The sequence below is a fragment of the Lynx canadensis genome, chromosome B4 (assembly GCF_007474595.2).
Source record: "Lynx canadensis isolate LIC74 chromosome B4, mLynCan4.pri.v2, whole genome shotgun sequence".
Classification (NCBI taxonomy): domain Eukaryota; kingdom Metazoa; phylum Chordata; class Mammalia; order Carnivora; family Felidae; genus Lynx; species Lynx canadensis.
The window spans coordinates 42,780,591-42,906,320 of NC_044309.1; the positions used below are offsets into that span (position 1 = coordinate 42,780,591).

Sequence of the window (125,730 nt, forward strand, 5' to 3'; positions counted from 1 at the left end):
TGAAAAACCAGTTCAGGAGCTGCCATTCCTGATTTTATGTGAACATTTTTGAAGCAATTTTTGTTTTCAACACGTGTTGATTTTGAGGTCAACATTACACATTTTCATAAGCTTCTTTGTATTAGTAGTACTTTTTGGGGGACACTTGGCTGGCTCAGTCCCTGGAATTTACACCTCTTGATCTCGGGGTTGTGAGTTTGAGCCCCGTGTTGGGTGTAGAGATTTCTTAAACAAAATCGAAAAAACAAAAAAAACAAACAAAACAAAACCCAAAACTTTCTCTTCCTCCCAAACTTTCAGCAATTTTCAGGAATGAACGGATAGATAGATAGATGTAATTTTATACAAATGGAAGAAGTGTTTTTCTGTGCAGTCCTCATTATTCTTCATTGTAACTCCTTGTGCTTGACCTTTAGGAACAGAACACCATGTTAGGAAATAGTATCTAATGACACAGTTGATATCTCAATGCCCATCAATCCCTTAAGTATCATCCTTGTTATTTTCCATTAAACAGTTCCTTATATTTGCTCAAAGCTCATCTGTTCCTTATTTTTTGGGGGGGAGGGAGTTAGGAGAGGAGGTGAATCTCATACAAATTTAGGAGATCATCCTGAACTCAATCCTCATGGCTTATTATGTAAATTTAATAATGTACCCCATAAAGCTACACAGTACAAATATATGACGAGGTAATCCCACAGAAGAAAGGAAAAGGGAGAGGAAAGAAAAATACCAGAGATAGAGACCAAAAATGCAGGACCCCTGGCTTAGGAAAAAACCAGAACCTTGCTGAAAGTGATCGGACAAATTGAAAGGACAAAAAAAAAAAAAAAAAAAAAAAAAAAAGGCTTTATCAACTATTTAAAAAAGAAATTGAGGGTTTGAGGTGAAGTGAAGCTTATTTTGTCAACAGGAAGTTACGGTTCTGCACCTCTATTTATATAAACAGCATTTGCTTTTTCCATCTTAGGTTCTGCCCAGAAGTTGTCGTCTGACTGCTGCTTCTGGCTCTGCTTGACTGGTTTTTAGAGAGAAAAAAAAAAAAGAAAAAGAAAGAAAAAAACTGTAGCCACACGTTCCTTTCTCTACCGCAGAGAACCTCAACAAGTCACTTTCCCTGATGTTTGGTTAGTGAAAATGCTAAATGATACAGGATTGTGATTTTGATTGGAGTTCTGTATTTTTAACCAAATCTTTGCCTCCAGGAGGGGACAAATCCATAAGGACAGTCCTGCCTCCCTTCCACTGTGCCCCTGATGTCTTTCCATTCTACCCTGTGAAAGTTCCAGGTCTCTCAGAACCTCTTCGCTGCACTCCCTTTTCCCATCAGATCTGTGAATTCCCATCTTCAAGCATCCTGGTCCCCTGTCTTGATGTCAGCCTGTCATTACTCTCCCATCCGCTGGCTCCCCTTGTCTGATGCTTTTCTATCTTCTTTTCTGTTTCTTCTCAGAATTCTTTCTTACGGTTGCTTCGGTACAGAAGGAAGGAGCACCTTAGAGGTTGCAAGTTGTTTGTGCCTCGGACCGGGTGTAACATATCTGGTTACACACAAACACCCCGAAGCAGAGGAGGGAGGAGCTTGTGGCTAGCAACATATACGACTTGATGTCATCAAAAGTAAGGCTCAGAAGTGGGGAGACCAGCTGGGGTTCGCACCATCTGCCTGTGAGTCAAAAGAATACTCAGAGAAAGTGTGCATGGAACTATATTTAGAGTACAGTGCACACTTGAATTTTTCCCATTCAAGGAGAAAGGAGAATTTTCATAAGCATGTTTTATAGAAAAAGTTAGGCTCAGAGCCAGATCAACTCAATCTGGGCAGAGAAAACAAGAGTAGACTTCATGGATAGGCAGATGACGCTGCCATCTTTCAAGGTGCCAGGAAGGCATACAATCTCAAAAGTTGCCTGGAGATACTTTCACAAAATCCTTTAGTTCCCACACTAAAGTTGCACTGTTTTGTTTCAAAGAATCATTTTTCGTCAAACTATAAGTTCCTTGCTATAAAATATGGTCATTTGTGCTCACCAGGAAAGGGATAATATTAATGCCTAAAAGAGAACAAGGCTTGCAAATCCTTTCATGGAAGTGACCAGAGACGAAAACTAGAGCATCAGGAACCTGAAATGGGGGCAAGGGTGAAAAACAACAAAAAGGAGGTGAATGAAATTCTGCCAGGGTACACGGGGAAAGAACAGGACCAAAACAACATCCTGAAACTGACCTGGGACTGTCCTTAGGGGAAAGTTGTGGAGGAAAGACAGAATGGGAAGCAAGTTAGAAATGTTGGTGGCACCTGGGTGGCTCAGTCAGTTAGGCGTCTGACATCGGCTCAGGTGGTGATCTCGAGGTTCGTGGGTTTGAGCCCTGCATCGGACTCTGCGCTGACAGCTCAGAGCCTGGAGCCTGCTTCAGATTCTGTGTCTCCCTCTCTCTGCCCCTCCCCCGTTCACACTCTGTCTCTGTCTCGCTCTCAAAAATAAACATTACAGAAAAAAGAAGTGTTGGTTTATATGTCAAGAGTGAAAAAAAAAAAGGTCAATCACATAAGAACAATGAGAAATGGAAAACACTGGCACATGATCAAGCAAAAGAGAAGGGAGTGAAGCATGAAGCTTTATCTAGCAAGACTGTTGGTAGGTAAAGATTGTCACACGGAGCAGGAAAGAAAAGGAACTTTCTGGTGAATTGAGTTTTCTGGAGGAGAGTAAATTGGAGTGTTGGGAGAACCAATGGCAAAATCGTAGGAAGGGTGCAATAGAGAATAGTGGAGAGCGATACTGGCACTCCCTTTTCCCAAGGGGGATGAAAACATCAGTTGGGGTCTTTCTAAACATAGAAGAGAAAAAGAAACAGATCAGAGACCGCTCTTTTCTGAGGAGGAAATTAGAAACATTTATTTTAGAGTGTTTAATTTGCAATATACACAATCCTGGGATTGAGGTGCTCCGTTGGAGAGTCACGTTCGTGGAGAGATTGTTAAACGATTCTTGGAAACTCTGCCTGTGAGTTTTCTCTACAGTGGTTACAATATGCATTCAACATGTCTGTCTATATATGAGCAAATTTACTTTTAGAGGCTGTGGAGGAGAGATTACATGCTTTGGTCTTTTCCTAGCATTTCTCTTCAATCAGCTGAGCAAATCCCATTAGGCTAAATTGTTTCTCAACCTCCAGAGTTTGATCCTCATTTACAGTTTTCTTACAATATGAAAAGGATCCAACACTGCCAAGTGGAATTCTGTGGTGTACAACTTGCCTCAAATTCCTTTATTTCCTACTTGAATTTCATTGGCCTTTGTGGAAAGTTGCTAAGTTCTTCAGGTAGAAGGAGCTACAATCTGTAATTGGTCACTTACAATGGGATTTTTTTCTATTATGTTGTGGACTGCTTCCTAATATAGGATATCTCTCCCCTCATAAAGCAGACATGGTGGTTGTGAATCAGATTGCATCTAGGCTTCCAGAAATACGAATAATGCATTTAAATCTTAAATCACAATTAAAAAACCTTAGAACTCACATAAACTTAACCTTGTCGTGGTAAAGATGGGGACTTTTACCAGGGCCTAGTGTGGCAGCATGTCTTAAGAATGTAGGTTGTCTGAATATCATTTCTTTTATTCTTTCTTATAAACCACCAGGTAAACTTTGCCCATTAAAGATGAGGTCTGAATGTCCTTCTTAATGCCCCAATCAGGCTATTCCAGAATCCATTTGCACAATAATCTCTACAGATTTCGTTTAGTAACGGGGTGAAAGGAGTAGCCAAGGAAATTCACACCAACATTAAGTTGTCTAATTAATTTGGGAAGGTGGGCTAACCCCTACCCCACACGACCATAAATGAGTAAGTAAATAGGACTTTTTAGCCCTACTTGCCTGTTTGGGACAACCACGTGAAAAATTGAATAGGGAACCATGAGTCCAAGTTCCATACTTGGCCTACTCCTCTTTAGCCTCAGCCTTAGCAGATCTTATCTTGGGTCTTTAGATATTGCTGGTAGGATTGTCTAACTCTTGGCCTCAGAAATCTCTGGGACTACGCACATTACCATGACTCTTCCGGAAGACCCGCCAGGCAAATCCAGCAAAATAGTTAGCATAAGAGTAAAGAGGAACTTGTAAATGGGGAGTTCATCTAGGACATGCTTGAAAATCAAAGAAATGAAGTCCTGTGGCCAAACTAGTGACAGCTTCTTCCACCCTAAGATCTATTTCAGACAGATTCAAATTGTAAATATTAACCTCACGTTTATTTTCCTTTGAAACCGTATGTAGACTGTTTGTACATAAGCCACTTGGTTATCATTGATCTACTATGTCTATGGTAGTGAGAAGCGGCAAAACCATGCTATAATATAGACTTTGTTACCGGTCTGGGTAATAAATCAGGGAGTGGGGGGCCAAAGCTAGACACTACAAAGGGATTGGTTTAAGAACTACTAATGTCTATGGGTTAGCTGACAATGGTTGCTCTTGTTAGACCATTCTCTTCCTCCCACCCACATGTTCTTCCTTCCTCTTCCTTGATCATCACAGACCACTGGGTCTCTGCACGTTCACATTTTCACAGGGAGGAAGTCGGAAGTAGTTGGAGCGGCGGAGTCGCCTTGGGGGTAAACCAGCCATCTGACGGCAAAGTTCATCTAGAAGAGAAGCAGAGAATAATGCCTAAAGGGCTGGCGTTTGGGGAAAAAGAGAAGACCCGGGGCTTCTGAGTGGCTCAGTTGGTTGGGTGTCCGACCCTCGATTTCAGCTCAGGCCGTGATCTCACGGTTCATGAGTTCGAGCCCTGCCTTGCCCTCTGCGCTCACAGCCCGGAGCCTACTAGGGATTCTCTCTCTCTCTCTCTCTCTCTCTCTCTCTCTCTGCCCCTTCCCTATACATTCTCTCTCACTTTCTCTCTAAGTAAATAAACTTTTGAAAAAAGAAAGAAGACAGCAGTGTGCTGTTGTGAAAGGTTGAAGAGAAACAGATCTGGATTAGAACCCCCGATCTGCAGCTCACTGGTTATTTACTGCTTACTAGAAAGTTACTTAACTTTTCTGAACCTCACTATCCCTTGCAGTAAAAGAAGCATGAACTACCTGCCTCAACAGTATATTTGTATTAAAACAAAATAATGTATGCTAAGTACCTAGCACAGGTGGCTGGCCAGTGAATTTTAGGCTGCTCTACACGCCTAGCTCCCGATTCTTCTAATCATGGGCTTATTAAATAGCAAAAAAGTGACATTCAATTATTCGCTATCTATCTAAGTGTTTACTGTGTGCAAATGGCTAACTTTAGTAAGTCCCCTGAGACACTTGAAAGTGCTTAAGTCCCAAATACTCATCCTCAGTCTCAAGGTGCTTCCCTTGCAGGTGGCTTGCACAAGGCCGATGGGGGCAAATAACAAGTTTCCTTCTGCGAAGTTAACTACAGCTCTTACTCAGAGCTCCGTGCAAGACGGGCTGTTGAGTCAGAAGGGGCTGTGTCTGTGGTGCCTTCACCAACCACACTTATCGTTTGGGGCTGGCCAGGGAGAAGGTGAGAGGTATCTTTGTTCCCACAATGCACGGTGTATAACCACACACGTTGGACCCTTTTAATTGTTTTTATCAGGTTTTTTCTACCTTCCTCTACCCCTGAATTTTTGCATTAAGTAATGTAAATAGTTCCTGGAATTGATAAACTGTTTCAAATGTAGCCAGCTTCTAAATGTCCTGTTTTGTATTTACTCTATCAGTCCAAACATCAATTGTCTCCAAATAGTGGAGTTTTTTTTTCCTTTAGAGAGGTTTTTTTTTTTCATTTGTGAACATGGCTGCCGGTAGTAGAGTCTATTATTTGTGATGGCTGACTTGGCCTTTTTTTTAAAGTTTTTATTTATTGATTTTTAGTCATCTCTACACCCAACGTGGGGCTTGAATTCCCAGACTGAGTCAGCCAGGTGCCCCCGATTCGGCCTTTTCACCTAGAACCCCAGTGAATGATCTCCAAAACAGTTCCAGCTTCAGAAAGCTCTCTCTATGGGAGAGGTTGGGAGTTACAATCTTGCTGAAAAGAGATCCAAGATATTTTCCTTAGGGTTATCTTTATATACGAAGCACACTGCTTTACCTTGATTGCTTATCTAGTACAACTTGGTGGGTCAGGCACTGATGGAAGTTCAGGGGGTGACCTAAAGCCCTCCTCCGAAGCCAGACCTTGGATCCATCAGGATCACGTCTCTGTTTACCTCTCTCATCATTGCCCCTCCCCACTAAAAAACCAGATATCATCTTACCTTTCATTACTTCATGTTCTTTACAGACAAGACGAGAGCAGATCTCATTGTTGATGATGTACATACGTCGTAAACTGCCAGAGTCCCAGTAACATGGTTAAGGAAAGAGATAGCAAAAACCATCGGGAGGGAGAACTCTAGTCTGTATATAGGCCAGGGGTGCCTCGTCAGCTCCTGTACTCCCCACTCTCCCCTGTCTGTTTTCCTCCTCTCTCGATTTCTTTCCTTAAGTATTTTGGGCTGATTTTTCCCTCCCAGAGGAGGGAAGGGGACGGAATGGTATTAATTGCTCTTAGTGCCGCTTTGCACATTCCTCCTGGAGTCAATACTGCTCTTCACTATTTCTGACATTGAGAGCTGGATCCTTTGCTCCAGCCTTTTTCTATGGGGTCATAGATTCACTGTACCAGTATTTCTCTCATGACTGTCCTTTCTCCAGCCCTCGCTTCCCTTGCCTTCTAACATCTAGTCTTAACAGTCAGTCTGTTTTCCGCGTAACTCAAGTCCGACTCCAGGTTCTATCTGGCACCGCCCTAAGAGGGTCATGTTCAAAATTTCTCTGCCACTAAAGACTGAAGTTCCACTGTGGGTGCTCATTGCATAGTTACTGACATAAAACCACTACCAGGGAAGGCGATTTCTGCACATCCTGGGATCCCTTACCTAGTGAAACATAACTGGTGAATGCATTGCTTGACTGGCCGATGCACCGAGTAGAGTCTCGTGCAAGCAAATTTTTCATCCCGGCAATCTGAAGAAGTCCAATACAAAAAAACAGGGAGAGGCATGAACAAAGGATTAAAGACATGGAGGAAGGTACAGAGAGCGGGGGGGAAAATACAAAGTAGTCTCTACACAGGATCATTGTAATGTGGGGAATGCCCTTCCTGTTCAACAAAGCAGAACAGTAGGAAACTGGCTGAAATAAAATTTAGGTGCTTTCCTACCTGGACCCAGAAGTAGCTAAAATAATCTCTGAGAGTTCTTCTAGGAAAGTCTTTCTAGGGTTATCCAGGCGGCAGTGTGAAATACCAAACTGAAATGAAATGCTGCTGACTCCATTCTCGAGAATAAGAACTCTTAGGTGGGTCACAGTTTCTGTTGCAGTAGTTTTCAGTCCTAGCTGCCCATCAGAATCATCAGGACATTACAGAAAGCAACTTTGCCCATGACACCTACAGTCCTCTTGTCCTTGCAGTCAGTTCCCCACACACTAACCACCACAGAAAGTCCAAAGGTAGCTCAGGAAGAGGACTGCTTTGGGATCATCCAACAGTGGTCCCATCTTTTCTTCATGACCTCGAGGACAGGAGCTCATAAAGGAGAGCAGGAATGAAGGGCATTAAAAATACTCTTTGAGAAAGAATGGAAAGCAAACTAGAAGGTACATCAAGTACCTGCCAAAGAACAAGGAGATAAGGAATCCCCAAGAAGAAAGCTGAAGAAAAAGACATGCAAAAGGCAATCATACCTGCTGTGGTATTTTTATCATTGGCCGGAGCTGGAAGGCAGAAATTTCATTCAGTTATCATGAGTTCTAGAACTTACTACCTCTGTAACCTAGAATATCCTTTTCCCTTTGTAACCTTGGGGCCTCACTTGGGGCCCATATGGGGCACCCATTAATAAAAAAGTGAGGCACCCATGTTGCCTCACTTGGGGCCCACATGGGGCACCCATGAATAAAAAATGGGTTGATAATGCTTTTAGCAACTTCTAAAAGAAAGCCCATAATGGACTGCTTTGATCCACAAAACTGAACAGATTTAGAAGTTAGGATGGGAAATCTGATCTTGCCTCTCTCCTCTCTCTTCTAGAATTGAAAAATTGATGGCATTTTGAGTAGCTTTGTGTTGTTGCTGAGAAGCAAATTTAGTATGGACAAAAGCCATATGCCCAGAAGAGCTGCATCCTAGAGCGAAGGAGAGAAGAGATTGTTATCCTGTAGAAGCTCTTGCTCATCAAGGAAAATTTCTTCTCTGTAAATCAGATACATCGTCATGGGTTCTTGGATGAAAGTGTTATTCAGCAAAGAATAGCAAAAGTCACAGCCATAGCCAAACCTAACCTAGGGTCAAGTTAAACACGGGCTTAACTTGTAGAATGAATAATAAATCAAGGAGGGGATCGTCTTGAAGGAATTCACTAACCATGGGAGTGATGTGTACAAATGCCATTGGAAGAGTTGTTTATAGTCAGGATACTATAGGAATATGCTGGGTGGTCTTATCTACCCCCTAGTTGCAATTGCGGGCTTCTCGGCTGAGAATTCTCCAACTTCTGCTTCTAGCCCAGATCTCTTCTAAGCTCCAGACCTGTAAATCCATCTGCCACTTTAGGGAAGAGTTTGTGGATATTTCAAAGATCCCCCAAATCCAATACATCTTAAACTGTCTTATCTTTGAACCAATTCAAATTGTTCTTCAGCGAATGGTACCACCAGCTACCCAACAGAAAACTGGACATCATCGCTACAGTCCCCTCTCACTTACAGTTCACACTTAATTCTCACTACCTCTTCCTCAGTTCAGGCTTTTTACTGGGACTATTGCCATAGCATCTTGACTGGGTTTCTAATTCATAAATCTGATGAGAACCTTTCTTTGTATAAACTATTCTCTGATTGGTTTTTATTTCTATCCTAAGCCTTTGCGCATACTGTTTTCTTTACCCCAAGGCTCTTCTCCCTATTTACTTGATTCACTTCTACTTGTCTTTCAAGAACCAACTTAGTCATTGTGCCCTGCATGGAAGCCTTTCCTAACCCAGGGGACTCTTTTATCGCATCTTGCATAGCTTCTTTTGCTTATCCTGATTATGGCATTTTGTGAAACCGAATGAAGTTAAAGTTAGCCATTTGTTGGGGCGCCTGGGTGGCTCAGTCGGTTAAGTGGCCAACTTCGGCTCAGGTCATGATCTCGCGGCCGGTGAGTTCAAGCCCCGCGTCGGGCTCTGTGCTGACTGCTCAGAGCCTGGAGCCTGTTTCCGATTCTGTGTCTCCCTCTCTCTCTCTGACCCTCCCCCGTTCATGCTCTGTCTCTGTCTCAAAAATAAATAAATGTTAGGAAAAATAAATTTAAAAAAAAATAAGCCATTTGTTTATCTTGTGTATTGGACAAAAAATATCTCGTAGGAGGATATCAGTTTTGTTCACCTTTGTGTTCCCGGTTTATATTCCTATAAACCTAGTAGCAGGTTCTCAGTAACCATTTCTTTAAGGTAATCTAGTTTCTGTCTCCTTTTCTTACATCCTACCACTTATTCCTTGTAGATTTTTGCCCTGATTATTTAAAAAGCTCAGTTTCTCCAATGTGCCAAGCCTTATTTTGCGTTCACATCTTTGTGCATACTGTCCCTTCTTCGACTGCCTGGCTGGCTCCAATTCTTTCAAGAATCAATTCAACCATTATTTCTAGAAAGTTTCCTTTTATCTTCCCAAGCAGTGAGTTGTGTATGTATTTATCTTGCCTTCGCCCATCCAGTCTTGGAAACTTTGAGGGGAATATCGCACTTCGGTGTTTCGTACGTCAGACGCCTAGGACAGTCCCTCCCTGGACCTACTGGGGGATCAAAAATATCACTAATTCAAACTGAACTGTTGGAAGAATTTTCACAAACTGTAGTGGTAGCTATTTAGGAACCTTAACCAGCTGTACCGCCTTCCGTAATGGGCTCTGGGGAAAGCCCAGAAAGGCCCCAGTGGCCCTGGGATCCCAGATCTGAACTCACCCAGGTCATCTGTGGAAGGCTCGATATCGGCCAGAACTGAAAAGGCACAAAACAGCAGGTGTGAGGAGGGCTTTGAATTGGCAAGGGGGAAGTCAGAGTGGAAAAATGGACGTTATCACGGCAAAGTCAAGGCTACGGCTGGGTTTGTGTATTCTATCCAAGGGAATAGAGTTAACTGAAGTAATGGGGAATATTTTTTTGGAGAGTATGTGCCCTACTGGCAGTATCCTTTATTGCACGTGCCTTATGTTAGCTATTAATCCACTTTGTTTCATCTTTTTCAGAAAACGAGTGGGACTCTTTCCTTTTATCCCACTTGTCACTGAACAAAACACCCACAATCCCTCTATCCCTTTCTCAGGGATAAAAATACAGGATTAATTCAAACGCTGGAATAAATGTGAATATTAACAAGAATCATGCCATTTTAAAAGATCTGTAGTACAACGCACCTGTTTCATCTGTAGAGGGCTCATTCACCAGGTCTGCAAACATATAACACAAAGAATAAAAAATGCAGGAAACAAAAGTGGCAAAGAGGGAAGGGGAAGGCGGGTATAGGGACGATCTTAAAGGAGGCAAGAAAAATCGCAGTGAAAGAGTGTGACCTCTTGGGCCAAGGTGAGGGACTCTCAGAGAAGGAGATGGGAGAGAAAAGATCGGACAGGTTCACAGCATCAGCGGTAGGTAAGATGGACACTAGGGTCTGCCTGAACTCAGAGCACCCACTCACCTCTTGTAGCTTTCATTTATCTTCCTACAGACATCACCCTCAGTCCCTCTAGCCCCAGTGTGAAAGCACAGAAATAAAAAGGGTAGCTTACTAGGATCTTCTGTGAATGCTTCTGGAATCACTGGAGTCACATCATCTGAGGAAAAAAAAAAATCAGAAAACATTTTTTTCCAATGTATTTATTTTGAGAGAGAGAGACAGACCGAGAGCACGAGCAGGGTAGGGACAGAGAGGGAGAGAGAGAATCCCAAGCAAGATCTGTGCTGCCAGGGCAGAGCCCGAGGGAGGGCTCGAACTCACGACCTGCCAGATTATGGCCCGAGCCGAAATCAAGAGTCGGATGCTTGATTGACCAAGCCACCGGGGTGCCCCCCCAGGAAATATTTTTTGGGCGCTCTCCATCCCCCTCTCCTTCTTGCACTCCCAGGAAGTGAAACTGTCCAGCACGGCTGCCCACACGTAGTGGGTATCCCACAGTTGATTTTCTTTGTTTGCTTCCCAAACCAAGTCCTTTCCCTGCAACCCAAACAAATGTCACGCTTTGCCACTTCCCTGAATATACCCACACAGTCCTAGCCTAGAATATCCTTTTCCCTTTGTGTGCCTTCCCCTCCGTGCCCGTCAGACAATCCTCCACCGGCACCCCCTTTCTTCATGATACGTGGGTTAAGCATAGGAAGAGAAGAATCACATCATTTCGTTGTCCTACCAGATAATAAGCATACAGCTAGCTTGGGTTTCCTATGCGCCAAGCACCATTGAAATCTGTTTTTACAGATGATAAAATCGAGCACCAGACAAAAAATTTACCCAAGGTCCTACAGCTTGTTATAAGTACCATGGATTGATGGCCTCTTGGCGATGCTTTCATTAAATGAAAATTGTCTTTACCAAAGACATTGAGTATGATAATTATAATTTTGACATAATTGGCTATCCGTTTGCTGAAACGCTTACATATAAGCGTGTTCCCAAAGGGTGATGTGGATGATTTTCTGATGCTCAGTGAGAAGTGAGGTGAAGGGGGGGGGGAGGGGAAATGCCAATGATAGTAGAGAATGACCTTGCAGTTGAACATTGAAAGGTTAAGGCAGGAGGAGACATAATAATAAGCGGTCCCAGCCTTAAGGTGGAATCTATTAGGATAAATAAGCAAACTGTATCAAAACTACAAATAACAGCACTATCCAAAACCAGCTGTCTCTCTCTGCTTTAAAACACAGGGGCACCTGGCTGGCTCAGTCGGTTAAGTGTCAGATTCTGGATTTCAGCTCAGGTCATGGTCTCCTGGCTCGTGAGATGGATCCCCATAGCTGGCTCTGTGTTAACGGAGCATGGAGATTGCTACTTGGGATTATCTCTCTCCCTCGCTCTCTCTGTACCTCCCCTACTCGCATTTTCTCTCTCTCTCTCAAAATAAACAAACTTAAACAATATTTAGATGTCAACACAGCTTTGTTACTTTGCTTTTTCTTTTTTAAATGTTTACTTAGTTTGAAAGGAAGGGTGTGTGAGCAGAGGAGGGGCAGAGAGAGGGGGAGAAAGATAATCCCAAGCAGGCTCTGCGCTGCCGAGCACAGAGCTCAAAAGGGGGCTCGAACTCACGAAACGTGAGATGTAGACCTGAGATGAAATCAAGAGTCAGACGCTTAATTGACGGAACCACTCAGGCACCCCAGCATCTAAATATTCAGTAAGTATCCCATCTAGAAGTATCCGTCCCTGTAGACGGCTTGTCATCACAATCCATTTTGCCCACCAGGGGTCACCAAATTCACATAGTTTCCTTTGACTTTTTTTCCTTAACCGTCAGTGTCTAAATGGCAGGTTAAATCTGGAAAGAATAGCTTTTTCATAAAGCGTGCCAGAGCGATTGATCATTGTGGTAGAGGGCAAAGAAAAATAAAACGTTTTGAAGCAATTTATTTTGAGAGAGAGAGCCCTAGTAGGGGGTGGGGTGGGGGAGGGGAGCAAGAGGTGAGAGAGAAAGAAAGAGACAATCTCAAGCAGGTTCCAAGCTCAACTCAGCACAGAGCCAGATGGAAACTCAATTCTATGAACCGTGAGATCATGACCTGAGCCAAAATCAAGAGTCTGACGCTCAACCGACTGAGCCACCCAGAACCCCACATCATCCTCTTAAAAAAATAAAAATAAAGTCATTAGGTCCTACAGAAGGGGCTTTTTATCTCTAACACTGAACATTAGCTTTTCTTACTTCAGGACAAATTTTGGGAAAAGAAATCCAAGGCTGGGACGCGTGCGTGGCTCAGTCGGTTAAGCGTCCGACTTCGGCTCGGGTCATGATCTCACGGTTTGTGAGTTCGAGCCCCGGGTCGGGCTCTGTGCCGACGGCTCGGGGCCTGGAGCCTGCTTCAGATTCTGTGTCTCCCTCTCTCTCTGCCCCTCCCCTGCTCACGCTCTGTCTCTCTCCGTCTCTCAAAAATAAATAAATGTGAAAAAAAAAAATCCAAGGCTGTTGCAATCCTCCAGGACATTTGAGAAACCACTAACCGGAGTCATTCCAAAAACCGTGAGGGACGTGGAGCCTCTCCAGGACACGATGCCATCCCACCAGTTCCCTTCCTGTCCTACATTCCAGTCCAGCCACTCACAGGGATGGAAACAAACCAGTGGGAGAGCGGAGGGGTTGGAAGTGTTTCCTTGCTGTCGCCTCCGAATTTCTGGATAGAGTACTGTTTGCCCGTGTATTCCTCAGATCACCCACCTTATCCGTGAGCAGCCAGTGTATAAATGTTTCTTTAGGGTTCATGCATGTTCTCTGAAAAGAAATCTTAAGCAGGCATTTTTAGCACATCTTCTATTTCTGTTAAAGAAGCATCACAAACATCTGGAAAAGGACTGGACCGTAACGGGCCCAGAAAAATGAATTCAGAACTCTGATGTGGGTTCAGAAACTGAGGAATTCAGACCTCTTTACCCACAGCAGTGAAAAAAAAAAAATGCCATGTTTCCACATTTTTATCTACCGTACCAGGATGCCCAGGAAGAAATTGTATTGTGCCCCAGTGTATGCATAGAAAATTGAAACCAGATGTATATGATGCCGCTTTACTCTTGCAATGTACTTGCAAAGTACTCCTTTTTTTGTTTTAGTTGATGCTAATTTATCAAAAACAAAAAGCCAGTTGTGATCTGCTAATTTGATTTTATGATCCATTAATGGGCTCTCAAGGGTCGGGGAAAGTAAGAGATAAATTGTAGTTATGTTTGTCTGGAGGCAGAGTGGAGATGTTCATTGGAGTTTCCTTCATCAGGCTGAAGGAAGTGGCCCTTCGGAAGCCAAGACTTGGGTTCTGTCCCTTAGTGCCAGAATTTTACTGTCGTACTGAGATGGCTTCTTATCCTGTCTGTCAGTTAGCTTCTCCGTTGTTACGTGGTTGGGAAAATGCTTTCTTTTGTTAGTGGTATTTTCTGAGGAAGCTAAGAGATATATATATAGGAGAGTAAAAATGAGGGATGGTCATGGAGGAGGTTTTGGGAAAGGTATTTCAGTTGACAAACAAAAGAAGTTTTTTGAGAGGATATTAGGATTTTGGAAACTGGTGAATTAGACCCTATTTCCTATAAATTGGCAATATGTCTCTCTCTTATATTACAGATTCTTTAACTGGGACCATTAATCCATATTATACCGATAAGAACCCCAGCAGATGGGGCGGGCACCTAGCTGGTTCAGTCAGAAGAGCATGTGACTCTTGATCTCGGGGTCATGAGTTCAAGCCCCACATTGGGGGTCGGGATTACTTAAATAAATACTAAAAAAACAAAAAACGAAACAATAACCAAAACACAAAAAATACACACAGAGCCCGGATCCGTGGGTTTACGTACCTCCTCGTTGACCATTGGCTCCTAGTGGTGTCCAGTCTGTGGCAAAGGAAAGAGAAAAGGGATAAATGACTCTAGCTCTACACCCCATAAAGCTTTCATAAGATGAACCAGAAAATGATGGGAAAATCATTTACTTGATTTTTCTGCATTGGATTTCTGTATAGTGCCGTACAAAATCAAGGGTGCCTGGCCGGCTCAGTCAGTAGAGCATGGTCATGAGTTTAAGCCCCACATTAGGCGTGGAGCCTATTTAACACAAAAATGAAAAATTTCAAAATTACTCAGACCGTTAGTGCTGGCACGGACACACTCAAAGAAAAACAAGTTCCTGGGAACAAAGCCCTGCTTTGCCAAGCCCTGACTTGGGGTGCCTTCTTGCCCTCAATCCCCCGCAGGAGTGGGGTCCTATTGGGCAGACGGGGCCAGCAGCCTTTCTAATGTGCCCTGTTCTATCACAACCTCCATTGTACGAGCTACATTACTGAACAACCTCAAAAGTGATTTTCTCACAGTCTGTATCTGGCAGAATGAGAAAATAAAATAGAGTAGGATTTCGTCAACGTCCGAGGGTTCGCTTTCCGTGGCCCCTCTTCTAGCCCAGTGACTTTACTTGAGTGTGTGGTTAGGTACGTGTTTCTTTGTGTGCGTGTGGATATGTTTGTGTGTTGCAGGAGCCAGTGTTGGTTAAGTGGGAGTGTATATATTCCCACGGGTTCCCTTTATGAATTGAATTTGGTCCAGTTTCTTACTAGCCGTCTCTGTATGTTTGTGCACGCAATTGTGTGCCCATTTCTTTTTTCTTTGGTGTTTGTTTGCTTGTACGTTTATGTGTGCGACCCTCTTATGGTTAGTATGGGTCCGAGGTCATCTCTGATCTCCTCCTAGCCCTTTCTTCTCAGACATAAATCTGTTCCTCTCTTTCTTTTTAAAATTTTTTAAGCTTATTTTTTTATTTTTGAGAGAGAGAGAGAGAGAGAGAGAGAGAGAGAGAAAGCATGAGTGGGGGAGAGGCAGAGAGACAGGGAGAGAGAGAGAATCCCAAGCAGGTCCCACACTGTCAGCGCAGAGCCCGACATGGAGCCCGAACCCGCGAACCACAAGATCATGACCCCGAGCCAAAGTCAGACGCTCAACCGACTGAGCCACTCGGGCACCCCTGTTCATTTCTCTAATGGCTATTCTAGAACTCAGTAGCCGGCGCTCCTGCTGTGGTTCCTCTTCAACTTCCCCTCCATCCTGCCCTCCAGCCTACACCTCCACACTCACGTATAGCTGAGGAGCTGGCATTGTAGGGAGGAAAGAACAAAGGTAGGGACTCACCAGAGGGGATGATGAACGCAGTGAGACACAGAAGCACCTTGGGTCCCAAGAGCAGCATATCTGACGGGGGTGTTGGGAGAGTAGAAGTTGTAATGCTCAGGGACACATCAGCATTTTGACTTCAGGCAGGGGTACCTGCAGGGCCCCTCTCCTTGTCTTCCCAGGGTTTTTCCTGGTCCCCCATGTGACTCAAGCCCTTTCTCTCTTTTCGTTCACCCAGCATTCTTTTCCCAATTCTATTCTGTGATCACTTACCATTATTCTAACTCACATTACTTTTTTCTGCCCAGTCAGAGAAAACTTTGTGTTCTAAATGGTCTGTGCTTGCCCCTACTCTTGGCCTCCTTCATCCCCCAGTGTCTAATTTTCCCTTTTGATATCTGTGGCTATTTTAATATCATCTGCTTAAGTTGGTGTCTCCTGTTGAATTCCATGGATAATTGGGATATCCGCTCAATTCTAAGGCAGTGGCATTTCCCATTCCCCCCCCCCCCCCCCGGCCTTTCAATTTCAACTTCACCCACGCACAAACACACACACGCGCGCACACACTCCCTCTGTCTGTTTAGGGTTATATACAATCAAACAACTCACTGTGTACTTTTTCTCTGCTCTTTCCACCGAGTCCTTTGGCTGCTGAACGTGTCTCTCCTTCTCTCGCTGTTTCTACTTTGGCTGGAGAATAAGATGAACAGGGCCACTCCCTGGGAAGGACTTCAAATTTGGCCTACTCTGAAACAATGAGATGAGGGAAAGTGAGGGAGAGAGAGAGAGACACAGAGAGGGAGAAAGCCAGGCTAGAGGAGTGTGATGGGGCTGGACTGAGAAGGGGCTGGGATTCGCAGTCACTCACACCCTCATTCCAAATGTTATGACCACACCAGTGAGTGATATGCCGTTCCCTAGGAGGCCTGGCTCCCGCTCATGTGCCTTTCTTCCATGAGTTTCTTTTCCCTCTTGCAACCTGGCCCCAGGCCCCAGCCTCCACCCACCTCCTTTTCCTTGGGCTCCTTACCTAAGTAGCTCCGTCTCATCGTTGCACAGTCTGCCCCTTCTCTGGCCATCTTCTATGTTTGAATCATTCTGCCATCCTCCCCTCTCTCTTTATTGACATTTACCTCTTCAACGCCACCAAATTCCTTTATATCCCCGTGTTTCTCTTTTTTCTTTGCCTCTTTCTTGACACATGCATTCCAGAATGTGGTTCTGCCCCTCCTGCCCCTCCCTTCCCATCCTATTTATTCCATTTTCGAACAAACACAGACACTACATAAGCTTTGCCCAGGAGGAGGGTTGGCTGCTTTAGGCTTAGGAAAAGTTGAAAAATACACTACTCTCTGAATCCTTTTGAAATGTAAGGGAGTTCTGTGAGAGGACACGCCAACCTTCTTCTGCCTTTTGTCTGTTTAAGCTTATGCTAAGCATCTTGGTTTCTGGAATCTTATGGACAACATGCTATCCGAAGCCCAAAGGAAATTGGGAGCCAATTTCATTCTGCTGGCCTTATTCTGCAACCATACTTTTCCCCACATCGTGTGACATATAGATAACTTTCTCAGATCCAGGAGCTTTTAAGACTTTGTATTTGCTCTTATTCATAGAAACCTAGAGGTTTTGACTGGTTAAAAAAAAAAAAAGATATATCTCCACTTTGGAGGGAACAAACTTGAATTACAGAAACTCAAATCTGAGGGATCATTGACCTTGTACGCATTTAAGTGTCTAAGTTTCAAGTTAATCTGTTGGCTCATCAGGAGATAAACAATGTAGACCAAAGGAGCTAAATTAGAGGAGAGTACAGGTAGACAGAGAGCAGATCGTGTTAATACAGTACAGACTAGAAAAAGAAAAAATAAGAGAAGGGAGGGGGAGAGGAGCGGAGGAGGGAAGAGGGGAGGAAGGAAACTAGTTATTTGGGAGGAAGGGAGAGCATTGGATTTAAGCAGAACTAAGGAAATAGCACCTTCAGCTCCTCCAAAGGGGCTATACGTGTTCCATCTCTGAGACACATGGGTTCTGGTCACAGTTTAGAACAAATCTGAGCATAAAACCCTGCTCTTCCTGACCTGCCTTACTGAGAACTTGCCCTTCGCCCATGTGCTGTGCAGTGAGAGTGCAGAGGCTGGAAAACAGATGTGATTCCAGTCTGGTGAGAGTCGGCAAAGAAAAGGCAGGGAGGTGGGGGTGGGGATCGAAACACAAAAAAGCAGAGGCAAAGCAGAGCTGAGGCAGGACATATAATAGAGAGCTTAGAGCAACAATCATGTTTTCCATGAAGCTCAGACAGATGGACAAACTGAACTCAGCCCAGTCATTTGGCAGGGAGAGCAATGACCTCAATGTGCTGGCCCAGCTCGAGACCATAGCAGAGAAGAGCCTCCCCAGGCAGCGGGAGGGGGTGCTCTCCTGGGGTCGTAGGAGGGAGTCTGAAGTTAGGGCAGCGACAGTGGAACAGAATGTCCGGAGTAAGGCAGAGGGAGAAGGCAGGCAGGGAGCAGCGGCTTAGAAGGAAAGGAGAGGAAGCATGGGCTCACTGGTGTAAGAGCCACCATTTCTTCGTGCTGGGCTTCCTTGGCTTCCAGGAACGCAGTTTGTCTTGAAGTGGTCTGATTAATTTTCTCTTCCTTGCGGTTATGGTGGCCCTTTCCTTCCAGCATTGTTCCCCATTTGTTTTCAGAGCCCAGGTAGGGAGAGGACCTCAGATTTGCTTTTCCCGAGACGATTTGGTCAGCTTCCGTTGTATCACACTATCGGTTTATCGTCGAATTGCATGTTTCCGCAAGTAGTAACACCAACGGGTCACAAATGAACAACTGCCAACCAGAGCCGTGAGCCTCTGGTTTTCTGAGGTTCCCACTGACCCCGGGGGAAGAACTCCCTGGGCAGCAGTCCACGATCCCATCCAATGCAAGCTGATCGCCTGTGGGTGGAGCGAACAGGAAAGTCCTCTATGGAATAGCCTGGCAGGTGCAGAGGCCACTTAATACAGGCAAGCTCATGTTTGAGTCACATAGGAAAATTTTCGTGTTCGAAAAGGGTCTCCAGTCAATGGCAGATGGGGGAAGTACAAAGGAAGAGAAGGGAGGCAGACAAGCGAGACGGCGCACCGGCTCTATTCATCTGTTTATTGGCCTGTAAAGAATACACCCATTAGCTGAAGGCCTCTGGGCAAATGTACAGAAAAGTTATTACTACAGTCCAATCCAACTAAATTAAATCCAGGGCCTAAACGCAAGAAAAGAAAAAAAAAAAAAAAGCCAAAACGAAATCCCATAAAAGGAAAGCAAGAAAGGAGGAGGGTTATACGAGGTGGGGAGGGAGGAAAGGCAGAGAGCAATGTGTGTGGAGGAATGAAGCAATAAACTAGTAACAGCCCAACTTAAACGATGGACTCAGTGCAGGGGTTAGAAGCTAGGAAACGTGCATCCTCAGACAACTTCCCACTCATTAATAACCCATACTTGCTGTAACACCTCATGCCTCTGCGCTTTGCACCTTCTGTTCCTTCCTTTATGAAATATCCTTTCCCAGTCCCAGTCAGTAAATGCTCATGTGTACATCAAAGCCCAGGTTAGACTCTGCCTCTTCCCAGAAACCTTTTCTGGTCTCCTCTTCTTCTGAAGAATTTTTTTTTTTTTTTAAAGTAAGCTATGCATCCAAACGTGGGACTTGAACTCATGACCAAGAGATTAAGAGTTGCACGCTCTACAGACCGAGCCAGCCAGGCACCCCCTGCCTCTCAAGAGCTTTTCATTCTCTCTACTGAGCTACCTTTGTATTTATTTCCAGTTCCTTGATTGCAGAGGTGAAGTCTTACTCATCCCTGGCAGGTAGAATGATTAGCATGTAAGAAGCAAACTTTGGGGACACGTGGGTGGCTCAGTCCGTTAACCAGACCCTTGATTTTGGCTCAGGTCATGATTTCCCGTGTCGTGGGAGCCAGCTCCATGTTGGGCTCTGTGCTGACAGCTCACAGCCTGCTTGGGGTTCTCTCTCTCTCTCCCCCTTTCTCTCTGCCCCTCCCCCTCAATCACTGAGCTCTCTCTTCCAAAATAAATAAATAGGGGCGCCTGGGTGGCGCAGTCGGTTAAGCGTCCGACTTCAGCCAGGTCACGATCTCGCGGTCCGTGAGTTCGAGCCCCGCGTCGGGCTCTGGGCTGATGGCTCAGAGCCTGGAGCCTGCTTCCGATTCTGTGTCTCCCTCTCTCTCTGCCCCTCCCCCGTTCATGCTCTGTCTCTCTCTGTCACAAAAATAAATAAACGTTGAAAAAAAATAAAAAAAAAAAATAAGGTTATTTTAAAAAGTCAAAATTTGGGGCGACTGGGTGGCTCAGTCGGTTGAGTGTCCGACTTCGGCTCAGGTCATGATCTCACAGCTCGTGAGTTCAAGCCCCACGTCGGGCTCTGTGCTGACAGCTCAGAGCCTGGAGCGTGTTTCAGATTCTGTGTCTTCCTCTCTCTCTCTGACCCTCCCCCATTCATGCTCTGTCTCTCTCTGTCTCATAAATAAATGTTAAAAAAATTTTTTTAAATAAATTTAAATAAAATCAAAATTTGGTCATTTGAATTGGATTGAGATAAAGACTTAAAATAGTAAAATTGCTATTGCTATGTAAAACATTTCAAAAAATGAGGCAAATGCCAATATGTAGAGAGGATAGAATTCTAGAGAAGTAACTAGTTAGAGAATTCACAAGGAGTATTAGCAAGTGGGAAAAATAGCCAATGTATCGAAGTGATTAGGGGCAAATAGAGCAAACAGAAATAGGCCTATAAATTGGGCAACAGCTACTCTAGAAACAAAGGAATTTTGGCAGGGAGGCTGTAAAATCAGTGTATGGAAAACATGTCGTTTTCCTTCAGTGCCGTTAACTCATAATAAAACGTTTAACTTATATCTGCAATAGCGCGTCTGTCCCATCGCTCTGGTTGATGTAAATTTTCTGATGATACTGGTGGTCTTGCATTGTAGGCCACGCTGTCTTGACCATGCAAATGTGAAATGATGTCGAATGCTTGATCCAGGGTCAGGATTCTGTTAAGGTTCCATCTTCCCATTCTACCCATCGGAAAACAAATAAAACAGGGGTGCCCGGGTGGCTCAGTCAGTTAAGCATCCGAGCCTTGTTTTTGGCTCAAGTCATGATCACACAGTTTGTGTGAGCCCCATGTCGGGATCTGCTCTATGGAGCCTGCTTGGAATTCTCTCTCCCTCTCTCTCTCTGCCCCTTCCCCCTCCCCTCCTCAAAAAATAAGTAAACGTTAAAAAATAAAAAAAGTCTGGACTATGCAAATATCGGAAGAAAACAGGAAAGTTCAACGTATGTAATTATTAATAATTGCTAATATAATTATCAAGTTTGGTAGATTTATTATATATATATATATTCTAGATAATATGTGCTAGGCAGCCTGGCCTGCAGGATGGCCTCCAGTGATGATTCCTCCCTTCTATTCTTTTCCCCCTTGAGTGTGGGTTGGATGTAAGGACGAGTAGCGAATAGAACGCAGCAAAGGCTCGGTAGTACCTTCCAGATGAGATTACAAAAACTCTGGCTTCTAACATTAGTGTTCCCTTTTGATCTCTGGCTTGCTTATTTGCTCTGAACAAAGCCAGCTGCCATGCTGTGAGCTACTCTATAGAAATGCTCTTGTGAAAGAAGGGATATCTCTAGCCAATAGTCAGCAGCCCCAGAACTGTAAGAGCCATATAAATGAACTTGGAAGTAGATCTTCCCTCAATTGGAGCTTGAAGATTGCAGCTCCAGCCAACGCCTTGACTACAGCCTTGGGAGATTCTGAGCCAGAGGTACGCAACTAAGCTGTTCTTGTATTCCTAACCAACACCAGCTTTGGGAAAATAAATGTTTGCTGTTTTAAGCTGCTACATAGATCATTGATATGTCCTATACTATAATACATAACCATCTTATCTAATATATGAATATAATATTTAGATGTTTCTCCCTGTATATAGTATATAATAATGTATTATAATGTTGATACAATTGTGTGAAAGACTAAATTAGCCATTATTATGCATTCGCCATTTTTGAAATATTTTTTAACTGTTTTTTTTTTTAATTTTTTTTTTTAACATTTATTTATTTTTGAGACAGGGAGAGACAGCATGAACGGGGGAGGGTCAGAGAGAGAGGGAGACACAGAATCTGAAACAGGCTCCGGGCTCTGAGCTGTCAGCACAGAGCCTGACGCGGGGCTCAAACTCACGGACCGCGAGATCATGACCTGAGCCGAAGTCGGATGCCCAACCGACTGAGCCACCCAGGCGCCCCTTAACTGTTTATTTTTGAGAAAGAGAGAGACAGAGCCTGAGCAGGGAGGGGCACAGAGAGACAGAGACTGAATCTGAAGCAGGGTCCGGGCTCTGAGCTGTCAGCACAGAGCCCCACGCGGGACTCAAACTCATAAACCCGCAAGATCATCATGACCTGAAGTCAGACACTTAACCAATTGAACCACTCAGGCGCCCCTGCATTAGCCATTATTATACACTAGTTAGTAGTAATGGCTAATGTTTATGGAGCATTTACCATATGCTAGGTGCTGTGCTAAAAAGTATGATTATACTTCTTTTGAAATTAACACATTCATAAGAAAGCATAGAGAAAGGAGAGAGACGAAAAGAAACAGATAACAGGGGAGAGAAGAGAAGGGAGAGACGTAGTAAGAAGGAAAACAGGAGGGAGAAACAGGGTCCAAGAGACAGAACTCATGTGGGAACCACAGAATTATCCTTTAATATTCACTACTAATGATTCATATAATTTAGTACTATAATTTACTTGAAATGTAGGCCATGAAAAAAGAAAGAAACAATTTGAGGCACGTGGCTTAGTCAGTAGAGCATGTGACTCTTGATCTCAGGGTTGTAGATTTGAGCCCCTTGCTGGGTATAGAGATTACTTAAGAATAAAATCTTGGGGCGCCTGGGTGGCGCAGTCAGTTAAGCGTCCGACTTCAGCCAGGTCACGATCTCGTGGTCTGTGGGTTCGAGCCCCGCGTCGGGCTCTGGGCTGATGGCTCAGAGCCCGGAGCCTGTTTCCGATTCTGTGTCTCCCTCTCTCTCTGCCCCTCCCCCGTTCATGCTCTGTCTCTCTCTGTCCCAAAAATAAATAAAAAACGTTGAAAAAAAGATTAAAAAAAAAAAAAAAGAATAAAATCTTAAGGGGTGCCTGGGTGGCTCAGTCGGCTGTGTCTGACTCTCGATTTTGGCTCAGGTCATGATGTCACGGTTCATGACATCCAGCCCCATGTCGTGCTCCATGCTGACAGCACAAAGCCTGTTTCGGATTCCTTCTCTTCTCCCCCCGCCCCCCGCCCCCCCTTGCCTCTCTCTCTCTCTCTCTCTCTCTCTCAAAATAAATAAACTTAAAAAAAATCTTAAAAAATAATTAAGAAAAATAAAATGTATTTATCCATTTAACAAACATGGAGAACTTTCTATACTCCAGCCATTCTGTTATAGACATTTGAAATATACTAGAAATAAAATGGACACTATTTTGTTATTACACTGCTTACAGTTTTGAAGGAAAGCTATGGAAGTTCCTTCTTTGCAGATAGAATTTTTTTAGTGATTTAGGTTCATATATTTCTAGAAACAGAATGATGGATTGGATGGCCATTAATGTTGGAACTGAATCTACTCACAGGAAAATTGGAATTCACTTATTGTTCAGTGGGGTCACCCACACCTTAAAAAAAATTTTTTTTTAATGTTTGTTTACTTTTGAGGCAGAGAGACAGAGCATGAGCTGGGGAGAGTCAGAGAGAGAGGGAGACACAGAATCTGAAGCAGGCTCCAGGCTCTGAACTGTCAGCACAGAGCCCGATGCGGGCTCGAACCCACGAACCTCGAGATCACCACCTGAGCCAAAGTCTGATGCTCAACGGACTGAGCCACCTAGGCACCCCACCCACCCTTTTTCTTAAACTGTAACTTTTAAGTAGGCTCCACACCCAGTGTGGGGCTTGAACCCACAACCCTGAGATCAAGAGTCACAGGCCTGGGGCGCCTGGGTGGCTCAGTCCGTTAGGCGTCCGACTTCGGCTCAGGTCATGATCTCGCGGTCCGTGGGTTCGAGCCCCACGTTGGGCTCTGTGCTGACAGCTCAGAGCCTGGAGCCTGTTTCAGATTCTGTGTCTCCCTCTTTCTCTGACCCTCCCCTGTTCACGCTCTCTCTCTGTCTCAAAAATAAATAAATGTTAAAAAAGAAAAATTAAAAAAAAAAAAAAAGAGTCACAGGCCTTAACAGCCTGAGCCAGCCAGGTGTCCTGCAGCTTTCCTAGACTAAGAGTGAAGGAGGCTCTGTGAGCCATCCTGAGGGTGGTTCATTGCTGCACTTTCAAACACTGCATACTGATCGGTGAGTATGAACCGTTCATACCTTTCCACTTGAAGATCCTTCTCCCCAGTTCCCTTCAAAGTATGGTTTAATAAACCATGCCAAAACTTAGTGATTGAAAGCAACAACTCATTGTTTTCCCTGATTTTATATGGTCATCAGGTGGTAAGTCTGCTTTCCGTGGTGTTGGCCAGAAAGATCCAGAATGGCCTCGATCCAACGGCCAGCGGATGTAGCTGCCCACAGGAGTCTGTGACGGGGTTGTGGGCAACAGTTCTCTTCCTTGTAGTGTCGACGCCTGACTCATCTGGGTTGCAAAAGCGTAGCCATGTGTTGAGATGGAGAATTCTGAGACACAAAGAAAAAAGTGGAGCTCTCTTAAGGGTCAGCCTGGGAAATTACTTGCTCTCCCTCTCCTACGTTCTGTTGGTGAAAACAAATCTACAGGGTCAGTTCCAATTTTAAGGAAGGGGCAACAGATTCCACCTTTTCATGGAAGGATTGGCAAACAATGTGTAGCCGTCTCTGATCTATCACAGTGCCTCTGAGGTTACAGAGAATCTTTTCAACAGCCCAGGTAGGTGCCCAACAGGAAACATTTGTATTTTGCTCTTTCCTGGAAAGCTAATTCACTTGTCTTCACAATGCTAAGGCAGGCCACGCCCCCGCCCCAAGGTCCTCTTTGATGCTCAGTATTATAGATGAACTGCATTCTCATTTTCTTGATTTCTGTACCACTAAGCCCTGCTGACCTGTCCTCTCTGTTGAGATATTCTCTTCCCTTGGCATCTATGACACCACGTCTCTTCGTTTTTCTCTGCTCCCTTCAGTGTTCTTTTACATTTCTTTTTCTTCTGTTCTCTGGTAGTTTTCAGGGTTCTTGCCCCGGCCATCCCTCTTACTACACTGAATCCCTCATGAGTCCCATTCGCTCCTATGTCTTTATTTTCCATCGTTCGGCTGATGTTCCCAGATCCACACCCGAGTCTAATCTACTTGTCTCCTGAGCTCTGCATCTGAACGTGCAACAGCACATCTCTGTTTGGAGGTCCCACAGGCACCCTGAGTCCGTCAGGCTTTAATGGAATCATTTAAGCAGCAAGAGACAAAGCTGAGGAATAGACTGTAGGCTGAGCTTTTAGGAGTGACTACCAAGAGACTCCATTGCTCCTTCTGCCATTCGAAGGCCCCCTTCCAGGTGACCTCCTTCACTCTGACTCCTCCCCACCCACTCTTTGTTTTCAAAATCCTATTGATCTTACTTTCTTAATCTTTCCGATCTATCCGTTCTGTCCATTATTTCCATCACCACTTCAGTTCAGCCCAGCCCTTACTCTCAGTTGGAGTGTCCCTCCCCACCACCGCCCTTAGTCATAACCCAAAGCGCCAAGAGTAGAATTTCTAGCGCTGGTCAGATTAAGTCACTTTTTGGTGTAAAGACTTTCAAGTTTCCTCATCTTCAGTATACGGATAGAAATTCTTCGTATGCAAACATGACTATTCATTTTTTAAAATCTCTCATCACCACTGCTCCAACCCACCCACGCTAGTGCCTTCCTGCCTTGCTTTCCACCCGTACTGAATTACTTGCACTTCTGAAAAACTACATTCGATTTGCCAACCTCCACCGGAATCCTCACTTTCCCAAGATCTTTATGTTCAGCTGGCTGGATTCTCCTCATCCTTTATAACTCAGGTTGGGTATTATCTCCTTTGGATTGTTTTCCCGAGTGTCTCCACTACAATGAGTGGCTCCATGTGGACAGAGGAGTGTTACTGTTGTATGCCCCAAACCAAGCACAGAGACTCCGTTTCTGCGCATCGGCAGGAAGTGTGGAGTGTGAAGGGGAGAGGCTGTATTTCCTAAAACTGGTCACAAGGGGGCAGCAAATAGCTTCTTTAGACTAGGCACTTCTGTTGGTTTTTCTGGCATCGCACTTACTATTACAACTGACTGTTGGTGTTCTTCTAGCACAACTCGAGCTATGCCTGATGGGAAGGAAGATTCCTAATGAATCAGAACTGTACTTCATGTATATTCTGGTTGGTTTCTCAACGCCAGGCACTTCACTAAGTACTAGTAATTAAAAAAGATGATTCGGCGGGTGGGAGGCGGGGCGGGGCAGTGCCCGAGTGGCTCAGTTAGTGGAGCTTCTGGCTCTTGATTTTGGCTCAGGTTGTGGTCCCAGGGTTGTGTGATCGAGCCCCGCCTTGGGTTCTGTGCTGAGTGTGGAGCCTGCTTGAGATTATCTCTCTGCCCCTCCCTCTGTCCTTCTCCTGCTTGCAATCTCTCTCTAAAAATAAAAATAAAATTTTTAAAAAGATGAATCAGGGACACCTGGCCAGCTCAGTCAGTAGAGCATGTGACTCTTGACCTTAGGGTCATGAGTTCGAGTCCCATGTTGGGTGTAGAAATTACATGCTAACAACAACAACAACAAAAAGATAAATCAGTCACAGTTCCTACATTCAAGGAATCAATAATTTAGTGGGAAAGAGAAGTGATCCTGAACTTTCTTTATACCCTAACACATGAAGAAACAAGTGATTTGATCCAAGCGATACTGATTTTCATCAGTAGCAATGTCTGCTTCAGATGCCAGACCGATTAAAGCACTTGACTGGCCCAGTCGGTAGAGCACACAACTCTTTTTTTAATATTTATTTATTTTTGAGACAGAGAGAGACAGAGCATGAACGGGGGAGGGGCAGAGAGAGAGGGGGACACAGAATCTGAAGCAGGCTCCAGGCTCTGAGCCGTCAGCACAGAGCCCGACGAGGGGCTCGAACCCACAGACCGTGAGATCATGACCTGAGCCGAAGTCGGCTGCTTAACCGACTGAGCCACCCAGGCGCCCCATAGAGCACACAACTCTTGATCTCCAGGGTCGTGAGTTCAAGTCCCATTGGACTTAGCACTTACTTTATTATTTTTTTAAAGATATTATTTTTAAGTAAAGTCTACACCCAATGTGGGGCTTGAACTTATAGCCCAAAGATCAACAGTCCCATGTTCCACGGACTGAGCCAGCCAGATGCCCCAGGGCCTAGAGATTACTAAAAAAAAAAAAAAAAAAAAAAAAAAAAGTGGAATAGTTAGTTACTGGGTGCAAATAAGATAGAGTCTCTTAAACGACAGGCATGTTTTTCAAGAGCATGATCCCCATGAACCCAGCTAATTCCAGCCCCAGTAATTCTAGGATGGCTAGAGAAACATGCTCCAACTTGAGCCCACTGCTTTTCTCTTCCTTCTCTTCCTTCCTTCCCTTCCTTTTCCTCCCTTCCTTCCCTGTCTTCCTTCCTTCCCCTTCCTTCCTTCCTTCCTTCCTTCCTTCCTTCCTTCCTTCCTTCCTTCCTTCTCTTTCTTTCTCTCTCTCTCTCTCAGATGAGCAGTTTTATGTTCTCAACAAAATTGAGTGAAAGGTACAGAGAATTCCTATATTACCCACCCCCCCCCACCCATACACCTACATCCTCCACCACTACCAAAGTGGTGCATTTGTTACAACTGATGAATCTACATGGACACATCATCACCCAAAGTCCAGAGTTAACCTTAGGGTTCACTCTTACTGTTTTAAATTCTGTGGGTTTTGACAAATGTATCAGGGTATGTATCCACCATTAGAATATCATTCTATTTCACTACCCTATAAATGGTCTATTTTTCTCCTAAAGTAAGCTTTACATCCAACATGGCTTGAACTTATGACCCTGAGGTCACGCTTTACCAACTGAGCCCCCCCAGGTGCCCCTAAAATGCTCTGCCTATTTATCCCACCCTCCCCTTTAAGCTCCGTCAACTGACCTTTACTGCCTTATAGTTATGTCATTTTCAGAATATATATGGTTGGAATCATAAAGGATGTAGCCATTTCAGATTGGCTTCTCTCACTTAGTAATATACCTTTAAGGTTCTTTCACGCTTTTTTTGTGATAGCGCTTTTCTTTCGAGTGCTGTGCAATAATCCGTGTTCCAGATGTAAGCAATTTCATGACCTGTTCACCTACTGAGGTCTCTTCCAAGTTTGGGCAATTATGAACGAAGCTGCTCTGAGCATCTGTGTGCAGTGTTTTGTGTGGAGGTAAGCTTTTCCTTTGGGTAAATACCAAGGAGCTTAATTAATTGATCAGATGGCATGAGTGTATTTACTTTTTTGTTTTAATGCTTGTTTATTTATGAGGCAGAGACAGAGCATGAGCGGGGGAGGGGCAGAGAGAGAGGGAGACACAGAATCCGAAGCAGGCTCCAGGCTCCGAGCTGTCAGCACAGGACCCGACGCAGGGCTCGAACTCACGGACCGCGAGATCATGACCTGAGCCGAAGTCGGTGGCTCAACCGACTGAGCCACCCAGGCGCCCCACGTGTATTTACTTTTATAAAGAACCAGTAAACTGTCTTCCAGAGTGACTGTACCATTTTGCATTCCCTCCAGCAATGAACAAGAGTTCTTGTTGCTCTAAATCCTTGTAGTGACATCTCATTGTGTTTAATTCACATTTCTGTAATGACACATGACGTGGAGAGTTTTTTCATATTTCTATTTAGCACCTGGTGTCTCCACTGATAGGGTGCATGGTCGGGTTTTTTGCCTATTTTTAAATCAGGTTCTTCATTTTCTTATTGTTGAATTTTAAGAGTTTATATACTTTGGATCACAGTCCTTTATCAGACATGCCTTCAACAAATACTTTCTCCCATCTGTGGCTTGTCTTCTTTGTCTCTTGATATTGTCTTCTGCTGCGCAAAAGATCGGGATTTTAATGAGGTCCAGCTTATTATTTGTTTCATGGATCATGACTTTGATGTCATATCTAAACAAGTCATCTACATGCCCATAGTCATCTGTTATCTTCTAGGGGTGTCACAGTTTTGGGTTTTAGGTCTATGATACATTTGAGTTTATTTTTGAGAAGGCTGTGAGCTCATATATATATATTATATATTATATATATATAATATATATATATACATTTTTTTATTTAATGTGGAGGTCCTACTGTTCCACATGATTTGTTGAAAAGACTCTCTTTGATCCATTGTATACCCTTTGCTCCTTTGCCAAAGATCAGCTGACCATATCTATGTGGGTCTATTTCTGAGCTCTCCCTTCTGTTCCTTTGATGTATTTGTCTATTCTTTTGCCGATGCTGCACTGTCTTGATTACTGTAGCTTTATAGTTCATTTTAAAGTCAAGTGGTGTCGGTCTTCCAACTTTGTGTTTCTCTTTGGATAGTGTATGGGCTGTTTTGGGGCTCTTGTCTCTGCCTATAAACTTTAGACTCAGTTTGTCGATACCCACATAACAACTTGCCAGGAGAGATTGCATTGAGTCTATACACCAAGTTGGAAAGAACTGATGTCTTGATAATATTGAGTCTTCCTGCCCACAAACATAGAATATCGCATCCATTTAGTTCTTTGATTTTTTTTTTCAGACTTTTGTAATTTTTCCCCTGATATTTTCTCAGATTTATATAGAAGTATTTCATCTCAGGGCCCCTGGGTGGCTCAGTCGGTTAAGCGTCTGACTTCGGCTCAGGTCACGATCTCATGGTCCGTGAGTTCGAGCCCCGCATCGGGCTCTGTGCTGACAGCTCAGAGACTGGAGCCTGCTTTGGATTCTGTGTCTCCCTCTCTCTCTCTGCTCTTCCCCCGTTCATGCTCTGTCTCTCTCTGTCTTGAAAATAAATAAACATTTAAAAAAAAAAAAGAAGTATTTCATCTCTCTGCCCCTCCCCTGCTCATGCTCTGTCTCTCTCTGTCTCAAAAATAAACATTAAAAAAGTTTTTTTTTATATACGTATTTCACCTTTTGGGGTGCTGTGACAGACTAAGTACACAGCACCTATATGTATTTATTTATTTTATTTATTTTTATTTATTTATTATATGAAATTTATTGTCAAATTAGTTTCCATACAATGTAATATATGTATTTAGTCTCCCCTCCTCACCTATGGTTCCTAAAATCCTTGGAATCGATCAGCGTCTTTTTGTTTTTTATTCAAAAAAAATTTTTTAACGTTTATTTATTTTTGAGACAGGGAGAGACAGAGCATGAACAGGGGAGGGTCAGAGAGAGGGAGACACAGAATCTGAAACAGGCTCCGGGCTCTGAGCTGTCAGCACAGAGCCCGACGCAGGGCTTGAACTCACGGACCGCAAGATCATGACCTGAGCCTAAGTTGGCCGCTTAACCGACTGAGCCACCCAGGCGCCCCGATCAGCATCTTTTTGTATGCTCATGAGATGCCTGGTGGTGGGGGGCTGCCAGGATAGCCTCGGATCGGGTGCTGGTTGCCATGGGAAGTAACCACGCGATCGGAGATCGGGAGTGCTGGAACTAAGCAGCTACCCCCATGTAATGAAACCTCCGTACAAAACCTAAGCAAAGCGATTTGAAGAGCTTCTGTGTTAGCAAGCACATTCAAGTGCTGAGCGGGCAGTGTGGCCTGAGGCGACACGGAAGCCATGTGCACCCACCTCATACCTTGCCCTGTGCATCCTACCATTTGGCTGCTCCGGAGCTGTGGCCTTTATAATAAATGGCTAATAGTGAGTAAAACCCTTGCTTGAGTTCTGTGAGCCATTCTAGCCAAGTTATTGAAGGCAACGAGGGACCTGTGATTTACCGCTGTTAGACAGGAGTACGGGAGGCTGGAGTTGCGATTGATGTCTGAGATGGGAGTGGTCTTATGGAACTGAGCCCCTGACTTGTAGGATCTGACACGACCTCCAGGGAGATCGGGTCAGAATTGAATTGAACTGTAGGGGGCCCAGCTGGTGTATGAGAATTCATGAAGGAGGGAAATCACCCCACCCAGTTGGTATCAGAAGTGTTGGGAGGAGAGAAGAAACAGAAGCTTTTCCGTTCAGGTGCTAATGTAAATGGTATTCTGGTTTCAATTTCAAATCCCACTTGTTCAGGGTGCCTGGGTGGCACAGTCTGTTAAGCAGGCGATTCTCGATTTCAGCTCAGGTCATGATCTCACGGTTCATGAGTTCGAGCCCTGCGTCGGGATCCATGCTGACAGTGCAGAGCCTGCCTGGGATTCTCTCTGTCTCTCTCCCTCTCTCTGTTCCTCCCCTGCTTGTGCTCTCTCTCTCTCTCAAAATAAATAAGCCACAAAAGACTTTTTAATGAATAAATTAAAAACGATTGAATTTTTGTATTCTGCAAACTTGCTGTAGTCCCCCGTCAGTTTCAGGAGGGTTTTTTTTTTTTTTTTCCTGGCCATTTCTTTACGATTTTCTACGTAGATGACCACATCATCTACAAATAAAGACAGCTTTGGGGCGCCTGGGTGGTGCAGTCGGTTAAGCGTCCGACTTCAGCCAGGTCACGATCTCGCGGTCCGTGAGTTTGAGCCCCGCGTCGGGCTCTGGGCTGATGGCTCAGAGCCTGGACCCTGTTTCCGATTCTGTGTCTCCCTCTCTCTCTGCCCCTCCCCCGTTCATGCTCTGTCTCTCTCTGTCCCAAAAATAAATAAACGTTGAAAAAAAAAAATTAAAAAAAAAAAAAAGACAGCTTTATTTCTTCCTTCTCAATCTGTTCACCTCGTCTTTCCTTTTTTTTTTTAAATTGCATTAGCTAGACTTCCATTGTGATGTTGAAAAGCAGGGACGAGATGAAATATCCTTGCCTTGTTCATGATCATAGTGAGAAACTGTCCAGTATATCACTATTAAGTATGATTTAGTGATAGATTTCAACAGGTCTGGCTTGCAGCGGGTCAGTGGGACCCCAGTGGGGATGGAGTAGTGTCCCCTCACCCAGGGATGCCAAGGAAGTCACTCATCCAGTGGGATGTCCCATTGCAAATTGCAGTAGATAATTCCTTTCTCGGGCACGATGAGGATTGGTGTTCTCAGTAGTGTAGCACTTGATCCATGGTAAGAGTCACAACAATGACCTTTTTTTGGGCACCTTCCATACCTTCACAGCATTGGGTGCCTTGGCAGAAGTCCCCAGTCTGGCATATGGGTCCACAAGACTTACTGATTAATAATCCAAATGTGTTAAAGCTTAGGACAGGGATGCCTGACTGGTTCAGTTGGTAGAGCATGCCATTCTTGATCTTGGTATTGTGAGTTCAAACCCCAGGTTGAGTGTCGAGATCACTTGGAAAAAAAAAAAAAAAGAATAGGACATAATTTAGTCCTCCCAGCCAAGGTTACAACCTGTTCCAATTTATTTATTTTCTCAAATATCTTTTAATTTTTTATTTAACTGTAGCTGTCATACCATGTTCATTTTTTTAATGTTTATTTATTTCTGAGAGAGACAGAGAGAGAGCATGAGCGGGGGGGGGGGGGGCGGCAGGGGGAGAGGGAGAGACAGAATCCGAAGCAGGCTCCAGGCTCCGAGTGGTCAGCAGAGAGCCCGAAGCAGGGTTCGAACTCACGAACCGCGAGATCATGACCTGACCTGAAGTCGGATGCTCAACCGACGGAGCCACCCCCGTGCCCCCACCTGTTTGCAATTTAATCTGATATTTTCATACTCCATCTTTCATTTGTATGAACCCTGCTGTATGAACCTTGCTGCTTGTAGGATACAGTATCGATGGAACCTCCATTCAAATGTCATTATCTTTTGCCCCATCTTAACATGTCATACCCTTTACAATGTGACTCTCGATCACTGTCTGAGAAGAGTGTCCATACACGGCCCTCCGCTTCTGTAATTCCCCTAATGGGGGCAGCCTGGTGTGTGTAAGCGACAAGGGGAAGCATGGGTTAGTTCTGATGCAGTGTCCACACAAACTAGGGCATACTTAAAACCCTCAATCAGAGTGAGGGGGCCCATATAATCAATTTGTCAATCCCTCACCATTTGGGAACACCAGTGGGTGGCCTCAGACCTTTGGGTGGTTGTCTTGAGCCGTATATACAACACAGGTGACATGCTGTTACTGCATTAACCAGTCAATCAATATACCGTATCTCCTAAAGGGTCAGGTGCTAGGGCTCATACCCAAGCCAGGACATCTGCTTCCTTCCTGATGGCCAGGGGGATCAACGCCTTATGAGCCAGGACACGGAAGGCAGTAAAGACTGCCTCAGGCTCGTGCAGGCAAATAAGGATAGCCCTCCGCACTTGACCCCACAAAGCCTCACTCATGAATCATTTTACTCCGTGGCTGCTGGGGTTCATTCCTTCCTGAGAGGCTCCACCTGGAAGAGTGACGTGGACACTGCTAGGACCTCTTTCCCTTTAGGGGCATATCAAATGTTTGCCCCCTTCGAGAGCTTGGATCGACATCCTAGGGGCACCCTCCCCTTCTGCTGACTCCGCCACAGTATCTGACCCAGACCTTCCAAAAGTCGCAGATGCGTCATATTCGAAGGGTAGCCCTGCTCAGAAGATGCCTCGAGATGTAATCTGCTTCCCCACTATTTTCGCCTTGTCAATGCAGCTTGCTGCTCTGGGTCCCAATCCCACATATGCCCTTTCTTTACCAGGTGGCATAAGGGACGGACGTACCAGGTGGGGAGTAAAATCCTCTGACCGACCGCCCATTCCTACAAAGGCTTGCACCACCTTTACTTTCGGAGGCATGTATCTTGTAAAACACAGTTTCTATGACAACATGCATTCACCTAACTAAATGACACCCAAAACTTTATGGTAGAGCCTGGGCCTTGAATTTTCTGTGGATTCGCTGCTCATCTTTGCCCTAGCAGATGGTACAGCAAAGCTTGAGGAATGTCCTCCAGCAGAGGCAAAGTCTTCACATGTTAACAGTGTATCCTCGATGTCATGGGCCATTTTGCTAATGTCAGGAAGGAGTACAGGAACAATTTTTGGGGTACCATCCTACAACATATAGTGGGACTCTGCAGGTAGCCTTGGGAAGCATTTAAAAGGTACATTATGGGGGCCACTGGGTGTCTCAGTGGGTTAGGTGTCCAATTTTTGGTTTTGGCTTAGGTCGTGATCTTCAGGCTTTGTGGGTTTGAGCCCTGCGTCGGGCTCTGTGCTGGCAGCATGGGATTCTCTGTCTCTCTCCCCGTGTCTGTGCCCTTCCCTCACTCCTGCTGTCTCCGTCTCTGTCTAAATAAATAAATAAACTTTTTTTTTTAAGGTGCATTATGGCACTGAATAACGCATGCAGTTGTTGAATCACTATATTGTATGCCTGAAATTGATATAACACTATTAACTATACTGGAATTAAAATAAACAAACAAGTAAAAAAAAAAAAAGGTTCATTATGTCCTTCCCAAATGAAGGCAAATTGATATTAGTTATCAGAACCCTGTACTTGTCAAAGTCTCTCCCATGTATCTCCTTGAAGATGAAGCACATTTGCAAGAACACTTCTGCCAAAGCATTGGAGTAAAACCATAACTATCTACAAATCACAAAAGATTTTAAAATGGCATGGTAGAAAAAGAAATGTTTTCGGGGCACCTGGGTGGCTCAGTCGGTGAAGCGTCCGACTTCGGCTCAGGTCATGATCTCACGTTTCATGCGTTCAAGCCCCGCGTCGGGCTCTGTGCTGACAGCTCAGAGCCTGGAGCCTGCCTCGGATTCTGGGTTCTCCCTCTCTCTGCCCCTCCCCTGCTTGTGCTCTTTCTCTGTCTCTCAAAAAATGAATAAATGTTAAGAAAAATTAAAAAGAAATGTTTTCAAAAATAATAAACAAATAAAATAGCCATGGTTAAAGATTTGATAAGAGTTAATTATAATGCAATTAACAAGAGAATTTGGTTATTTCTGTGACATTCATTTAAATATTATGACTTGTGGGGCGCCTGGGTGGCGCAGTCAGTTAAGCTTCCGACTTCAGCCAGGTCACGATCTCGCGGTCTGTGAGTTCGAGCCCCGCGTCAGGCTCTGGGCTGATGGCTCAGAGCCTGGAGCCTGTTTCCGATTCTGTGTCTCCCTCTCTCTCTGCCCCTCCCCCGTTCATGCTCTGTCTCTCTCTGTCCCAAAAATAAATAAAAAAGAAAACGTTGAAAAAATAAAAATTATGACTTGTTACGGGACCTGGTCTGGATCACCCGGCAGAAGAACCAAGCGGCAGTCGGAGATCTTGGAAGGCAGGAGGTTTATTTCACACTGGTGGGCTCAGAGGAGGTCATTCTCCGGAGGTCTGAGTCCCAAGCATAAGCAGAGGGGACAATTTATAGTATGTTACTTCTGCATTCCACATTAACAGTAATTTGGCAGGCGGGACAAGAGGGTGGGAAGAAAAACCCAGAAGAGCGGGGGGAGTCATTGGGCAAGGACTGGAGTTCCCCTACCAGTCCTATCGGCCTTCTTTTGGGAGATTTTTCCCTATCAACTGATTGGATCGCCTGTGTGGCTCAGTCGGTTAAGTGTCCAGCTCTTGGTGTCAGCTCAGGTCATGATCTCACAGTTTGTGAGTTTGAGTCCCACATCAGGCTCTGTGTTGATAGGTTGGGGCCTGCTTGGGGAGTCTTTCCCTCTCTCTGCTCCTCCCCCACTTTCTCTCTCTCTCTCTAAAATAAAACAAAAAAAAATTTGTTTAATTGTGACTGATAACATGCCAACACATCAGATTTTTAGGAATTTTATATAAAAATACCTTAAAGTTTAGCATAATTTTTTTCCATGCTTCCCATGAAGTATAACATACCCAAAAAACTTACATAGTTGGGGCGCCAAGTTGGTTCAGCTGGTAGAGCCTATGACTCTTTATCTCAGGGTTGTGAATTCAAAGCCCCACATTTGGTGTAGAGATTGCTTAAAATAAAAATTGCACAGTTGTAAAAACCCTAGTTCTTTTAATAGAGAAGACTCCATTTTCTTAGGAAATCAAAGAGCTGCTAAATACAAACACAGAATCTTTGTTTTCTTGGCAGATTACATTAAAGTTTTATGTATTATATAAAGAAGAAGCTTTGTTTAGAGTTTATTAGATCAAAAATCTAAGAAAATGTCCTTTTAGGACGCTTGGCTGGCTCAGTTCGTGGACCATGACACTCTTGATCTCAGGGGCAGGAGTTCAAGCCTGATGTTGGGTGTAGACATTACTTTAAAAGTCCTTTTAACAGAGAGGAAATCAATTCTAATTTTGTACCAGTGTACTTTTAATATCCCTTTTCAAATTAAAAAAAAAAAGTTTTTTTTTAAATATGTATTTATTTTTGAGTGAGACACACACACACACACACACACACACACACACACAGAGCGGGGAGCAAGGGAGGGTCAGAGAGGGAGACAGAATCTGTAGCAGACTCCAGGACGCCGGGCTCCAACTCTCCAGCCATGAGATCATGACCTGAGCTGAAGTCATAAGCTTAACTGACCGAGCCATCCAGATGTCCCAAGCCTTGCCTCTTTCATAAATCCATTTTGGCAAATACCCTCCAGAGTTCAAAAAAAAAAAAAAAATCACATAGACACAACATACATCAACACAGATAAATTGTTAATTTTTTAAAATGTTTATTTATTTTTGAGACAGAGACAGAGCGCGAGAGGGGGAGGGGTAGAGAGACAGAGGGAGACACAGAATAAGAAGCAGGCTCCAGGCTCTGAGCTGTCAGCACCGAGCGGGGGCTTGAACTCATAAATGGTGAGATCGTGACCTGAGCCAAAGTCAGACGCTCAACCGAATGAGCCACCCACGCGCCCCTAGACATACCACGAATTTAGTACTCGGAGGAACGACCATGTGAAGACATAGTAAGAAGGACGGTGGGGCTCAAACCCACACTGTGAGATCATGACCTGAGCCGAAGTCTGGCTGAGCCACTCAGGCGCCCCAACGCAGATGGCTTTTACTTCACTCACATGGCTAAAGCTTCTTAATGCTATTTGGTGCGATCTTCCGGAGGCCACAGGCTAGATTTGGGGCCAGGGAACTTATACAGCACTGTATCTCATTTTATTTAATAATTTATTTTTATAGCACTGTATTTTACAAAGCTTCTTCCCCCCTCCTGTTTTGTCTTCAGTCTCTGTGTTTTGGTTATCTCCTGGGTGTTTACATTTCAAAGACATGATAAGATTTACAATTTCAAGAGACAGAGAAAGAATGTAAGTTTCTGCCCTAGGCATTTTCGAATAATTGCTACTTAAATTCTTCTTGTTTTAAGGGTTGACAGCCTGGGGCATTTCATCCCTTCCCCAACCCCATCCCCTCACCGCCACAGCATCTTCTGCAGCTGTCATCACTTTCCCAGGGATTCCACCTCTTAGCATCCCAACCAGGCTTTGTCAAAGGGCGCTCAGACCTTGTTCTGTGCCCTCCTGGCCTTTGTAAATGGCACTAAGGCTACCAAATTATTACTCTGCCCTCCCACCTTGTCAGCCATGCCCGAAGCTAGCAGAGCAGTGGACAGCTTCGTGCCTTTCTCTCACCAGAACCCGTCTTCCAACTCTAACTCGAGCTGCAGTCTCTAGTTGGGTACTGGGGGGGCAGCCAAACGGCCTCCAGGAGGGGCCAGTCCATCGCAGCAGACTATATTCCCCCTCTTTGTTGCAGCCTACGAGGCGGTTCCTTAAATAAGCACATCAAACCAGCCATTGTTTTCAGGGTGTCCTCGCACTCACGTGGCGATCTACAAACATCTAACATAGAAGTACCTCTCCCAATGACGCGGAAGTCAATGGCCGGTGTGGGATTTCCTACCCAGATGCATCTTTCCCAAGGCGCATTTTGTTTTGGTCTCCTGGCTGGTGCACCAATTGTTGATTTAAAAATTGGTCCTGGGGGCGCCTGGGTGGCTCAGTCGGTTAAGCCTCCGACTTCAGCTCAGGTCACAATGTCGCGGTCCGTGAGTTCCAGCCCCGCGTCGGGCTCTGGGCTGATGGCTCAGAGCCTGGAGCCTGCTTCCGATTCTGTGTCTCCCTCTCTCTCTGCCCCTCCCCCGTTCATGCTCTGTCTCTCTCTGTCCCAAAAATAAATAAATGTTAAAAAAAAAAAATTAAAAAAAAAAAATTGGTCCTGTAGGTAGTAGGCAGGGAGAAGCCGAAGAGGTAGTCCTTTCCAGATCAGTAAGTGGCAGGTTTTATAAGCAAGAGAATGTACTTCTAAGGCGTGTCTGGGTGGCCTCAGGAGGAGTAGATCTGTGCACCCATTTGCCAAATCTTAGATGTTTGTATAGAGGCCTTAACTGGGTTTAGTCACATCTACTGTCCAGATGGTCTTAACACATTTGGATCTCAAGGCTGTGTTCTTGGGGCAGCTTCTGGGAAAAAGAGAAGGCAAGCAGAGTGCACATTACAAAGACAAGGTGAGGAAGAGGGCCCTCCAACTGTCCAGGTCCAGGTTGCCACAAGTGAGCTCATTGGGTACCTACACCTGGTAGCTCATTGATCCTAGGGGTTATCAGGGGCCTCCTTTGGTTTCCTCTTCTAACACTGTAACTATTAACAGATAAGGTGAAGCCTATTAAAATTTTTAAGAGTTTATTTTGTTTTATTTTTGTGAGGGAAAGGGCGAGAGTGAGCAAGGGGCAGAGAGGGTGGGGGGAGAGAGAGAGACAGAGAAGGGGAGCTCAAGCTCACCCAAAGTGAGGCTCAAACTCACGAACCATGAGAACCGTGAGAACCTGAGCCAAAGCCTGATGCTTAACTGACAGAGCCAGCCAGGTGCCCCGAGAGTTTATTTGAACAAAAGTTGATTCGAATTGGGACAGCACCAAACCGGAAGTGGTTAGGAGTACTCTACCCACAGAACTCCTAGGAGGGGCGCACCTGGGTGGCTCAGTCGGTTTAAGCCTCCAACTTCCGCTCAGGTCTGATCTCGCCATTTGTGAGTTCGAGACCCGCATCAGACTCTGTGCTGCTGGTAGGTCAGAACCTGGAGCCCACGTCAGCTTCTGCGTCTCTCTTTTCTCTCTGTCTGACCCTCTCACACTCTCTCTCTCAAAAATAAATAAATACTAAAAAAAAAAAAAAAAAAAAAGAAAGAAAGAAACTCTGGGAGAGAATTTTCTAGAGAACAGGCAAAAAGCAAGGAAATTAATTGCTTAATCACTTAAAGTTTATTTGTTTCGGATTGGCTGTCCTTAGCTTTCAATTTTGTAATCTTAAAACATTTGCAGGCTGATTTTGGTTTGCTTATGGAGAGCCTCAGTCCAATGACTCCCTTGTTTAGTGAATTTGACACATTTTATACAGATTTAGGAAGGGCTCCAGGGAAGCATTGTGAGAAAGTGGGTGGTTATCAAACTTTAGCGCATCAAAAGTATTCAGTGCTCATGAGAGATGCTTGTGTTCCTTCTTTGGGGATTTCAATTTGGTATATATGTGGTGGGGGTAAGAATCTTCACTTAGCAACTCATGGAGGTCTTACTTACTAAACACAGGGTCTCTTGGGGCGCCTGGATGGCTCAGTCTGTTAAGCATCTGATTCTAGATCTCAGCCCAGGTCTTGATCTCAGGGTCGTGAGCTCAAGTCCCACGTTGGGCTCCACACTGGGTGTGAAGCGTACTTAAATAAGTAAGTAAGCAAGTAAATAAATGCAGTCCTTCTTACTTTATCCAAACATTTCTCAGACTCCAGTGTTTTCCGGAATCCTCTGAGGATATGACTGCTAGATAAGACATAGGATGGTTAAATTAATTTGAATTTCAGATAGGTAGCAGATAAATCTTTAGTGCATCTCAAATAAGGCAATATTTGTGACATCTTAAAAAAATTTTTTTAGTGTTTATTTAATTGAGAGAGAGAGTATGAGCGAGGAGAGGGACAGGGAGAAATGGAGACACAGAATCCCAAGAAGGATCTGGGCTCTGAGCTGTCAGCACAGTGCCCACCCAAAGCGGGGCTCCAACTCACGAGCTGTGAGATCATGACCTAAACCAAAGTCAGAAGCCCAACCGACTGAGCCACCCAGGTACCCCATTTGTGACAAATCTCATCAATTGTTTTAACTGAAATGCAAATGTCCTTTTTCTCCAACCATCACCGAATATTTTCTTCCTTTTTATTTTTTTATTTCTTTTTAATTTGAGAGAGAGCACACGAGTGAGGTAGAGGGGAGAGTGATAGGGGGGTGGGGAGAATCTCAAGCAGATTCCATGTTCAGCATGGAGCCCAACACAGGTCTCCATCCCACGACCTTGGGATCGTGACCTGAGCCAAAATCAAGAGTCAGGTGCTCAATGGACTGAACCACCCAGGCATTTCCATCACTGAATACTTTCACATTGGTTGTTTGAATCTTCCTTGAGTCAGATACACGTGATGGCTGTCTCTTTTGTCTTTTTAGGAAATTTCAAAATATATAATCTCATGAGGAGATTCTCTTTATCACTGATTCCCTTTTTAACCTTTCCTAATCTCTCCTACCTCTAGGGTTACCTCTGTAACTTACTGGGTAACAAGAAGCTTGAGACACTTAGAACTAATCTGCCGTACTTTTTATCTTGTTTCTTTCTTTCTCCTTTTACTTTCCCACCTGCTCCATTTTCTCTCTTCTCCTCTGCTCTCCCGTTTCCTTCTTAAGTCTGTTTCTCTATTTTGTCCCAGTTGTCTTTCTTGAAATTTCTACCAGGGCTTTCCCTTTTCCACTTTGTTCCCTCTTTTCTGTTTTACTTGTCCTCTTTTTCTTTCCTTCCTGCCCTCTCCCCAAGGCTTCCATGTCAAAGTTAAGCTCAGTAGGGTAAAAAAAAAAAAAAAAAAAAATTAAGCTTAGTACAAACAAGTCAGGGCACTAGGAACCATTCTGCAGTGTTGTTCCAGAAGGAGATTCTGTTCTGCCAGTCCCTTTGCTGGAGCAAGTTCTCAGTCAGGAGAAAGGAGGGCTTCAAGAAACAATTGCTTTGCCTGAGGATCTGATGGGAGGGTGATGGATAGCACTGCAGTTACGACTTGGAGAACTGCAGGAAAAGGAGGGGAACCACTGCCCGGCAGCGTGAGGGGAGGGAGAAAGAGCCAGTCAGGAAGAGCTTATGAAAGGGGAGGAGAATGTACTGGCTGCGTATGCCGCGTGCAAAAGACCTTTCTGCAGATATTGTGTCTTTGTGAGCTGACTGCAGAGGCCATGTGCATGCCGAATGTATGTGAATGTATGTGTTGCTGATTTCAGATCATGGGTCTGTGTGAACTGCTGACTGCAAGAAACGGGGATGTGTTGTTGAAAGGATTTTGCAGTCAGAGTGCTTGTTTGTGGTTCTGTGGTATGTGTGACTGACTTTTTGCCAAATGCACCGTTCTGATTCCAGCTCTGAAAGTTTAGTGGAAGTCTGGCTTACTAAGCCAAGACACAACAAAGTTAGAAGGAAATTTGGGGGCAACGTGAGATGGACATGAAGAGAGCAGCAAGAGAAAAGAAAAAAGATTTGAAGGAAAGGCAGAATGACAAAGCAGAAGATTGAACAATAGAAATTCCCTCCTTAGAAAAGACAGAACTTTGATAGGAGGGAGGAAAGAAAAGTAACATTCTTCCAGGTATAGGCATTATGTATCCCTAATTCTTCCTGTACCTTGGTGAGATAGTTCCTAGTTTTTCTCTTGTTTCTTTCTAGACGCGGTGTATCATGACATGTATGTTACAGGTATATTTTGGCTATACCAGGGGCTATTTTAAAACTTAACAGTTAAGCAAACCGGAGCATTAACAGTTCTTAAAAGAGAAAAAAGAGGGTTTGTTTTGTTCTTGCCGTTAGATAGGAAAGCTATTGGATGTAATGGAAGGACATTCAGTCTTGATCAGAGATTAATTGAACAGGATTAGAGAATTACCGTTGTGGTGATAAGAATAATAATGTAAAGTGCATGACACATTCCAAAAGCAGGGGTGTTGAAACACTCTATTGCCTCATTCCAAAGACGGTTATTGTTATTAATACAATTGTTAACAAAATTTAATAGGGGCGTACACCTGGAATGAAATATTTAAGTTAGGCTTAAGAACTTCTAGACCTAGGCAGATAAACACAGATGCATCCTAACTTTGAACTTGGATGTGGACTGGGAGGGAAGTTTCAGTTGGGAGCATCCCAGTTTTGCTTTGTTGCCAAAACACTACGTATTTTTGATGATTTCAAACTGCAGCCACTGTAATGTCTTTCTCAGCTCTTTACTCTCGTCATTCTTTAAACCTAAGTAGATGGAAATTATTATAATTACATTTCCAATGCTACTTTTGCTCTGTTCATTAATGTCTTTTGTTTCCTTCAGCCATCTTATCCTCCTTTTCTTTCTACTAGTTGTTTTTTTCAATCTGCGTCTCTCCTTTGTTATTTCCTCCTCTCCATCATGTTTCCCTGGATTTGGTTAAAATTCTCCTTCACTTCTTTCCTCACCTGTCTCTCCTTTGTCAAAATAATTATTTTTCAGGCTCATTTTTCTCCTCATTCCTTTCTCTGGTGTCTTTGTCTCCAGCAGAGGGGGTCTGATGGTGATGGGAGGTAGGGATGAGGCCTGGGAGAAGGCAGGCTGGGAGGGGGAGGAGGAAGTGGTGTTTCAGCTGTTTCTGCCATCAGCCTATGAAAGGCCGATTTAAGCTCGCCTCTGTAAATTCCTCGCCTCCCATCCCACAGCCTTCCCCTTCAAAGAGTCTCTCTACTTTCCCACCTTAAATTCCACCTCCCTTTCTCCCCACCACATTTCTCGGGTGACATCACTTTCTGCCAGCTGTGACTGCCAGGGACACTGACCTACTTTTGCCCTCTCTGTTAGGCCCTAAACCCTGGTTTCTCTGCTAAACTCTGGATTTCTGCTAACCACTTTTTGCCCCTGTGTGTCACTTGATCCTTTTTTTAAACCTCAAAACATTTCATGGTCTCCTATGAGGCTGTAGTTTTTAGTATTTAAACTTTGAGAAAAAGCATAATTATGAAAAAGCTTCTATGACTTCAGGAAATTTGCTTATGATTTATATGGGTGAGTGCTTTGTTAATCGAAACGTAATCTCTCCATGGTTGAAGAATAACATGTATTAGTCATTTTTGAAGAATCTTTATAGGTATGCTTGGCTAATGGATTCTTTTGTGCCAAATTCTTTGTTGTTTTTTTTTTTTTTTTAAGAGGGAGATGAGGGGGCAAGTGAGTGAAGGGCAGAGAGAGAGAAACCTATGAAGGGTTGGAGGAGAGAAAGAGAGAGAGAGAGAGAGTTTCTCTTTTCTAGTGGGGCTCACCCAAAGTGGGACTTGAACTCACAACCTGTGAGATCATGATCTGAGCCAAAGTCCAATGTTACTGAGCCACAAAGGTGCCCTGTGACAAATTCTAATATATGTATTTACAAATGTTTTGCATATGACATTGGAGACATAAGCAAAAGTAGCAGACATTGATCTATAAATAAAACTTTACATACGGTTGTCCCTGCATATCCACAGGGGATACATTCCAAGACTCCCAGTGGATGCCTGAAACCACAGATAATATTGAGGCCTATATATAAATTGTGTTTTTTCCTATACATACACACCCATGATAGCATTTAATTTGCAAACTATGCACAGTAAGAGAGAGAAAACTAATAATAAAATATGCCAATTACAACAATATACTGTAATAAAAATTATATGAATATGGTCTCTCTGGCTCAGTTGGTTGAGCGTCCGATTTTGGCTCAGGTCATGATCTTGCAGTTTGTGGGTTCAAGCCCCGCACAGGGCTCTGTGCTGACCGCTCAGAGCCTGGGGTCTGCTTTGGATTCTGTATCTCCTTCTCTCTGTGCCCCTCCCCCACTCATACTGTATTAAGAAGTAGGGAGAAACTGCAGAAAAAACACATTTTTATAGCTTTTGGAGGGGCTAGAGTAAATGATCAGAAACATGTACTTTGATGATGCTTGGATAGAAATTCTGGTTCTGCCACTTGCTAGCTGTGTGAGTTTGGACAAGTTACTCAGCCTCTCTGCGCCTCAGTTTGCTCATTTGTAAAAAAAAAAAAAAGATCCTGAGGTCCAGTAGGGTTATTATGAGGATTACACTGTTTAATATACATATAAAGGTTCTGAGAACATTGCATGTTCTAAGCTATTTTAGGTTTATTATGAGACTAGGGACAGATATATAACTATATATGTTTCAAGTATTCTTGTGGTAATTTTCTCTTGCGTACATTTTCATTCACCATTTCTGTACTCAGCAAGTCAGTATTATAGATCTTCTATCTTAGTCTAAGTTGTCTACTCCGGCTGTCCACAGAAGTTCTGGGACCTGAGCAAGAGGGATCGAAACCTGTGTGTTAGAGATTTGTCTGGTGATTCCATTGTGTCACTCAGTATAGATTTCTCCTTTTCCTTTTTTCTTTCGCTTACTTTCTTTTCTGACTTTATTATGCTGTTATGAGAAAACTTAAATTGAAAAGCACTTAGAGAAAAAATCAAGGAGTTTGGGAATTCAGGTGGAGTTGATGGAAGCAAGGTTACGTAAAAGCAAAGATGAGTTAAAAAAAAAATAACTCGGGGCGCCTGGGTGGCTCAGTCGGTTAAGCGTCCGACTTGGGCTCAGGTCATGATCTCACGGTCTGTGGATTCGAGCCCCACGTCGGGCTCTGTGCTGACAGCTCAGAGCCTGGAGCCTGTTTCCGATTCTGTGTCTCCCTCTCTCTGACCCTCCCCCATTCATGCTCTGTCTCTCTCTGTCTCAAAAATAAATAAACATTAAAAAAAAAAAATAACTCAGTGATCAATGCAGGTTTGAAAAGCCAGGAGAGCAAAAGTGATTTAAAAAGGAAATGAGGATGGGGCGCCTGGGTGGCGCAGTCGGTTAAGCGTCCGACTTCAGCCAGGTCATGATCTCACGGTCCGTGGGTTCGAGCCCCGCATCAGGCTCTGGGCTGATGGCCCAGAGCCTGGAGCCTGTTTCCGATTCTGTGTCTCCCTCTCTCTCTGCCCCTTGCCTGTTCATGCTCTGTCTCGCTCTGTCCCAAAAATAAATAAAAAACGTTGAAAAAGGGGCGCCTGGGTGGCGCAGTTGGTTAAGCGTCCGACTTCAGCCAGGTCACCATCTCGCGGTCCGGGAGTTCGAGCCCCGCATCAGGCTCTGGGCTGATGGCTCAGAGCCTGGAGCCTGTTTCCGATTCTGTGTCTCCCTCTCTCTCTGCCCCTCCCCTGTTCATGCTCTGTCTCTCTCTGTCCCAAAAATAAATAAACGTTGAAAAAAAAAATTAAAAAAAAAAAAAACGTTGAAAAAAAATTTAAAAAAAAGGAAATGAGGAGCATCTGGGTGGCTCAGTCGGTTAAGTGTCCAATTCTTGATTTTGAGTCAGGTCTTGATCTCACGGTTTGTGGGTTCAAGCCCTGCGTTGGGCTCTGTGCTAACAGCATGGAGCCTGCTTGGGATTCTCCCTCTCCCTGTCTCTCTGCCCTGCCCATGCACGCTTCCGCAAGGGCTTGGTCTCTCTCAAAAGTAAACTCTAAAAATATGAAAGAAAAAGAAGAAAGAGGGGCGCCTGGGTGGCTCAGTCGGTTAAGCGGCCGACTTCGGCTCAGGTCATGATCTCACGGTCCGTGAGTTCGAGCCCCGCGTCGGGCTGTGTGCTGATAGCTTGGAGCCTGTTTCAGATTCTGCGTCTCCCTCTCTCTGACCCTCCCCCGTTCATGCTCTGTCTCTCTCTGTCTCAAAAATAAATAAACGTCAAAAAAAATTAAAAAAAAAAAAAGAAAAAGAAGAAAGAAAAAGAAATGAATATGGCAGGTAACCATTGGGACAGAATAGATAGAAATTGCTCTGCCTCTTTGCACTGAGGATAACTACGAGAACTTAGACTCATGAACAGGGCTCCAGAGTCTAACTTTGTCTTTTTATTAAAGTTTTTAAAAGTGTTATGTATTTGAGAGAGAGTGCAAGAGGGGGAGAGCGGCAGATGGCGAGAGAGTCTTAAGCAGGTTCCATGTTCAGCGCAGAGCCTGACATGGTGCTTGACCCCACGACCCTGCCATCATGACCTGAGCTGAAATCAAGAGCCAGACGCTCAATTAACTGAGCCACCCAGGTGCCCCAGTGTAACTTTTTCAATACTAGGTTGTTAGGATGCTTTTAGACTTTTTACTCAATATGTAAATGTTTAATAATAATTCAAGGTGCTGCTGGTGACATAAATTGTGACAGATCCACAGAGCTCTTGTGTGGCATTGGTCTGGTTGAAATGTTTACTAATTCATTCATGTTTCCCTGAACCAAGGGAGGGTGGTTCTTGTTTTATTTTTTCCCTTATTACCTGATGTTTCCTCTATTTTGTAGAAAAGAACACACTGCCTTTCACATTTACTTTTCCCTTTATTCTTACCAGATTGATATGCTTTTTTAAAAAAAAATTCTTGTTTTTGTTAGTTTTAAGTTTATGATTTTTAGGAGAGAGAGTGAGAGCAGGGGAGGGGCAAAGAGTAAGAAGGAGACACAGAATCCGAAGCAGGCTCCAGGCTCTGAGCTGTCAGCACAGAGCCCAACGTGGGGCTTGAACCCATAAACCACGAGATAATGACCTGAGCTGCAGTTGGACCGTTAACGGACTGAGCCACACAGGTGCCCTCAAAATTTCCTTTTTTTTTTTTTTTTAGTTTTAAGTAATCTCTACATCTAATGCGGGGCTCGAACTCACAGCCCTGAGAGCCAGCCAGGCACCACCCACATTAAGATACTTTTTTTTTTTAAGTTAGGTATTTATTTGAGAGAAAGTGTGAGTGGGGGAGGGACAGAAAGCCAGGGAGAGCGAGAATTTCAAGCAGGCTCTGCACCATGCCGGGCTCGATGCCTGGCTTGAACTCATGAAATGTGAGATCATGACCTGAGCTGAATTTGGATTCTTTTTTTTTTTTTTTAATTTTTTTTTTTCAACGTTTATTTATTTTTGGGACAGAGAGAGACAGAGCATGAACGGGGGAGGGGCAGAGAGAGAAGGAGACACAGAATCGGAAACAGGCTCCAGGCTCTGAGCCATCAGCCCAGAGCCTGACACGGGGCTCGAACTCACGGACCGCGAGATCGTGACCTGGCTGAAGTCGGACGCTTAACCGACTGCGCCACCCAGGCGCCCCTGAATTTGGATTCTTAACCGACTGAGCCATCCTGGTGCCCTCAGATTGATATACTTTTAAGATATTCCAGTGAACATGGGGTACCTGGGTGGAGTCGGTTGGGTGTCTGACTTCAGCTCAGGTCATGATCTCACAGCTAGTGAGTTCGAGCATTGCCCCGGGCTCTGTGCTGACAGCTCACAGCCTGGAGCCTGCATGGGATTCTTTGTCTCCCTCCTTCCCTCTCTCTCTCTACCCTCCTCCGCTTATGCTCTGTGTCTCTCAAAAATAAATAAACATTAAAAAAAATTTTTTAAAGATATTCCAGGGGCGCCTGGGTGGCTCAGTCGGTTGAGCGTCTGACTTCAGCTCAGGTCATGATCTCATGGTCTGTGAGTTCGAGCCCCACATCGGGCTCTGTGCTGACAGCTCGGAGCCCGGAGCCTGTTTCAGATCTGTGTCTCCCTCTCTCTCTGCCCCCCCCCCCCCCGCTCATGCTCTGTCTCTCTCTGTCTCAAAAATAAACATTAAAGGGGCGCCTGGGTGGCGCAGCCGGTTAAGCGTCCGACATCAGCCAGGTCACGATCTCACGGTCCGTGAGTTCGAGCCCCGAGTCAGGCTCTGGGCTGATGGCTCAGAGCCTGGAGCCTGTTTCCGATTCTGTGTCTCCCTCTCTCTCTGCCCCTCCCCCGTTCATGCTCTGTCTCTCTCTGTCCCAAAAATAAATAAACGTTGAAAAAAAAAAAAAAAAAAATAATAAAAAAATAAACATTAAAAAAAAATGAAAAAAAAAAAGATATTCCAGTGAACAGAGAATCAGGAGACTCGGAAATTGCCACCAATGATTTCATCTTGTTGCCTCAATTTTCCCTTCTGTCAGAGGGGTCTAGAAATAAATAGTTTCTTAACCTTACAAAGTTGCTGGTAGTTAAAATGAGTTTGTAAATGTTAAGGCTTTATGGCGTCTGGCTGACTCGGTGGGTGGAGCCTGTGACCCTTGATCTCGGGGTTGTGAGGTTGAACCCAACGTTGGATGTGGAGGTTAAAAATGTGGAAGGTTTTATTTTTAAAAAATCGTTTAATGTTTATTTTTTTTCTGAGAGAAAGACACAGAGTGCCAGCGGGGAGGGCAGAGAGAAAGGGAGACACAGACTCCGAAGCAGGCTCCAGGCTCTGAGCTGTCAGCACAGAGCCCCTCGCGGGGCTCAAACTCGCAGACAGCGAGATCATGACTTGAGCCAAAGTGGACACCCAACCAATTGAGCCACCCTTTAAAAGGCGCCCTTTTAAATAAAGGATATTTTACAAATGATTTTTCTCTAAGACATTATTCTCAAAGTCTCATGGGTCTAAGAATTATTTGGGATGTGAATTCAAAATGCAGACTCAGGGGTGATTGTCTACGCTTTGAGTTTGGCTCAAAAATACAGATATCCAGGCTGATTCAGAAGGTCAGACGTGAGGGCCAAGGAGTCTGCAATGTGAACACGCGTTCCAAGTTATTCCTGAGTGGTAGAGAAAATGAAATATTCCAAACAGCCAGATATATTTAAGGAGGGGGAACCCTCCATTACTTCTCGAAGTCTTATTTTTCTTTACACCCTTTCCTCCTGATTGAGCCAAGGTACGGTCTTCACTCCTTTTCCCCCACCTCCCATCCTCCTTTGTGTCTGGCATTGACATTTTCTTCGCGTAGTTGGAGAGGCGCTCAGCTTAATGTGTAGAAATGGAGTGGCGGAAAGGGAGGAGGGATGTGGGTGGGGAAAGGCTAGATCAGTATTTAGCTATTCTAACTGTGGAGACTGTTGTTGTCGGGCTGGTTCTAGCCGGCTGGTTCAGGGAGAGGAAGCCGTGGGGACAGCTAGAGCCTGGGCAGCTGCCCCTGCAGTTCCGTATTTGCTAGTGTAGGTTCTGATGTGACACAGATTACCTTTTCTCCACCCACATGAATTTTACAGGAATCCCATCAGATATGCCGTGAGGACTGCTATTTTAAGTACCGATAACAGTCCTGGATTCATTCCTGTTTACAATTCTGTTTGCTACTCGGAGGACTTTAATTTCAATCCAATCCCAGCTTGTTTTCTTGTCTCGACCCAGGAAGGAAAGATTTGCGCCAGATGGCGTCTATGCGGTACTTAAAGATTTTTGCTTGATGTGCATTCTAGAGAATATGTAAGTAATGTTTTTCTGGATGGTGGAGATAGACACCAAAGCAACACAAGTGGAATCAGAGACAGGGAATTAGTGGCACCTGGACAACTTTGTTAGGGGAGATTTTGTTTTCATCACCTCCTCGCATTTTATGTGCCTTCCCCCTAGTATCTTCATATTGTCTACCAAGAACTTTTATAAGTGCTTCTTGCTGGGTACCTGGGTGGCTCGGTCAGTTGAGCATCCCGCTTTGGCTCGGGTCACAACTTTGGTCTGCAAGTTTGACATTGAGTTCGAGCCCAGCACGGGGTTGTCTGTTGTCAGCTCAGAACCCACTTCTGATCCTCTGTCCCCCTCTCTTTCTGCCCCTCCCCCCGCTCATGCTCTCTTTCTCAAAAATAAAAATAAATATTTAAAAAAAGTGCTTCTTGCTGCAAATCTCGCTATCACATTCTAACCAGCTAATCCATTGATTCACTGAAATGTGTCTAGATAATGTGTACTGTCATATATAGTTAATTCTAATATCTCTGTTGTCTAAACCTTGGTTCAGCTTAGCCGCGTGTTAGAATTCCCCGGAGAGCCTTAAAAAATATTGGTGCCTGGATCCCAGTAACAGTTTGTACTAGGACACATAGCTAAACATTGCATAACTTCTCTTTGATATTTGACTATTTTGGTATAGCCTACACACACACACACACACACACACACACACACACACGTATATAAACATTTTATTTTTAAATACACTCTACACCCAACACAGGGCTCAAACTAACAACCCTGAGATTCAGAGTCACTTGGTCTACTCACTGAGCCAGCCAGCCAGCTGCCCCAATAACCAATATTTTCTGAGGACTTACTATGTAGTAGATCATATTTGAGTTACCTCAATCTCTATTTTGTGGATGAGATAACTGAGGCTTACAGAGGTTAAGCACCAATCACATGCCACTAGGAAATAAAGCTAAGATTTTAAATCAGATTTACCTGACTCCAGAGATGCTAGGTTGCTTATTATGTCTTCTCAAGGGATTCAACTGACCCCAGAGCATACTGAAGAATATTAATTTAATGGTTAAAAATGAGTGGTGCATGATTAAACCAAGATAAGCTTTAAGTAGTACTTAAAGTACTTTTTTTTAAAGTTTATTTTGAGAGTGAGAGTGGGAGGGGCAGAGAGAGATGGAGAGAGAGAGACAATCCCAAGCAGACTCTACACAGACAGCATTGAACCTGACGTGGGGCTCGAACTCACAAACTGTGAGATCATGACCTGAGCCGAAACCAAGACTCAGATATTTAACTGACCCAGCCACCCAGGTGCTCCAAAATACTTTGTTTTGTAACGTAAACTCTACCCACAACGTAAGGGTCAAGCTTAGGTCCCCAAGATCACATGCTCTATTGACTGAGCCAGCCAGGTGCCCCCAAATACTTTCAAGAATATATTGTTACCCAAAGGAGAAGTGAGTCCATACCTGTCTAAATAACAACCAAAGAAGCACAAAGATTATGACTGAGTCCAAGAATCTGAACCTTTCTGGACCTTGCTTTCCATTATGGAAATGCTAAAAATAATTTAAATAAAGTGAATTTGATCATCATTTATGTAAATATTATGTACTGACAATTGAAGCCATATCCTTGGCTTTGCATTTAAGAATATACTTCTGTCTTTTGTTTGTTTCTGACTACCTTAAGTGGAAACCAAAACGTTATATACATTATGAATTTCTTTGGATATGTCTGGCGTATAATGACAGTGCATGAAATACATAGCATTGTTTTGTTTTGTTTTTTAAGTGGCCAGTGAATTACTAGTCTAATATTCCCTACCCACAGTTTCAGCAATACATCCTTTTCCTGCGTGCTGCATGGTTACCTTGAATTAGGTTTCTTAACAGTAGGACGGAAGAATAGGATAGGTAGTACTGATAATCGGTGGGGCCAATCATGCAACCTTTTCCCTCTGTCAATCACCCTGTGTATCTTTTGCCAGATTCTCATTGTGTTAGCATCTCTGTGATCAAGGTTCTCTTAATGCTTCTCTTCTTTGTCTTTAGGTTGAATATACTTTGCTTCAGGAGACTGAATATCAGGGTGGAAATAAAGAGCAACATCTTACTCCCCCCTCCCCTTTTTTTGAAGGTGGTAATAGCACATTTATTCCTGTAAACGTGTCCTCTGTGAGAACTGTTCCCTCCTAGGTTACTCTCAGTGGCAAAACAGCAGCAAACACAATAGCACTTGCTTTGTGCCAGGCGTTAAGTCTTATCAGCTAATTCACTCCTTATACCAACTCAATGAAGTAACTATTTTTGTATATTCTACAAAATACTTTCATAGTTAACTTTTGTAGTCGGGCAGATTAAGATAGAGAAGTTAGGGTACTTCAGAAGATTTAAGTAAGGGGAACTAGAACTCTGAGCGAGTCCAGAAGTTACCACCCTATGTTTTGCTAGATCTCTTAAAGGACTAAGTGAATGAAATCAGCAAAAAAGGCAGACCAAAATGGTTGGGAAAGGATTGCTGAAAAGAATTTGTTGACTTAGGCGACTCAGAATGGAATGTGATTTGTAAGAAGGCAAACTGGTTAGTTAGGACATCATTGTATCCCTCATGTGGGATCTCTAGGGGTAATAAATGACTATGGTTATTTTGGAAATGAATCTGCCAGGTACAGTCGCACGGTTATGTTACCTTTCGTTTCATTCTTTATGATCTAGAAAAATTAACACAGGAGTAACGTAGCTGAACATATTCAGATTCATTCTCATAGCAACCTTGGAATACATTCTTAGCTTTTCATAACAAAGGCTTGGGGGGAAGTTATGAAACTAATTTGCCCCAAGGTTCATACTGGTTTCCAAGTAGCAGAGCGGGCTGTACCACACTGCCCCGCCTATATGTTTAAACCTGCATAAAGCCCTGAGCATGTATGATGTACTGTAGTTTACAAATTTGCCTTACAACGTACAGAGGCAACGTCTTCATTCCGTACACGCATAAGGACCTTATAGGTATTGATCTTTGTTCCCAATCTTTGCCTGTGGGAGGGGAGAGACCACGGCTTGCGGGGACTCCAGGCGGAGGGCGCCGGAAAGGCTGCGCGGGAGGTGGGCTGGGCTGGGCAGGGCAGGAGACAGAGGCGTGGACACGCACAACCACACAGTCCAGTCCCCCAAGAGGCTTGGTGGTTGGTGGGCTGGCGTCAGGGTTCAAAGTGTGCATGAATGGGGCCAGAGGAGGGAATGTGAGGGCAGGGAGGGTGTACAACGGAAGGAATCAATCTCGCGGTTTCGAGGTGGGAACAAACCTCGTCTCCCCCCCCCCCCCCCCAGCGTTTCCCTTCCTTAGTAAGGACGGTTTGGGGGCGGGTGGGGAAAGCGCGTCCTCGAAGCGCTCTCGCGCTCCATCGCCCCTCTACCATCCGAGAGGCTGACGTTGGCTGCGAGTGGGGACGCGGAGCCTGGAGGGCGGGTCTCGACGCAGGTGTTGGATGGATCCGCTAGGCCGGGCTCGGCTGGCTGGCTGGCTGGCCGGCTGGCCCGGCCCCTCGCCCCCCGCCCGCCGCGCCGCCGCGCCTGGGGGGCGGGGCCGGGGCGCGCGAGGGTCCTCTGCACGCGGGCGGGCGGCGCGCGGCGCCTCGGTCTGGGGGAGCGCGGGGCGGTCTCCGCCGGCGTCGCGCGCGCTGTGTGTGAGCGGGGTTGCGCGCGCGCGCGCGCACTACAGGCGAGTGAGGGAGCGAGGAGCGGCCGGGTGTGAGAGTGTGTTTGGGGGTGGGGGCGAGTGTGTGTGTGTGTGTGTGTGGGAGTGTGTGTGGGAGTGCGTGTGGGAGTGCGTGGGAGTGGGAGTGGGGGTGAGGGACAGCCAGACCGACCGCGAGGCTGTGAGAAAGTGGGCGAGTGTGCGAGGGTGCCCGGCCTGGCTGCGGGAGCCGCGGTGGCGGAGGAGAAAGGAGGCGGCTCCCGGCATCCCGACCCCCTCCCCCTCCTCTCCTTCTCGGACTTCCAGCCAGCCTGCCCGGCAGCCCGCGGTTCCCTCGGAGGCCCCAGCCCGGCTCCGCTGGCCGAGAGCGAGGGAGGAGCCGCCGGAGCCAGGTGAGCGGTGCGATCGCTTCCCTCCCCCGGTGTAGTGGCGTGAGGCGGAGGCGCGCCCGCCGCCGCCCCCCCCCTCCCCGCGCCCCTCCCCCAAATGGGCGACTGCGGCCTTAGGGACTCGGCGACGAGCAGGGGCTCGGCCGGGCGGGGCGCGCCGGGGGCCGGGGGGCTAGTGAAGCCCGGGGGGGCGGTCGCTCCGCCGCGGGGGGGTGGGGGGGAGCCCCGGCCCGGTTGGCGTGCTGGGAGGGGGCCGAGGTCGCCGGGTGCGTGTGACGGGTGAGAACTGCCGGGGACAGGCGGCGTCCTCGGGCGTGAAGTGTGCTTCCCCCTGTTTGTGAGGGGGGTGTGGTAACCCTGGGAGTGCTCGTTGGAGTAGAACACGCGTTGTGCCAACCTGTCCTCCAGCGTGTGGTGATCGCTCCTGCCCCCGCTTCCATCAGACACATTCCTGTGGTGTGACCGAGGGAGGAGGATGTGGTGTTCGTCCTGCACTTAGTATGGTTTAAATCCCATGGTTTCCTCCTTACGTGTGAAATTTTAGAGAGTGTGACAGTCCTACCTCCTTTGCCTTTGGCAGTGCTCTGAGTAAGAATGGGGTGACAACTGCTTGGCTCGTTCGATTTTTCTTTTTTTTAAGGCATTTGACCATGATGCAAATCTTGCCCCCCTCCCTTTAAAAATAAAACCCAAACTAGTTAGATAATAACTTCACATTTGCCTTACTAATGTGACCTTATCTCAGAAGGCAGATTTGTAATCCCAGTATTTTACCCCACTTGTAGGTGTGAATAGAGAGGGGGCGGTAATTGCATTCTATGAGTGAGGTTGTTATGCTACTCGTGTTGACTGTAACTTCCGATGTGCATTCTTTTAGCGTGCTGTTATTTTCCCATTAATTACATAAATTGTTCTCACATCTTTGGGGAGTTGGATTAAATTCTAAACCTGAACGGAAAGTACGTGAGGCAGCCTAATATGGAAGATACTGTTTTTTTGTGGGCCTGGTGTTTATTGTATGTACCGAAGTTCTTAATTATTAAATGTAACCTTTTGAAATTTAAATGCTATGTAAATTTCGTTAGGTCTTTAACACCATTGGGCAGTTGAAAGGTCATTTTTTTTTTTTTCTGTTTCTTACAAAGAATTCACTGTCAGAATACTGTAAGATATTCATTTGGAATAAAACACTCTGAAATTCCAGTCATGGAGATTGAACATTTATTTTCTAACTTTTAGAATGACAACCTCTAATTTTCAAAAATGACAGTCATAGTTAAATTTCTCTTCTAATGGTTGCTGTGTGTTATTTGGTCAGTATGTCAAAGGGGAGGAGGCCTATTTTTCTTTGGAGGTGATCTTTTGTTTATTCCTTTCTATCTTGGTTAGTGCAATGACTTTCCTTCTTTCATGTCAAAGATTTGGTTGTTAGTTTGGCAAGATGGCTGTTGATGTTTTCATCTTTCTCTGTCTCCTTTTTTTTCCTCGTTTTCTCTTACCCCCACCAGGTGCCAGAGCCTGCTTGTTGGGGAGGGGGGGCACTCTGATTCTGACAACGGGGAGCCAAGAACATCAAATCCAGTCACTAGAATCCTCCACTCATTGAAGGTCCATTTTTCTGTTCCCTCCTTCCCCCCTGCAGGGGGGAAGGAGTTGTATGACTAACCTTTAGACTTTGGGCTACCAGCTAAAATTCCACTTAGTTGCTGGTGGATAGCTTTTAATTTTTTTTCATTTTCTTAGATTCATTGAGTGGCAACCAGAAATTTCCCTTTTTTTTCTTTTCCTTCTCATTCAGTTCCTTTTCCCTCTCCACAAGGAAATCACAAGCAATGTTTTATAAATCCTCTACCCCTTCTTAGCTGTATTATGAAGGCATACACTAAAGAGAACATGTTTTTACATAGGACCAATGAATGCCAGCCAGACTTCAGGCATTAGTGTGTTGGGGTACAGGATGAACCATAGCTAAAAAAAAATACCTCCCAATTCTTGTTTTCCTCCGTTTGTGTCCACCTGGGATTACTGGGGTAAATCACTAGATTGATTTCTCAAAACTTCTCCCCTGTCTATGACCTGAAAGAACATAACACTGGAAGGATTTGGGGGAAGGGGAAAGAACAGGGCCAGTTGATCCACAGTTTGAGAAGTAGCTTTTATCATCTTCCTCTGGGGAGCGGGCATAGAGACTTAAACTGCATGAAAGTGGGTGGAGGAACGTAGGAACAACACGACAAGAGTGACAGAAAACCAAACATAAGTAAGGAAGGGGGAGTTTGTATGTTGCTTACACCGTTTTGGGGGTTACTTAGTGCTGTGGATTTGTAGAGAGTTTATGGCAGGTTAGGTTACAAAGAGTAATCTCTGCAAGTGGGATTAAGTCATAGGCATATGGGGAAAGAGCTTTGAAATTATAATCCAATGTTATTTTAATGTCTGGGCGTAGATTGTGATAGGAAGAATAAAAATATGTTAATGTTAACTGTACTGGCATACACAGTTGTTTCAAGAGAGGTCAAGTAGGAGAGATTAGGTACAGATATTGGGGAAACTGTCTTTCATTATTTGGGAATCTTCCTTTTCGTCGTATTAGGGGCTGTTAAGAAATAATAACATACTACCCCCCAAAATATCTGTACATAATGTGTTTTAGATTTGTGTGCAATATGTGCCTATGTACATATTAGATTTGCAGAAAAGGACTGACTTTCTGACTTCATGATAAATCATGCCATGCTGTTTTTTCAATGTTTTCTTTTCCAGTGTGTTTTTCCTTTCAAAATTGGCTTGGAGGACAAAAGCTACAGAGCTAGCCAGCTCTACTCCCTTAGAGCCTGGTCTGCATGGAACCCATCTGCTTATTTATTTATATTTTTTAACTGCTTTTACTGAAATTATAGGTTTTTTTTCCTTCTGACTTTTATTGTTAGCAAAGGTAATTATTTCAGGATGAGATGTATAATGGTGATGGAAAGTAGCATTAGGCTCGGGTTTTTTGTGTCCCCCCCCCCAATGTTTGTTTATTTTTGAAAGGGAGATGGTGCACGGGGTGGGGGCAGAATAAGAAGGGGACAGAGGATCTGAAGCAGGCTCTGTGCTAACAGCCGGATGTGGGGCTTGAACTCATGAACTGTGAGATCATGTCCTGAGCCAAAGTCAGACGTTCACCCAACTGAGTAACCCAAGCGCCCCATTGGGTTGTTTATTTATATGAGAAATTGAAAAGATAAATTACGAATTTTTGACAGTTATGTTTAGATCTTATGGGGTATGCATTTGCCTGCTATTAAATATTGAAAATAGCTGTGTTTTTTGATCCTGCCTTACGATTCAATATAACAGACCCCCCTGCTATTAAATATTGAAAATAGCTGTGTATTTTGATCCTGCCTTACGATTCAATATAACAGACCCCCCCTGCTATTAAATATTGAAAATAGCTGTGTTTTTTGATCCTGCCTTACGATTCAATATAACAGACCCCTTTAAAATAACTCCTAACCCCTAACGCTTAACATTTAGCTGTCATATATGAGGTTTTATGTTGCTTGCTGGAGATAATAGAGAATAAAATAAGGATTCTGTCTTCATGGAGTTCACAGTCTAATTTCATTGATCCTTGATTTTTTCATGTGGCAGTCTGTTCTCCCATCAGTGTCCGGAGGAGTCTGCTAGATTATTGTAAAATGTGTATCGATTTATGAATTGATAAAGTAACAAATTTGTGTAAACATCGATATGCCAAATTAATTTTTACTTCCTTTCTTTCAAAAGTGGCAGCATATCACCAAGTTGTGACCAAGAAAAAAAAAATTTACAATTGTTGTATCACTATACTGTACACCTGAAACTAATACAACACCATATGTTAACTGGAATTAAAATAAAAACAAAATTTCAAACCTACCCCTTACTTAAATGTTTTTGCTCTGTTCAGCTCCTTTTCATTTCTTTCTCTCTCCCCTCTCCCTCCCTCCCTCCCCTCCCACCTCCTCCATCCCCCTAACCTTTCCTGTTACTAGCTCTTGACTTCATGTTCTTAGCAATATAGAAATAAGGTCTCCAAATAGAATATGGATTTGCGATATTAGGTCACACTAGTTCTCTCTTACTGCTCCACTTTCCCGTATTTGGCAGCATTTTAGACTTTGATAGTTTATCAGAAAACTACATTTTGGAAATATCTTGCAGGTTTGTCCAAACAGGAACTTTGAAATTTTTCCTGATTCATTGTGGTTTTTAATTGTTAGCTTATTCCTTTGACATGTGAATTAGTTAGCCATGTTTGTAAAACCTTCAACTTGAATATAGTAATATCTTCCCAACTCATTTTTCAAGGTAATGTCCAGAAAGAAAATTTAGAAGGAAGGCCCAACATTTAACATGTTAAACATGATGAACTTTTTTTTTAAATAAAGATCTTATTTATTTATTTATTTTGAGAGAGAGAGAGAGAGAGAGAGAGAGAGAGAGAGAGAGAGATAGCACATGAGCAAAGAGAGAGGAGGAGACAGAGGATCCAAAGCAGGCTTCACGCTGACACCGTTGAGCCTGAGCCGAAGTCAGACACTCAACCCACTGACCCATCCAGGTGTCCCAATGTTTATTTTTGAGAGAGAGCACAACCAGGAGAGGGAGAGAGAGACAGAGACAGAGAATCTGAAGCAGGCTCCAGGCTCTGAGCTGTTAGCACAGTGCTCAATGCTGGGCTCAAATTCACAAACCATGTGAAATCATGACCTGAGCCAAAGTCAGATGCTTGACTCACTGAACCATCCAGGTGCCCCTAGATTTTATTTATATTTTCAAAGTAATTTTTGTACCCAGTGTGGGTCTTGAACTCACAACCCCAAAATCAAGAGTCAAATGCTCTACTGACTGAACCAGCCAGGTGCCTCTAAACATGAGCTCTCAGTAAGCCATACTACCCTTTGAGTCTCAGGAAGACTTTGCAAATTTTGTGCCATGTTCCAGAAAGAGATACATTGATTTAACATTCCTGTATTGAGTGAAATCATTAGAAGTTTTATTTGGGTTACTGAGAACTTTATTTGTGAGAAAACTTTATTTAAAGTTTACTCATTTTGAAAGAGAGAGAGTGGGAGTGTGGGAAGGGCAGAAAGAGAGGGAGAGAGAATCCCATGTAGACTCTGTGCTGTCAGCACAGAGCCCGATGATCCATCTCGCAAACCCTGAGATCATGACCTAAGATGAAATCAAGATACAGACGCGTAACTGACAGAGCCATCCAAGCACCCCTTGACACGCTTTTTAAAAAAAGATTTTTTAAGTATTCCCTATACCCAAATGTGGAGCTCGAACCTAGGAACCCAGAGATCAAGATCATATGCTCTACCAACTGAGCCAGCCAGGGGTACCATTCAGAGAAAACTTTTTTTTAAAAGTTTAGTTTTGTACACCAGACTATTTTTATATAACAGACTGTTAAATTACCTGTAGCTTTGAATAACAAAGCTTTGAATAACAAAGCTACAGGTAATTTAAGTAAAGGTAACATAATTTTCTGATCTTTTAGTTGAATATATGTAAATTTGCTTGTTAATTTGCTCATGATGTTTGTTTTTCTTCTCCAGTTTTCTTTTTATTGTGGTAAAATATACAGCATAAAATTTACCTCCTTAATCATTTTTTAGGTACACAGGTTAGTGATATTAATTATATTCATATTCTTATGCAACTATCTACCATATTCATTTCCAGAACTCTATATATTGCAGAACTGAAACTGTATACCCATATAACTAACTCCTCATTCTTCCAACACCCCAGGCTGTGGCAACCACCATTCTACTTTCTGTGGATTGACACGTTATATATTTTATATCCTGGTGCATAATGTCCTCCAGGTTTATCCATGTAGCAGCATGTATTGGAATTTAACTCCTTTTTAAGGCATTGTATGTACATACTGTATCTTATTTATTCATCTGTCAACCGAAGGCTTGGGTTGCTTCCACCTTTTAGCTGTTGTAACGCTGCTATGAACATGTGTATGAAGATTCTTCTTTGAAGACTCTGTTTTCAGTTCTTTTGGTTATATACCTACAACTAGAATTACTGGATCATACAATATTTCTATTTTTATTTTTTTGAGGAACTGCCATACTATTAAAAATATTTTTTTTAATGTTTATTTATTTTTGAGAAAATGTGAGGGACAGAGCATGAGCAGGGGAGGGGCAGAGAGAGAGGGAGACACAGAATCTGAAGCGGGCTCCAGGCTCTGAGCTGTCAGCCCAGAGCCCGATGCGGGCTTGAACTGATGAAAGGTGAGATCATGACCTGAGCCGAAGTTGGATGCTTAACCGACTGAGCCACTCAGGTGCGCCTGCCATACTATTTTTAATAGCAGCTGCACCATTTCACATTCCAACCAACAATTTTCAAGGCTTCAGGTTTCTCCACATTCTCCCCAACATTTGTGATTTTTTGTTTTTTGACAGTAGACCTCCAGTGTGTGCGAGTTTATTATATGGTTTTGATTTGTGTTTTCCTAATGATTAGTGATGTTGAGCATCTTTTTTTGTGATGTTTTATTATCACATCCTTTTTAAAAAGCTCTGTGAGGGCTGGGAGTATGTCTATTTTGTTTACCATGATATTTTAGAGTGCATAGTAGGCACTGAAATACTAATTTTTAAATTAAATGTATTTAATCGAATACTTAGTGTTTTTAGCATTTAGATTCTTTTTTTTTTTTTTAATTTTTTTTTTCAACGTTTATTATTTTTTTTTTTTTGGGACAGAGAGAGACAGAGCATGAACGGGGGAGGGGCAGAGAGAGAGGGAGACACAGAATCGGAAACAGGCTCCAGGCTCTGAGCCGTCAGCCCAGAGCCCGACGCGGGGCTCGAACTCACGGACCGAGAGATCGTGACCTGGCTGAAGTCGGACGCTTAACCGACTGCGCCACCCAGGCGCCCCAGCATTTAGATTCTTAATTGATCTGAGATTATGACCAGTGCTTGACTTTGAACAGTTTTCTTTTTTTTGAGAGAGGGATATAGAAATACTTCTCCAGGGATGTTGTAAAAATAAATGTAAAAGTGAAATGATGAAATGTAAGATGATGATCTTGTTAGTGTAAAAAGAAACTCCCTCTTATCATCGATACCAATACTTACTGGTATTTTAATGTCAAGGGAATATTTCAATGTCAAGGGAATATTTTCATACAAAAATTTTAATGTCAAGGGGAAATTTTCCTATAAGATTTGACCAACGTATGATAGACTATACTTGTTAAGGTAAGGTTTTATGGCCTATAATAAAGAATTCCCAGATATCATGTACATAAGCAAAAAAGGTAGTAGGTAGTCCAGGGTCACAGCACTACACAGTTGTCAGGCATTCAAGTTTTAACATGTCGCTGTGTTTTTCCTAGGGTTCACTTTTCACTCCTGTCTTCATAGTCCAGGTGGTTGTTAGAGCTGTAGCCATAACACTTACATTCCAGGTAGGGTGGAGGAAGGGCCAAGGAATAGTATAGTATACCTCTTAAGTATGTGTTCTGAAAATTTCAGTGCAGTACTTTCACTCAGCTCTTATTGAGTAAAATTTACTTATATGATCACATCTAGTTGCAAGAAAGCCTAGAGAATACAGTCTGTTCGTTACATGGCATTGTGCTTAGCTAGATATTGGATATCTTATTACTAAGGAGTCATTAGAAAATGGATATTGGGAAGGAAGTGGCAGTCTGTGCCATGGAGTGTGTGGAATTTGAATTCACTCGGCTTTACCACTTAACTTCTTGGCTAGAGCGTATTCAGCTAACAAATGAAGACAGTAATGCACCAAAGGGATGGTTGTGAGGATTGAATGAGAAGATACAAATGAATCACCTACCATGGTATAATGTGGGTTTTTTAAAATATTTATCCAAATTCCTTTCATTGTCTTTAGGTATGGTAGAAAAAAGTAGAAAGAAATCAGAAAACCTGAATCTTAGTCCTGGCTCCGTTATTGTGATAAGCTCATGATAACTTAAACGGTCAGGCTGTTTCTTTAAAATGGGAAGATATATGTGTGTATTCCTCACGTAATTACATGCAGATTAGATTAGAAAATATATGTGGAATGTGTTTCATGAGCTGTAAATGGAGAATAGTTTTAACCTTATCTGTGTGCATTATTTTGCCTTTGTCCTGCATATGTTTCTTTGTATGAGGAAAGGGAATTTATAGGCACTTGTCTATATATTTCAAAGTGTTGCCTTTTCTTACCTTCATTGGTTTTTCTGTTTCATCACTCATTTTTTTTCAGTCTTTTGATAAAGGGATCTTCTTGAGATTGGGTAGGAAAATCATTGCCCTCTCTTTCCCCCCATAATCACATATGTAGCTTAAAAAAAAAAACAGTATCATAGGTAATTACAAGCGCTATAAAAAGGAGAGAGTGTGAATGAGTGTGTCATGTAACCTTTAGGAACTTATTGGTTTGCTCTATTTTTGAGGTATATCCTTTTCAATATAAGGAGGGGGTTGTGAGGGCTATCATACATTTCTTTTCTGTTATAGCTAAAGACAACTTTGATTAATATCTAGCCTTTTGCTCCTACTTTCAAAGCATTCTGGTCTGCCTTAAAGTTAATGTGGCAAAGAACATGGCATTTTCTATAAACTCAGAACACCTAAACAGTGATCTTATTTTATGTGGCATCTTAGGTAAAGGATGAGATTTTATAGGAACTATCCAGATTTCAGAGGGACATTTTTTTAGAGATTATTTATTGATGAACATTGTTAGTGAGTAATGGGGTAATTGGACTAAGACTGTTATTTGGTTATTTCTGAGACTCTTCTGAGGTTTTCAAGTTGCCATTCAGTCGTTTTCTGTACCTTAATAAGAGCTACAAAAATCACCTCTTATCCCCAAATGGTATGGTTCTTCCTTTTCACCCTTCCTTTTTTTTAAAGGTTTTATTTATAATTTTTTTATTAACAAGGTTTCTTTTTAATGTTTATTTATTTTTGAGAGAGAGAGAGAGAGACAGAGTGTGAGGTGGGGGAGGGACAGAGAGAGAGGGAGACAACAGAATCCAAAGCAGGCTCCAGGTTCTGAGCCCGATGCAGGACTCGAACTCAAACTGGGAGATCATGACCTGAGCTGAAGTCCAGATGCTCAACCGACTGAGCCACCCATGCATACCCTTTTAAAAATTCATCTTATAGCACTGACAGTATAAAAAAAAATTAATTACAACATACTGTGATAATTGCCAGAATATGTGTATAATAAGATAATGTAGATTCATGGAGTTAGGATGATTTTTATGAGTCAGAAAAATTTAACAGATGTATTAACTAGTGAGCCAGTATTTACTAAGGTAGGCTTAGGATGTATATTCTAAGCAAAAGGAAGCATGAGAGAATACAATGTGTTCAGGAAATTGGTAAATGAGAGAGAAGAGAGGGTAGAAGATTAGTTTGGAGGTGTTTTTAGGTGCAAAATGTTGCATGTACTGGGGATGAATAGGAAATTCAAGTGGTATTTAGAAAATAGAATTACTGTTGTAATTGTATGTTTACGTAGTGAAGAAAAATAGAAGAAAATGATGCCAGAGTTTCTGAATTAAATGCTTAAATTAGGATGAGTATATCCGGCAGTATTCTTCTGAGAAACAGAACCGGTAAGAAATTGTATATATGTGGAGGGAGAGGGATGTACGGAGGGAGGGAAGGAGGAAGGGGGGAAAGAGAGAAAGAAGGAAATAGAAATTAATTTTAAGGGATTGGTTAGTGTGATTGTGGCACGTCTGAAATTTGTAGGGCAGACCAATGGGTTAGAAACTCAGGCAGGAACCTCTGTTAATGTGTTGATGCAGAGTTCCTTCTCTTGGAAACCCTTTTTTGTTGTTCACACCTTCCACTGATTGGATGGGGTCCATCCATGTCATAGAGGGTAATCTCCTTCACTCAGAGTCGACTGATTATAAACTTTAATCATATTTCCAAAGTACCTACATAGCTACATGTAGACTAGAGTTAGACCAAACGGGGCACCATTGTCTAGCCAGGGTGACGCATAATATTGAACTATTAAAATGGGAATTCAAGGTGTTTAGGTATGTGAATAAAAAAACTTCAGAATTTTACTTGCTCAACTCAGGCAATGTTTGTGGCATTTAGTTAGGGATGCCTACTAAGCAGATTGAAATAGGATCTCAAATACAGTTGAGAACTCCAGGTTGGAAAGATATTTAGTGGGTCAATGATATATTCAGATTTTAATGATAATAGTTGAAGCCTGGCTGAGGATGAAATTTCTAGAGAAAGGAGTGAAGGGTTTAAGAAGGAAGCCCTGGGGATTATGTACAGAGAAAGCATCCCCCCCCCACAACCCCTCCAGCAACCCTCTGTTTGTTCTCTATGTTTAAGAGTCTCTTTATGTTTTGTCCCCCTCCTTGTTTTTATATTATTTTTGCTTCCCTTCCTCTAACCTTTATTCTTTTTCAGTCTTTAGATTCTAAGTTCATATGCTGTGTCTTATCTGGAATAAATGATTTTCCTTGTAGTAAGAGGTGCCTTAAGGTCTTCAAATGGTAGATTGATATTTTTGCTTTTTTCCTAGCAAAATAATTAACATTGGGAAGTGGCTTCATGAGAAAAATGAATGATGCACTTTATTTATGATTCCCATGTAATTAGCCTTGCCTGTACAATTGACAGATGACAGTAAATTTTTTTATTGGTTTGTATATCCAGAAGTTTGCATGGAAAAACTATCTCTAATATAAAACTAAAATTTCACTGTTGAATATCTCTTTATTGAAAAAAAACAACAACTGTTTTTGTAGTTAGTAGCATTTATTCTATATCTGATATTTGTATATCATTTTCCTTGATACTGTGGGAGAAATAAATCGAGGACAGAAATTAGTTGATCTGAATTTACATTCTAAGAGCAGAAATACTATATTCTTTTGTATATGTGGACATTTACAAATGCTGTGTTTATCTTAACACTGTTGGAGAATAAACTCTTTTTTAAAGTATTTTTTTATTTTTTTTTTTAAATTTTTTTTTCAACGTTTATTTATTTTGGGGACAGAGAGAGACAGAGCATGAACGGGGGAGGGGCAGAGAGAGAGGGAGACACAGAATCGGAAACAGGCTCCAGGCTCTGAGCCATCAGCCCAGAGCCTGACGCGGGGCTCGAACTCCCGGACCGCGAGATCGTGACCTGGCTGAAGTCGGACACTTAACCGACTGCGCCACCCAGGCGCCCCTAAAGTATTTTTTTAAAGAGAAATAGAGAGTGAGCTGGGGAGGGGAGGGAGGGAGACAGAGAGTCCCAAGCAGGCTTCACACTGTCAGTGCAGAGCCCAGTGCTGGACTCTAACTCATGAACTGTGAGATCATGACCTGAGCTGAAACCAAGAGTTGGGACACTTAACTGACTGAGCCACCCAAGTGCCCTTAAACTCTTTTCTAATAGTAAGTAACCAAACTTACGCCTTTAAATGTCAGGGGGAATAAAGGAACCATTTTATTTTACAAGGGACTCTTTTCTGACATTTAAAATAGTGAATGTAATCAGAAAAAAAATTGTTTTTTAAGGACTCAGGACTATCATTTTATTTGTGTACTTTTGGTCTTCTGACCTCTGTAGATTTATCATAACGCTTTTGATTTATCAGCAGTTTTGTTTTTCTTTTTCCCTTCATGTTTATGGATGGGAGAAATAGATATGTTGGAAGAGACCCTGGCCTACTGGTCTCCGCCTGGCCCACAGGAATGTTTTGGAGGTCTCCCAGAGCAGGAGGGCCAGTGTGAGGGTTGGGAAGGGGAGAGAATGAATGCAAAGCTTTTGCCTTGGTGGTTGGAGAATCTTTTCCTGATTGTTTCCTGGTTATTGTTAGATGTGAATCTCAGTGGAGCAGCCTGATAAAGGCAAGCGACCCTGGGTACCTGGGGACCACCAGTGGCCCCTTAACCTGTCAAAATAAAAGTGGACCATTTGGTGGAGGAGAGGTTGTGTTCTTTCTTTCTCTGTCAGTGAACTAGACTTTGGAGATTACTATGAAATTATACTGGATAAAAAATTGGACAGGTGTCACTTGAAAATACCAGTACCCGTGGAACAGTAAGTGACAAGCTAGAGTTTAAGCTTACTTGCCCTTTTCAAACTGGGAATGTCATGTACTTGGTATACAGAAAGAATATTTTGGAACACAGTGTGTCATACCTCTGTGATTCTTTACATGAAAAGCAAGACATGACATGAGAATCTTTTGAAGCTGATAAAGAAAATATATTCCATATGAACAAAGATACTTTGGTGCAGGGCAAGGTGATGATCCCCAGATCTTGCCATATTAACTGCCTCTAGGTGGGCTTTGAGGAACCACAACCATTGACATTGATGTTGGACCTTTTCAAGATAGTGTCTACCTCTTTCACAGAGTCTTCTGCAGGGTGAGAACATTCTTCTAGTTCCAGATATGGGGGTGCAAGTATTCTCTGTGAAAGGATATAGTCCCAGTTGTGGCAAATGATGAGATCTCTAGGCTTGCTTCCAAATCATGAAGGCAGAGAGGGAACACCATTTTCTTTGTTAGAAACCCAGGATCAAGAGGATTTAGGGTTCATTAAAAAAAAAAGAAAAAAATGAAAGGAGATGGGGAGGCTAATCTGAACTTTCATGTGTTGGTTGCTTACCAGTGTAGAAACACTCAAAGATTATGCAAGGATATCAGAGCTGCAGCCATGAAGCCAGACATGGAGATGCTCACGTGCATCATCTGTCAGGAGTTGCTGCATAACTATGTGAGATTGCAGGCCTGGAGTGCTTTTATTATCTGATGATACAATCCTTGAAAACACCATATTGTCTTACTATTGGCCTGGGAAGTTTCCACAAGTTGACATATCAATATTGGCAGAACAGTCCTGCTTCCCAGTTGCCAGTGGCTATACCATCTTATCCTGATTTCTGTTGGGGCCACAACTGCTGTACTCATTCAGTACAATTTCATGTGGTGAAATTTAGTCATATTGGCAAACAGATGATGTTCAAGAACTAAGTGTAAGGGATGGAACCAAGATGGGCTTTGGAATAATGGAGGTCATTGACAGGGTGTTTCAAAAACTATCCAGTCTTAGGATCATTTTTATAGTGCCTATCTCAAGGAAAACTGGGGATCTCTACATTAGGTACCCTAGTGCAAATTTTTTTTGGTGGAGCTTTTCCTCTGATTGAGACTTCCTAGTGACCACATCTTCCTATTGTGTAAGTTGAATTATTACTGCATCTAGCCTAAGGCTTGAAAGCGTATGTTCTTGACCACAGCTGTGGAACAGGTGCACAGGGGGCTAGGAGGTTGTGGGCATCGGGCATCCCCTTTGCTGGTTAGTTGGGTCTTGGCCTGATGCATCACCATAACTGAGAGCTCTTAACCTTTCTTTTCCTCAGCTACAAGTCATAACTATTGTGCTTCTCATTTTATTTTATTCTTTCCCTGCTTTCCTGTGATTGATGCCTTTGAGACCCCATGTTGTGGGGCACATGGGTGAGTGCGGCGCAGGTATGGCAGGCCAAGGTTTGGCGTGCTGGCGTGTGTGTGTGTGCTGCTGCTTCTGGCTCGTGATATTCTAGTCTTATTGTGTGCATTCAGGCGGAGACCCTGGAGAGTGTGTGAATGGTGCATGAGGGGCTACTTTCAGTTGCTGTGACGCTGGAAGCTGTCTATATGTATGGCTTTTGCTTCCTCTAGTTCTTATCCTTGTCTTTTTTTCTGTTAGATTTGCTGTGTCATCTGGGGTGGTATTAGGATTTTTTAAATTTTTAGTAAGCTCCATGCCCAACATGAGGCTTGAACTAACGACCCTGAGATCAAGAGTTGCATGCTTTACTGACTGAGCTAGCCAGATCCCCCAGTAATTTTATTTTTGAAAAAAGTTTTTTTTTTTGTTGGGGTGCCTGGGAGGCTCAGTTGGTTGAGCGTCCAACTCTTGATTTCAGCTCAGGTCACCATCCCAGGGTCATGGGATTGAGCTGAGCCCCATGTCACACTCTGTCCTGGGCGTGGAGCCTGCTTCAGATTGTTTTTCTCCTCCTCTGCCTCTCTCCCTTGCATACATTCTGTCTCTAAAATAAAAAAAAAATTAAAATAACGCTTAAAAAGAAAGGCTTTTTGTTGAAATAACCTGTTAATGTTTGTTAGTAAGGCTTGTAACTTTTTGCTTCTTCTCAGGAAAATAATTTTCAGCTTTTGTCTTGCTCATGATGCAAGCTCTTGCCCATGATGCAAACTCTGAGAAGCAGCACTGAATTTGTGGAAGAAAGTCCTTTTTTGTATTACAGTAAACAATCTGTATTTGTTTAAAAAAAATTCTATTTAAAGTAAGCATAAAAACATTGAGTAAGAGCATGCTGTCCTCTGACTGAAATAAATTTGAGCGAATGGACCCCAGCATTTATTTCGGCTATTTAAAGTTTTTTTTCCACAGTCTCAAATTACTCTGATTAAAGTTGTTACATGAATGACTTCAGTGTTGATACTCATCTAATAACATAGGTGTTACTATCTCATTTAAAAAACATTCCTATAAATATGTTAGTGATAAAATATACATACATATGAGAAAACAAGGGAAGAAAATTGAATTAAAAAACTACAGTTACATGAACATATATAATGGAGTTTATCGTGATGGGAGATATGGGGATATGATATACTAATGATTACAACCTTGTCTATTTTATATCAAGGTAGTTGCATTTTGGGTGGGGTAAGTCAGTCAAAAGTAGATGATCAGATAAAAGTATATTTCTAGATTATATATAATACAGGGAATGGCATTGAGTATATAATATTGAAAATGGCACTTTTATTTTTTTTAATTTTTTTTTTTAATGTTTATTTATGAGAGAGGGAGAGAGATAGAGCATGAATGAGGGAGGGACAGAGAGGGAGACACAGAATCCAAAGTAGGCTACAGGCTCTGAACTGTCAGCGCAGAGCCCGTTGCAGGGCTCGAACTCATGGACCATTAGATCATGACCTGAACTGAAGTCGGACGCTTAACCAATGGAGCCACCCAGGCGCCCCTAAAAAATGGCACTTTTATTAAGTGACCTGCTGTAATTATTAAACTGCAGTGCTTCCCCAGTGGAAGGGGGAGAAACTTTGTTTCGGGAGGTGGTGAGTTTCTACATTTCTAGTGTTGTAAAAGTTTTGATTTTTTTTTTTTTAATTTTAGATAGAGTGCATGAGTGGGAAGGGGACAGAGAAGGGGGGGGGAGAGAGAGAGAGAGAGAGAGAGAGAGAGAGAGAGAGAAAGAGAAAAAGACAGAGACAGAGACAGAGAAAATTCTTGCCCAGCTTGGAGTCTGACATGGGGCTTGATCCCATGACCCTGGGATCATGACCTGAGCCAAAATCAGGAGTTGGATGCCTGACTGGGCCATCCAGGTACTCCTTTTACTATATTTTTAAAGTAATCTCCATGCCTGATATGGGGCTCAAACTCATAACTTCAAGATCAAGAGTCACACACTAGTGACTGAGCCAGCCAGGTGCCCCAAGTATATTTATTTTCTTTCTTTCTTTCTTTCTTTCTTTCTTCTTCTTTCTTTCTTTCTTTCTTTCTTTCTTTCTTCTTTCTTTCTTTTTCTTTATTTTTTTAAAACAGGAAGAAATAAAATTTAATTTCATATGTATGGGAGATGCATAAAGACATGAAATTCCTTAGGTAGAATTCTTTATTTACCCTGTGTGTGTATTGGTCTTTGTCTAGAAAGAATCGTCATTCAGGAGGAAATAATCCAGGAAAAGGAAGAGCAAGCAGATCAAGATGTGTAGCTCTGTGGCGGCCAAGTTGTGGTTTTTGACCGTCGTCGAATCAGGGAAGACTATCCCCAAAAAGAGATTTTACGAGCATTAAAGGCCAAATGTTGTGAGGAGGAACTGGACTTCAGGGCTGTGGTGATGGATGAAGTAGTACTGACAATCGAGCAAGGAAACTTGGGTAAGTCTATACTAAATAATTTATGGATTTTTTTTCTTAGAATATGTTGAATCCACATTTTCTAGGAATAATTTGGATGAAGGAATTGTTAATAGCTTTACATTACAATCATCTGATCTTAAAATGTAGCATATTTTATGGAAGAAATGGAAACCCCGGAATTAATTGAACCTCTTATGTTATTTTTATTTTAATGTTTATTTTTGAGAGAGAGACACACATGCACAGAGCGTGAGTGAGGGAGGGGCAGAGAGCGAGGGAAACACAGAATCCGAAGCAGGCTCTAGGCTCTGAGCTGTCAGCACAGAGCCCGACGCGGGGCTCGAACTCACGAACCGTGAGATCATGACTGGAGCCAAAGTCCATGACCTGAGCTGAAGACGGACGCAAAACCGACTGAGCCACTCAGGTGACCTGAACCTCTTAAGATATTATTTAGGAAATAGTTGGGAGAGAAATTAAAGAAAATCTACTTGTTTTTCCCCATTATTACTGTCTTCTAATTTTAAAGGTGCCCCTGAGAGAACTTGTACTTCATGGGATAATTCAGTAATGAATTTAGTAAATTCATCAAATTCCACATGTGATTCTTATTTTCTTTTTTTCTAAAAACTTCAGAATATTGACTACTTTTTAAAAAATGTTTATTCTTTATTTTGAAAGAGAGAGAGAAGGAGAATGTGAGTAGGGGAGGGGCAGAGAGGAGAGCATCCCAAGCAGGCTCCATGTTGCCACTGCAGAGACCAACGCTAGGCTCAGTGTCTCACAAACCGTGAAATTATGACCTGAGCTGAAATCAAGACTTGGATGCCCAACCGATTGAGCCACCCAGGCATTCCTTTTCTTTCTTTATAAAATATTTTATACATATAGATATAATACACCGTTTGTTTCTCTTCACTGGATAAAAGTGTCTGAATAATTTGACTCAATTGGTGATAAGTCTAGTATTTCTAATTCTGTATTTCATATTTGTTTTAGGGTTACAAGAGGATATCTTAGAATTCTTTAGGACTGACTTAGGAATCTTTACGTCTTTACTCTGGAAAGTTATGACTTGTAGGTCATTTCTGTTAGGGAGCATTATATGGTGGCATATACGTGCCATTTTGGATTAACTTTTAGAAGACTAGACATAGTTTAGTGATAGTATTCAGTAAAGATATGAGACAAACACTTAAAACAGATTCTATGTTACTTAACTTGCTTCGAGACTATAATCATAATGAGAACATGTGTTTTCATCAAAAAAATGGGGGGAGGTGGTTATTGTGAGAACTAATAATATACAGAATATAAATCTGCTATTAGGGTAATTTCATTTGTAGGCTAGTTAATAGATCCCAGAGTCTTGCCTGATGATAACATGATACTGTAGATTTAAGTAGGTAAAATCTCTTAGCAAACAGTTGCTCTTTACTCTCTGTCCTTTAACATTTATTCCATTCACTTTACCTTTTTACAGTTATTGTTGCTTTGGAAATAACTTCTTTAGAACTGAACTGTTTCCAGGTTGTTTCACTGGAGTGTTTTAGTTACTACCTTTATAAGAAAGATGCACATTATTTTATTTTTGGTCAACTTTTCTTTTTTTTAAATGTATATACATAGGTCCAACACTTATTCAGATTCTGGATTGGGATAGAGCCTGTTTCATTCTTTCATAAATATAATTTGAGCACTTACTATGTGCTAATTAATTGGTATGGTATGCAAAATGAGACATAGTCCCTATATTCTAAAGGCCAAGATTAACATTAACATCAATCAAGTGATCACACATATTAGTGTAAAATCATTATAACTTTGGTAAATTATAAAAGGAATGGATATCCGTTTGCACCCCCCTGCCCTCTAGCTAGCTATGACAGATACATCCTGAACAAATCCGGGCAGATCTTTTCTTTAAAATTCAGAATCTATCACATGCTTTTATAACTTGCAGGTTTTTCAACAAAATTGCATATACAATTGTTGAAATTGGAGTCAGAAATCTGGACAGAGTATTGTGTTAGGAGCCATGCTCTTGAAGTATGTGTGAGAAGGCCAGTGTACATAGGTCACTAAACACATAAACCGCAGGCTTATGGTGTATGTCTCTGTTTTAAAGGTTGGAAAACCAAAGGCTGCCTTTCCAACAGTCCTCTGAAGTCAGGGTTTCTTATTAGACCAAGCTTCTGTCACGTAGACCTATTACTACAAGATGTGGGAAATGCAAATGGACATCTCTGTTCTAATACCTTTCATAGGTTGAAAAATATCTAAGATTGGGGTACCTGGGTGGCTTGGTCCATTGAGCGTCCGACTTTGGCTCAGGTCATGATCTCACGGTTCGTGAGTTCAAGCCCTTCGTCAGGCTCTGGTTTGACAGCTCAGAGCCTGGAGCCTGCATCAGATTCTGTGTCTCCCTCGCTGTGTCCCCTCCCCTGCTCACACTCTGTCTCTCTTTGTCTCTCTCTATCTCAAAAATAAATAAACATTAAAATTTTTAGTATATGTGCTGCCGAAGCGAGCACGACATTAAAATTTTTAAAAAAAATCTAAGATTGAAAACCATTGTTCTTTGTTTTTTGTTTCCTACTGGACACTCTTTGTTCTCAACTGTCACTTCAGGCCAGTAGGACAAGATTGAACTCACTTCTTCCCCACGAAGCTATCTTATTTCAGCTTTTCGGTTTGTATTTTGTCCTTTGCCCTGGTGTTACCGTTAACATATCTTTTGTTTAAACATGTAGTTTTTAAGTTTATTACTTATATTTAGAGTAGGTATTTGAATAGAGATAGATGTCCATTGCATTTGCCACATCTTGTAGTAAGAGGTCTGTGAGAAGGGCGTAAGTGAGACCAAGAGAGGAGCAGAGATGGGGAGAGAATCCCAAGCAGACTCTGCCCTGTCAGTGCAGAGTTTAATGCAGGGCTCTATCCCACAAACCAAGAGTAGGACACTTAACTGACTCAGCCACACGTGTGCTTTTCTGTTTTATTCTTTTTTTTTTTTTTAATTTTTTTTCAACGTTTTTATTTATTTTGGGACAGAGAGAGACAGAGCATGAACGGGGGAGGGGGCAGAGAGAGAGGGAGACACAGAATCGGAAACAGGCTCCAGGCTCTGAGCCATCAGCCCAGAGCCTGACGCGGGGCTCGAACTCCCGGACCGCGAGATCGTGACCTGGCTGAAGTCGGACGCTTAACCGACTGCGCCACCCAGGCGCCCCTCTGTTTTATTCTTAAGAGCCATTTCTGCCACAAAATTTTCTTGCTTTTTCCTTCTAAATGACAATTGTTCTGCTTTTCAGTATCCTAAGTCAAGCTGTTAATGGCCCCAAGTTTAAACGACTGCAACATTCCTATAGCCTATAGCTCGTTATCTTTCACTACAGTGTTTCCTCTCTAGCTCTTTCTCGTTCATTAAACACCAGTTTTATCATCTTTCTAAAAACCTTTAGAAACCCTATTTCCTAGCACTGTTCAATCTATTTTATTTTAAGGCTTATTTAAAAAATAAATGAGTGGGGGGAGGGGTACAGAGAGAGACACACTCAGAATCCCAAGCAGGCTCCAGGCTCTGAGCTGTCAGTACAGAGCCTGACGTGGAGCTCGAACCCACGAACCATGAGATCATGACCTGATCTGAGGTCAGACGCTTAAGCAACTGAACTATCCAGGCGCTCCAGGGCTTTTTATTTTTTATTTGTATTATTTATTTATTTTTAAAATTAATGTATTTATTTTGGGGGGGGGAGGGAGAGAGAGCGCGCGAGAGGGAGCAGGAGGGGTAGAGTGAGGGAGACAGAGGATCCGGAGAGGGCTCCTCACTGACAGCAGAGAGCCCAATGTGGGGCTCAAACTCATGAATGTGAGGTCATGACTTGAGCCAGTTTACTAAGCATACTTTTCCATGTCCACTGTTTATAGCATAAATGTTACCACATGCGCAACAATAAGACCCAGCTTCACAGCCGGTAGGATGCTCTAATGAAAAAGAGACAACATGTGTTGGCAAGAATATAGAGAAATTGGAATTCTCCTGCATTGCTAATGGGAATGTAAAATGGTGCAGTCCCTTTGGAAAACAGTTTGGCAGTTCCTCTAAAGGTTAAACATACAGCTACCATAGGATCCATCCCACTCCTGCATGGAATGACAACGTATGTTTGGAAGAATTCACCAGTGAAAACATCTGGTTCTGAGCTTTTCCTTGTTCGGAGACTTTGGATTACTGATTTAATAGGTCTGTTCAGATTTTTTATTTCTCAATGATTCAATTTTAGTAGGTTGTAGGTTTCTAGGAATTTATTCATTTTTTCTAGGTTATCCAATTTGTTGGTGTGTAATTGTTCATAGTTGTCTCATGATTACTTTTATTTCTTTGGTGCCCATTGTAACATTTTCTTTCATTTCTGATTTCTTATTTAAGTCTCTTTCTTTCCCTTTTAGTCTAGCAAAGGGTTTGTTAATTTATTAATCTTTCCAAAAATCCAAGTTAGTTTGTTGATTTTTATTTTATTTTTCTCTTTTTTATTTTGGTTATTTGTGTTCTAATTTCTTTTTTTAGTTAATTTTTCTTGAAAGAGAATGCAAACGGGGGGGAGAGAGAGAGAGAGAGAGAGAGAGAGAATCCCAAGCAGGCTCCGCAGGGTCAGTGCAGAGCTTGACATGGGATTGAACTCACAAAACAGTGAGATTATGACCTGAGCCAAATCTAGAGTCAGATGCTTCTTAACCAAATGAATGAGCCACCCAGGCGCCTGTCTTATGATATTTCTGATTTCCCTTGTTACCCCTTTTGTTTTATTTATTGTTTGAGTGTGTTATTTAATTCCCAGGTATTTATGAGTTTTTCATTTTCCCTTTGGTATTCATTTCTAGTTACAGTCCATAGAAACCGGAAAAGATACTTGGTAGATATCGGTATTCTAAATGTAAGATTTATTTGTGGCTTAACATGTGATCTATCCTGGAGAAAATTTCATTTGCCCTTGCAGAACTTGGATTGTGTTGTTGTTTGGGGTGGGGGTATGTGTTTTGATATATTTGTTAGGTCTAGTTGATCTGTGGTGTGTTTCAGTTTGTTCCTTATGAATTTTCTTTTTTTCTTTGGGGGGGGAATGGTCATTGTTTTTATTTATTTTTTTAATTTACATCCAGGTTAGCATACAGTGCAACAATGATTTCAGGAGTAGGATTCCTCAATGCCCTTTGGCCCATTTAGCCCATCCCCCCTCCCACAACCCCTCCAGTAACCCTCTGTTTGTTCTCCATATGTAAGAGTCTGTTATGTTTTGTCCCCCTCCCTGTTTTTATATTATTTTTGCTTCCCTTCCCTTATGTTCATCTGTTTTGTCTCTTAAAGTCCTCATATGAGTGAAGTCATATGATATTTGTCTTTCTCTGACTAATTTCACTTAGCATAATACTCTCTAGTTCCATCCACGTATTTGCAAATGGCAAGATTTCATTCTTTTTGATTGCCGAGTAATAATCCATTGTATATATTTATCACATCTTCTTTATCCATTCATCCATCGATGGACACTTGGGTTCTTTCCATACTTTGGCTGTTGTTGATAGTGCTGCTATAAACATGGGGGCGCATGTGCCCCTTTGAAACAGCACACCTTAGATAAATAGATAGTGTAATTGCGGGGTCGTAGGGTAGCTCTATTTTTAATTTTTTGAGGAAACTCCATACTGTTCTTTCCAGAGTGCTGCACCAGCTTGCATTCCCACCAACAATGCAAAGAGATCCTCTTTCTCCACATCCTCGCCAACATCTCTTGTTGCCTGAGTTGTTAATGTTAGCCATTTGGACAGGTGTCAGGTGGTATCTCATTGTGGTTTTGATTTGTATTTCCCTGATGATGAGTGATGTTGAGCTTTTTTCATGTGTCTGTTCACCATTGGAAGTCTTCTTTGGAGAAGTGTCTATTCATGTCTTTTGGCCCATTCTTCTTCACTGGATTATTTGTTTTTTGGGTGTTGCGTTTGATAAGTTCTTTATATATTTTGGATACTAAACCCTTTATCTGATATGTCATTTGCCGGATATCTTCTCCCAATTCCGTTGGTTGCCTTTGACTTTTGCTGATTGTTCCCTTCGGTGTGCAGAAGCTTTTTATCTTGATGAGGTCCCAGTAGTTCATTTTGCTTTTGTTTCCCTTGCCTCTGGAGGCATGTTGAGTAGGAAGTTGCTGTGGCCAAGGTCAAAGAGGTTTTTGCCTGCTTGAGGATTTTGATGGCTTCCTGTCTTACACTGAGGTCTTTCATCCATTTTGAGTTTATTTTTGTGTGTGGGTATAAAGTCGTCCAGGTTCATTTTTCTGCATGTTGCTGGTCAGTTTTCCCAGCACCACTTGCTGAAGAGACTGTCTTTATTCCATGGCTATTCTCTCCTGCTTTGTCAGAGGTAGTTGGCCATATGTTTGTGGGTCCATTTGTGGGTTCTCTATTCTGGTCCATTGATCTGAGTGTCTGTTCTTGTGCCAGTACCATACTGTCTTGATGATTACAGCTCTGTAATACACCTTGAAGTTTGTCCTTATGAGGTTTTGTCCTGTTTGCTTCATACCATAACATAACGGTATATTTGAATTTTTCAATTATTGTGTTAGTGTCCATTTCTCTCCTTGGTCTTTTACTATTTGCTTCATGCAAGTGGGTACTTTATTAGGTGTCTGCATATTTACAATTGTTAATAGCTTCCTGGTGAATTGACTCTCATCATTATAATTGATGATTATCTCTTGTGACAGGTTTTCTCTAAAGGGTATTTTATCTCATAAGTATGGCTACGTGTATTCTCTTTTGGTAACCATTTGCATGGAGTATCTTTTTGTCAGTCTTTTACTTTCAGCTTTTGGGTGTCTTTACATCTAAAATGAATCTCTTGTAGTAGTAGCATATAGTTGGCTCTTCTTTTTCTATCCATTCTATCCCTCTGTATCTTTTCATTGTGGGGTTTTTCTTTCATTAACCTTTATTTTTTATTTTTTTATTTTTTTATTTTTTTTTTTTTAAATTTTTTTTTTCAACGTTATTTATTTTGTGGGACAGAGAGAGACAGAGCATGACGGGGGAGGGCAGCAGAGAGAGAGGGAGGCACAGAATCGGAAACAGGCTCCAGGCTCTGAGCCATCAGCCCAGAGCCTGACGCGGGGCTCGAACTCATGGACCGCGAGATCGTGACCTGGCTGAAGTCGGACGCTTAACCGGACTGCGCCACCCAGCGCGCCCCAACCTTTATTTTGTAAAATTTTTTAATGTTTGTTGTTTATTTTTGAGAGCAGCACAAGTGGGGAAGGGCAAGAGAGAGAGGGCAACACAGAATTCCCAAGGAGGCTCCAGGCTCTGAGCTTTCAGCACAGAGCCTAATGGGGGGCTTGAACCCATGAACTGCACGATCATGACCTGAGCCAAAAGTCGGACGCTTAACTGAATGAGGCACCCCTCTTCTGTTTACTTTTAATGTGATTACTGAAAGAGTAAGACTTACTGTTTTCTGTATGTCTTGTACCTATTTTGTTTCTCTTTTCCTCTCTTATAGACTTCCTTGTATTTTGTTAATTACTATAGTGGTATGCTTTAGTTCCTTATTTAGTTTTATGTATTTTCTATAGGTGTGTATTTTATTCGTTATGTGGAGATTATGTAATATGCTATATAGTTAATTTATTTTAGATGATAAATTTATTCATATGCAAACTCTGCCCTTACAAATCTTCCCTTATCTTATGTTAACAATGTCACAAATTACATCTTATATTTTGTATCCATTGAAATAGTTTTATGGGCATCGTTATTTTTATGCATTAAAATTTTTTTTTTTAATGTTTATTTTGAGAGAGAGACAGCAGGCGCACAAGCATGGGAAGGGGCAGAGAGAGAGAGAGAGAGAGGAAGACACAGAATCCAAAGTAGGCTCCAGGCTCTGAGCTGTCATTGCAAAGCCAGACGTGGGCCTCCAACCACAAAAACCGTGAGGTCATGACCTGAGCCGAAGTTGGGATGTTCAACTGACTGAGCCACCCAGGGGCCCCTGCTTTGACTTTTTTTTTAAGTTTATTTTATCCATTTATTTTCAGAAGGTGGGGGCAGAGAGAGAATCCCATGCAGGCTCTGTACTGCCAGTATAGAGCCCTATGTGGGGCCAGAACCTACACACTGTGAGATCATGACCTGAGCTGAAATCCACAGTTGGATGCTTAGTTGACTGAGCCACCCAGGCACCCCAACTTTTTTTTTTATGTATAAACTCTAGGCCCCAACATTAGTCTTGAACTTACGACCCTGAAATCCAGAGTCGCATGCTGTACCAAGTGAGCCAGCCAGGTGACCCTGTATGCCTTTAATTTTAAATGCTATACCAGCAATAACACTGATTTATGTACTACCATTGGAATATTTTAGGATTCTGTATTTATATATTTACCTTTATCCAAGAGCTTTATTTTTTTTATGCTTTTGTGTTGCTTTCCTAGTATTCTTTGTTTTTCGTATTTAAAAAAATTTTTTTAAAGATTTCATGTTTAAGTAATCTGTGCACCCAGTGTGGGCTCGAACTCACAACCCCTAGGATCAAGAGTCAGACACTCCATTGATGGGGCCAGTCAGGAGTACCCTGCCTCCACTGCCTTCTAGTATTCTTTCAACTTGGACTGTCTTTAGCTGTTCTTATAAGGCCAGACTATTGGTGATGAACGTCTCAGCTTTTCTTTATCTGGGAAAAATCTTTATGTCTCCTTCATTTTTGAGGGATAGTCTTGCTGGATATGTTATTATTCTTCATTGTCAGTTTTTTTAATTTCAGCACTTTTATTTTTAATTTTTTTATTCTGATGTTTATTTATTTTTGAGACAGAGAGAGACAGAGCATGAGTGGGGAAGGGGCAGGGAGAGAGAGGGAGACACAGAATCCGAAGCAGGCTCCAGGCTCTGAGCTGTCAGCACAGAGCCCAATGTGGGGCTCGAACTCACGGACCATTAGATCATGACCTGAGCCGAAGTCGGATGCTTGACCGACTGAGCCACCCTGGCGCCCCTCTCATTCTTTTTTTAAAGTTTCCTGTCTCAGTAATTCAGATGTCTTTTTTGAGTTTGCTGATTCTTCTGTTTGAACAGTTCTGCTAGTAAACTACTGTGTGTATTTTCAGTTGAGTTTTTGTGCTCTTTAGCTCTAAAATTTGTTTGATTCTTTTTTAATAGTTTTTCATTGATATTCTCATTACCACACAATGTTACATTAGCAACATTAGATCTTTGTTTATTTAAGGTCATGTCTGGAGATTTATTTGTATCCTTTGAACCATGTTGCCTTGTTTCTCTCTAGCCTTTGTTATTTTTTGTTGGTTTTTGAGCATTTGAAAAACAGCCACCACTCTCAGTTTTTATGGACTGCTTTTATATGGAAGACTTCTACCAATCTCTCTTTTATTTTCAAAAAATTTTTTAAAAATTTTATTTATTTTGAGAGAGAGCGAGCATATCAGCGGGAGAGGAGCAGAGACAGGGAAGGAGAGAGAGAGAGAGAGAATCCTATGCTCCGCACTGTCAGTGCAGAGCCCGACATGGGACTCTATCTCACAGATTGTGAGATCATGACCTGAACGGAGATCAAGAGTTGGACTCTTAACCCCGTGAGCAGGAGCCTCATCAATCTTTTAATTGGAGAGTTTAATTCATTTACATTGAAAGCAATCACTGTTAAGGACTGACTTACTTCTGTCATTGCTCTGTTTTGTTTATACCCTATAGCTTTTATTGTCCCTTATTTCCTATACTGGTGTCTTACAGTAATACTTGCTTTTATATTAATGACTTTTTCCTTTAAACGTATTAGTCTCCATTGTCATATAGAAAACAATAAGTACAGTTAGAAACTTTTGTTCCAATAATACTAGCTTTTCTAATTCCTCCTGTATTTGCCTTTATTGACATTTTTATTTTTCTGTATGGTTTTTAGTCACTGTGTAGTGTCCTTTCATTCCTTCTTGCAGGACTCCTTTGAATGTTTCTTGCAGGACAGGTCTAGTGGTCATGCACTCCTTCAACTTCTGTTTTTCTGGGAATGTCTTTGTTGATTTCTCCCTCATTTTTAAAGGATGCTTTTGCTGGTTGATAGTTTCTTTTTTCTTTTCTTTTCTTTTCTTTTCTTTTCTTTTCTTTTCTTTTCTTTTCTTTTCTTTTCTTTTCTTTTCTTTCTTTTTTTAGCACCTTGAATATGTCGGCCCTCCCATCTTCTTGCCTCCAAAGTTCTACTGAGAAATCTGCCATTGAGGATCCTTATTATATGATGATTTGCTTCTCTTGCTTCTTTTAAGATTCTCTCTTTGTCTTGGATTTTGAAAGTTTGATTATAGTATGTCTCGGCATGAGTCTGAGTTCATCTTACTTGGAGATTGTTGAGCTACTTGGATGTTGATATTCATGTCTGTCATCAGATTCGTGAAGTATTCAGTCATTATTTCTTCAAATATTCTCTCTGTCCCTTTCTTCCCCTCCCTTTCCTCATCCCATGTACTCTGTTTCTCTCCCTCATTTCTGGGACTTCTGTAATATGTATGTCTCCTCAAGTTTAGTGATTCTTTTTTCTGCCTGTTCACATTTACTTTTGAATCCTCAATGAATTTTTTATTTCCATTTTTGTGCTTTTTATTTTCAGCTTCAGAATTACTCCTTGGCTTCTTTCTGTATTGTTTTTATCTATTGATATTTCTATTTTGCTCACCATGGTTTTCTGGATTTTCTTCTCATGTTTCTTTAGTTCTTTTAGCATCTTAGAGACAGTTGTTTTAACATCTTAGTCTAGTCTAATGTCTCTGCTGTTAGATCTTTTTCAAGAACAGTTTCTGTTGATTTATTCCTTTGAACATCTATACGTTCCTGTTTCTTTGTATTCTTTGTGAGTTTTTGCTGAGTACTGCATATTTGAACCCCTAGTAGTGTGGTAACTCTGGAAATCAGATTCTCTTCCTTCCCTAAGATTTGTGTTTTTTGTTTGCTGTTTCATTTTATTTCTTTGATTGTTGTAGGCTGTCTCCTTGCTGAGGATTAGCTGGGGATGTAAATTTAATGTCTTCTCAGGACTTTTCTAAACCATTCTTTTTTTTTTTTTTTTTTTTCAACGTTTATTTATTTTTGGGACAGAGAGAGACAGAGCATGAACGGGGGAGGGGCAGAGAGAGAGGGAGGCACAGAATCGGAAACAGGCTCCAGGCTCCGAGCCATCAGCCCAGAGCCTGACGCGGGGCTCGAACTCACGGGACCGCGAGATCGTGACCTGGCTGAAGTCGGACGCTTAACCGACTGCGCCCCCAGGAGCCCCCTCTAAACCATTTCTGAGTCATGCACAGGCACTTTGTAGTTTTCCCATATATGCAGTTGTTTTTTAATATCCTGGTCTTTAATGTCTGGCTCCTGAAAGGGGAAAAAGGGCAAGACAGACAGAGGAGGGGGGCAGAGAGGATATTTGAAGAAATAAATAAATACCCTGGAAAACACTTAACCTGGATTGGTAGGGGCTTATAACAGTGGATGGGGGTAGTATAACAATAATGGCTACTGACCTCTTTGCCTGAAATTGTATGATCAGAAGCTGCAACCAGCCATCAGAAGAGAGATACTCAATATTCAGAGGACAGGATCCTTTTAGCCAGCCTTGGCTCCTGCAAGGTGTGTCAGCTGCCCCAGGAACAGATGCATAGTATGCCTGAGGGGTGGGGGATGGCTAGTGCTCCTGTGTTAAGAGCTGAAATTGAGCAGAATTCACTGTATTTTACCATTCTTGTCATTTCCCAAAAGTTTCAGTCCTTCAACAAACTTGAGAGTTCTAAAGCAGTTATATCTGATTGTGCCAGTGCAATTATTGTATAATGGCAGGGAGACAGATTCCTGGTGCACCCTACTCCACTACCTTTCCAGAATCCTCTCTTCTGTCATGTTTCATTGATGTTCTCTTTTTCTTTTGTTCTGATGTTTTGTATTTGTATCTTAATGGATATATGCATTGTGAATATGTTCTTTCACTCTGCGGTTTGCCTTTTTGCTCTGTTAATGGAATATTTTGGTGGATGGAAGTTGCCAGTTTTAATTAGGTATAATTTATATTTATTTTTTTTGGCTAGTGCTTTTGTGTCCTTATTAAAAAATATTTATGGAGCCAAGAATTCCTTTGAGGGGTGCCTGCGTCGCTCAGTCAGTTGAGCTTGGAGCCCATTTAAAAATCTCTCTCTCTTCCTCTGCCTCTGTCTCTCTCTCAAATAAAAAATAAATAAATAAAAGAATTCCTTTGAGATACATACTGAAATACCTACTTGATAAAATAAGAAATTGTTAAGTGAAATTATGAAGTTGGGGAAAGGGACATATGATATGGTATCTTTTCTAAAGGGAGAGTGATATGTGATTATAACCTTTGCTGGTTTAAAAAATGGATAATGGAGCGGCACCTGGCTGGCTATGTCAGAGGAATGTGTGACTGTTGATCTTCGGGTTGTGAGTTTGAGCCCCATGTTCGGTGTAGAGATAACTTAAGAAAATAAAACTTTTAAAAATAAGAAAAGGGAGCTGATGGAAGGATAAATCATAATTTTTAAAAATATGGTTACCTTTAGGGAAGAGAGAAAAGGTTGAAGAGCAAGCATGAGCTAGACTTCTCTGACTCAAAATAATCTGTGGTTGGGGAAAATGGGGATGTAGAGAATAATAGAGAATAATTGATAATTATTGAAAGTAGATGAATAGTATATTATTGAAAGTAGATGAATAGTAGATGAATTCATTGTAATGTTCTCACTACTTTCCTTTTTATAAGTTTCTATAATAAAAAATGTAAACTAGGGGTGCCTGGGTGACTCAGTCTGACTTTAGCTCAGGTCGTGATCTCACTGTTTGTGTTCGAGCCCCCAGTCGGGCTCTGTGCTGACAACCGAGAGCCTGAAGCCTGCTTCAGATTCTGTGTCACCTCCTGTCTCTGCCCCTCCCCAGCTTGCTCTCTCTCTCTCTCAAAAATAAATAAACATTAAAAAATTTTTTTAAAAAATGTAGAATAAATGTAGAGAAAGTTTGACCTGATGAAAATTTGTTATTCCCAAAATCATTTCTTGAGTTAAACTAAAGCTTTTTGTTTTACTCTAGCAAATTCACCGGAAAATACACATTGCTTTGAAAAGGTCACAAAAGGTCATGACACTACACTTGATTTATAATACGCCTGTCTTACTGTTTAGGTTCTATGCGTGTGTAATACATATTTATGTAATCTGTGTCTTTCATAAAACAGAAGTTTTATGGCATGTACTTGTTAGCATTTTAGAAGGGCCCTGTGATTTTTTTTTTTTTTAATACCTTACCAATGAAGACTTTTGTTTTCTTTAGGGAGAGATGGCAACAACTCAGATTCATATTCTCCAAAACTTATTTCATACCTGAAACAATTTGTAATCTTCTTTTCACATATTTTTATGTCTCTGAAAAGCTGTTGTGTCTGGAAATATTTTCTTTTTTTCATTTTATTTCCTTTTTAATTTTTATTTAGTTTTGGGAGGGAGGAAGAGAGAGAGCGTGAGTGGCGGGGGAGCGGGGGGGGGGGGGGAGAGGGAATCCCAGGCAGGGTCCATGCTGCCAGCACAGAGCCCAATGCAGGGCTGGATCCCACAACCCTGGGATGATGATCTGAGCTGAGATCAAGAGTCAGACACTTAACTGAGCCACCCAGGCACCCCTTTTTTTTCTTCTTAAGAATGGTTTTGTAAGAAGAAATCAGTTTGCTTTTACATATACTGAGTTACTTTGGTATTTTGGTTTTAATTTCTAGATTTACCAATTACCTACTTTTAATATACGCATATACTTTGTCCCCCCACTCACCCCATTAATGTTAATAGTGTTATCATGAGGTTGATTCAGTCATTTGAAACAGTTAGTGTTAATGACAGCTCAGCTGGTCCTAATTCATTGAGCTAATCCTCACTGTTTGGCACTCTGCCCCCCGCCCCCCATGTTGCATTAGTAAATAAACCTATCCCCAAATAACACTTAGTTATTTCATATAATTAAAACATTTTAATTTATTCTGAACATTTTCCTTAAATGTTCCCCTGGAAGTTTCCTCTCAGTTAATTTCAAAGGAAAGAGAAAGAAACATTTTGAGAGCACTACTGTATATAAAGCATAGTGCTAGGCACATGTATCTTTTTTTTTTATTTTATAAAATCATAATAGCTTTATATGTTCCCTAATTATAAAGTGACACAAACAGTACCAAAATATAAAGATTAAAGCAAATGTCAGTTGAAATTTTACCATCCATAGGTTTATCACTGCTAAACACACAAACATAAATGAATTAGTTCATATTGTCCTTTAACTTTTTTTTCACTTCTCAGTGAGTGTCATCTACTTGTCAAGATACTAGGTACTGGAGATACAGAGTTTATAGCAAAATAGACATATTTCAACTGGTCCATGGCTTCTTTAAACTAATTGGGAAACATGAACATTATATAAAAGTCAAAGAAATAGTTACACACTAAGCGGTATAAAGGAAAAGTATATGTAGTGTGATATGAGAGAATACACTAATGGAATCTAATTTATTTTAAGATTTTTTTTTTAAAGTAATCTCTACACCCAGTGTGGGGCTTGAACCCACAACTCTGAGATCAAGAGTCACACACTGTACCTACTGAGCCATCCTGGTGCCCCTAACTGGAATCCAATTTAGATTGAGTTAGATAAGGCCTCTTTAACAAAGTGACACTAAAACCTGAAGGATAGATAGGTGTTATCCAGGAATACAGTGAGAGGAAGAGTATATGCATTGCTGTTAGGTAGTACTCCTTTGCCATAAATTCTTGAAGAGGAATCACTGTTCATTGCCAGAGTGTCCTCCAGAAAGGTTGTCCTTTTCCAGTATTCTCTCCAGTGCGATTGTTTTCATTTTAATATTAATTAGACAAGGAATGGTGCAGTTTGAGTCACTTTTCTGCTTAATCTTTTAGAAACTTGATCTATGATTCCAAACCCAGCTGGACAGTGAGATTTACAGTCAAAAAATAAGTTGGGGGAGCCTGGGGTGTAACTCAGTCAGTTGGAGCATCTGACTCTTGATTTCAGTTCAGGTCATGATCCCAGGGTCATGGGATTGAGCCCTGTGTTGGGCACTGTGCTGAGTGTGGGGCCTGCTTAAGATACTCTCTGTCTCTTTCTAAGATTTAAAAAAAAAAAAAAAAAAAAAAAGAGGGGCACCTGGGTGGCTTAGTTGTTTGAGCGTCTTCACTCTTGATTTCAGCTTAGGTCATTAGATCAAGCCCTGCATCGGGCTCTGTGCTGACAGAGCCTCCTTGGGATTTCTCTCTCTCCCGCTCTTTCTGCCCCTCATCCATGTGCTCTCTCTCTGTCAAATAAATAAACTTAAAAAAAAAAAATCAGTTGTTGAGTATTCAACGGAAAAAGCTTTAATGTCTTCAGTCATCAGGAAGAAATTTTTTTTATGAACTCAGGCCTTCTGTCCCCTGCCCCCGACCTTATCAAAATAGTAGGGAGCTTTGGTTATATTTAGTCTGTGTGCTAAACCCAGTGTTGGGCTGGAACTCAGTACCCTGAGATCAAGAGTCACAGGCTCTTCCTACTGAGCCAGCCAGGCACCTTTTCAGTGATATAACTGAAGGAATTTTTATCTTTTCTACCAGCACCAAGTACCAGTCTTAGCAGCTGCCTATCCCTTTCCAGAAATAGTTCAGAAAAGTGAAGCAATTGGATTAGTTGCCCCTCTAATGCTTTATTTAAACTCTTGGATTTAGGGATCAAATTGCTCATGGAAATGGCTGCAGTTTTTATATGTGATGTTGAGTGTTATAAATTAAGATATGAATATAAATATGTATGTGAATATTCATATGAATAAAAGGTATAGTGATAATTTATAGACGTGACATAAATTAAGAAATGTGATATTCTTGCAAATAAATAAGTAGGTTCTTTTCATTTATTTATTTTTAATTTTTTTTAATGTTCATTTTTGAGACACAGAGTGTGAGCAGGGAAGGGGCAGAGAGAGAGGGAGACACAGAATCTGAAGCAAGCTCCAGGCTCTGAGCTGTCAACACAGAGCCTGACATGGGGCTCGAGCTCATGGACCACGAGATCATGACCTGAGCTTAAGTTGGATGCTTAACTGACTGAGCCACCAAGCAACCCTATTTATTTATTTTTTATTTATTCATTTATTTTTAATTATTCTTGGGGGAGTGGGGGAGAGAGAGAGTGAGCAAGCACATGAGGAGTGGAGGGGCAGAGAGAGAGAGAGGGAGAGAGAGAATCCTAAGCAGGCTCTGCACTGTCAGTGCAGAAGCCAGGCTTGAACTCTAAAACAGTGAGATCATGACCTGAGTGGAAATCAGGAGCCACCCAGGTGCCCCTAAATAAGCAGGTTCTTAATTATAAATACCATTTCAAAATAATTCCCTTGGTTATGTTATAGGATGAGAGTGATGAAGTGTTAAAAGACCTTGAGTATCCCTGGTCTCTGTCCCCGAAATATAGTTATTAAAGATAATGAAAACTGCCCTACCAAATACTAATAAATTGCAAGGAGTAAATATAATGTAGATAAAGTTTCTAGTTCAGTTCTTGGCCTGTGGTACATTCTTGTTTTTTTGCCTTCAATATCTATTCCTGCACCCCATTTCTTAACTAAACAGCACATTGATTTCCTTTTGAGAAATTCCTTCTTCCACATTGCGCAGTCTTGTTGGGGCTGTTACTTATGGTTCCCTACCCCTGGATAGTCAAGCTGGGCCGTAGGTTGGAAGTCTATCTTTATTTCTCTCGTCCCTTTGAGTAGTTTGATTCAAGGATAGAAGGAGAAAGTTTGGAATTTAATAATTTTCGTATGGCATCTTAAAATTTTAGGTTGTTTCTTTGTTCCCAGATTTGAAGAATGGCCATGGTCTTTTTTCCCAAGCCTGTTTTTGTCATCATTCTTTTTAGTTCTGAAGTTCTAAACAAAATCCTATATCCATCCATCCGTTAATTTTTTTCTTAATAAAGTTGCCTAGAGATATTTTAGTTGCTTACAAATCCAATAACCTTAACCAATATAGAAATTAATTCTGGAGAGCAGATTGTGGATTGATTACTTGGCATAGGTAAGACAGAAGTCCAATTAGATTAGAACTATTCCAGAGAGGTAATCTAATAACCTATGGTACACAATGTTAAAAATGGTGATTAAGTAATTGCCTTTATTTACTTGGAACCATGGTCTTCTTTAGTGTAAAACTCAGAGGAATGGTAGGTGTTGCCAGATAAAACCTGTTTTAGAAAGTGTGAGGGGAGGGGGCGGCTGGGTAGCTCAGTTGGTTAAACCTCCAACTGTTTGATTTTTGGTTTAAGTTATGATCTCACTGTCTGGGGGTTCAAGCCCCACATTGTGCTCGGTGCTGGCAGCATGGGGCCTGCTTGGGATTCTGTCTCCCATTCTTTCTCTCTCTCTCTCTCTCTCTCTCAAAAATAAACGTTAAAAAAAAAAAGGAAGTGTGAGGAATTTGGAAGTAGGAGGGTAGAATGGCCTTTTGAAGGCAATGGAGGAACTCAAAAGGAATGAATGAGGAGTTCGTTCTCTCTAAGTTCTTTTTTCAAGGCAAATAATAGAATTCAGGAGCTTTCTAGTATTTGGGTATATAGGTTTAACCTAACCATTAGAGTATATTCCTGCTGAAAGGAGTCTTCCAGCTATCACGCTGCTTAGGAAATTAGCACAGCTAGAGATTTGGAGGGAATTCATGTAACACAAAAAAAGAGATCGGGCTTTAGAACTAGCTAGACCTAATTGTCCTGGCTGATCTAGTTATTAAACAAAACCTTTTGCAGTTGGTCAGACTGGTTGTCTGGTTTTATTTACTTGCTATGAAATTAAATGTTTGTAGTTTTCTAACAAGTAGGAATAAAAATGAAAACGTCTATTCAAGGGGGAAAAAAGCCTATTCTATAATGTTGTGCTCAGAATTACTTGAGATGTGTATAAAATTCCCTGGTATGATATCTGACACACAGTAAATATTTAATAAATGATGTTGTTATTGTTGACAGGAAAACATAGTGTTATTCTGTTTATGCAAAGTGCTTTTAAAAAGTTAATTGCTTATTTATTTTAGTTTGTTAGTACACTCTACACTAAATCTGGGACCTGAACTCATGACACTGAGATGAAGATTTGCATGCTGTGTGGACTGAGCCACGCAGGTGCCCTTTATGCACAGTTCTTTTGATAGTTGTGAAATTGGATGATCCTAAGACTATTTTCTGAGAGGTGCCAAGTGACAAGTCACCAAAGAACTTAGAAGAGTAGTGAGTGTAGTTACTAAACTGACTTAGGCAAAGAATGATACTTTAGTCTGAGGTCTTAGAATTCAAATTTTAAAATTATATATATTTTTTACAGACACTTATATAAAAATACTCAAAGTTTATTACAAATATTAGCTCATTTGATTCTGGCAATAATCCCATGTGATTGGTACTGTTACTCTGTATTTTACAAATGTGAAAATGGAATCCTTGATTGGTTAAATGTTTTACTCCACATGATAAAGCTATTAAGTGATTGAGCCAAGATTTAGAATCAGGCAGTCTGTCTTCAGAGCTCAGAATATATTCGTATTTCTTTTTCTTACATACAAAGTGGTATACTATAAATACTCTTCTGTCTGCTGCTTCTTTCCTCCATTAGATTCTCCAGGATGCCTTATGCAAATAGTGTCTGCAAATGATGATAGTTTCCTAGTTTCTGTGCCTTTTACTTCCTAGTGTACTGGATTAAGTAGGACCTTCAACATAATGTTGAATAAAAATGATGATAATGAGCACACTTGTCTTAGGCTTTATCTTAAAGGGAGTGCTGTGATTTTGTTCCAATAAATAAACCTGATACTTACTAGATTTTTTTTTTTTTTTGGGCAAATACTATTTGCCAGGTTAAGGAAATTCCCTTCTCTTACCTTTTCTAGTGATGAAAGAGGTGTTTTTCTTTATATGTATACATATATATATTTTTTATGTTTATTTTTGAGACCGAGAGAAACAGCACGAGTGGGGGAGGGGCAGCGAGATAGGGAGACACAGAATCTGAAGCCAGCTCCAGGCTCTGAGCTGTCAGCACAGAGCCTGATGTGGGACTCGTACCCACTAGCCACGAGATCATGACCTGAGCCGAAGTCGGACGCTTAACCAACTGAGCCACCCAGGTGCCACAAGGGGTGTTTCTTTTTAAACCACATACTCATCAAGACTTATTTATGGTCAGTTTGGTTTTAACTATTCTAGTGGGTTTGAAATGGTGTCCAGTTGTGGTGTTATATCCCAGGTTACTAATAAGGTTGAACATCTTTTTATATTCTTTTGGGTATCCTTACTTGTAAAGTGCTTGTTTAAGTCTCCTGTCCATTTGCTTTGGTTGTTTGATTATTTTACTTTGGTAAATGCCTCATTTGTGGCTTGCCTTTTAACTTCTTAATGGTATCTTAATAAAAAGAAGAATTTACTTTTAATGTACTGTAACTTGTCTTATTGTTTATGGCTGATTCTTTCTGTGCCCTGCATGAAAAAATCTTTTCCTACTTTGACGTCCTCAAGATAACCTCTTACATTAGCTTTTAGAGAGTTAACGTCGAAGAGTTTTGTCATTCACATCTAGATGTATGTATGTATGTATGTATTATTTTTGACAGAGAGAGAGAGAGAGAGAGAGAGCACGGCAGTGAGCAGGGGAGGGGCAGAGAGAGAAGGGGACAGAAGGTCTGAGGCAGGCTCTGTGCTGACAACCTGATGTGAGGCTTGAACTCTCGAACCGTGCAATCATGACCTGAGCTGAAGTTGGAGGCTTAACTGACTGAGCCCCTCAGACACCCCCATTCACATCTAGGTTTATAATCCACCTAGAATTGAGATTTGTGTATGGTGATAGGTAATAGTAAAGGTTCATTTTCTTTCCATTTGAGTGTTTGGTTGTCCCAGCACCTTTTATTAAGATTGATCTTTCCTTACTGCCTTCCAGTGTTGCCTTTATAATCAAGTATTTGTACATAAGTGGGTTTATTCTGCTCCTTTGCTTAATTGTGATTCTTTTCACCAGCATGACAGTGGCTTAATCACTACAGTGTCATGATATCCAGTAGAGCAAGTCTTCTCTTCTTCTTCAAGAATGTCTAGTTATTCATGTTCTTTTGCATTTATTCATAAATTTTATAATCAGCTTGGCAAGTTCCACAGAAATACCACTTGGCATTTTGATTAGAATTTATATTGAATTTATAGATCAATTTGGGAAGAAATGACACATTCATACCATTAAACCTTCTGATATGTGAATATTGGCATGTGCTCATTCTCTCACTGTCTTTAATTTCTCTAATGATATTGTGCAATTTTATCCCCCAAGGCCTCGCACATCTTTTAGTATTTTATTCTTATGAATTTTATGTTTATGCTGCTATTGCAAATGATAACAATTAAATTTTTTAAATTTCTGACTCATTGCTGGTTGAGTTTAATATACTGACAGTCAAATAACTTACTTTTTCAGCAATTTAAGATAGATTATTTTGGATTGCCTATTTCTAAAATTGTATCATCTACAAATAATAACAATTTCATATTTCATTTCCAATCCTTAATATCTCACTTTTCTTGACAACACAGGACAAGACCTTTGGACAATTGTTGGATTAAATAGTTATAGTGAACATTCTAGTCTCATTCCTGATCTCAAGCTTTCATTAAGCCATTAAGAATGATATTGGCTGTAGGATTTTTAAGATAGCCTTTATCAGATTAAGGACATTTTCTTCTTCGAGTATGCTAAAGATATTTTAAAATCCTGAATGCTTGTTGAATTTTATTAGTGTTTATACATCTATTTAGTGGTTATACTTATTTTTACCCAATAGCAGATTACATGATTAGTTTTTACAAGTTAACCAACTTAAATTTTAGAATAAACCCAACTTGCTTATGATTATTATTATTATAATTGGTGGGTTAATTTGTTAATATTTTGTTGCAGATTTTTACATTTATCTTCTTGAATGAGATTGGCTTGTAACTTTTCCTGTTGTGAATTTGTCATTGTTAGTTTCTGCTAACTTGTGTTTGGCCTCATAAAAAGGGCTGAGGAGTGTTTTTTGGTTGTTACTGTTCCTCACTGTTTTCTGGAAGACAAAAGCATAGTAATATTTTATTTTTTCCTGAAATGATGGAATTCACCTTTGAAAGGTATTTATGCCTAAAGATTTCTTTGTGGAAATGTTTTAGTTAAAGGTTTATTGTTTTTAGTGATTCTGTATTTCTTCTTATGGCAGTTTTGGTAAATTGTATTTTTCCAGAAATTTTTGTACATTTTAAATTTTCTTTTTTTTTTCAACGTTTATTTATTTTTGGGACAGAGAGAGACAGAGCATGAACAGGGGAGGGGCAGAGAGAGAGGGAGACACAGAATCTGAAACAGGCTCCAGGCTCCGAGCCATCAGCCCAGAGCCTGACGCGGGGCTCGAACTCACGGACCGCGAGATCGTGACCTGGCTGAAGTCGGACGCTTAACCGACTGCGCCACCCAGGCGCCCCTGTACATTTTATCTGACTTTTCAGATGTGTTGTTCACAAAATTTTTTCATTATCTTTTCAGTGTCTGTAACATATGGTGAAACTCCCTTTTCATTCTCACCTTTGTTTATTTGTATTTCTTTTTTTCCTCTAGATCATTCTCATCAGGGTTTTAACAAATTTATTAGTTTTTTAGGGACAAACTTTTAGCTTGGCTTGTCTTGCATTTCTCTCTTAAAAGTTTTTCCTTCTTTGAATTTTTTTTAATGTTTATTTTTGAGAGAGAGCAAGAGAGACCGAGAGAGCGAGCATGAGCAGTAGAGAGGCAGAGAGAGAGGGAGACACAGAATCTGAAGCAGGTTCCAGGCGCTCAGCTGTCAACAAGGAGCCCAGTGCGGGGCTCGAACTTACAGACTGTGAGATCATGACCTTAACCGAAGTCAGGCCCTTAACCGACTGAGCCACCCACATGCCCCATTTTTCCTGTACTTTGGGTTTGTGGATATTAATATGATTTAATTTATCTTTGGTGTTTTTGGTTTGAGTTTGCTGGTTTTTGTAAAGCAATTTATTGGGACAATTTTGTTTTAGGCAGTATAGTCAGACTCAGACCTGGGCTTAAACCCCACTTCTCCTTAAAAACTGTGAGATGTTTGAATTTCAGTAAATAGTAATTGAGCATTTACTATATGCTAGAGAGTGCTACGGGATACAGCTGTAAAGAAGATGATCAGAATCCCACTCTCATGAAATTTATTTTCTACTTTCTCTAGCTCTCAGTTTCCCAGCTGCAAGAGGGGATGATGAATGACAGTGGTGATTACGAGTTTTTAAGTGCCTATTATGTGCCGGATACTTTTTCAGTAATGTTAACCAAATTAGTCCTCACCACAGCTCTGTAAAGGAACTATTCTTACTATCCCCGTTTTACAGATAAAGAACCTGAGGCACAGAGAAGTAATTTGCCTGAGGTTACACAGTGGGTAAGTGGCAGAACTAGGTTTGAATCAGATGTGGGGTTTTGTTACATGCATGCCAGAGAAGACCTTGCAGTAGATCTCACTTTCTCTTTTTGCCTTTGCTGTCCTCTCACCATTATCCTTTGCTGTTTGGGGTCCAAATGAAACATTTGAGGGAAAAACCTTAATCTCTTACATTCCCTATAGTTTATTGGAACATTCAGTATTCAAAGATTTTGATATAGTTCCCCTCCCTTTGTGTTTTTTGTTTTGCTTGTTTGTTTGTTTTTGGAGTTCCAGTAGGCTTTTATTGAGATAAATCAACAAAAATCACAGTTTATCAAACATTTTTTCGAAACTGTGTAAGTTCATCAGAGACTCTGGGCTGTATAGGTATACATACAACATACATCCCAACGAAAACAGTCCAACTGGAACATCTCTTCTGTTTGTTACTAATTATTCCATAGCCTTTAATTTATATTTATTTAAAATGATATAAATATGTGAGTATATTTTTATGTTTCATTTTTACTTTAGCTGTATTCAGAAAGTTCTAGTTATCATTAGTTGTGTAAGCTACTGTTGATTACCAAAACTTGGTAGCACAGATTGATACAAGTATATATCTTTAACCTGGAGCCACTGTTAAAAAAATTTTGCCCCTTTTAGAGTGGACAGAGGGGGCTTGATACTTAAGCTTTGTGTATATCACAAGCTTTGTTGCCTCTCCCCCTCTCTTCTACAGCAGTCTGTTGCTGGAAGACCCCAGTAAATTTTTTGTGGCTGGCTTCACTAATAGCGACTTCAATTATATATTTCCCCACTTATCTTTTGTATAGGTTTTCTTTACCATTTCAGGAAAGATTGCTATTTTGTGGAAGAGCAAAATATAATAATTAGGTTAGATATAGTATTTTAGTTTTTAATTTTTCAGTCATATTAGGATAACAGTAAGGAAAAAACTTCATAAAAGGAAGGTTTTGTGCTAAATTAGCAAAATTTAAGTATATCTTCTTGTTTTTAATAGTGAGTTCTTATGCATCAAATATTAAATAAATCAGATCAGTTTGATTGCAGTTGAGGACAAAAGGGGATAAAGAAACAGGTTCCTAAGTTTTATTGCTATTAAAAGTTACCATTTGTGCTGTCAACCTATCCTCCTCACCATTGTAAACTCAGAGTAATTGATAGTCACTAACAATAATTAAGCACTTAGTATATGCCAATAATTTATTAAGTACTTTACGTGCATTTTCTTCCCTGTCATTCTTCTTAAAACCTCTCAAGTGGGGCTAGGATTTTATCCCAAGGCTCAGAATATCTTAAAGTGGGTACTCAGCAAGTGTTTTTGAATGAATAAAAGAAGGAATGGATAAATGGAAGAGTCCCTTAAAGGTATTTTTTGTCTTTTTGTTTATCAATTTCAGGAAATATTCTCCTAAGATAATTTTTTATTTTTTTATTTTTTTATTTTTTTATTTTTTTTTTCTAAGATAATTTTTTAAAAACTATCTGTGGAAGCACTATAAAGAATGTACTGAAACATTCTTGAATGTTTGCATTTATAAAATTTAAGGAGATGAGTAATTTTTTAAAAAAAAATTTTAATGTTTACTTTTGAGAGCGAGAGGCAGACCGTGAGTAGGGGAGGGGCAAAGAGAGAGGGAGGCACAGAATCTGAAGCAGGCTCTGATCTCTGGGCTGTCAGCCCAGAGCCGGATGCAGGGTCAGACTTACAGTGATGAGATCATCACCTGAACCAAAATCAGACACTTAACTGACTGAGCCACCCAGGCACCTCAAGTGATGAATTGTTTTAGATAGTGACATCACATTTCTTGCCTCTTGATGTTGATGTGTCTTGCCTCTTTCTGCCAGTTTTTGGGATACAGTTGGTCATCTTGACCTCAGATTCCTTATTTGTTAAAGGTACTTGAAAAAGATCCTAGCGAGTCACTACCTTCAATAAAGATGCTTTTAAAATGGAAAGGGGCTCCTGGGTGGCTCGGTTGGTTAAGGGTCTGACTCTTGATTGGCTTAGGTAATGATCTTGTGGTTCTTAGGATTGAGCCCCAAGTTGGGCTCCATGCTGACAGCACATAGCCTGCTTGGGATTCTCTCTCCTTCTCTCTCTGCCCCTCCCCTGCACTCACTCTCTCTCTCAAAATAAATAAACTTTAAAAATAAATAAAATGGACAGTGATTGTCTGATTGCTTGTTTGCCTTTCAGTTTCCCTTTTTCTTTTCTCCTTTTTAAAACTTTTCCTTAGTTTATTTAAACCAAAAAAACCCCACCAAACAAACAGTTGACCCAACTTTTTTTTTTTTTTTTTTTTTTTAATGCATGACTGTAATGCTGCAGTGCGGCAGTACTCAGTGATATTGAAGCGCACTGTTCAGTAGTCTTCCTTTTGCTTCTTTTTGTGCCACTGATGAGGGATCTGGAAAGGAGTTTTATTGGTGCCTCATTCACAAAAGGGCTTACCTTCTTTGAAGAAAAACATTTTGTCTCTACCTGGGATTACTAGCTAGATAAGACTTGGAAACAAATTGGAGGGAAAAAGGACAGCCGAGGGGGTTAACAAAAGATGTTTTGATAGGAAACAACAGATCTCTTTAAGAAGCAACTAACCAGATAGGAAAGGCATCTTATAGATGGCATAAGAATGGATTCTTCCTTTTTTTGAAAGAGGGAGAAAAGGAGAGAGCGAGCTCCCGGTGAGGGGCAGAGGGAAAGGGGGAGAGAGAATCTTAAGGAGCCTCCATGCCCAGTGCAGAGCTCCATCTCACAGCTGTGAGATCATGACCTGAGCTGAAATCAAGAACCACTTAACTGACTGAGCCACCCAGGCAGCTCAAGAATGGATTCTTAATAGTATACTTGTTTTTGGTGTTTGGTTAATAGCTGTTTGAATTCTTACCCACCCTTAATAAAGACTTTTTCGTGTTTTGTATTACTTTTTTTGGGAATTATCTGACCTTTGGCACTATTCATATCCATTGTCCAGTGGTTCTTTTCAAAATAGGTAATTACTTTTCCTACTTCATTTTGATTAGTTTGGAACCTGGTAGGGATGTGAGGGGGATAGAAACCAGTAATTAAAAAAAAAAAAAAAAAAAGACATTTCTGCTGTTTTAGATATATGTGAAGACAGATTTGCAGTTTGCATTTATGCAAGTTTTATGCCTATTATGGTAGACATTAATTCTGTGTAACCTGATCCCCCTTACTGAAACTTTTATTGGTTATTGCTCTAGAATAGATTAATTGGGAAATAGCTGTATAATAACATGAGTATCTTAAAATGTTCAGAATTATGTGGTCTGTTTTTGGTGATACGACTCTGGAGATTTTGCACTGTGGGAAATACCATTTTTTGGTGAAGAATAGTTTTATCGGTTAGGTAATGAATCGGTTTTGTGGAATATTGACCTAAAACAACTAAATTTTGTTACTTGAATTCATCTGGGAGTGTGGAGCTCAGTTCATCTCTTACACTGCCACCTTGCTTTTTTTTTTTTTTTTTTTTTTTAGCTAGAACTCAGAGAAAAAAATGTGCTCGATTTCTGGTCCTAGATATGGCTCTGAATACCTTTAGTAAGTTATTCTAGCTTTTATTTAGTCTTTCCTTTTCTCCCCTTTGAAGATGAACTAACAAATTATTTTACTGCAGTAATAACATTTGGAACATAAATGGCAAGGAAAGTGGGACGGTAGTTGAACAGTAAATGGGCTTTCGGTATTGATGAAATGAATGGATGAGAGACCGTTAAAAAAATAAGAGTGAAAAGCTAAGCAGCAAGTCCCAGAGATTTTGAAATAGGAATGACTAACACCAATTTTCTTCAGATGAATTTGATAAGATTTCTTGGTTTCTGCCTGTGTCTCCAAGCTTTGTATTTAAAATTTTCAGTGCATAGTAAGTTGAAAGTACACAATAGAATCATGAACAGCTATATTCTTGCTGCCTAGATGGAGTGTTCACTAGTAACCTTTTCTTTCACTTGCTTTCTCCTAATATGTATAAATATCATATACATTACATATAGCTTTTTGAGGGAGTTATTAGACTTTCACAACAAGTAGCTGTCTTCATGTCACTGTTACCCCTAAATACTTCAGTATCTGTAGCCAAAAAATAATGACACTGTCCTATATAATTTAATACCACTAGCACACCTTAGAAATGAATAAGCCTGTAATATTCATCTAGTAAACACTCTAGAATCAGATTTTCACAGTGGATTCTAAAATATCCTTTAGTTATTCTCTTATAAGTTCATGTATTTTGAGAGAATGAGAGAGTTGGGGGGGGCAGAGAGCGAGGGAGAGAGATCTTTCAGTTACTCTTTTCACATCGGGTTCTGTAAGGTTTATGGAAGGGTATTGGATGTAATGTCTACCTAGTCTTTCTAACTCTAACAGTGTTTCCATATTTCTTCAGTGACATCAACTTTTTGAAGTAATCAGAACAGTTATCTTTAATGTCTCATATTCTGGGCTTGTCTAAGAGTTTCCTTGTGTTATCTGCCTTCTGAAGCTTCCTGTGACTTAGCATGATTAGTTACAGGTTATGCATTTTGAATAAAAAATACTGCCTAGGCGAAGGTAGATACTTCATAGTGCATTCAACCAGGAGGCACAAAATGACAGTCTTTGCCACTATTAGTGATGCTAAATTTGATCATTAGGTAAGTAGTGTCTATATGGTCTGTTACAAAAACCTATTTTTACTCTCAGTTTAGAACATCTAAATTTTCTAAAATCTATATTTTGGTACTGTACAAATCTCTCCCCCCACCAAAAAAACCCCAGCAACCCCCCCCCCCCAGTATCCCTTCAACCTTTCTTAATACTTTTAGCATCTTAATGATTCTTGCCTCATTCACTTATTTCATTGGGATTTACAAAGTGTTTATTTTTCAAATTTTGTACTCCTTCTATGTTAATTGACATTCATCTTCAAAGAAAAGCTTTTCCTACTAGTGATAAAGTATACTTCCTATTGAAAAGTTGGGATAAATGTAATTTTTCTCATTATTTATTAGTTTTTAGAATAAGGAATTGGGTAGTAGTCCCTTCAGTGATAGCAAATGAGACTTTTTTTTTTGCCCATTCTTATATTTGTTACGAATTCATGAACTTGTTTTGTATTCACAGTGTTATCAATTAATTATTATTTTTAATGGTCAAGTCATCTGAAATTTGGCTAACAGGACCCCTCCTAGACTCTCTCCTGTGTTTTTAGTGACATACCTCCCTTAGTCTTTGAGTGCTTCCTTGATTTCTGGCACAGAGATTGTGTGCGTTTTTAGTAGTGCACAAAAAGTACCTTTACTTGAAACTTTCGGTTAAAGCTCAAAATCCCAGAAATCCTGAAGAATCCTTCTAGAACACTAAAAGATGGAAAAAAATTAATCCTAGTTAGCAAGGAACCTATCAGTTGCCTGTTTCTTGTTTCCTGAGTACAAAAACACTAGTACTTACTCTTTTTTTCTTGCCCCCAAAATACTAGTACTTATTTTTTTTATTAAAAAAAATTGTTTTATTTTAATGTTTATTTTGAGAGAGAGAGAGAGAGAGAGAGAGAGAGAGAGAGCGTGAGCAGGGTAGGGGCAGAGAGAAAGGGAGACAAAAAATTTGAAGCAGGCTCCAGGCTCTGAGCTGTCAGCACAGAGCCTGATGTGGGGCTTGAACTCACGAGCGAATTCATGACCTGAACTGAAGTTGGATGCTCAATTGACTGAGCCACCCGTGCACCCCTCCTTTTTTTTTTTAACGTTTATTTATTTTTTGGGACAGAGAGAGACAGAGCATGAACGGGGGAGGGGCAGAGAGAGAGGGAGACACAGAATCGGAAACATGCTCCAGGCTCTGAGCCATCAGCCCAGAGCCCGACGCAGGGCTCGAACTCACGGACCGCGAGATCGTGACCTGGTTGAAGTCGGACGCTTAACCGACTGCGCCACCTAGGCGCCCCCCTCCTTTTTCTTTTTAATGCTTATTTACTCATTTGAGAGAACACGAGTGGGGGAGGGGCCGAGAGAGAGAGGAGGAGAGAGAATCCCAAGCAGGCCTCATGCTGGCTGCACAGAGCCTGACGTGGGACTCTGTCTCACAAACTGTGAGATCATAACCTGAGCCGAAATCAAGAGTCGGATGCTTAACTGACTGAGCCACCCAGGTGCCTCACCTAGTACTTATCCAAATAAGGGTGTAGCCAAACTCTACTTTCAAAATCACAGATTTACATTAGAGCTACATGAGAGATTCTCCAACTAATTATTGGCAAGGAGAGTGTTAATATCCCAAAAGAATCTCTCAACTTGAATAATAATCAGCCTGTAGCACCTTCTCACTCTGATTTAAACCAGCAGCAGACTTTTAATATGTAATACATTTTTTAAATCATTTTAGTTTTCATCGTGTTAAGTGTACTTTTTAATCCTCATGCCCTGTTTTCCCCATTCCCTCCCCTCCTGTCCCCCTTCTGGTAACCATCAGAAGGTTTGGTTTGTCTCTTTCTTTTTTTCCTTTGTTCCTTTGTTTTGTTTCTTAAATTTCACATGTGAGTGGGATCATGTGGTATTATCTTTCTCTGATTTATTTCACTTACTGTAATATTCTATAGTTCCGTCCATAGCAAGATTTCATTCTTTATTTTATGACTGAATAATCTGTTGTGCGTATATACCATGTCTTTTCTGTTTACTCATCAGTTGACGGACACTGGCCGTTTCCACATAGTTTGGCTGTTGTAAATAATGCTGCAGTAAATGTAGGGATGTATGTATCCCTTTGAGTTAGTGTGTTTTGGGTAAGTACTGAGTAGTGCAATTACTGGATCCTATGGTAGTTCTTTTTTAATTTTTTGATGAACCTCCATACTGTTTCCACAGTGACTACACCAGTCTGCGTTCCCACCAACAGTGCAGGAGGGTTCCTTTTTCTCCCCATATTCACCAACACTTGTTTCTACATAATGCATTTATCTTGAAAATATAGGAACAAAAATTGTTCCCACACCCTATTGCTATACTGAGGTTAATTTACTTTTGGTTGTTAATGCTTGATCATATATATAGTTAATCTGAAATGTGATATCTATAATATTTGTTTTGAAATCTTCATCCCAGTACAAAGTATAATTAGATCAACAGTTTCACAAGTTTAGATTTAAGGTAAGTAAAAAAGACAATATATATATGAGAAAGTAGAGTTGAAAACAAAGCTGAGTGGTAGTAGCACATCCAACTGGACTACCTGTTTTTACAAGTGTAGTGGAATTGGGAAAATTCTGTACACGTTCATTTGCATGTGTGTACTGAATAACAGGGATCTAAGGCGCAGTCATTTCTTATTTCAGTTTTATAAACTCTACATCAAAGATAATAGCATTTGGTAAGAGTGCCCAAAAGATCAGTAACACTAAGGCAGAGTTGTGAGAGATGTTGCTTTGTTTTTCTGGGCTTAAATTCATCTGTACCTACTCCTCTTTCTAGCCTTGGTTCATCTCTGCTTGTATAAAATAACAAAGTGTTTGTTTCCATTCAGGAGGTATTGAATTTCTTCCCATCCTCAGTAATACCCATATAGTATGGTATGCAGATCTGACTGCATTTTGGGTGAAAGTACTCCCATACCCCCCATTTCCAGTGGCAACGGATAGGTAGTTTCTACTGGTAATGTGGACTAAGATTGGTACATTTCCATTACTTTCTTTATCACCTTTCTTAAAAGGTACAAAAACTGTCTCCAGTTTAGGGAAGTGAAAAGAAAAGGTAATAATGGTTGAATTTTCTCTTGACAATTGACAGTATCTCTTTCTTGAATAAACTTCTCAAAACTCAGTCTTCTTGTTACTTCTGTTTTATTTAATGAATTTGATCATTCCTGATAATACTGTCCATTCTTCTCTTTTGCAATACTACTTAAAACTAGATTCTTCTAGTTTTTGGCTGATTTTTTCCTCAGGTTTTTAGTTCCTTTTCTGTCTCTTATTGGGACCCATCAAATCTTGGTCTTAGGTTTCTCCGTTTCTTCCTTTTATTTTTTCAGTCTGTATATCCCTGTTTCTTTAGCTATTATGTCTTGGGCAGATTCCAATAAACAGACAAGTAAGTAGTACGCACATGTGTACACACACTCCATATTCCAAATATGAATTATGTGTATATATAACGTATATGTATAGTTTCAATCCATAGTTCAGCTATTACAGAATAGTTCTGCTTTGATGTCCTCATATTATCACCAGATTCTTTTCTGTCTAGATCCAAATTCAGCATCTTCTGCCCTAAAATGGCTTTGCTTTCCAACTTCCTCATTCTCCATATCCTAGTCTAAAAACTTTTAACCCCCAATCTGGTCAGTAGGTTTCTTCCAACTAAAAAGAAGAAAAAATGGTGTTTAGATTTGCCTGTAGAGGCAAGTCATTGCAAAACCCTAAGAAATGAGAAAGTGCGGGATTGCAGAAAATTGAGTGCTGATCTCAAGATGTAGCAGCACGGTGAATGACTGTGAGAGTGCCTGAAGCAACTGGCAAATCCTCACATGTGCTGGTGACCACATACCTATGTGCAGCTGCCCCTGGAGAATAATGACTTCTATATCTCTTTCACCTTTAAAATTGTATATAACTGTCTCTTGGTGGTAGATTCTCAAAATGGAATCCTGCTGGTAAGGGAGTATAGGAAATGCTTCTAGATCCTGCCATACAGGAGGGATTAAAAGATAGGGATGGTGTGAAGTGTCAACAGGCAGCACATACCCTCAGTTTCCTTAATCAGAACAGATATAAACTCTTTAGCTCAGAATTTGTGGATCCAGCAGTTCCAGTTTTGAGTATTTGCCTGAAGAAAACAAAATCACCAGCTCAAAGATATATCTGAGTGCTTCGTTGCAGCGTTATTTATGATAGGACACAGAAATAACCTAATTGTCCATTGATGGATGAATGAATAAAAAAAATGTGATATATATTTACATACATTTGAATATTATTTAGCCATTAAAAAAGAAAATCCTGCTGTTTGTGACATTATGGATGGATATTATGGCTGTTCTGCTAACAGAAATAAGTCAGAAAGACAGATACTGTATGATCTTACTTATATGTAGAATCAAAAAAGTCTGAACTCCTGGCTACAAATCAGAACAGTTTGGTGGGTGCCAGAGATCTGGGGGGATGGTTGTTGGGGAAATGGGAGATGGTGGTCAAAAAGTACCGACTTCCAAGTTATAGAAATAAATCCTGGGGATGTAATGTACATCATCGTGACTATGGCTAACAATACTGTATTGTATATTTGAAATTTGCTAAGAGAGTAGATCTTAACTGTTCTCATCACAAGAAAGAATCTATAAGTGTGAGGTGATGTTAACTAACATTATTGCAGTGATCATCTCTCAGTATTTTTCATATATTAAATCATTATGTTGTACACCTAAAACTAATAGTGTTATATGCCAGTATATATCAATAAAAACTTGTGGCTTTGCATGCTTGACACCTTAAATGACCAACCTTATCTTTTACATTCTGTCAATACAAATTGCAGTTGAAGCACATATTGTTTGTACTGCTCTTTTGCTCTGTGACTTCTCCCACTCCCTTATATGTGAAGTGTCATTATTCTTTTCTTGAAACACACACGTTCCTAAGTCTTAGGCCCTAACTCAGCTCTTACCCACTGATCTCTCCTATATTAGAACTTCCACCATGTTTGAAAGTGTCTCTCCTACTAGAATGGAATCTTCTCAAGAGTAAGGACCTTATTTGCCTTACTTGCCAATCCAAGTCTGCTCTTTATAAAATAATCTGACACATACTAATTGCTTAATATTTATTAAGTGAATGAATGTCTGAGTAAGGTATTGCTCATATGGTGTATCTATAAGATATAATTGTTAAGTTTTTTTTAAAAATCGAATTTTTCTAAAAATTATATAAATATTTTCCCGTACTTAGCGGGGGGGAAATATATATTATTAACACTGAGTACTTAGGACGTTGGATGGGAGCAGAATATATCACATATTTTTGTCTTTGTCGTAAAGAAGCATATACTATTTTTATTTTTAATTTTTTAATGTTTTTTATTTCATTTTTTTATTAAAAAAATTTTTTAATGTTTATTATCGAGAGACAGACATTTGTGAGGGAGGGGAAGACACAGCATCTGAAGCAGGCTCCAGGCTCTGAGCTGTCAGCACAGAGTCTGACGCGGGGCTCAAACTCACAAACTGTGAGATCATAACCTGAGCCGAAGTCGGACACTAACCGACTGAGTCATCCAGGCTCCTCAATGTTTATTTTTGAGAGAGAGAGAGAGAGAGAGAGAGAAGAAAGAAAGAAAGAAAGAAAGAAAGAAAGAAAGAAAGAAAGAAAGAAAGAAAGAAAGAGAGAGAGAGAGAGAAAGAAAGAAAAGAAAGAAAAGAAAGAAAGAAAGAAAGAGAGAGAAAGAAAAGAAAAAGAAAGTATGTATGTGCTGGGGCATGGCAGAGAGAGACAGAGACCTAGAATTCAAAGCAGGGTTCAGCCTCTGAGCTGTCAGCACAGAGCCCAGTCCAGGGCTTGAACTCACAAACTGCGAGATCATGACCTGAGCTAAAGTTGGACACTTTACCAACTGAACCACCGAGGCACCCCTGAAGAGCATATGCTATTTTTAAATGAAAACAGGTTTTTTTTTCCTGAAGATTTTTTTTTTATATTTAAGTAATCTCTACACCCAATGTGGGGCTCAAACTCACAACCACTAGATAAAGAGTCACATGCTTTTCTGATTGAGCCAACCAGGCACCCCAAAGAAAATAGGTTTTAAGGAACAACTCATATAGATACTTTGTTCCTTTATTATTTGGGACCTCTTTAAATAGAATGGTATTGGGTAACATCCAAAAAACTTTTATTTATTTTATTTATTTTTTACAGATCTTATATGTAAGCAAATTCCATACCCAATGTGGAGCTTAAACTCACAACCCCAAGATTGAGAGTCACATGCTGTACCAACTGAGCTAGCCAGGTGCCCCAAAACTTTCTTTAAAATCTTTTTTTAATTATAAATGTCCTCGCTTAAAAAAAAATCGAAGAAGATGGAGAATTGCATGGAGCAAAATGTGAAGTTTCCCATTCTACCTTTGTCCTCCTGCACTGCCACCCACTCACACTTAGAGAAAGCTACCTGTATCATTTATCAGGTCATACGTTTTCTATGCATATGTAAATACAAACCTTTTCAGATTTGTTTTTTGTTTTTCTTAAAAATAAATGTAAACAGGTGTTTAATAAAATGCGTCACCTGGGCATAAAAACATATAAGCAAAATCATAAAAGAAGGCAACTTTCTTATTTCCTGCTTTATCTGAAATGAACACATAATGAACATAATTGGTACAGAATTATTTTCATTTTATTCTAATTCCAGTAATTTATTCTAGTTACAGTTTTATATTAATTTCAGGTGTGCAGTGTATTGATTCAACAATTCCATACATCAGATTTGATTTTTTTAAACTCAGCATTATGTATCCAGACATTTTTTTCTACATTTGAACATAGAGATTATGACATTCTTCTTAACTTTTATTAATAAGTAAGCTCTACACCCAATATGGGGCTTGAAGTTACCACCCTGAGATTAAGAGTTGAATGTTCTATTGACTGAGCCAGCCAGGTGCTTCTGTGAATTTCTTTTTTAAAGGCTATGTAGTATTTCATTGTATTGGCACATACCATAATTTATTTAACCACTGCAGAAATTCTTCTCATTAAATTTTCTTTTTTCTTATAAAGGAATATAATTTAAGGAAGAATGTCTGTCTGTTCTGGTGAAAATGGTGTATTTGGTTTTGTGAGCCCAGGTCTAGTATATTTTGGTATATTCCCTTTAATGGTTTTGGCTTCATTGGGGTGTATTTCAGGTCTACGGATCAATGGAGAACTAATTACTGCCTACCCCCAGGTGGTGGTAGTGAGAGTACCAACCCCTTGGGTGCAGAGTGATAGTGACATCACTGTTTTGCGCCATCTAGAGAAGATGGGATGCCGGTTGATGAACCGACCTCAAGCCATCCTGAACTGTGTTAATAAGTTCTGGACATTTCAAGAGTTGGCGGGCCATGGTGTTCCTCTGCCAGATACTTTCTCTTATGGTAAGTTCGCTAATAAGAATTTATAGTCTAAGTTTTACAACACTGATGGTTTTGAAAGGCATACTAAATTAAGAGGGTTATGTGATACAAGGAAATTTGTGAACATGGAAGAACTTCTTACAGAAGTAATTTTCAGTGTTAACAAACTGGGCAGGAGCATTGTGAATCATGTGTCAAGATTTAGTTCCGTGATATTGGTAGAGTGGATTTAGCTATTTTGGGCTTTCTAGGCTGTAAGTTCACTCTTGTGCTCTCAGTAATGCTGTTGTAGTCAGAGAGCTTTATTAATAATGCTTAAATAAATTACTGTTGTTGTCCTCCAATAAAACTTTATTATTTAAAAAAGGCAGTGGGCCAGATCTCATAGGCTGTAATATTCTTTTTTTTTTTTTATATATATATGAAATTTATTGACAAATTGGTTTCCATACAACACCCAGTGCTCATCCCAAAAGGTGCCCTCCTCAATACCCATCACCCACCCTCCCCTCCCTCCCACCCCCCATCAACCCTCAGTTTGTTCTCAGTTTTTAACAGTCTCTTATGCTTTGGCTCTCTCCCACTCTAACCTCTTTTTTTTTTTTTTTTCCTTCCCCTCCCCCATGGGTTCCTGTTAAGTTTCTCAGGATCCACATAAGAGTGAAACCATATGGTATCTGTCTTTCTCTGTATGGCTTATTTCACTTAGCATTACACTCTCCAGTTCCATCCACGTTGCTACAAAAGGCCATATTTCATTTTTTCTCATTGCCACATAGTATTCCATTGTGTATATATACCACAATTTCTTTATCCATTCATCAGTTGATGGACATTTAGGCTCTTTCCATAATTTGGCTATTGTTGAGAGTGCTGCTATGAACATTGGGGTACAAGTGCCCCTATGCATCAGTACTCCTGTATCCCTTGGATAAATTCCTAGCAGTGCTATTGCTGGGTCATAGGGTAGGTCTATTTTTAATTTTCTGAGGAACCTCCACACTGCTTTCCACAGCGGCTGCACCAATTTGCATTCCCACCAACAGTGCAAGAGGGTTCCCGTTTCTCCACATCCTCTCCAGCATCTATAGTCTCCAGGCTGTAATATTCAATACATCTCTGTTTAATATCTGTTTATCCTTATTAGCACTTTCATGATAATTTTTTTTTGAAGTTTTTTCTCTTATTTTTTAAGGAAATGACACTGTAATAGGTATACTTTAAAACCAGTGCTTCCAAAACCATGGTAAAAGTAAAGGATCTTTTTTTTTCTTTAAAGACCAGTATACTGTGTATCAATACTCTTACAAAATATGATAAAAAACGTTTGAGAAATGCCAGATTGTTATAAAAGCTTCCAATGTTTACTCTTTTTGTATTTACGTGGTTACATATCAGTAGCAGAGAAGTCATAAACAGGCACAGGTTTTTGGACAACACTTTTGAGTAACACTGCTGTAAACAATATTATGCTAATGTATTTCCTGCCTGTCCAGTTCTTTTAGATTAGAAAGGATCAAATTTGCTGTAAATCATTGCAATTTTCCATAAAGACATTTTTTCAAATAAATGTCCAGTAGTGTGCTTAGAGAGTTAATGAAGCTTTAAAAAGAAATCCCTATCCTATTCCTACCATTAGTATTTTAAAGAAGGGAACTCCCCAAGTCTGTATGACATGTGTTGATACAGTTGCTGTTTTTAGCAATTGCATAAGAAGAGACAATATGAATAGTTCGAGGATTCTGTCAGATGCTTTTGGAATATTATATTATAGCTTATATCATGGGTCTACACTTCTGATTTTAAGAGAATGGAAAGGAGAAAAGTGTTAGCCCAATTACCAAATACTACCTATGTTCTAATGTTGACAGTTTAAAATTGGGGACTGAATCATCTTAATTTCTCTAGGCTGCACATGTATGCTACTGCAGTTGCTTAATGAACTTTTTCCTGGTTTAATTTTTTTTACGTCACCAGGCTGATACCACAATTCATTTTTGCTCTGATTTTGCTACTGTATCATTTGTTCCTGGGCAGTAAAAACAGAAGAAAACTTAACTCATGGGTACTGTCTGCCGTAGTATACAAAGAACTCTGATTCATAATGGAGATATGAAACATTAATTTGTGTGTTTGAGAGGGATAGAACACACGTAGCATCTTTTCATCCTTGAGTGAGTCTTCTAAACAGACTCATTCTTCTGTTTCTTAATCTTTAGATTGAGATTCTTTAATCTTTAGATTAAAACTGGAATTTAAATACACTAAAGTAGGTCTTGGTGGTTTTGTTATTTGTGTAGTGGAAGATTAAAGGATAAAAATATGAAAAATTGTATAGAACTAGGAAATTTTGTTTTAACTGAAAGATAATTTCCTTAAGTTAGATATTAGAATATTTATAATTTAAGATAACTTTCATCCATTTTAAAAGGTGTTGTTTTAAACTGATGTTTAACTGTATTTTCAACTTTTATTTATTACTTTCTCTAAGAAAAACAAAATGTAGCCATCAGGTTCTTACCTTCTATCTCCTGTGTTGCTGACTTTAGCATAGATAACACCACAAAACACCTCTGTTACTATTCTTCTTAAATTTCTTTTTTACTCAAACCAGGTGGTCATGAAAATTTTGCTAAAATGATCGATGAAGCAGAAGTACTGGAGTTTCCAATGGTAGTGAAGAATACGCGGGGTCATAGAGGTGCGTATGAGTTGTCACTATGGCACATCATTTTGAAATTACTCTTGAGAATTAATAAGGGTGATGATACAAAATAGATTTTTTCTTAATCTGATCAATGCTCTTATTATTTGCTTTGTATTTCCTCACGGTTATTGACTAGACAATAGCCTTATCAGTTGAAATGTATAGCTCTTTGGGGCGCCTTGCTGGCTCAGTTATGTGATCAACTTTGACTCAGGTCATGATCTCACAGTTTGTGAGTTTGAGCCCCGTATTGGGCTGTGTGCTGACGTCTCGGAGCCTGGAGCCTGCTTTTGATTCTGTTTCTCTCCCTCTCTCTCACTGCCCCTTCCCTGTTCTCACTCTGTCTCTCTCTCAAAAATAAACATTAAAAAAATTAAATAAATAGCCACTTCCTTTGACATAAAAATTGACAAATAGAGCAGTGGAATGGACTAGTGAACTTGGAAATAAAACTAGGTATATAGTAACATACTGCTCTTTTACCCTATGCAAATTTTGTATATATTGTGTAATAATATATAAGACATGGTCTTTTAAATTTTTTTTTTTGTTTATTTATTTTCAGAGAGAGAGAGACAGAGCAGGGGAGGGGCAGGGAGAGAGAGAATCCCAAGCAGGGCTCTGCACTGTCAGCACAGAGCCTGATGTGGGGCTCAAACCCATGAACTGTGAGATCATGACATGAGCTGAAACCAAGAGTTGACACTTAACCAACTGAGCCACCCAGATATCCCTATAAAACATGGTTTTTCTCAGAAGGAAATGTTTTGGTAATAAACGAGGCTGGCATTATTGGCTCACATGGAGGAATATAAACCTTGGACCTCTACTTCACAACATCTACTGAAATAAATTCTAGGTTACTGTAGGAATTAAGGGAGTGGTAGGAGATTATTAACTTTATCTTAAATACATTTTTGCATTGTTTCTATAACTACCATAACTGTTACTTTGGTTAAAAATTAATAGATTCTGAAAGAGCAGGTTGGGACCCAAGAAGATGCAGGTAATACATATCAACTGCTCGCAGTTTAATGACTTACATGTGTTTTTTATTCTTTTTTCAATCATAGGCAAAGCTGTTTTCTTGGCTCGAGATAAGCACCATTTGGCTGATCTAAGCCATCTTATTCGCCATGAAGCTCCATACCTGTTCCAGAAGTACGTTAAAGAGTCTCATGGACGGGATGTGCGTGTCATTGTTGTGGGAGGCCGTGTGGTTGGCACCATGTTACGTTGTTCAACGGATGGAAGGATGCAAAGTAACTGCTCACTAGGTAAAAACAATGCATGTGTCTTTCTAGTATATATAATATTATTACAGCTTGTCCAGCGAGTGTTCATATATAATTACAGATCTTTTTACTTAGTAAGTTGAAAAATACTATCTTTCACCTTTCACATATAACTATGATCAGTAGCCGTACCTTGAATATAGTAAATATACTTTTGAGTTGTTTTTCTAGTAGTAAAATTGGATTTGTCTGAGTCATAAATTTTGAGATCTTCCTGCTGAAGTGCCTCAGAGTTTAGTCTGAGCTTTTTCTTCTTTAATGTTTATTTCACTTTCTTATACTTCACTTTCTTAGTCATCCGATCTGGCTCATGGTTTTAAATACCATGTATGTGTTGTGATTTTCACATTTATATCTGTAATTTAGGCTTTCTTCCTGAACTCCAGGTACATATAAATAACTGCCTACTCAGTAGTATCTCCATGTAGTTGTCCAACAGACATTTTAATCTTGACCCAAACTGGTCAAATATTTATTGTTAAAGTATGATGGACATACTAGTTTTAGGTGTACAACCCAGGGATTTAGGTGTACAGCCCAGTGCTTTGTCCCCATATGTTATTATAATGTTATTGGACTATATTCCTTTTGCTATACTTTTCATCTTCATGACTTGTTTATTTTGTAACTGGAAGTTGTACCACTTCATCCCCTTCACCTGTTTTATCCCCCTTCATCCTCTCCCCTCTGGTAACCAGATTGTTTAGAGGCCTTTTTTATATGAGCATTCTCTTATATTCAGTTTTAACAGTAATGCCAACTACCATCTCTCCAGTGCTGGTACAGTAGTCAGTGCTTTATGACTATTAACTTCTTTAGATATTGCTAGGTATTGTTAGTATTCCCATTTTACAGATGAGGAGGGCCCAGAACAGTAAGTAACTTGCTCAAGATAACAGATCTAATAATGGTGCCGCCAGGATGCAAATATACTGTTTGGCTCCAGAGTTGTCCTCTTAACCACTCTTGAATATGCTGATTTCCAAAATTGGAAAATTACATGGAAGCTATGCAGATATCTAGATTTTCAAGTACGTGACATGAATTTAATCATTTTTTAAAACTGTTAAGCTCTGTCCCTTCATATTCTTAATGTTTTTTTAACTGTAATATGATCTCAGGGGCGCCTAAGTGGTTCAGTTGGTTTAAGTGTCTGACTTGATTTCGGCCCAGGTCATGATCTCAGGGTTCATGAGGTTGAGCCCCACATTGGACTTTTCTGCTGACAGAGCAGAGCCTACTTGGGATTCTCTCTCTGCCCGCCCCCCACTCGCGTTCACTCACACACTCTGTCTCAAAAAAGTAATTAAAAAACCATTACACAATATCTCAGTTAAGTGAAGTTACATACATATATCTTAGATAATTATGGTTATTCCTGGAAATAAGCTTTCAAGCTATTTTTTTCAAAGACTGTTTTGGTTTTTCCGTAATGAATAGTTTTTGTTGACTGTAAAACATTTTATTGATTGATTGATTTTTTTAAAGATTTTATTTTTTGGAAGGCGCCTGGGTGGCTCAGTCGGTTAAGCGTGCAACTTTGGTTCAGGTTGTAATCTCACAGTTTGAGAGTTCGAGCCCTAAGTTGGACTCTGTGCTGACAGCATGAAGCCTGGAGCCTGCTTGGGATTCTGTGTCTCCCTTTCTCTGCCCCTCACCTGCTCATACTCTATCTCTCAAAAAGTAAATAAACATTTAGATTTTATTTATTTATTTATTTTTTTAAGTAATCTCTGCACCCAATGTCAGGCTTGAATTCACAACCCCGAGGACAAGAGTCACATGGTCTGCCAACTGAGCCAGCCAAGCACCCCCCGTTTTTAAAAGTTTCTTGATCATTTTTTTGGTTACCTTAGTGGCTCAGTTCGTTAAATGTCTCTCTCTCTCTTTTTAAAAAATTTATTTATTTTTGAGAGAGATAAGAGTGTGAATGGGGGAGGGGCAAAGAGAGAGAGACGGAACCTGAGGCAGGGTACAGGCTCCATGGTGTCAGCACAGAGCCCCACACAGGGCTCAGACTCACGAGGCATAAGATCGTGACCTGAGCCTAAGTCGGACTCTTAACTGACTGATCTACCCTGGGGCCCCAAGCGTCTAACTCTTGATTTCAGCTCAGGTTATGATCTCATGGTTCATGGGACGGAGCCCCTAGTCTCACACTGCACTAACAGTGTGGAGCCTGCTTGGGATTCCCTCTCTCCCCTTCTCTATGCTCCTCTCCTGCTTGCATGCACTTGCTGTCACTCTCTGTCCCAAAATAAATGAAAAAACTTAAAACAAAACTTATTCATTTTTGATCAAGGTTATATAACATTTTGGTTTTATTTGATGTATTGGGGAATTTTCAGTCTTATCTTCTGGCACTCTATAGGTAAAGTAACATCAGAATGAAGGATAGTAAACAAAACTCCACTTTGAACCTATCTGGTCCTAGTTCTTTTTGTAGTAGTAGTGCTTTTATCACCTTTCCGATCTCTTCCATAATAATAATTTGCCTGTTTAAGTTTGCTGCTGCTTGAAGCAGTGTTGGTAATTTATCATTTGCTTAGAAATATTCCATTTGTTTTAGGTTTCAGATTTTTTTGCCAGGTTCTTTAGATGATTGCTTGTTCTTTATTTGAATCTCTCCTTTGTCTGCAGTTTTGTCTTTGGTATCATTCATAATCTTGTCAAAGTAACATTTGGATTTTTTTGTCCTTTCTATTTTTCTATTCTATTCATTCAACTTTCTGTCTTTACTGAATCTCTCTTCTTAGTTTCTTACTTTATAAGTAATTTCTTCTTGCTAATTCAAAATAAAAGTTTTGGTATGAAGTGATTTTATACATGTTTTCATTTCCCTGTAATTTAGGGGATCAGTGTTGCAGTTTCTAAGTCCTTAATAAATCTTTTGGTTACTTAAATCATTAATTTATAATTTCTGTTTTTCTTGGGTTATTGTCAGAGAATGTTGCCTGTAAAAAGTGTTTTTAAATTTGTTAAGGTTTTTTTGTTTCCTGGGACAAGCACATGATTATTTGTCAGTATTTGATAAAGGAAAAAATGTGTATATCGGTATATACTATATTCAAGAGATATAAGGCTATGAAGTCAAGTTTGTTTTTGCCTTTGTCCCTTATCTCTTTGTCCATTCCTTTAGTTTTCAAAAAATGTTTTCATTTAATACAGCCTATAATTAAATTTTGCCTTTCATTCCGGTCTGACTAGTTTCCACTTTTTCCATGGGAAATTTCAGTTCGTTTTTAATGTTTGCTCATACAGTTTATTTAATTCCTTCAGTTTGATTTTGTGTTTATTATTTAAATTGCTTCTTCCTCTTTTTTCTTTTCCAACTTCTGTGGTTTGTAAGGTACCATTAATTCCATTTCCACCCTTGTTCTCAAACTCAGTCAATGTGGATGCTCATCCATGGTTTTACATTCCATTAACGGTTAACTTCTGTGTCCCTGTGTTCAAATCAGACATACATTTCCTGCTATTTGGAAGATGACAGTTTTGTCTACTTTGTTTTCTATTCTTCTCTGCCTTCATAAAAATATAAAGTCTGTGGTGTACCTTCGCCTCTATCCGTATTATTGCAAGTAAGATAGGTTTCTGTGGAAGCTGAATGCCGTCTTCAGAAAAAAATTGCATATGGCACCTTTGCTTTCACTACTGATTTAAAAGAGTGTGTTGTGAGATTGAGCCCTGAGCGCTGAGTGTGGAGCCTGTTTAAGATTCTCTGTCTCTGGGGTGCCTGGAGGGCTCAGTCGGTTAAGCATCCACCTTCAGTTCAGGTCGTGATCTCGAGTTTCATGAGCTCAAGCCCCATGTTGGGCTCTGTGCTGAGAGCTCAGAGCCTGGAGCTTGCTTCTGATTCTGTGTTTCCCTCTCTGCCTCTCCTCCACGCATGCTCTGTCTCTCTCTCAAAAATAAATTAGAGGGGCGCCTGGGTGGCGCAGTCGGTTAAGCGTCCGACTTCAGCCAGGTCACGATCTCGCAGTCTGGGAGTTCGAGCCCCTCGTCGGGCTCTGGGCTGATGGCTCAGAGCCTGGAGCCTGTTTCCGATTCTGTGTCTCCCTCTCTCTCTGCCCCTCCCCCGTTCATGCTCTGTCTCTCTCTGTCCCAAAAATAAATAAAAAACGTTGAAAAAAAAATTAAAAAAAAATAAATTAGAAAAAAAACCTAAAAACGGTGTTTTTACTCCAAAAATGTATCATTTTGGCAACTTATTTTGTTTCTTTTTTTGCCAGGTGGTGTGGGGATGATGTGCTCCTTGAGTGAACAAGGGAAGCAGCTAGCTATCCAGGTGTCTAATATCCTGGGGATGGATGTGTGTGGCATTGACCTATTGATGAAAGATGACGGCTCCTTCTGTGTCTGCGAGGCCAATGCAAATGTAGGTTTCATCGCCTTTGATAAGGCTTGTAATCTAGATGTAGCTGGTATCATAGCGGACTATGCCGCCTCCCTCCTGCCCTCTGGCCGGCTCACCCGGCGTATGTCCCTGCTCTCCGTGGTGTCCACGGCCAGTGAGACTAGTGAGCCGGAGCTGGGTCCCCCAGCCAGCACTGCTGTCGACAACATGAGCGCAAGTTCCAGCTCTGTTGACAGCGACCCTGAAAGCACGGAGCGAGAGCTACTCACCAAGCTCCCAGGGGGCCTATTCAACATGAACCAGCTGCTAGCCAATGAAATCAAACTCCTGGTGGAGTGACTCCACCGGTAAATAATTAACCAACAAAACCCTTGTAAAACTCACTTTCTTTTTCTTCTTTTTTTCCCCTTTCTTTCTTTCCTTTTTTTTTTTTTTTTAAACCAACTTGCAATGCTGTTCATGGAAGGTACTCAGGAAGATGAGAAAATTGAGTAGGATTAGTTAGGAGAGAAGACAGGGGAGAGAGATAGACCTCTGCTATTAAGATGTTACTGACTTTTGTTTACGGATAGTGCAGATAGGCAGAAGAGGTGAGATACAGAAACACATCAGGCTCTTATAGTTAACCTTTTAATCACTCAAAAATGTGTATGCTCTCAGACCATCAAGAACACACAGTTTTTTTTCATGGTCCCTTTCTTTTGCTTTTGTATAGTTGCTACAAAATTGAGAGTAGGATAACTTCACATTGTGTTGCAAAGATTTGTGATGAGCGAGGAAAATAATCTACCTAAATTATAGGAATTTTTTTATACAAGTCTGAAAATTCTGCCTTTACCATATTAACTAGCAACTTTACGTCCGTACTTTATGAAATCTTGAAGAGCTATTTTGCTGGGATTTATAATTTTTGTGCTTCGGTTTTTCCCTTCATTTGGGTGGGAGGGCAGTATTAATATAACCCAATAAAGGTTTTTTCTAATGACAAAATTGGCATTTTTGCATGATAAAAGGGAAATGAACAGTATTGCAATGTCTGGTACACAAGATGACATTTACTCCAATGTAGATAAAATTACACTAGTTTAAAATATGTGCATTGACTTGTATTTGTTAGTGTTTTAATCTTTTTTGAAAGATATATGCTCTGTTAATGTTGCAGTTTTTTTTAATACATGCTAGTCTAACATTCCCTGATCTATGCCTGCATCTTTAACAATGGCCAAAGTGAAGAAAGTGCTACCTTTTTTGTTAACAAGACACTGACTTGAAACATGTGCATTTAAAGCCTTTTATTTTTTCCTTTTTTTCTTTTGGTGGTTGGGCATTTAAAGTATAAGGACAAGGAAAAATATTTTTGGGGGGCAAATCAAGGGTCTATGAGTTCTTTAGTATAAAGCTGAAGTGATTTATAATACCAGCGTTATATATTTGCATTTTTCACATTTTAGGAGGGAGTATATATGTGTGTGTGTGCACGCATGCATGTGTATGTGTTTTGCTTTTTGTTTCACCGAACAATCAAAAAAGATAGATTCTAGAAAATGGAGCATGATGGGGAAACAGTTTTTACTTTAAAAAACAGATAAGTTGTTTTAATAACTATACTCCACTGGGGTAGAGGTACTCACTAAAGACATAAAGAGAATAGATGCTTCTTAGGCCTTTTTATGTATATGTATGTTGTTTGGTTTTTTCTTTGGTTCTAGACTGTTCAGTGTATGATTTATTCAAGGCTACATGCTTTTCTATGCTTCTGGCTGTGCATTTTCTCCTATTACATGTAGGTTTGAGGGTGGGGTGGACTGGACATTTTTGTTTGGGGACTTACTTAGCAGTATTAAGTCTCTTATAGCCCAACTCTGAAGCCTTCAATACTGTCCATTCTTTATATTCCTTTAATTTCTGAATTTATAAGATCCCCAAAATGGCATATAATACGAGCCTTTGAAACAGGGGTAAATCTATTTGAATAATGGGTTTGGAAGGTGTGTTAAGAAATGGAGATGCTCCAGAGCTCAACGTAATTTTTTTAAACAGCAAGTTCCATCTCACTACAATCCTCTGAAGCTTTTACCCGAGTCCTTTCTTGCCTCTCCAGTGCTTTTTTCCTTCAGATGGACCTTAAACATAATATCTTGGACACTACTAGAGAGACTTCGAGGCAATAATAAAAGATCAGTATTAACCAGCTCTAACAGAGGTTTGATCATGCTTGTACAGTTTTTCCCCGTTTTAAAAAGGAATGTAATAAAAGTTGTTTTTTTCCATAGAATTAAATAATATTAAAATTGAGTGAAAGGTTGATTGTTGACAAATAGAATAGTACCTCTAATCTGTGCAGTGTCTCATTTCACCTCAGAAAAAGATAATAAGAGGATTTTCTAATTTATTTTAGGATATTCTAATCTCCTATAAAAGAATTTGACTTGCATAGAGTTATTGTGGGCCTTACATACATATATAAGTACCTCTGTCTCATTAACAAAAAGAAATACATGGTACTTCTTTCACTGAATGACCATAGGAGGATGCATAATATTTGGGATAGAGAGATAAATGAGGGAGAAAGAACTGCTTAATTAAGTCATTATTCATATGTTTGTGTAGAGACCACCTGGTTGTCACATAAATTATGACACATTAAATAGTTACATATAACATGTATATAGATTTATGAATTTTATAACATAAATAGAACACCCTCTCTATTTGATGAAAAACTCAGGGTTTGTGTTGGGTTGGATAAGGCACTAGGAAAAATGTAGATAGACTTTAAAATTTTTTTTACCAAACTAACCAACTATATCATAAGAATTATCTGAGATTATTTCACCTTTAGTTTTATTCACTGCTGATTGATCTTTTGTGCATTCACAGTATATTAAAACATAGCTTTACCAACCTATTTCTGGATCATACACTCACATATTAAAAGGAAAAGGGTAGGAATGGTCATCTTAGACTTTAAAACATGGGTATCTTCTTGAACTCACTCAAAAATTAAGGTAAAGAATATGAACAGATCATTCTGGAAGAACCCAAATGAAACATCCCAGATATTGAAGTGAAAGTTAAATATATTTTCTTATTGTTTAACAACTTTTGTATTATCATTGCTATTATGAGAGGTAAAAATGTATATTTATCAAATATGTATAAGTCTTATCATGCCCAAATCTGAATTATTGTAAAATTGTGTATTGTTAAAATTGTAATTCTTAATTGTATTTTAAAAGTAATTCTGATATTGTTTTTATGTTACCTGTGATGAAAACTGGACTATGCACACACATACACACACATACACAAATATGAACGATTCCATTTAAAATTTTTAATAGTTTTTTTTCTTTTTTTGGTGCCTAATAATTGATTGGTCATTTCTGCTGGCTTTTACTCCACTGAACTTTGAAATCTTTCTGTATATGCTATCAATAAGAAAATATGCTGGAACATTAGAAAAATCCATCAAGAGACTTGCTTTCATCAAGCACTTTATCAGACTTTTGAGAAGGTATCGAAGGCATTGAAAGAAGTAATTGACTTTCAAAATCATCTCTTCTTTTTCTCAAGAGGAAAACGATGGAAAAACAAAATCTCTTCATTCAGTGAATCCCCAGTTTGGGGTCTGGGGAGCTTAGAGACGTTGTGAAATCAAATCTTGTGTTACATTTTTCTCCTGGCTCACTCTTTTTGAGAAGGTTTATGGGCTATATGGCTGGTGAGACACGATCCCCTCCTAAGAAAATGTAGGTGCTCAGACAGGTAACCTCTGCTGCTACTGTTTTTATTTGTTTGTTTGTTTGTTTAATTTCATTTAAAATTTGTTTTTGTTGTATTAGGATATCTTAAAATGTAATATATTGCAGGATTTATAACCAGGTTCACTGCTTTCTTTCTTTTTTTTTTTCTTAAAAAAAAAACAAAACAAAGTTTCATTTAAGATACATTTAGGCGCCTTTGAAGCTTGGATTTTGGAATGTTTCAGTAGTGGACAGAAATCTGCTGTTGGAATCTTCTAGTCTTCCAGGTTTAATTTGAAATGTTTTTAGTTTTGTTTTGGATTTTTGTGTGGTATTTTATTTCCTTTATCAGTGCCCTTTTGCCATGCTGTTTTGGGGTGGCTGCCTAACTCTAGTGAAAATTCTTTCTATATTAACGAAAGTTTGGTGTTTTAAATTCCTTAATGTTTTGCATTTTTAAAAATTGTTTTTAAAGAAATATTCTAACTGCTTGCACTGTTACTGTTCTTTGCCAGCCTTTTCAGGAGCCAAAAAAACAAAAACAAACAAACAAAAAAATACCCAGAGAAAAAACTTTCCTTCTTCCCCCTTCCTGATGATGAGTGAGAAGTATTGAGAACTTTCGGGGTCAGTGCCCTTCTAAACTCCCCTTCCCCCAATAATGCAGCTGTATAATGAATGGTAAATGCAGCGGTTTGGATTCAGGCACAGCCCCAGCCTGCTTGCAGGTAATTTGACTCTCCTTTCTTTCCATCGCAAGGCTAACCTTACTTTCTTTTTAAAAAATTTTCTTTCTTTATGTACTTTAACGGCAACTGTGGGTCTGTAAAAACTCTTGTTTAAAAAAAAGAAACAAAACGCATATCTAACAGATAATTTGATTAAAGAAGAACTTTTGGGGGTAAAGTTTGAGTTGGTTGGGATGAACTCAGGACTTTGGGGATTTACTTTAGCCATTTAGATAACTCCATTCCTTGCATATATGTCTATAATTAAGTATTTCAGAGTGTGACTTTTTTGGCTTTGTTTTTGTTTTGGGTTTGTTTGTTTCTTCCATTGTGCTACTCTGGCTTAAGCTTTTTCAGGGGTTGGTGTTCCGAATACAGTGAGCTCACAGTATAAAGACATCAATTAGGAGTTGCCAGGTATGGAAAACTAGAGTTTTGAAAAGGTAAAATTAGGTTCTAGGTTATATATATGGTAAAAACTCATCATAGTCTTGAGTTGGTCTTAGTGCTTCTCTTTCTGTGACATCATTATAAAAGTGAAAAGGAATGATGAGACAAAGATAATAGAAAGCATTTCAGTTATTTAAGGAACAGTGTGACTCAGAACTAATCATTTTAGCATTTCTAAGATGCTAGTTCTAACAAAGAAGATAGATGTGAGCAGCTTGAGGTTATCATAATGGTTTAAACAGTAAAAAATTACAGATTTGCAAAGATCGGAGGGCATTTCTGAAGCACAAATCATTAAGCACATTAACCAAGGCTATAAAACAAACTTAGTGGCAGGAATAGGAGTTATCCATTTTAATAGCCTTCCCATTAGCTAATGTAGTAGCCTCTTCTCTGTCCACCCCAGTCCACCTACCCTTTCCTCCTTTCTCCTGTCTTTCCTAAAGTTTTAGTTCTAATATGAGTTACTATCATTGGGGAGAAAAATCCTCTTTCTACGAGACAGCGGTCAGGAACTTTTCAAGATATACTTCTGCGTAATTTTATTCTGTGGCTTTAGACGTATATCCGACGAGGCTTTAAGTTCACTAGTTAGCTAATAGGAAAATCCTGGCTTGTAATGCATTCTACAGCTGAAGGCATAAAATAAATCATTAACCTGTTTTGTGCTTCAGTTCACCCATAACCAGATAGGACCAGTCTCTCCCCTAAACATCTTAAGAGAAAAGTATTTATCTGTTGAACTGAAATTTACTAACAATGGAATCCCAGCTGCCTCCTGCAGGAATTTGTGATATATACTTAAAAAGGCTTGTACCAGAGAACTTTGTTCTCTTGCTATAAGAATGGCCAGCATTAGAATGTGTGGACTATGTGATTGCATGGGACGTGGAGAATTTAACAGTCTCCATTCTGTTATCCCCATGAAGGTCACTGACTTGTTAAGAATGATCTTGCTTTCAGATTTCACTATATACAAACTTACTAGCTGGGCCTTATATAGCGTATATACCTGGCTGCTGTTGTGGGGTTTGGGAACATGAGGGGTGGGGTGAATTGTTGTTGTTTTAGGTTTCAGTCAGACAGACATCACTGTGCCCCAGTTCCCAGAAGCACAGCAGGCCTCTAGGAGCATCCGTGGGAACGGCGCAGTCCTGACATCACCAACTCTCCTGCTCAGGCTCATCCCATATACAGAGGTCAAAGGGTGGGGTTTGAGATCGGGGGAAGGAATGAGAAAGTAGAAACAATGTTGCTGCAGTGCCACTGTTGACTAGCCTTTGGTGCTTATGTCTGTTTGTTTTATTTTTTATGTTGGCAAAACTGTATTTTGGGGTAAAGGTAGTGGGAGGGTGGAACAAAAACAAGCCATTAATTACTGTTATTACTGTTCATTATTGGATACTGTTCTTTAGTAGCTAATGCAGAATAAAGTTTTAACCTAGACCCTCAGTGACAAAAAGAATGGGAATAGAAATGATATTCAGGAATTTAACAAACCGAAAACATTTATGTTGTGTTAGTTTCCAGTTCTACAACTGCTATTACATTTGTCACTCTGTCTCCCTTTTTTGGCCTAATTTTTTTGTGTATGTATAGAGTTTGAGGAAATGTGCATTTGTGATTAGTCCTTTTAAAAGGACTTAATGAATTTATTACTCTTTTGCAAAAGATATACCCAGTGCTTATATGGGCATACAAATGCTACCCTATTTTAAATGTAGGTGGCGTATGTGTTCGTGTTTTAATGTATTCAGAGCCATTGGGCAATAAGCAGTCCAGAACATTGAAAACTCATGCAGGTAAAGCACCTAACACCTTTAGTTTCTAGAATTACTTTAAAAAACGCCTTTATTGCTGCATCTTCCACAGTTCTTTTGAAAGTTTCTGAGCTTAAAATTTTTAGGAGCTGTAAACTACCTAGTTAAAATTTTAAGTTGCACACTTATTCATAAGATTGTAGAGATAGGTGAAGAAGTTAAGTGTAACAGAAGAAATGGCTCTTGAGATGGCAGCTGCCGAGCATCTAAATCTTTCCACTTAAAAAGAATTCCCAGCTTAGCATGAATATTGATCATACTTGTTTGATTTTCTGTGATTGGGACTTTTGTTGTTTTGACTTTGGTGGGGAGGACTTGGGGGAACAGTGAGGAAGCTTGTGCACATGTGAAAATATGAAATGTTAAAGGAAGTTTTCAGTTTAATCTGAATAGTAAGCAAGAACTTTTTCTATATACCCTTCTGCTGCAGCAGAGAAATAAACTGGTAGGTGGCAGCAGAAGAAGGAATTCTTCAGATTGATGGCTACTGAAAGAATCTCCATAGGACAAGAGATAGAGCATAACATATCAATTGAAGCAAAGGGGGCAAATAATGAAAACAGGACAAAAATTTTTGGATTTTCACTCTGAATGGTAAGTTATTTTCAACTAAAAATGTGTTTTTAGTCTGATAGTGGGATAGTGGTGTTATATGCCATTGTAGTATGTAATCATAAATGGCCCTGTAGGCCTTTGCCTTAGGATAAATTTGGCCTAACTAGGGTCCTATCACTTTTTACTTCGGGGGGAAAAAAATTAGGGCACCTGGGTGGTTCAGTCGGTTGAGTGTCTGACTCTTGACTTCAGCTCAGGTCACGATCTCACCATTTGTGAGATTGATCACCATGCTGGCCTCCTCACTGACAGCCCAGAGCCTGCTTGAGATTGGTCCTCTCTCCTCTCTCTCTGACCTCCCCTGCTCACATGCTCACTCATGCTCTCTCTCTCTCTCGCTCGCTCTCTCAAAAATAAATAAATGAACATTAAAAAAATAGCAATGTGTAAAATTAGGGGTGTCTCCCCAGTATATTGATATATATGACCTTTTCCCCAGCTTTATTGAGGTATAATTGACAAAATTGTGTTTTTAAAGCATACAATGTGATAATTTGATAGGTATATACATTGTAAAATTCTCTCTCATCAAATTATCAACACATCCACTATGTGAACCTTAAAGATGGCAAAAATTACGCGTCTCACAGTGAGTCAGATTTTTAGAAAATCTGTAAGATAAGTGAAATACACATTGTTAGCCATTTTATAGAAAAAAAAGTCTGTCCTCTTTTTAGTGGCACATTGGGGGGATAGCAATAAAAGTATGTAATTTGGTGGGGCACCTGGGTGGCTCAGTCGGTTAGGCGTCCAACTTTAGCTCGGGTCATGATCTCAAGGTCCGTGAGTTCGAGCCCCACGTCGGGATCTGTGCTGACAGCTCAGAGCCTAGAGCCTGCTTCAGATTCCGCCCCCCCCTTCCCCCTTCCCCTCTCTTGTTCACACTCTCTCTAAAAAAATAAAAAAAAAAATTTTTTTTAAATGTAATTTGAAAAACTTAGGGGGTAAAAATGATCTTTTCTTCAACTAGCTATCCCCTATCTAGTCCCATTTCCTTGTTATTGTGTCTGCCCGTCAGTTCCATTCTGTTCACTTTTCTTTCTGGCCTTACTGTCTCTGCTCTTACTTTCTTCCATTTCTTTAGTCGTGCTTCTGCCTCCCTGTCTTTGTAACTCTTCCTCGCCTTTGTCTCCCTGTATGCCTCTCCCTTTCTTTCATTCATTCCCTCAGAATTTCACTTTTCCATTGTTGCCATTTTTCATCTCTGCCTGCCTGCTTTTCTGTATGTGTGTCTCCCCCTTTTCATTTGCATTCTCTGTATTGCGTCTGTATCTGCTCGGGTAAACAGCTTTATTTTCTTTGCATCAATAACTGCCTTAAGACATGTTAATCAGAGTATCAACAGTGTGATTGTTTTAGAAGTTGGTGAGGCTGAATAGAAGAAATTGAGGTTTTAAGTCCCAAGAATTAAGAATTGAAATTTATAATGAGATGCAGGTCTCTTCACTCAGCTACATGTTTATTTTAACTATAATGTCTTTATTGTTGCTGGAAACCAAGCTGTTTTATGAGCACTTGGACAGAAGAAAAGTCCTATGGTTCTTAATTTCACCTAGACTTTTAACTTCAAATTGTCCCTGATTTTTTAAAGTTTCTAATGAAATTAGAAAATGAGCAAAGCAGTCATTATTTTGTAGACATTTACCAGATAAAATAAAAAATTTATTGATGTAATTGGCATATAACATTATACTAGTGTTACAGGTACAATACAGTGACTCAATATTTATATACAGTGGTAAATGATCATCACAGTAAGTCTAGGTAACATGCATCACTGTACATAATTACAGAATTTTTTTTCTTGGGATGAGGACTCTTAAGATCTACTCTCAGCAACTTTTAAATATGCAATTTTAGTACTTTATAACTGGAGAGAAAATAAAATTTTAGCCTTTAAGATAAAAGTTAATAGCAATTGAGCTAAATCTTTTCTAAGATATACATGTGAAGATTTTAGAAGTGTTAATTAACTTTCTTAAAGTAGTGCACAAATACCTGTTTTCAAATTTTATAGACAGTGAAAACAGGATATCCAGAGGAGAAATTATTATTTAAAGAAAAGGAGTCCTAAATAAATGAAAGAATGAATGAATAGATGGATAGATGGAGTCCTGCTTCCTATTAATATATGTAATAACAGATTGAACTACCAGCATACAAGGGCCTGCCATATAAGTTTAGAATTTCTAAGCTGGCAAGCTTGGAGGCTATATATTGTAATCTTGAATATGCTAGTAAGGAAACTAAGGTTCAGAGAAGTTATTAAATTTCCTAAGATTATAGAACCGGAATAAGGACCCAAATCTCCTACCTGCTAATAAAGTGCTCATTTTATCATGATCTTTGAAAGTCTGTTGTAGTCGCTGAAGAAATGAAATGTTCTGCAGTGAGAGCTGTGATACACCAATGGAAAGTTATCACTGTGCTTGTGGTTATCTTGTGGGGAGTCCCTTCAAATGAAGGATATGAAGGCTAGCTGTGGGTGGCTATTTTAAATGGCTTATATGTAAAATTAACGATTACATCATTTACAGGGTTTGGTGATGATGTCCCTTATTAAGATAAGGCACAAAGAGGTCTTCAGATTCTTTGCAATTTCTGGTTAAGGGAGAACAGAATGGATTCCTTAGACCTAGTATAACATTAATCTTCTACCTGTCTTCTTGCCTGCCTTGCATTCCTATTCTGGAAAATGAATCAGTCTACAACAAAAACTTTATATTGTTCTGAAATTCCTTATTTTCTAGCAGATTATTAGACTAGCAATGGGGCAAGTGGATGGTTAAACGGGATGATTGTGTATACATGGATGAATGGTAACATGAAGCTAGAATAACCGATACCATTGACTAAATAAATATATGGCAAAAAAAAAATTTTTTTTTAATGTTTTATTTATTTTGGGGAGAGAGAGAAAGAGACAGAACGTGAGTGGGGGAGGGGCAGAGAGAGATGGAGACACAGAATCCGAAGCAGGCTCCAGGCTCTGAGCTGTCAGCATAGAGCCTGATGTAATGTTCGAACTCATGAACTACTAGATCATGACCTGAGCCACAGTCAGACGCTTAACCGTTTGAGCCACCCAGGCGCCCCAAATATGTGGCATCCTTTTGTTCCTTTTTTTAAAGAAACAGTGTAAAAAGAAGTCACCTTCTATCAAAAAAGATCATTTATTCTAATGCTGAATGACATTATGTATACTTACATGGAACACAAGAATATACCACCTCAATTAATAGGGCTAGAATTTGTATGTCTTTTCAAACAGTTTTTGTCTTCATCTTGAATTCTGGTTCCTATAGAGATGGCCAACTTGAACTTTAATTAGAATCAAAATTTATTGTTCATTGTCTAATTTGTTGAAAATGTAACCTAGGAGCTCTTGGCTGGCTCAGTCAGTAGAGCCTATGACTCTTGATCTCAGGGTCATGAGTTCAAGCATTATGCTGGGTGTGGAGCCTACTTAAAATAAAAATTAAAAAAAAAAAAGTAACCTAGGGTAATAGAGTAAGAATATAACATTCAAATTTAATTTTGTTCAGGCATTTTGGTATAATAATTTTGTTTTATTTTGTGTGATCTTGTGCAAGGATTATTCTTGTCTCAAGGTTTTCTTCTTGGTACAATTTTCCTGGCGACAGTAAACCCCAGTTGTCTATATAATAGGATTGTTAAGGGATAATATTGCTGATACATCTTTATATGTCAGAATAACAGACTATACCTTAGTATATATCTTTTTCAACTGAGATCACAAAGGTAAAGTGTGGTAATCACAAAAAAGCTAGTTGTGCGTTTGTTTTTTGGTTTTTTTTTTTTGTTTTTTGTAATCTAGACAGTTTGTAATATTTTGTCACATTAGTTAATTTTCAATATTTTCTTTTTCTCATATTAATTATAAAAACTGTTTAAATCTGTGGTTTAAGTGAGCTATATGTGTTTTTCCCCCTCTAGGTTCTTTTGAAGTAACCAGTGATCCTTTTTGCTTATCACTTCATTCACAGAATGGACGAAGATAGATTTGACTGTATGGTTTTTGAAATGGAGGATAGAAATACACAGAACAAGGAAGCAGTAGCTCTAACCTGTTTGATTCAATGTGTTTTCTAAAATAAAAACACCAGAACTGGGAATGAAATAGTATGGGGTGTGATTTGTTCTTTTGGCAGTCATTTCTGCCCACTCCATCTTGTATGAATTCACTTCAGTCCATATGGCTAGATTTGAAGTCTAGCTCCACATGTGTCATTCTTTTTATTCTTTTCTTCAGTATGCAAGATGAAACTCCTTTGTTTTTGACATACTGATCTTTCTATGATATGTTTTGAAATGATTACTCCCCTTGGTACATAGGCATTAAAATATGTATCATTTTACTTATAAATATGTATTACGTGGATTTACCTCTGCCCCTTTCATCCCTCTTTATCTGTCTATGCTAAATAATTGTTTCTGTGTTTGTTTGTTTTTTAATCTCTGAAGAAATCCAGCCTTTTTTCTGTTTCACTCTGACAAGGCTCTGCCACACACTCATCACAGCATCACTCACTACGTTTTAATCTTCTTGTGACTAGAGATCATGTCTGACCTAATATATTTGAACTATATAAGATCTGATACATACATGTGCATACGGAGGCAGCCCTAGTACCTCAGACCAAACATATGGATATTCTTTGTTGTCAGGTGTCGATACAAATTCTAATCCCATTATTTACTGTTTACCTGGACTTTGGACAAGTCAGCCCCTTCAAGCCATAGGGGGGTATTTGTAAAAAAAAACGGAAACAATTGTACTTTACTAGATTAATGTGTAAGTATAGCTTTGCTACAATACATGTATAGTGCTTAGCACATAGTTGAATAATAAATACTAATTGTCCTTTAATTATATAAATTTGGTTTTGGATATCTTATTCAAGAACTGCTGAATCTTTTCATCTCAGAATTAGAGTCCATAACGTTTTCTTTGTTGATCATTTTCCAGTTTTCCTATTGAAGCTCCTTTCGCAAGATTTTGTGGTTGGAACATTGTGCACACATGTAGTATTTTTCCTAATCTGCACTGCTTATTCCTTGTCTCCACACTTCAGTGACTGATTTATAGAAGATACCTTTTATCTCATATTTGCTCCAGTTTTTCCCTATCAGCTCATAACAAAAATACTTTTTCTTCTAACTCAGGAGAATGAAACAAGTGAGGAATAGGCATATGATGCACTGTAAGGAATCACTTAGGGTGGTATGACTTGTCCTCCCAGAAATGGTTTGAAGTGACTTAACAGACATATTAAAACAAAATGAGAAGATTGAGATAAAGCCAAAATGGCAAAAACTGGGTGAAACAGGGATTAAAATCATGCAAATGCATACTATGAGGTCCTATACATTTGCTTGGAAGTGGAACAAAATTGGCAGAAGAGCAGAATACGGTAATTAGAAGATTCATAGTAACCTTAAGATAGAAGCAAATTTATTGCACTGGAGAGGGATTATGTTCTGATCTTTGAGATAGCTCACAATGCAGATCAGTTATCGTGACACTAAAATGCAATCCATTAAAGCCAGCACAGTAAGAAGTCCTCCTGATGGTCGGAGCTGATTCAATGATAAAAATTTAAATTTCCTCAAAATGACCTACAACCACCTATATCATAATCACTTGAATTACTTATTTAGAATATAGATTCTAGGGCCCTAGACCAAAAATCTGCTTTTTGACAAACTCAAGTGAATTACTCGCACCAATGTTTGAGAACCACTGCCCTAAATCTTGTCAGCACTGGTGCCTTTAAGAAAACAGCTCAGGGGGCACCTGGGTGGTTCAGTTGGTTAAGCCTCTGACTTCAGCTCAGGTCATGATCTCCCA

At 40.6% G+C, this 125,730-nt stretch overlaps 2 protein-coding genes across 3 annotated transcripts; one reads left to right on the forward strand and one right to left on the reverse strand.

Moving 5' to 3' along the window:
* Nucleotides 1-2,876: 2,876 nt before the first annotated feature.
* Nucleotides 2,877-16,773, reverse strand: MFAP5 (microfibril associated protein 5). Of its 2 annotated transcripts, XM_030322417.2 has the most exons (10): nt 16,509-16,773; nt 15,915-15,974; nt 14,595-14,630; nt 10,831-10,875; nt 10,459-10,491; nt 10,007-10,042; nt 7,749-7,778; nt 6,941-7,028; nt 6,278-6,351; nt 2,877-4,655 (listed from the first exon to the last, which is right to left on the reverse strand). In XM_030322417.2, the coding sequence occupies exons 2-10, from the start codon at nt 15,970-15,972 to the stop codon at nt 4,543-4,545; spliced, it is 513 nt and encodes a 170-aa protein (XP_030178277.1). In that variant the 5' UTR covers nt 15,973-15,974; nt 16,509-16,773; the 3' UTR covers nt 2,877-4,542. The 2 variants fall into 2 exon arrangements, with proteins under 2 accessions (XP_030178277.1, XP_030178279.1); XM_030322419.2 differs by lacking the exon at nt 10,007-10,042 and having other exon boundaries at nt 16,509-16,737.
* Nucleotides 16,774-53,172: 36,399 nt separating this feature from the next.
* RIMKLB (ribosomal modification protein rimK like family member B) lies at nt 53,173-116,832 on the forward strand. Its single transcript, XM_030321900.2, is given in 7 exon segments — nt 53,173-53,453; nt 69,215-69,308; nt 69,311-69,445; nt 103,931-104,161; nt 106,755-106,841; nt 107,921-108,124; nt 112,375-116,832. Coding segments are annotated over 6 exon segments (1,158 nt in total). The 5' UTR covers nt 53,173-53,453; nt 69,215-69,271; the 3' UTR covers nt 112,839-116,832.
* The last annotated feature ends 8,898 nt before the right edge of the window (nt 116,833-125,730 follow it).

Coding starts and splice junctions, on each gene's coding strand:
- MFAP5 (XM_030322417.2), bottom strand. CDS start 15,972: ATGCTGCTCTTGGGACCCAAGGTGCTTCTGTGTCTCACTGCGTTCATC. Junction 10,043..10,458: donor GCCCTCTACAGATGAAACAG/GTGCGTTGTACT, acceptor GTGCCTTTTCAG/TTCTGGCCGATATCGAGCCT. Junction 7,029..7,748: donor TGATAAAAATACCACAGCAG/GTATGATTGCCT, acceptor GGACTTCTTCAG/ATTGCCGGGATGAAAAATTT.